The sequence below is a fragment of the Oreochromis niloticus genome, linkage group LG9, assembly GCF_001858045.2.
Source record: "Oreochromis niloticus isolate F11D_XX linkage group LG9, O_niloticus_UMD_NMBU, whole genome shotgun sequence".
NCBI lineage: Eukaryota > Metazoa > Chordata > Actinopteri > Cichliformes > Cichlidae > Oreochromis > Oreochromis niloticus.
The window spans coordinates 24,678,778-24,796,871 of NC_031974.2; the positions used below are offsets into that span (position 1 = coordinate 24,678,778).

Consider the following 118,094-nt stretch of genomic DNA (forward strand, 5'->3'; position numbering starts at 1 on the left):
CTGCACGCAATGTTGATGGTGAACAGATCAAAACACTGACAGAATCCATGGATGGCAGGCTTTTGAGTGTCCTTGCAAAGAAAGGTGGCTATATTGGTCGCTGATTTGTTTTTGTTTTGTTTTTGAATGTCAGAAATGTATATTTGTGAATGTGGAGATGTTATATTGGTTTCACTGGTAAAAATAAATAATTGAAATGGGTATATATTTGTTTTTTGTTAAGTTGCCTAATAATTATGCACAGTAATAGTCACCTGCACACACAGATATCCCCCTAAAATAGCTAAAACTAAAAACAAACTAAAAACTACTTCCAAAAACATTCAGCTTTGATATTAATGAGTTTTTTGGGTTCATTGAGAACATGGTTGTTGTTCAATAATAAAATTCCTCAAAAATACAACTTGCCTAATAATTCTGCACTCCCTGTACTGTTGCATTACTGAAACCTGGATGGTGTCTACGCGATAGTGAAGACTGAGGGAATTATAATGCTTGTGAGCACACTGTTCATCTTTCACTACTGACAGAATTTGATCTATGGGATATTCTTTTGTCCAGATGCTCCTAAAAACACCTCAGCATCCATCAGTCCATCAGGTTTGGTGTCAGCAGGCAGCTGGGTGAAGCTGACCTGCTCCAGCAGAGTCAAACCTCCAGTCAGCAGCTTCACCTGGTTCAAGAAGAGCAGAGATGGAGCTGTGAAAGTATCTGAGGGAGAGATTTACAGCTTCAATGTAACAGATGGAGGAGTTTATTACTGTGTGGCCACTAATGATCTGGGTAATCAGACATCAGCAGAGATTAATGTGACTGTTGGAGGTAAAGTTAGGTCAAAGCCACTGATGTGTTGTATGCTCTTATCTAATTTTTCTTCTTCTTTTCTTTTCTTAAAATTAATCCTTATGGTGGTGTTGCATCTTTTTAACTCATGTGTTTTTTCTTATTGATCTTGTTTTTCAGGAGGGGAGAATGGTAGCTCCTTCCCAACATGGCTTCTTCTTGGAGGAATCCTTGGATTCATCTTACTTGTCTGCCTTATTATCTTTGTTTGGTAAATATTACATCACAGCAGAAAATATGATCTGTTACTTCCACATTAGTTGCCATTACCTGTCACTGACATGGTAGCTACACATGAAAGACATGCGTTTACTCACAAATATATTTAACCCAAAACAGAGGACAGTTAAGTCATATTTAAGTCTTAGACCCCAACTCTCCCAGTACTGGGGGCAACAAGGGGGGAAGATCCAATTTCATGGGCCATGATGTCAGATCTGTTATGTATAGTCATGTGTTGTATGCACAGAAACAAGCGAATCTCAAAGAAGCTCATAAAAAAACATTTCTACAACCACTAAACAGTTAATACAACAGAAAATTAAAACAGCAGGTACGTGCATTTTGTAAAATGATGTCAAGTTAAACAACTGAATTCTCCGTTCACTCGACAGCATGTAACCAGGCAAATAGTACATTATTTAAAGGCTGACATGTCACAGATTCCAAAACTGCAAGTTTTGTGAAGCTTCAACCAAAATTCACAGAACCAGCAGCAAAACACAACCAAAACTATGCTTCACATTTGAAAAACAGTAACATGTCTTCAGCTTTACCTTTGCTGTCTTACTTCCAAAACTTAAATAAATCGTGGTTATAACACATTTCCTGAAAAACTTCATCCAAACATTGCCCCAGAGCCATTTCCCATAAAAAATCACAATTTTCTGCCCAGTTACAGAGATTTGACGACAGCGAGTGTCGTGTATTTTGCGTCATTCACCTTACAGTTTATGATTGGTGGGACTGATGTAAACATGGTGACATTATGGTGATACTATTGGCTCAAACAGCAACATCTGCAATAATATTTAAACAGCTCATGAAGTCTCACAAGGTTTAGCTTTATTTTGATACCAAGATTATTTACAGAGAGTTTGTAATAGCAGAAAGATACTGTATTCATTTTGGGTATTTGATTTTCAAGCAGGAACCTCAGAAAAGTAAGTGAAGAGCCAGCAAGTAAATCGGAAGGAGAAGAAGAAAACATCCATTATGGAGAGATCAGCTTCTCTGTGCTGAGATATGAAGCATCCACTGACTCAGTGCAGTACAGAGGACAGCAGCAGGATACGGTGTACGCACAGGTGAAAGTTAACAAGACAGAAAACAGAGAGCACGCTCACGTCCAAGAGGAAGTGTACGCTCAGGTGAACAAAAAAGTAACATTAGATTAACAAAGTGTATTAAAGAAACACACACACAGAACCTGCACATAAAAATGTCATTTTTATGGTTTAGTGCTGTTTAGTTTACTTACTTAAAATCACATATCACATCCTGCAGCTTTTTATGTTCAGCTTTAATTTCACACGTCTGTTTTCAGTTGACTTTTTTGTTTAGGTTTGTCTTAAATACGTGTAAATAGATGTTGCAGCACTCCAATAAGGAACTACTTTACATGACAGTTGAGACATTTCTGCAAATGACTAGAAACCTCCACATACTGTCGCTTTTTAAAATTATTTTAGTGATCATCATGTTCATACAGTATTTTCATGTTGTGTGTGATCTTGAATGATTTATAATTTACATTGTAGACATGTTGAAATTAAAGTACAAAAGTTCGTCACAGGTAATTTGTTTAAATGGCTGTAGAGAAGCTGGCATCAAAACATGTCTGTAAACTTATTAAATGCGCTCAATAAAATATGTTTACTTAATTTAAAGTGTTTTTGTGTGATATTTAATATTATTTATGCTAAAGGTTTACTCTGTATTTTGTGATGTGAAGCGCTGGATGTCTTTTTCTTATCTAAATAAGTGGATAAGAAATTTATTTTGTCTTCAAACTCTCCATGTTTCATATGTTGGACACTGCTAGATAATTACTTATAACAGTCAAAGAGACTTATTGCTAACTTAAATTATTCCAAGCATGCTTAATAACTTTCTGTGTTAAGCTGTTTTGATCTTGCACACTTTGTCCTGTGAATACGTCCGATCACATGAGCCAAGGTGTGAAAAAGGGTGTGGGTCATTGTCAGCAGAGGTTTCAGGTGAAACAATTGTGAGACCTTAACTCACCCTATCATGTGACCTATTGAGATCAACTGACGCAAGACTGTTCGGTGCTGGGAGTGAAAACGAGGAGGTTTGGTTGCAGACACACATCAAGTAATTGGTTGCTAAAATGTTTAATGGAAGCTGAGTGTGGTGCCAGTTTTCTGGGTAAAGGATCTGTGGGCTTTATAAATATTACTTATTATAACAACAGGTTATTTACTGATTGAGGGTGATGATGGTGCGTGTTTTTTTGTCATTGGACGTTTCAATGTGGTCACATAGTTTATGCCTGAATTTGGTGAGATTTAAACCAACAGGATGTAAAGCTTTGATCTTGTTGCAGGTACAGCTTTTTATGATTTATGAGTGTTTTAAATTATGATCTTTTGAATGTTCACATTTATATTGTGTGTGGGAAGGGTTGATTTTTTTTTTGTTTGTGTCCCTTTCTTGTTGTCCTTCAGCTCATGTAGGGCTATCAGACCTAAACATCTGGGTGTTTATCTTGTAAGAGCAGAGTAACTTCTTTAATTTTCATCACTTCCTTCAAAATCTGCTTCATGTGATATACATTTCTAATTTTACTCGAGTACTGATGCCTAACTTGTTTGCAGAGGGTGTATCTATGTATGAACTGAATGTGCTTCCTTCAAAGCTTTGGTGTGATCATTTGCATTGCAATGAAACACTTATTGTTTGTTGTACTTAAGTTACAGCTTAGACATTTGCTGATGATTAACCCTTTTTATGGCCTGGTGCTGTTTGAAATATAATTTCAGTATTTAAAAACTGAGCACTTTGTTAATAAATGTATCAGACTCTCTCAAATTGTATAGATGTCTCACATAGATGAGAAAAACGTTTAACTGACATCATGTGATACGTATCAGCCTGTAGATTTCACCATACATGGGTTGTTTTGACATATCCAGCATACACGTTAAAATAATAAATAAAACAAAAAATCTGTTAAGATTAAAACCTTTAGATTTTAGGAAAAATCGAATCTTTATCCCTTCTTCTCTCAGCTTACTTTTTTATATATCGCTTCACTACTACATGTAAAATACATTACTGCTGATACAGTGTGACTATTAAAAGAGCCTTCAGTTTTCAGGCTCCTCTTCTGTTCAACCAGCTTCCAGTTTGGAATAGAGACATAGACACTATCTCTACTTTTAAGATTAGGCTTAAAACTTTCATTTTTGCTAAAGCATATAGTTAGGGCTGGATCAGGTGACCCTGAATCCTCCCTTAGTTACGCTCCAATAGGCATGGGCTGCTGGGAGATTCCCATGATGTATTGAGTGTTCTTCTTCAGTCACCTTGCTCACTCACTATATGTTAATAGAGCTCTCTGCACTGAATCATACTTGTTATTAATCTCTGTCTCTCTTCCACAGCATGTCTTTTGTCCTGACTTCGTTCTCTCACCCCAGTCGCAGCAGATGGTCGCCCCTCCCTGAGTCTGGTTCTGCCGGTGGTTTCCTCCTTTCCACTGTCACTGTTCTCTGTATGTATTACTTTAGGATCTACCTTACAATGTAAAGTGCCTTGAGGCAACTGTTTTTGTGATTTGACACTGTATAAATAAAATTGTATTGACTTAATACTGACTAGAAGCTAAAAGCATATCATTAATCAAACCACTGCAGGATGGAAAACATAGATATATAATGGTAGTTCAAACCAATCATATAACACTGCAGTACACGCTTTGCCATGATACTGGGTTATACTGAAGCTGATGTACACACAAAGACTGAAGTTTTTCTCTTCAGCTTTAACACTGCAAGTTTAATTGTTGAATGCAGTCAGCTGGGCTGTGCAGCTTGTAACAGCTAGAATAGGGGGAGATAGAGTGAGACAGAGGCTGCGAATCTGTCACTGGGCCACTGAATTTCTTGTTCTTATGTTCTTAATTTATAAGAACATATTTTACTTTGCATCCAAGAAAACTGCACTTTCCTAAACAGCATGGACTTTGTACCTGCTGTTTAGTTGTGCTGAAATTTCTTCACTCCATTAAAAGGTTGAACTTACAAGCTTTGAGTGAGTGAGAGAAAAAAGAATATTTGAGGGTGAAGATTTAGACTGTCACAGTGACTTCCTCAGGAAGGACATGACTGGCTTTACTTTTACATTGTTTTAGTCTTTGGGTGTTTCATTACTACTTTTCTCTGACACTGGGAGCATCTATTTCATATGTTTTATTGTAATTCTGTTTCATTTTATTCTACAATCTAAAAAAAACACCACGCAATAGAAGTGTAGAGCAACAATTTCACAATTTCGTAATAAATTAGATGCAAGTCTTCCATTGTTCTGCAATTGTGCAATTTGTGAAAGATCTGCCGTACTTCTTTTGTCATAAACCAGTGCATGTGTGGGTTCTTCACTTCCTGGCTGATCAATCAAATTGAATAAGTTAGAAGTAGGCTGCACCAGAGCTGCACTGAGTGTCACAACAAGTGTTCTTAGTAGTGTTTATGCAAAGAGTATTTGAGTCTTTAATTGACAATAAATCTATAAAATACTCCGATAACCTGTTTTAGTTTTTCTTTGTGAAGAACTTTGGGTCTTTTATGGATAAGAGTGAATTGAAACTTCATAAAATTTACAACTGTACTGTACACATAGATCACACTGAAGAATACATGCTCTTAGTTTCAGACTGAGTTGTTTTTTGATGTGAATAGAAGAGATGCTATCAAGCCCTAAGACCAGCCAAGGCCCAGCTAGGGGCCCATCACAGATCTGCTGTCCATTTTAAGTCACTGTATCTGTACTATAATAGCAGAACCAATGACATGTGTGACGTGTGATTGAGCAGAAGACCAGCTTCCACCCTGACTGTAAAGCACCTGTTAGCTCAGTGATCTGCCATCAACAACAGGAAGCTACTAGTAAAGCTGGATATCAACAGGCTACAATACAAGCGGAACAGCACTGAATGAGCAAATCCTGATGTCAGAGGTCATCACTCCAGTGAACACGTCTCCACTGCACTGAGTCCAGTGCTGGTTTGCTTTATGCCACTGTAGTCCATGCTTTGCATTGTGCTTGGTGATGTAATGATAAAGCTACTTGAGCATGGAAACCCATTCCATGAAGAACTCTACATGAGGGGTGTCAAACTCATTTTACCTCCAGGCCACATATAGCCCATTTTGATCTTAAGTGGACTGGACCACTTAAACGATCATTAAGACTGAGATCTGATTTTGGGAATAAACTAATTCAGATGAACAATTTGTAATATTTGTACTGTAATGTTTTATCAAATAAATCTACTAGATGGACTGATTAGGGTTTTGCATTTTGACCAATAAAATTAGAAATAATTTGTCATTTAGTGTATCTATACATGTATCTATATCTATAGATACATGTTAGTTCATTAGATGGAGGGATTTAATAGCTTATATTTCTCATGTATCATATTAATGAATATTTCCTAAATCCAAATTTACATTTGTGGCTTCATTAAACATGGCTTAATTAAAAATGGCTTAACATTTATTGAGCACAGATATAAAATACGTTTTGTCTACAACTAAACTCATGAGCCAGAAATCAAATGCCTGGTGTTGCTGCTCAACAACCAAATTGTACTGTTACTGTGCATTTCCCACACTTTGTGATTAATTTAAGTCCTGATGCAGTCACTGCAGATGTGCTAAAAGATGCATGTAAATATAAGTGCTTGTGGCAGACTGACTTCACTGTGTCCGTATTTTAAGGAAGTCTTATCTATCACAGGATATCAGCAGAACTGAAGAGTTTTTCTCAGAGGCATCGAGTGACGCCTCCAGCAGCTTTGTGACAAACTGACTTTAATGCACTTTCTTAAACAACAAGTTCTCTTTCTGTACTTCCTTCTTTCTAACATCGGCTGGGCGACACAGTTCACTGTAATTCTTCTGAAACTGTAAAACAATAAAACTACACTTGAGATTGTTTGGTAAGGAAACATTTTATTGCTTTTATTCAATAACTTTTTACATTTCTTTCACTGCACTGACAGGTTTTACAATAACTGCTTTGTGTTACATTTTTCATATTTCAACATGTTTTAAAGCAAAATCCTACAAGAAAATTAAAAAAAGAACTGTATGAATGAAAAGGAACAATTTTATGACAAAACTGCTTTAAAAATATTAAGTACAGTGTTTCAGCTCCATACGTGAAATGATGACTTTTTTAATCCAGGCAGTAGAGTAGTCTGTCTGTGAACATGGAGACAGTCAGCATGTTACTGATTGTACTGTTTGTTTCAGGTGAGTATTTCAGTATTTCAAAGTCATTATTGGAGTTATTTTACAATGTCAACTTCATTTACTAACAGAGTGAACATAGACCTACTTTTTGTACTGACTTTAAATTAAAATGTTTTATGTACAAAATGTTAACACACCTAAGGAACAAAAAACTTTGCTGGCACTTTCAAGCATTACAATAGACAGTTTTTGAAACTCTGATTATGAAGATTTCCATCTTACAGCAGATGGTGGTGGAAATGTTCCCGTCATCTCCTGAATATCACCTAAATGTTTAATTTAAAATGAAAATATGCAAATACAACTTTTTTTTTACACACTAACTAAAGTGTAGAGAATACTTTAATCAGAGATGAGAGTTTTGTTTGGGAGTAGAAAAACATGTAGTTATTTTGTTTGATATTGATGTGTGAATGGATTAATCATTAAATTGTATTTACAGGTGCTTTAAATGGTTATTCCTATAAAGCAGACCTCTTCATAACTGCACCAAAGCAGCTGGAAGCACTGAGTGGATCTTGTTTGCAAATCCCATGTAGCTTCAGACCCAAAGAAGAACAGAAATTTAACAACAAAAGTGAAATCTTTGGATTGTGGATTAAAAATAATCCTGAATTTGCCAATGATCCAAACAATGTGATCTTCAACAGTAGTGGAGCAGTTAGCATCTATCCAATGAGTATTACTGGGAACCTGAGTCAGAGAGACTGCACCACTCTGTTTTCTAATTTAACCACAAACTACACACACACATACTTCTTCAGAGTAGAGGGTGAACCATTCATGGCGACAGCTGCTTGTGATCCTCTTCAAATAACAGTCAGAGGTAAAGACTGTGTTTGTTTGTTTATTTTTTTTTGTTATTATATTACATTAATATTAAGCTAACATTTAGTACTTACTATCTAGTCTTTGATCTATTGTTTGATTATAATCAATATCTGTCGAGCAAATCTTGTATTAAAGTTGTAGTGATTGTCCCAGCATGACACTCAGAAGATTGTTTCTTATTATAACTTCTGCTCCACTTTTATGTTCAGGACTTGATTACATTTATAAATCAAAGTATGAATTTAGAACAAGTTTTGAAAGCATGAGGTTTGCAGATTTTAATCAGTGGTGCAAAGAGCAGTGTGATTTTATAATGAATATGTATGTGAAACCACAGATTCTTCTTGGAGGCCCAATATTACAATCCCAGGTGATCTGAAGGAGAAGGAGTCTGTCAATATAACCTGCTCAGCTCTCACTCCCTGTCCACACTCCCCTCCTCAACTCACCTGGAATCTCACACAAGACTCTCACAACAAAATAGAGGAAAACACAGATGGAAGCTTTACAACTAAAATCCAGCAGACCATCACTCTGTCAGACACACATGATGGAAAGAAGATCAGCTGCTCTGCCAGATATCCTGTGAACCAAGGAAAAGACACCAAGACAGCAGAGACTCTCAGTGTTTCATGTAAGACACTCAGAGTTTGTTGTTGGATCCTGTCAACATATCATGATTTATGAGACTTCATCTTTTCCTCCAGATGCTCCTAAAAACACCTCAGCATCCATCAGTCCATCAGGTTTGGTGTCAGCAGGCAGCTGGGTGAACCTGACCTGCTCCAGCAGAGCCAAACCTCCAGTCAGCAGCTTCACCTGGTTCAAGAAGAGCAGAGATGGAGCTGTGAAAGTATCTGAAGGAGAGATTTACAGCTTCAATGTAACAGATGGAGGAGTTTATTACTGTGTGGCCACTAATGATCTGGGTAATCAGACATCAGCAGAGAGTCATGTGACTGTTGGAGGTAAAGATACTCAGTATTAACTTTCAAAAGTTTTTTTTGGAATTATTCTTTTATGGTAGTCCTTAAAAGTGAGTTGAAAAGGTAGTAAATTTATCTTTACGAAGTTCAAACTTTGTACTTCATCCTACAACATGTGGTTGTTCAGTTGTTAGAATTGCAAAACTTTTTTTTTTCACCTTAACAGTTCTTATTTACTGTTAAATGTTCATGTCACATACTGTCTTAATCACTCTTCTTGCTTAAAGGTGGAAACCTGGTTGGTGTCTACAGTATAGTGAAGACTGTGGGAATCATAATGCTCGTGAGCACACTGATCGTTTTTGAGTGGTGAGACAAATGCTTCTGTGATACACGCATTAGAAATCAACTAACTCATCTGTAGTAAAACAAAATAATTCATTCTTTCTGGTTTCTTTGTTTTTTTCCATCAGCTGGTTCAGATCAAGACGCTCCAACAAACCAGAGACTGAAAGCTGTCAGATGAACAGAGTCACATCACAACACATCAACTAAAGTTTCCACAGGAGGTCTAACTCCATCTTAAATTATCGCTTAATTCACTGTAGTGATGTTCAACAGTTTGTACGTGACTGTTTTACTTTGAGTGTAGAGATGGTGTTTCAGGAATGGAAACATTTACTTTTTGCATAATTTCATGTAATTCCTTCACTGCCCTGAGTCTGTTAAACATGAGCTCCTTCAACATGACCATCTTATCTTTTATAGTCATATCCATGAATATTGATCAAGCACCACACTTCTGTAAGACTGATACTGCATGATGTTTGGAAATTCATATAAATTTGCACTCTATTACAGGTACAGCTGTTTTCTTGCTATTACTATTAAATAAGCTTTCAACATCTATCTGCTGCTCCCTGGTGGACCACACAAATTAAAAATTTTTAATGCCCTGAGGTGCTCAGGCTCTGATAGGGGAACAGCCATGATTTACAAGTGCAACTTAAGTTATGATCTACTTATTCTGAGCTGATTTCATTCCTTCAAATTTAAGCATGAAATCCAGTTTAGTATATTATTACCCACCAACCTCCTAAATCATGTGATGACTCTGAATTAATTCTCTGATTTGTTTTCATATAATGTTGCAAATTTGACCAAATCCTTTTTATAGGTGACTTTAATTTACACACTGATAATAAAATATAATAAATAATAAATAAGTGTGGAAGGGCTATGGTCATTAAGGAAAGGGATGGAAATTGCACATCTGCCTAAATATTTCACAGGACCAAAATATGGCAGCAACATAATAAATAGGCACGACAGAATGACTGTATGGAAGAGGTCTGTTCACACTCTTTATTTGCATTTATGGTTCTGACAGCCCACGGCTAGAAACTGTTAGTCTGTTGGTTTTGCACCTGATGGATCTGAACCTTTTTCAGAGGGCAGGATGTTCAATAGATGATAGTTAGGGTGGCCTTTTATAATTGCCCTGGCTCTGGAGAGACATCAAGAGCTGGCAATGGAGTCTAGGGAGGAGAGTGGACAGGTGATCACTTTCTCTGCAGTTCTGATGACCCTTTGGAGTCTCTTCTTATTGGCTGTTGTGCAACCAGCATACCACACGGGGTTGGCGTACTCCAGCACACTCTCGATTGTGGCTTGATAGAAGGACACTAGTAGGTCAGTCTGCAACCTGTTCCAACTAAGAATCCTCAAGAAATGGAAGTGCTGCTGGGCTTTCTTCACTAAGGCTGATGTGTTTGTAGTCCAGGATAGGTCCTCAGAAATGTGGGTACCAAGGAACTTAAAGGAGGGCACCCTCTCCACCTTTTATGGAGAGAGGAGGGGGATCAGTTTGTTTCTTGCAGAAGTCCATGACACTTCCTTGGTTTTCCTGTTGTTGAGGGTGAGGTTATTGTGGTCACAGCATTCTGTCAGATGTTGTATCTCTTCTCTGTAGGCGGTGTGGTCATCGTGGGTGGTGTCATCTGCAAATTTGATGATGATGTTGCAGGGATGCAAAGGGGTGCAGTCACTGGTGTAGATGGTATAAAGGAGAGGACTCAGCACACATCCCTGTGGTGAGCCAGTGCTGAGTGACAGGGTGGATGATCATCAGTTGCCAACCTTGACAGATTGTGATGGGTCAGTAAGAAAGTTTTTGATCCATGCAAATGTAGCAGGGGGTGGGGTGGGGTTAAGTATACCAGCTCGAATGTCTGGGATGATGGTATCAAAAGCTGAGCTGAAATCAATAAAGAGCGTCTTTACTGAAGCCCCAGGATTCTCCAGGTCACGAAGAGCTGAGTGGAGGGCAGTGGAAATTACATCCTTGATGGACCTGTTTGCCTTGACTGGTGGGGGTCGAAGCTGGGTGGGAGGCAGTCCTTTTATGTGCTTTAGACCAGCTTCTCAAAGCACTTTGCAGCCACTGGAGTCAGTGCATTGGGTCTGTAGTCATTGAGGCCACTGATGGTGGTGGACTTGGGGACTGGGACTATTGTTGCTGATATCAGGCAATAAGGGACAGTGGCATGTGACAGGGAGAAGTTGAATACTCTGGTGAACACAGGAGCCAGCTGGTCGGTGCAGACTTTGAGTACATTCCGAGGTATTCCGTCAGGGCCAGCAGCTTTCCTCTGATTAACTGCTCTGTACACATTGTGAACCTGGTGTTCTTGGAGGTTAAATATATGTGGGTTGTGCTCAGGAGGAGGCTATGAGCAGGGCGGTGTGCATGGTAGGGGTGCCTACTAGGGATGGGAATCGAAAACTGGTTCCTACTTGTAGCAGGATGAATATTATGTTTTGGTTCATCCCACTTTCAGTCCGGCGCATTAGGGGGCGCTAGTATAAATAGTAGCGGCCATCTAAGCACCCCTGAATCGCGTACCTGTTGTCTCCTTTCGGTCACCTGACTTCCCCCGGTGTTGCAGGTAGGAGCTGCGTACATGTCGCTGTTGCCTCAGCCCGAATTGGCAGTACTTGTGTTGATTGTGGTGTTCGTGTTACAGAGATCACCCGTGGATTACCTTCCTGAAGCCTCCATCGTGGCTGGTATGTGTTTATTCGGTGCAGTGCATACATTATTTCACTCGGTGGTAAATCAATGTTGTTTTATAGGTCGTAGCTGTAGAAGCCTCCTATGAGCCACTCTGTTCATGACTCAAGTGACGCTGTTTAATTGGTACGTAACTCAGCTTTGTTACGATCTCTGCCTTTTATTGTTCTTTTATAGTAAACACTCATTATGTATTGCAGGAAGTGTGGGCCTTAGTGGGCGGCCAGTAGCTTTACAGCAGGGTCGCTACGGCTTTTCTATGCTACGCTAACAGAAGTGCTGCTGCTTTGGCTTTTACCGTCTGTTTCCGTTTGCGAGGGTTCTCTTTCCCTGCTGCTGCCAGCCTCTTAACGGTGTGTTCACACCGAACGCGATAGAGGCGGCCAGAGCGTCAGGTTTACATGTAAAGTCAATGGAAAGAGCGTGATGACACGCGATTGCGCGTCCGGCGAAAATTCTGAAGCAGATTTGCGTTGCGAAAACGCCAAAACGCCTGAAACGCGCGTCAGTGTACCGCGTCTGGCGCGTTTGACTCGCGGAAAAAACCACGCGCGTGAGTTTTTGTGTTGCATTTTGTGCATATGCGTGTTTCGCCTCTACCGCTCAAGTTGGAAAAATTTGAACTCCAGCGTCAAATCGCGCCGCGTCAACCAATCAGGAGCCTGGTGACGTCGCTGTAACCAGGTCAAAGGGGCAGATCAAACCAAAGCCCTTCATTCTTCATTCAGTATGGAGGAAAAACTAATCAGCGCAGTGGCTAATCGTCCAGAATTGTACGATGCTAGCTGCTACTTCTACCGGGACCTAGCTTGGAGGCACATAAGTGAGGAGATCGGGCAACCTGGTAAGTTCATTTGTTCTTCTTTTTAATTTTCAGACTGACCCGATGAAGCCGCGCAAAAGCTAGCAAGCATGCCTACTGTCCCGCTATTTTCCCACTGATGTACAAATACCTTTCCGCTAACAAGATAATGTGTTTATTCAGAGGACATCTGTAGGAAAAAGTGGAAGAGCCTATAATAAGGAGAAGAGGACGGAGAAGGAGAAGAGGAGTGGGTCTGCAGCAGGATCGGGGAGGAGATGGAAGTTCTTCGCGGTCATGGGGTTTCTGGACCCCTTCCTCACCCTGCGGGAGACTAGCGACAATATGGTCCAGGCCGTGGAGAACTTCGCCCCCGAGGACCAGGGACAGCCCGGAGAGGCAGCATTTACAATGAATTAATGTAGGCAGTTAATTTATGCGTGTTGTCATATAGGAATATATTTTGTTTATTAATAACAGTATACAGTGGTCCCGCAGTTCATCCGTCACTGCCTCGCCTTTTCGCGGATTTGTTTTTAGTGCACCGTACAGCTTTCAACAATGCGCATTGCATTCTGCAGCCTGATTGACAAATAGCCTCCGTGTCGTGTCTCCTGCGCCAAATTTACCATGTTTGGTTTTGATAACCATCACGTCCAATAGAAAAAACAGCACAAAGACACTCATAACTATGACCCTCATTCGGAAATAGACACCTGCACTGCGAGGGAAAAAGGCGCACAAAAGTGGCGCCACAGACGGAGAAAAAGCGCGGCATAATAATACTTTTACGTTTAAAAATCGACAAAGGTTTGCACTTTGACAATCAACTTATGAGAACTGCGGCTATTGTTCATGTGCTGCAATAAATGAGGGTCCACTGTATATAATTTCTGAATGACTATTGTTTTCAACCTGTTAACATTTAATATTGTCTTAATAGAGTCAACTGATTATGCAGCAGAGCCATCCCCTGCTGCTTCTTCTGGCTCCCCAGTCTGGTCCCTCCACTCCTGCTGCTGCACCCACAGGTATGTACATCAAGCACTGATAGCTTTTTAGTCACTTGGATTCCCTGGTGATCACCTTTACTAAATATTCACAACCAATCTGTTCATATCCTGTTTTTTTTAAATTGTGAAAATGAAAATCTAGTAGCAGCCTTCTCAATTCTTTGTGTTTTGTGCTGTGTTTTACAGGCCCACAGAGGAGGACAGCTCAAAAGCGGCAGAGGGACGGGTCACAGGGTGGTCCATCGGCGGTGGAGCTGGCCATCCTGGAGTCACTGAAGAGGCCACGCCCGTCTCCAACGGAATATTTCCTCCTTGGCCTTGCTCCTGCTCTGGAGAGCCTGCCGCCTCAGACACGAGAATTCGTGAAATTTCAAATGCATAAATTAGTTTTTGAAAGCAGCACAGCTATGTTAAATTTGGAAACATTGGACCCTAGTGATCAGTAGTTTTCTGATGAGGCAGCAGGCTCTCCAGGGCAGAAACAATGTTCTTATTTTTCTCTTCATTCTCCCTGAGGCTCTTCCACTCCAAGCTGGGTCCTTTTTGTTCCTGTCCCTCTGTAAATAGTTAAATGTTATATATTTATGTTTAATGTTGTTGTTATTGAATTTATATATTTTTTCAAATAAACATTTTTAATAACTAATGTCTCAGTTTTACTAAACAGCAAATATTCGCACCCGACTTGACACATGTAGAATGTATTTCTTATTATACTAATGACAAAATATACTAATACAGTGGGATGCAAACGTTTGGGCAACCTTGGTAAAAGTCATTATTTTCCGCTAGAAATCGTTGGTTGTTATAATTAACTGACAACTTTTATTGTATCATATGGAAGACACGCACAGTGATATTTGAGAAGTGAAATTAAGTTCACTGGATTTACATAAAGTGTGGAATAACTGTTTAAACAAAATCAAGCAGGTGCATAAATTGGCAACTTAAAAAAGACAAATGAAATGAAAATTTAGTGTATATCAATGTGTGTCTCTCCTATATGATATATGCAAGTGACATTTTCAATTGCAACAGCGATTCATACAGGACAATAATGACTATTAATAAGGTTGCCCAAAATTTTGCATCACACAGTATATAGGAACATAGTGAAGACAAGTTATTTAAGAGAGTAAAGAGAGGTTATTTTATTTTGGAGTAGAGCTCCATTTATTAAGAAAATGTTAAAAAGGCAGGAACACTCTTTACAGGTTTGTGGGTGGCTCTTAAAAGAGCCGTTGTGGGGAAGTCACTCGGACTTCAAACAGGCTACTCCTTTGGCTGCCAAGTCACAGCTCCCTCCGCCGAGAAGTGGGCCATGAATTTCTCCCTCACCAGGACAGCCTCTCTGGAGGAGTTGTTTGCTGCTACACGGCCCAGGCTATGCAACGGCTCCACCACAGCAGGTGCCACACTCCTCACAGCAGGTGCCCCTCTCTCGTCCAAACAGCGTAGAAAATTGTGGAGAACACACGTTGCCTTCACACACTTCTCCGCAATTTCAGGACGGAGCTCCATGGAGCGCCGATACATCCTCCACTGTGAGGAGAGGACACCAAAGGCACCCTCCACTATCATCCTGGCCTTGGAAAGGCGATAGTTAAAGATCCTTCTCTCTAAAGGGAGGAGGCGCCCAGGAAAAGGCCTCATCAGCTCACGCCGCAGCGGGAACGCTTCATCAGCCACAAACACATGGGGCTGGGCTCCACGGTGTTCTCCACCAGGTAGAGGCTGGTCAGGAGGCAGATGGAGAGTCCCAGCCCGAAGAGCCTGACCAAAGGTGGAGTTGGCCAGAATACCCCCGTCGCTGGTCCTCCCGTACCCCCAACATCAATAACTCGGAAGCGATACCTTGCATCCACAACCGCAAGGAGAACAATGAAGAATGTTCCCTTGTAGTTGTAGAACATGGATCCTGAGTTGGGGGGTGCCTTCGTCTGAACGTGCTTCCCATCCAGAGCTCCGCAGCAGAGAGGGAAGTGCCAGCGCTCCTGGAATTCCTCTGCAATGGACTGCCAGTCTCCCAGTGAAGGCACAGCCATGAAATCATCCACTAGACAGTCCCAGATGGCTGTCGCTACCTGGGGGATGATCTGGCTCACGGTAGACACACCAACTCGAAAACTGAACGCAATGGTCCTGAAGGAGTCCCCGGTGGCAAGGAACCTGGACAAAATTGTTTAAAATTAGTATGATGTGTACTGCAGTTACAAAATACATTATTCAAATTCCAAAACACTTTGGTGACGTTAGATTTCAATTACAAATATATTAGATAATATCTAATATACACCATGTAATTATCCTTATAATTACATAGTGTTTATTAGATATTTTCTAATATACACTATAATTATTAGATAATATCTAAAACAGTCTGCGGGGATTATATAAACAAAATCAGCTATACATGAATTAAACCAGGTCTAAATAAAAAAGAAAAAGGAGAGTATCACAACAAAGATTAGCGCACAGTGGTCCACTGTTTTATATCAGCAAACACAGAGAGCATGCACTGATAGACACCACAGCCATGCTATCATTGCAGACACTGATTACAGCATAAATTGAATTAAATCGGGACTTAATGAGACCTTTCGAGTATCACTAGAAATATTAAAAATACAGTCGTCACCGTACCACAGTTTGCTTTCAGTAAACACCGAGAGCATTCACTGTTAGCATATCACATCCATGTTAGCAGTGTATAAACGGATAGTTTAGCATATATTAGCACAGGTATCAATAAAGGACTACCGTATTAAACACTTTTACTAACCTCAGGCAGATGGACAGGCGCTCTGCAGGTGGGATTGAGCGCCTGTAGTTGGTGTCTAGGCGGGCGATTCTCAGACCGACGCGGGACAGCAGGTCCTCAAACTGGCCGAGTGAAAGACGGTGATATCGCTGGAATCGGCCGTCATCCAAGCGCAGTTCCTGGAGCAAGTGGTGAAACTCTCCAAAGTGCTCACGCCTCTGGAGGACCTGATGGACCCAGGTACAGCGAGGACGTCTTTTTCCCCGCTGCTCTGCTCTCCACAGTAGATAGAGAAGGGAAACTCTCTCTTGAAATGCTAGCTCGACAGCTGCCATCTTGCAAAGATACCGTCTGGCGCAACTTCCTCCCACATCCCGCCCACATTTCCGGTTCACGCGCATCAAAATATGCAATTTTGAGGCGCGGTGGATTTTTGTTGGACACGCGTTGAGGTGCGAATGTGCACGCGTCAAATGGGGGGGGGGGCGTTTTCGCTCGCGTCCATCGCGTTCGGTGTGAACACACCGTCGGCGTGGACAGCGGCTACATACATGCCGGCTACAGGAGTCGGCTGGCGTGCATGTCCATTGACTGAATTATTAAATTAAAGTAGTCAGGCGGATGGCAATTTGGAGTAATATGGCGACTCCGTCTGCTCCAGATTTAAGGTTTTATTTAGTTTGTATGTTTGTCTCTCTGTTGTTTTGATTTGTAGTTTGGGTTTTCTCGCTGCAGATCACCAGTGTGTTCCTGCAGTTGGGCTAACCCCAGCGTGTGCAAACTAGTTTTTTTGGAATATATTATAATTTTCTTTGTTTCTTTTATTCAGATGCGGAGGGCCTGATGTGGAGGAGACTGGGGTGCCTTGGTGGTGGGATCCTTTGAGTGTTACACACCTGCATTTTTAGTTTATTAGTGTGAGTGTGTGATGGTGTGCTTCACTTGTGTATTGGTGAGTTTTCTTTTCTTTTTGAGTTGTTTTTGTGCGTGGCATCCCTGCCCCTCCACTGGTAAGCCTTGGCTCTGAATACTTTTTAGAATATTTGTATATTGATATTGATGCTTGTGTTTTTATATGCTGTTTTAAATAACTATTGTTAAAATGTCTGTTTTATCATTGAAGCACGTCTCTGTATTGAGTATAACGGATCTGAGTGTCTTCCTGGTAATTAGCATTATTTAGATCCAGTATTCTCTGGGTGAAATTCCCAGGGTGGCGTTGTCTTTTAAACTGTGAAGTAGTGCTGGGCAATATGACGATATATATCGTGTGGACGATAGAAAAGTGTCTATCGTATCATTTGTCTTCTATGTTTCTAACCCTAATTTTATAAATTATTACATAAAATATATCATTAGCCCTTTACAACCGGTCAGAGCAGGCACACTCCGTTTTGTCTAACTATTTTTAAATCCCTGTAGAACTGGAACCACGTAAGGTAGCGCAATAATTTTTTTTGCATATGAAACCGTAGGAGTTGTACTTACATCTTATTCCATTAGCTTACCCTAGGTCACGGTTTCCTTCCACATATAGCTTTGCAACAATTGCATAAGAAGCACTTCCAGCAACAAAAACATAATATTCCAGACTTGCAGCAACAAAAACATAATATTCCAGACTTGCAGCAACAAAAACATAATATTCCAGAAACACGCTTTGCCGATCCGATCAGCTGTTCATAACACTTCCTACGTTGGAATATAAATCAGCGCGAACTATCGCATGTCTGCCATTACCTGTCCGAAACCGGAAGTGACGTCATTTTCACGGAAATGTAGTTTTTTACCTTCAAAGCCTATGTTGGTGTTTTTAAAAGTCATGTTTGACTTTATGCTTTTCTGTATTGTTTCTGGGATGCTTAGAAGTCAAATTACACTGTTGGAAATAGTTTATTTTGATGCACATGCTGTTTTTTTTGCAAATTTGCATTATAATATTTATTTTCATTTTTCCTGTAGTATATAAAAATTAGTGAATCTCAAAAATAAAACTATGAAGACACTCAAAATAAATTTCTCGTGGTTGGAAACTATTTTGTGCAACTTTTTTTTATTGACAGTTTTGAGGGATAAGCCTCTTAAATTTCTCTAACTAGAAATACGTATATGTAAAAAAACAAAACAAAAACTATTTTCAATTTTTTTGTAGTTTATTGCACTTTTTTGCAATTTATGTAGTTACTATGGACTTAATACATACATATTATTAAAATTTGTGCTATACCGGTTGTATTGATGTATAGCAACTAGAAATGCTCCCACAAATGGCACTACAGCATGTAAACTGTAAAGATAAGCTCTGGCGGACTTGGTTCTATGGTAGGTCTTAAAGGGTTAAATAGCCTGTAGCAAATATATTAGTGTTGTCTTCTCACTATACATACTCTATTTTCTCTTGCATAAAGTTAAAAGTATAAAAAAATGATATTTTTCGCAAAGAAACTCCGTCTTGTGGTTTTGCGACATGGTGCTGCTTTACGTGCACCCGGATTTGTGACATGCTTTACGATAACTCAAAACAAAGACTGCACCCTCTCCACTCGCTGTTTACAGACTGCATACTTTCCAGATAACCACAGGTCAGGTGGTATATCGTGATATATATCGTTATCGTGATATAAAATAATTCATATCGTGATAAATATTTTTTCCATATCGCCCAGCACTACTGTGAAGAGTATTTATTTTATTCCCACCTCGTGCTGCCACACACTGTTTCAATTCCTTGGAATTGTTGGCCATTTTTGCAAACGATTCCCCTATCTATTCTAGCCGCCTCGAATTACCTCACCACATTGCATAGCGTCATGGTGAGCAGGAAACATTGCGCCTAAGCGGCACAAATGCTCAAAAGTTTGGTTATACTTTATGAGAAAGGATGACAACAGGGCAACTTGCAATACTTGCAAAGTAGATATTTTATCAAAGGGAGGAAACACTATGTATATGCAAAACCATTTGCTCACAAAACACTTGATAACCTTAAATGAATCTCATGTTTTTGATCCGCTCTGGACTAGTAACTAGTAATCTCAACCCAGCAGCAGCGGTGTTTGCACATCCTCTTCCGGCTGGTAACTAATCAACTAACATTGCACATTATCTTAGCGTGATTTGCCTTATTGCAAAATCTGCTATTACTGTGCATTGCATTTAGATGACCATGATGAGAGACACAGGCTGGCTCAGATGCTGGCACTTCCTGCTGCAGTCTACCGGTAGCTTCTCCTTTCACAGAGGCAGAGAAAAGTAAAATGACACAGGCCAGGATAGACGAATGTAACCGAGCAGTGACTCAATTTGTGGTAAAAGGCTTGCACCCATTTGCCACAGTAGATGTCTCCGAGTAAGTGAATTGTTTAATTGTAGGCTAAGTCAGGGGATGTCAAAGTTGCATGTTCTCCTCTTACCAAACATTTCATCCGTTTCCATTTCTATATCTTTCAGAGAAATGATAAAGACTATGAACCCTAAGTACAAAGCCCCAAACAGAGACAGTTTAACTAACCACTTGATCCCTGCTTGGTATGCGGTCGAGAAGGCAAATCTGATTTCTGAGCTAAAACATGTGTTGAAGGCAGCCATCATTGCAGATGGATGATAGCAGGTACTGTTGCATCTCAACACTTCACCGAGTTCTTTGGTTCCTCATACACATCTGATGGAAGACAACACACTGCTCAGTAGATCATTTAAAACTTTTATTCTCTTACAAAATCACTTGTAGAAGGGAGATGCATCCTGCCACGTTGCATAGCGTACTCAGAGGTTATTGTCTATTAGCTGCAAAACATCTTTACTCAGCTCCAGCAAGGCTGCGACCTTGGCCTACTTCTCCTCTGGCCGTTTCCCGTTATCTCTACTTTTTGCAGCCAGGCGTGGGTGAGAGTGTTAGTTATATTTTAGGATTGTCATTTGTTACTTAGAAACATATAATCATTTATGCTTAGAGTTATCTAATTGTTTGTATATTGATAGAATGTCTGACCCTTAGTAGGTCTGTTAAAACTCTGTGTACCATGAGATGGGAGGATGTCACTCTCCAGGGTGTGCTGTGAGGTCATGGACAGGTCACACCTTGTCTTGTCATATATAGTATGGGAGGACACCTACTCTGTATCTGTTTAAGTACAAGAGTCCTTTGTTTAGGTGGACCGCTGGACTGCTGGTGCCAGCTTTCTGAGGAGGCGTTCACAGGGTCATATTTTGACCCCCACACACACCCACATACCAGCACACACAGACTAGTACTCTTTGTTCACATGTATGCCTGTTTAAGATGTCACATGTTAATGAAACTATGCATATTCATGTAAGCACAATAAAGAGCAGTGCTATGGAGGGGCTGACCGAGAGTGACTGGGGGTTCAAGCAGCAGGAATAGCGCTCGAGTCAGTCATCTCCCTCGTGCACGAGATCACACAAAGAGCTCTAGTGTATCGTGTCTTGTGTTTGCCACTGCAGTAGATTGTATTGGTTATTCCAGCAATAGGTTTGTCTAGGCACAAACCTAACAGAGTGTCATGCAAACTTATTTCTAAGACAGTGACACGCTGTAAGAGCCTTTATTGTTCGGGGCCGTGTCTTCTATAGTGTTCTGCATTATACGGTTATATGACACTTTAGTTAATATAAAGCACAGCATTGAGGCACTTCAGATAATTTCATTTTCACATTTCACAGTACAATTGATGATTTATTTATCATAAATAAAATGAGCGTTATAAATATGGATAGTCATGATGTGACATTTTCCTCCCTTTTAAAAATTTAAGGATGCTGATATCAAGAGATTCCTGGAGGAGGCCACCATCTTGGACCCCCGATTTAAATCCAAAGTGGATAAGGATGAAGTCTGGGAAAGGATCAATGAAGAAGCAATTGCAGCAAACACAGAGGCAGGAGCTGATGAGGTATTTCAACATGACAGCGTCTTTCATTGTACCACATTTCCATTGTGAGAGTGAGACCTTTCTTCTATGGATCTCTGGTACTTAGTTTGATTTGTTTTTTTATTTGTCACTTTCTACTCAAGCACCTGGAGCAAGGAGACACACAGGGAGAGTTGTTCAAAGATGAGGATGAAGAAGACTATGTAAGTTTAGTTCATTGTGAGGATAATTTAGATGTCATGGATTGTTCATTTTTTGCTTAATTTTTATTATGTCCATTTAATTTCAGGCGCCACCAGTAAAGCAAAAAAAAAAAAAACAGCTTTGGAGGAACTCTTTGAACAGGAGGACAATCAGCTGCAGTCGTTCCAACAACCGCAGCCCGTTCTTTCCCTGGCTCAGAGAGTGGATCAGGAGATCCAGCTGTGTAGAAGCTTAACCCCCATCCCCTGCAAGAATAATGCCACCCTATGGTGGTGGAGCAAGAGAGAGAGACTCTGCCCCTGCTGTCAGCACTGGCTGAAAGCTTTCTGTGTGTGCAGGTATCCTCCACAGTTGGAGAGACCATAAGTTCAGAAAGATCACGTATCCTTCCTGAAACAGCAGATATGCTTATATTTCTGCAAAAGAATTTTTAATTCTCCATAGTTGATGGTTGCACAATTGCACAGTGTACAGTTCCATTGGACTTGAGTTGATGTAAATGATGTAAATGTTACTGGACATTCTTGTGTAATTTCCACAAAATAATTTATGTTACACTTTATTATTGCTACAGAAGAACATTTATTTTATTACTATTTTACATTTGCAATTTTTTTTTTTCCCATCGAGGAGCCGTAGGCTGTGGATCTCTTAAAATCTCACTGTTGGGTTTGTAAGGTCATGCTACTAAATTTCTATCTTGTTCAAAGAGAAGATATAAAACAAAGTTCTAAGCTAATCGACCTGTGTGTTCTCCTTTTTTAGAAATAAGAATCGATAGGACAATCAGTAAAGAATCGAATTGTTAAACAGAATCGAAAATGGAATCGGAATTGTGAAAATCTTATCAATTCCCATCCGTAGTGTCTGCAGTTCTCTCAAAGTGGGCAAAGAAGTTAAGTTCTTCTGCTAATGATATGTCCATGTTATTGTCACACAAAACAGTTTCAAACCAATTCTTTGATTCCTCAGGCTATGGGAGAAGGGAGATGTGCATGTCATGACGGTCCCTCTGCAGATCTCAACGTGGTGATTGTTACAAGCAATTTTGTAAAACAACCCCCCAGGTTACAGTCATGTCTCGTGAGCCAAGCCTATTCTCTACTTCTGCTAAACATGCTTATCAAGTTACAACCCACTGAGACCCCCTGCTTGCTTTCCTTTGGCCGTTTCCACTGGGCCATTGGCCTCCTGTTGTTTTACTTTTATAACTAAGCGTGGGGGAGGGTCCCCTGCAAACCTACTTCTAAGTTATGACACGTTATGAGCCTTTATTATATTCAGGGCTGTGTCTCTATAGTATTCTACATTCTATCAAACACATTTCTAAGTCCTAAGCTACAAACATCCTAATTTTCTGTATTTGTCCCATTGCCTTTGTAGTTAATGTGTTTCAGGCCCTCCCATACCTTCTTGGAGTTATCTGAGAGGTGATCCGATAGCTTATTTGAATAGTCCAGTTTTGCTGCTCTGATGCCTTTTTTAAGGTCTTCACTGTAAATAAAGGCACTGAATTTAATCCTTTAAGTCTGCATTACTCTGAGTCTAACCAGTACATTAGTTATAACAAATGGTCCTACAAATGGCAGCAGCACCCCCTTGGTCTGGTCATAACTCTCAGCTTATCTATAAATTCCCTGTGATCCCTGATCTGCTGTATGACCACACATCATTTTTGACACAGTTTTTCAGACAAATGTGTCTCAACTCTTTCCCCCCAAAACACCAAACTGTTCAGTCTTGCATCCGTAATGAAGCTTATGTGTGAGTATTCTGTCCCTCAGGTTATTTCTGAGTTATATTGCGTTATAAGACTAGTCATGGTCATTCGTTTCAAAGTAATTGAATCTCTGTGTCAACTCTGTCGCAACAAATATTTTTATTCCTGGTCTGGTCATGTCAAAGCCCGCCATCTAGTGGTTGAATAGCAGAAGGACCAAGTAATGGCTAGAGTAGGGCTGTTGCTCAAAGCAATCATTTTACAAGAATGAAAGTATTACAAATGGTACATTAGTAAACACTCTGAAGAATTTGACAGCCTCCTGAGTGCTCAGTGAAAGTGTAAATTTTTAGCTTGCAGCATAAGCTGAATAGTAGCTCACAGCTGAGGGTAGACAAGTTCAACAAGATCTGTAATCACTCATCTGCCCTCTTTCATGGGTGTTAGGCTGCATTTCTCTTTTTACATCACTACCTCTTTCTTATACTGACACAGTTACTCTAGTCCAATCCACTTCTTGCCAGCCTTCTTTGAGCCAATCAGTCTGCACTTTGTGTGCTCTACATTTGTGCTCTCTGTTATTCTCCCTTTCAGACTCTTATTTGTGCAGACCACCTCCTCCTCATCTCCACTTCACAGACGCCTCAGAGCTCCATCCAAGCCTCAGCCTTCAAATTCATCACAGCCAGCATCTAGACTTCAGGGGGTCCTGTCCAAAATCTCTGGGATTCCCTTCTAACATGATGGGTCATCAGAGTCTAAATCCCAAATACATTAATTCCTTTATCTCAATAAATCGTGTTCAATTCCTTCATCTAGTTTTTCTGTAGGGATGTTCCTGGTGACTAATGTCTTTGCTGCCTAATCGAGGAGAAAAGAAATGAAGTTATATTTGGGAACCTTTAATGTCAGAAACTAAATATGACAAATTAAAACACCTGAAAAATGATAAATTGGGGCTGAAAAGTGTGGTGCATTGTACTGTGTATTATGAATGATAGACCCTGTTCAAAAATTCATGACAACCACTTCAATAACAGTTCAAATCTAAAATAACAAAATGATCTTCAGCTTATTTTAGATATGCAGCAGCCTAAGCAGGGAAGTCCAGACCTCCCTTTTGCCACCTTGTCCACCTTCAGGGGAATGTTGAGACATTCCCGGGCCAGCGTATCGATCTAATCTCTGCAGCATGTTAATTTAGGCTTTTTTGACATTGATATTTTTGCTGTCTATCATTAGAACTAATTCTTAGCTAATATGTTACGTATGCTAAGAGAATGAGAAGATAAAAAAAAAATTTCAAAAAGAGGAAAATAGATAAAGGATGTCATGCGGAAATATAAGAATCCGATAATCTGAGTCAGGTCTACATCTACTGAGAACAGAACACTGATACACAAACACAGGACAGTCTGATTCTTTGCACTGCACCTCAAATATAGGAGTAGATAGTGACTGTAGGAAGCAGTGGTACAGGGGTGAATTTAGAAGTCAACGCTTTACTATCACACTTGTTCTGGTCTAAGCATAACTGTGCAGCTAACAGCCACAGTTTCAAATGTTTGAAGCCTCAAACCTGCTCCTCGTGTCACTCTCTAAACATGACAGTGACAGATGGGAAGATTTTGGCCCTTTTACATGTGTTTGTTCAAATAAAATGCAATTCTGCTTGGCACAGCGGTCACACACTGCACTGTTTTTAATCATGTTCCTTATAAATAGGAAGATCATAATTGTTTTTCTGTGTAAATGAAGTGTGCTCTCTTCACTCTGATCTTTCAGTAACTTTAACGCCTGTTATAGACACATAACAGACGTGTCCAATTCACGCTTTGGAGAGGCAAAGTGTGAAGTGGACACGATGCACCAACATCTTTTGAGCAAGTCTCTTTATGTGTGGAAAGCTCTCCTCTCTGAGAGAAGAATTAAAATCCAACAGTGTTAGTAACATGAAATACTCTGCCTTTAGTGAATCAAAAGTGAACCAAACCTTCTATGACTCAGAACTCTTGCCCAGATAAAGTTAACTGCCTTAGATACAATATCAGCAACATGGTTCTTATTTTGCACCGACTTAAAAAAAAAACACCTTCTGGTGTATAATGCAATCCAAAAATACCAGTTTCATTTCTGAGTTCATTTCAGTCACTTCATCTTGCAGTCGTATAAAGAGTCTGACATTTTTGCTGTCAGACTCGGACAGCCGTCGGCTATAAGACCTGCCAGCTTGTCCCGTTTCAGTCCAAGCCTACCCAAGCATGCAGTTTGTGGAAGTCCAGAAAATGGTGTTACTTCTCGGTGACACACAACAGCAGGATTTGGTGTACTCACGGGTCAAATTGTACAAGACTAAAAACAGCTTAACACAGACAGGTGACGGGCCAGAGTGTATCTACTTTCAAGTGCAAAAGAAATGTGTTTGTTCTCTTCATCATGTTGCATGTTCAGATTGTTTATGTGTGATCTATATACAAGTTGGTGAGAGCAGTGCTTCCACACAACTTTAATTTAAACTCTTAAAAAGGAGGCATTAAATGGAAGTAACAAAAGCAGTTTATTTACACTGAAATGTTTTTGCTGTGTGCTTTTTTTGATCAGTGTGTGTCGTTCCCCAGTGAAACATTTTTTCATACAAGTGTTTTAAACACAGCTAGCAAAAAGATGAAGCACATTTATTTTTTTATTTTATTTTTATTTACTGCTTTTGGCATGAAACTAAAATATAAAATCCCTTTTTGCATTTAATCACCTCAAATGTTGTGTGATGAGCTGAGCAGTAACACTGGATTCCTTTGTAGCGTCTCCAAGTGTCACTACATCGCTCCTGTAGTGATGCTGTGACTGTTCATAGCTTAACAATACCTGCATATCTGATGTCTACAGATATAATGTGACATTCATACTGAGAGTTATATGTATTCTGTAAGCTGTTATGCATGTTTGGAATTAACTCAAGTTAGTAAAAAGGTTGTTTGACTGTTAGAAGTAATTATCTACTGTTGTCTATTACAGGACATTTGCAGAAAGGACAAAACTGTTGTTGCAGTGTTGTATTTGGTATCATCATGTCAGGCCTATAACAGCTTTGCAACTAAAGCAAGATTGCATCTTCTTAAGTAGCGGGTTCTCTGTCTGTACTTCCTATTTTTGTTTGCAAATGCACAGAACGAGTTTCTATGTTTGACCATAGTGACAGTCGGCATGTTACTGATATATAGAAGATATACATATAATTTTTTTTTTTTCCTACTTTGGCTCTTGGCGGAGGCGGACACATCTCTCACCCTCTCCCTCCCTTATCTTTCCTGCTTGGCTTCTATATCCTTGTCTAGTCTCGTCTCACTCTAACCCTCAGAGTCTCTCAGAAACGAAAGAAATATGGATTTGATCAACTGGTATTATACTGGTATGGATATTGACACTCTACTCTAGACGAAAAGCCTGGGCTCAGGAGAGCCCGATTGTCCTTCAGAGACCTTTGCTTCCGCATACCCGATTGTGTCGTGTGCCTGGCGACACCCTCGATGGAGAACACTGAATGACATCTACCATTCGGAATAATGATAACAGAGTTCTGGCTGATTGGAGCTGGTTCGGACCCGGCTTATCGAACAACAAAGAAAGCTGTTACAGCTATTCAAAACCCGCATTAGGCTGACCGACATGATTCATGATGTGCAAGCTGTGAGTAGTCAGACTGTGTTTACTGAACACCATATGAGAAGATCTTCAAGAAGTTCACGGCTTTGCCGGGAAATAGATAGACCTGGTTACCAGTGATGGACATTAAGAACAACTATGAAATTGGTGCAGTTGTCCGCACTAACCCAAACAATCATCTCCCTCACTCATGCGGCTCCGAAACAACAAATTCTTGTCCCTGATAACGGGACTATGTTTAGCCTCTCTGACCCTATCCTTCAAGGATCATTGACTTTTGCTTAACCGGGTGAAAGGACATTCTCAAGCTGAACACAGGATACACACCCACACATCTACACTGACACAGATCCACGCTCACTCCCTTCAAATGCCTGAGATGCTTGCCCCCCATCCGATGCTGACCATGGGTCAGCAAGACTGCACAGAGATGCTGTGACCCCATGTTGCTGTTTACATTGCCTTTAACTCTGCTCACCCACCCCTGTTGCTTGTCAAGCGTTTTCATGGTGTTACGGTGTGAACATTCATATTGATCCCCTATCAGGAGCTCAGTCTGAGTAGAGTTCTTTTTTCTCTTCCACTGCCCTTTTGTGTTGTACATTTCTTTGTTTTTCTTTATGTGACCAAGTGGTCGGCGGGGTTATAAAAGAAATAATAAAATGACAACGCCACCTAAAGGAATTTCACCCCCAGGAAATATATGTTTAAGAAAAATAGATAAAAAGGAATAAAAGAGGCCGCACAGATTCAAGGGATGCACACTGAGGCAGGTTGGCTCCAATATTAAAACAGTTTTATTTATAGTAAAAATAAATAAAATATTTAGAAACCAAGATGTAGCGTCATTGTTGACAGTGTCCTAAAGTGAAAATAAAACAATCATGGAACTTTGACTTACCAGCAGCCGTGGACCCAAAGGAAAAATCACACAAAACGAAAATCACACAAAACGAAAATCACACAAAACGAAAATCACACAAAACGAAAATCACACAAAACGAAAATCACACAAAACGAAAATCACTGCAGCCCACCAGGTGCTGTACAAAAGAAAGTGTGAAAACGACCCACCACCTGAGGTCCCAGGGCCACTGGCACGTCCTTCGTCCACTGAAATAAAACAGAAATATGTTAAAAGAATAAAAGGGACACTGAGCGTCTGGCTCGCTACAGATCATAAAAAACTAAAACACACTTTAATAAAAGAAACCGCACACACGCACACACACTGGAAGGCTTATGCCCCACGGGTCCACTCGTACTGGTAGTAGTTGTCCAAGCCTCAATCGCAAGCTGGTCTGGCTCCCCACAGGCTAAAACCAGCAACGGAGGCAATTTAAAATTCCCGACACTCGGGCAAAGGATTGCTTCAGCCCGATCACAGAAGCGTGGGCACGCGCAACAGTCCAGAGATAAAATAAAATAAAACCAGGCGAACCAGGAAATGGTAGGCCTACTTAATAAAACAAAATAAGACAATATAAAACAATTCAAAACCAGACAAGACAAGACAGCAGGCCAGGCTCCACCGAGGAGGAGCCCTCACAACAACGGCTAGGCAGGCGTCTTGATTCTTCAATTAAGGCTGTGCGAGTTGCCACGGAGGTCAAGGCAGCGATCAAACCCTAAAACAGATAAATGTAACCTTAGCCTGTGATAGCTGTTAATGCTAATAAAAATAGTTTTAACGGCTTACCCCAGGACCGGAGGCGTTATACTCTCACTTGTGGGGATCACAGAGCACCTCTCTCCGCAACGCCGGAATAAAACAAACTGCTGCGCTACAACAGGCCGCAAAAACTATTACTATACATTCCAATACTGGGAGGGAATCTGAGGTTAAGCAAGAGCATACCTGTGGCTGTCATATGAGCTACTCTTGCTGATCAGTCCGTCGCAGAGTACCAGCATTTACTGCTGCTTTGCGCTGAATGCATGGGAGGAATAGTCCAGAGAAGCACCGGCTTAGCTTTATACCTGATGCCAGCCTGCAATCAATATGCAGGTGGGTTCCCAATTAACCTAGTTGTGCAGTGAGAGCGAGCGCAGGAGAGAGCGAGAGCAGTAGAGCGAGCGAGCGAGAGAGAGAAAAGAAAGGCGAGTAGCCCATCCGGCTACATCTACCCTACCTGTTCTGACTTGTCTCCCCAATGTGATGTTGGTTTAATGTATGTATAGTTGGAAGAGGTCTAGTTTAACTGCAGGCAACTGCAAGTGACAAATAAAAGCTTTATCATCATCAAATCAAATTAAATATACCGACTGTCACACATTGTAGTGGTTATTCTGATGGTGTCAACTAATTGCATCATTAACTGATGAAGAAACAAACAAAATAAGGTGGAGAACAGTTTTACTCCAGCTCCTCATTGTATATTGTGATAATCACTGTCAGCCTGATCTCTGGCTGCGGCACAGGGCTTGTTTGATCTGTTTGATTTCACAGAGTGTGTCTCTTCAAGAAGCAGCCAGAATATATTTGCTTTTTGTTTAATCTTTTTCTTGTGTATTTTTCTTATGGAACATATTTATTAGACAAACTTCATAAATACATGATAAAGAAAAGTAACACTTTATTATAAAGAAAAGGAAGTAACACGTGTTAAAGAAAGAAGTACTTCTTTCTCTTATTTTTGCATCACGGACTCTGACTTTAACTGAGGCAAGTGAGGCCTGCAGTTCTTTAGATGTGTTTCTCTGAGTAGCCTGGGAAGGTTCACCAATTACCAGGTTTTCTCCATTTGTGGATAATAGCTCTTACTGTGGTTCACTGGAATCTCAAAGCCTCGGAAATGTTTTTTTTTAACCATTTCCAGTCTGATAGTTGTCATTGACTTTGTTTCCCGGTTGATTCTTTAGGTCATGGTATGTTATGATGCTTTTTGAGGTCTTTTAAAGTTCTTTGTCAGACACTCTGTGTAAGTGATTCAACTGACAGTAATCAGCCCTGAGTGTGGCTAATGAAAATGAACTGAGTTTTCTAAAAAATGTGGTTAATCACAGATAATTGGTGATTTAAGGGGGGCAACTTCTTTTTCACACAGGATCAAGTAAGTTTGGTTAAATATTTTTCCCTTTTCAAAACACAAAACAGTACAAAGCAAATTTGAAAACCGGCTGAAAGACTTTCAAGTGATCGCCACAGTGATTCTACTAACAACAGAAACATCTAGAAGGAGAAATGGAGGCTGACTGCTAATCACTGCCTTAGTTATCTGTTGAAGTTCAGTCTCTGTATGCAGGGCTGGGTTTATATTCAGCTTTAACATCACTTTCTGTTCTTAGCTCTGTGATAGCATGCTATTGTCTCCTGCAAGGAGACAACTAAGTGAGAAAGTGACATTAGTATCACTATTGTCATATGATTAAAAGGAGACAACGTTCCTGGAAACAGTTTGCTTTCCACCATTGTGCTTTTGTTCTTTTGTCCAATTAAAATAAAAGTAATGTCCACAACTCAAAAACTCTAGACTACTACTCCTCGTACCAGCAGACAAACTGAAATCACCTGACAGTGATGCAGGAGCACAGGAAGAAAAAACCTGTGTGTTTGATTATTTCTTCCCCGTCTATCAACCCACTGTGCAGATAACTGAAGATTTCTTTTAATCACATAAGTAACGGCATCATTGTAAAAGTAATGTAAATGCAGACTTTAGTACAGTAATGTGTAGAGTGTTACTGAAAAAAATTTATACAATGCATTACTTTGGAACATGTGACACCCATCACTGGTGACTACAAACTAAATGGGGTATAGAGTATGTTTGGGGAGTGTGACTGTGTCTACATGTCCATTTATGTCTATCCTTACGTTGGGTGAGTGCTGAGTATTTGTATATGTGTGCATGAGGGTGGGAATGCATGTTTGTGTCTGTGTGTGCCTGTTTGTCTGTGTCTATGGCTGTATCCCAATTCAGGGTCTGCAGCCTTAAAGTACGCAGCCTCAACGATCCTTAAGGGCCGCGTACTTAAAGACCGCTAAGGCCGGAAGTGCGAGGGTTGTGAAATGGGACGGTCTAGCCTACAAATGTCCGTCACCAGCTGGACACGCCCCCACCACTCCTCCCGATGAGAGCAATGGATGCAGTAAACATACTCGCAACTGCCGTCTGCCTGCTACTTGAAGAGCTACAACAAATCACTCATCACAGACGGTTGATTTTGCTGCGACTAATCCAAGACCACGCTCAGGTACAGTGGAAAATACATACTGATACTGCTACTGACATTTGAAGTGTGTGTATGTGACAACGGTGCACTAGCTGACAACTCTAATATACACCAGTGTAGACGTGAGTCTCACAAAGGAGTATGTGGGCCATCACCCACCACAGTGAACCAGTATATTGTTGTTACCCCCCCCCCCAAGTACAATAAAGATTAAAATGTGTAGATGCGTTAAGTCAGATTTGTAAACTACAACAACAGCAACATCCATAATGATGCCAACAGTAAAGCAACTTCTGCCATTTCCCATATTTCCTGTCACCAGACCAGACCCCTGTACTGCAGGATCAACCTGAGTGTCCCAGTCCTGGACAGGTTTTTCAATGATGAGGACACCAGGCCCGATTTCCGCCTGAGCAGGGAGTCTCTGAACATGCTGCTGAATCTCCTGAACCAGGAGCGGAGACATGGGTGGGGTGCCACAATTGAGGTCCTTGTTCTTGCATTTTGGCTAGCAAGTGGAGCATCCTACTGAGTCGTTTCCAGGGTGTTCGCAATACCCCATTCCACTGTCCACTGCATCATCCACAGGGTCACAGAGGAGGTGGTGGCTATTCGCCACCAGGTCATCCGCCTCCCTCGGACCCCTGAAGAGCTCCACATCGTGTCCCGTGGGTTTGCAGAGCTGGCAAGACACAGAGTGTTTTTGAAAGCTGCTGGAGCAATTGACTGCTGCCATGTCCGCATTAAGCCTCCCAGCGGCCCTGATGGTCAGTACTACAGGAGCAGGAAATTGGTCCCCTCCATCATCCTGCAGGCAGTTTGTGACCATCAGGGCCGTTTCATCGATACATATGTGGGGTGGCCAGGGTCAGTGCATGACTCCAGGGTTCTCCGCAACAGCCCACTGTATCGGCAGGCCATTTACCCTCCTCCAGGGCACTTCATCCTTGCAGATGGAGGGTACCCATGTCTCCAGCATCCACTCCCCCTCATCACTCCCTACAAGAGGCCAGTCCAGGGTGAGGGAGCCCTGCGCTTTAACTCCCATCATTCCAGGGCACGCTGTATTATAGAGTGTGCCTTTGGAATGATGAAGACAAGGTTCCGGCCCATCTTCCTCCAAGCGCAGGAGGTGCACCACACCTTTGTGCCACATGTAAGTCAGTAGGTTACATAAGCAGTGTTTCACCAATAATCATCATGATATAATGGGGACTACGGTGTATGTTCGTGTATTAATACCTTATGTACAACACAAAACATCTGTGCCAGGTCATAACAGTATGTGCCATCCTGCACAACATCTGCCTCGGTGTCGGGGATGTTGTGGCCCCGGAGGATGAGCCCGAAGATGACGCACAAGATGAGAGGGAGGCTGGTTTGGAGGCAGTCAGTGGTGCCCCCTGGCGGGATCGGCTATCTGCTGAGGTGTCTGCACTGGAGGAGGTACCCCTGGACCACGATTATTATTAGGAGGCAGGTATGCTGTTTGCAGTGCATTGTTAGAGTGCTAGAATATTATGTGTGACATCTGTATTAACAGGATTGTGTGCACTTTGTCCTTGCATCTTTCTGCATACATTTCAGCGACATGGCAGCTGTCAATTCCACCAGCCCTGCAAACCCAAGTAATGAGATGATGTGGTGGACAGTGGAAACGAGCAGCCCTGAATCACTCCTGGCCACCAAGTTGGAGATGCTCCACTCAGCAGCTAGAAATGCAAATCAAGGGTCTCACTTGTGGCACCTCATTCCTTTCTACGGTCCTGGTCCAGCAGATTGAGCAGTACTGCCTGAGACTCCCTGCTCAGCCACAAAACAGGCCTAGTAAACAGTGCCTGTGCATACTGGGACACTCAGGTTGATCCTGGACTGCAGTGATGAGTCCCAGTGAATAATTACTGTCATGTTGTGTTTGGGTGTCTTGTGTCATTTGTGTTGCACTGATGGCATTCCCTCATTTCACACACTGACTGTCCTTATGCAGTTACACATATATTGTGACGTCGTATGCAGTATGACTGACTGCTCCAGATACAGTTGGAGTGTAACAAAATTTTGTTTATTCACAGGACTATGTACATTCTGTTCATTTTCCACATTTGTTCAACAATTCAAATAAAAAGTGCAACTTGTATTAACAGAACTTAAATTATTTTGTCCACATTACACATATCCTGCACAAACATAAATATGGGACCTGTAGGTGCGTGTACAATAATGGGTCCTATTCACACTACCTCACTCATTTTGTTTTTCCACAACCTTCTCCAGTAGATTTATGATTCTGTCCATGCGCTCGGCATGTCTGTCTTCAATCTCCCTCTGTAGCCTCATGTCCTCTTTTATCAGTTCCAGGACTTCATCCTCTCTGTCCCTCTTCCTCTTTTTTGGTTGTGCCTCCAGCTGGGCCTCATCCTCCTGCCGTTCCACATCCTGCCCTTGGGTGCCTGCTGCTGTACTGGGCCCTGGAGTGTCCTCTTGGATGGAGGCAATCAGGACTGGAGGCCTGGTAGATGGCCTCTGTCCTAGGACCTCATCCATTGGGACAAACCAGGGCCAGGTGGCAGCAGTGGTCTTCCCACTCACCCCCTCACCTGTTGCGGGATACTTGCAATCCTACAGGCAGAGGGGATCAAAGTGGCAGTTCACCGCAACAGCAACAGTACAAGTTTACATGACTAGGTTCATATGATTTATATTCCAATGGTACTGCACATACTTTATATTTTTTCTTTAGGTTGTCCCATTTTTTTTTCGCCTGCAAAGGGGTGATTTGGCCCACCAGGCCCATCTGCTCCAGGATTGCCCTGGTAGACGGAATATGAGAGGACATGTCAATGATGTTGATCCTTGCACAGGATCCTCAGTAATATGTGCCAACTGCAAACTACAAGGCAGGACAGGCACTCTCCAATACGCCGAACAGATTTATGCATGCATACTGTTGCTATACCTCCAGCGGCTGTGTTCCTGGCACCAGTGAACAGGTGTTCGTTTTCACCCCGGAGTTTGATGAGCTCAGCCGTCTCCTCCTTACTCCCTGGAATGTGACGGGACAGTGGAGTACATTTTATAACATGTTACACTTCTGTGTTATCATTTTTCTGTTTGCCATCTGGTATAATACGTTTGCACATTCAGCTGTGTGCAGCCTCCCAACTTCACTCTCAACCAAGCCAATTTTCTCAGGAACAAATACAACACTGTCATGGGCCACGCAATAACATTTGTATGTTATTTGGGTGACTTCTGTGAGATGTTTAACCTGAGTGGCGACTGTGCACGGGTGGGTGCGGGTGCGCTGGAACGGAGTACGCTGTTCGCGCCGGCAGGATGGGTTGCCGGTAACAGAGGTCTCCGACAACGTGGGCGCACTTGTGCAGATATGTGATGTGTTGCCACATTGCGCAGATATTTGGGGTTTACACGGCTACATTTTTGCGTTTTGTTATCTTCAGGTTTTTGTTGGTGACCCTCACACGGTAATATGACAGACTGGCCAGTTACAACTCAGCGGGACTGTGTATTTACAGTCACCTACGTGTGATGGCTGTGGATGAACTCACCGTGACATGTACAATTACACTGCCGTTATGTTTTGCATCTTGACAATTGTGTCGGTACTTCCGACATAGCGTACATTTATGGATGTGGGTGCCCTCCGCCGCTGTTTCTGCTGCATCTGTACTTGCTGAGTCTGTACTTGCTGCCATCATTGCAAACTGAATTGGCCGGGCTGCGCTATGCATTCTGGGATATGTTGGGCCACGAAGTGTACACTGCCACAGCCTTAAAATTCAGGGAAATGAAGGCCGCACTTCAGGGCCGCATTTCGAGCAGCCTTTGAATACGGACAGCCTTCGTTGCGCCGCTGTGACGTAATCGGCCTTAAAATGCAGCCTTTAAGGCTGCAGACCCTGAATTGGGATACAGCCTCTATGTCAGGTTGGGTCTTAGACTCCACCTCTCTGGGAACTCCCAGGCCCCCCAAAGTGTGGAGGCCTATCTCCCCTCACCACACTCCCTGCCGGTGACTGTTGCCCTCAGGGGTTGGTGCGTTGGTGGTTCTTGGTGTCCAGGGCTGGGCACTCAGGTATGTACTAGCTCACTCCTGGTGGCTACTTGGCGGGGCCTGGCGCCTGTTGCTTGGTCAGGCCTCTTCCGGGGCGTAGGGGGCCCTCGGGGCTCCGGCCTCTGGGCCTGTGGCTCGGTTCACTCTGGCACAGCTGGCTGCCGGCAGAGCACGCCAGTGCAGCCCCCTCTGCCTTCTGCTCTGTGGCTACTGGGTGACCCCTCATCTGGGGCTCTCCTCAGCTCTTCCCAGGAGGGTGGCATGGATGCCCCTCCGGTGGACCTCCTTGGGCTCTCGCACTCTGGGGCCTCTGGATGTCTGGGGCCTGGATCTCCTCCATGCCTGCTTCACGCCCTGGGGGACGGGGCTATGGCCCTCTACACCCTCTAGCAGACCATTACATGGGGAAACCTTTTGAATACAAGCGCGCTGATCCACACAGGTGTGCACACGGGTGTTCACTGTTCATAGACATAAACTACACCTTTCTTGGCTGCTACTTCAAAGCACATTGTGCGCTGTCTGTCCTGCGTGCTGCACAACAACATTCAATATTTAGTGTTTACTGCTGTTACACTTAGCTAGATTAATGCAATGGTGTTGTGTTTAGTATGTTGCTTTGTTGTGTTTTTGCTTGTTTTCTCTTCTTTTTCTCTCAACAGGTGATCCAGGAGAATTTTTTTTTTCTCTTTTTAAGTCCCCTTTCTCACTGTCCCTCTTCCCTTCTGTTTTTTCTTTTCCTTCATCTTTCTTTCTCCCTTTCCTATCCCCCAGTCATGCCTGTCCCATCTGTAACAACTGAAAATAAAATAAAATAAATAATAATAATAAAAAAAACCATTTTCTGTTAATCTTCTAAATTTTAACTTTAAAAGAAATTGTAGAAACTTTAATTTACGTCAACACCTACAATGGGTTTTGTGGTGTGGACGCAGATTTTTTTTCTCATGTATTAATCACATATTTTAATCATATTACAATAGTGATAGTAATGTCACTTTCTCACTTAGTTGTATGCATGTGCACTACAGATGGGCCTTATGCTCTACACACAAAGTGAGGTCATTGAAATGGGAGACATTAAACAGATAGTGGGACTCCTTCTGCTTATCAGGGATGTAAATCCTTAGGTGACGGCTAAGCAGAAAACAAGGTCATAATTCTCTCTGTGAGGGGGGGGTCAAGGATGAGCTGGACTGAAGGTATAGAGATATATGATATGCTGGGGAAGGTATAAAAGAGTTCAGGGCAGTGTCCATCCTGAGAAAAAACTGTTTTGTGTTTGATCTGAACGTTTTACTCCACTGCAGTGTTTTTTTCTTTTGCTTTTCCTTTTCTTTAATAAACCTCACTTCAAAAGACATGCTCACCTGGTAGTTGCAGTATTATTTAAGATTTTCCACAACAGTGGTTTCTGTTAGAGAGATGAAATAAAGCTACTGTCCTCTCCCACTCCCTCACCGTCCCTGCTGAGACACTCTCATTGCACTTTGTGATGTCACTGGACTGCTCCTGACCAATTGAGCTTTTGTGGTGTTTGCTGTGTGGTGTCAGAGCATTGGTCCTAGTTCATGTCACAGTGCTGGAAGTACTTTTGTTCCCTCCACTGAGCCTCAGTCAGTCTCACCCCTGAATATGTCCCAATTAAAAGGTCCACTGGAAAGGTTCAACCAGGAACTGGAGACAGAGCGGCACTGTTTGGTTTCTTAAAACCAATCCACCTGGATCATCTCATGTTGCAAGAATTCAAGCCTCAGCATGCTACCCAGTGCTGCTACTGATCAGACCAACATTTCTTACCCTCCCTGATAGAAATGACCTGAAACATACATTTTGTGACCTCAGAGAGCTAGAAGATGGAACATCAGGGAACCTCTGTGCTACATGATTGGTGATTCATCACAGGGATCCTCTGTAGCCAACATACGTCACAGAGCAGTTACACTGAATTCAATTGCTTAAAGGAGAAAACTGAATTCATGAAAGACTCTTACAACCTTGTTCCCCTGAAGTCTAGGTAACGTGGAGTGGGACACCAAGTGTCTGCAGAACAAACCAAAGACTAAACCTGCAAACAAATTAGCTGTGGAGAAAAAATAAACATTTAATTTACAATTCATTATTTTTTCCAATTAAAATTAACAACATTAAAACAAATAAGAATGAAAAATGAAGCAAATCAACAGCAGCGTCTCCAAGGCCAGAATAACAAAGACAAGCTCCACTCTTACTGGGAAGTAAAGAAACACTCTCTAGGCTGAAACAATAATATAACGGCTAAAATAATGCAAAAGCAAAGAAATTTCAGAAAGCCCCTTTCTGAAATTTCTACTAATGAATGAATCACTTTACCAAATACCATATATATGGAGAGAGAGAGAGAGTCTTTCGTCTTTCATAGTCCATCAGCATGATTTGTGTTAGCACAGGTTGTACATTCATACTAAGAATGATTAAATCAGCTGTGTAAGGTTAAGGTCAGAGGCTTCGACAGACCAAAAGTTAAAAATGTCTTTAAGGGTAACACATGACTTCTTTCACAGGAAATAAGCAGGCGGCACAAAACTGGCTTCATTATGCAGCGCTACAGTCAGTGGGTGTCTCTACATGTCCTTCCTCAGATAACAATTTGTATTTTACGGTTTATAGTAGTTCTGCTGAAGGCTGCTTCATTTCACTCATAAAACAATCATCAGATGTAATGTGGGGTAAGTAAAATTTTATTGCTTTTATTTCTTAACTAAGCTTTTAGTTATTTTTCTTTCAGCGAACTGACACATCGTGTTAATTTATAAACTTGTGCTTTAATCTTAGACTTAAAATTTGTTATGTTATTATTTTTATATTTCAGCTATTTTTAAAGCAGACAGCTCCACAGATGTAAATAATAATAACTAAATCATTATCATTCACTTTTTGTTGATTTTATTGTTTGTTTGTCTTTTGTGATTCCAGATGAAGATGGTGACAGTCAGTATTTTACTGACTGTTTTCTTTGTTTCAGGTGAGCTGATTGTTCAGTTATTCAAAGACATTATTGGATTCATTTGTAATTTAACTTTCACCCATTTTGAAAGAACCTGAAAGACAGAGCCAGCACTTTGTGTTGTGATTGAAAATGTAAAAAGTTTACAAACAGTGAACAGGAGAGGAAAGAACAGCAGCTTGTTCATACTGAAACTTCATTTACAGGTGCTTTGGCTGATTATGCTGACTGGATAAAACTCTACATGACTGCCCCAAAGCAGCTGGAAGCACTGAGTGGATCTTGTTTGCATATTCAATGTAACTTCAGACCCAAAGATGAACAGAAATTTAGCAGAAAAAGAAAAATCTTTGGAGTGTGGATTAAAAATAATGGTGACTTTGGCAAATATCCAAACAATGTGATCTTCAACAGTAGTGGAGCAGTTAGCATCTATCCAATGAGTATTACTGGGAACCTGAGTCAGAGAGACTGCACCACTCTGTTTACTAATTTAACCACAAAGTACACAGACACATACTTCTTCAGAGTAGAGAGTGAAACATTCAAGGCGACAGCTCAACATGATCCTCTTCAAATAACAGTCAGAGGTAAAGACTGAAGTTTTTAATCCATTTACATCATAAAATTATACAAAACTTTGGTCTGATGCTTACTCTCTTTAACAAACGCTGAAATTTACAAAGTATTTATAAAAGAACATACTATGACTTATAGCAGTGAAATTTTATTGTAATTTATTTAAAGAAAAAACTGAAAGAAGAAAACAGAAATGAAAAAACTGAGACTTAAAAAAAAATTTGGTACAGTCAAGTATTTCTACATTAATGCTTCAGACAGGTTTGCCCTCAAGTCCTTCCTGTGCTGCTTTTTTATATTTTCATCATTTGATTTGTTTGTTTGATCACATCCTGCACAGATCATCAGTCTGTTGCAGGGAGACAGAAAAACGTTCTCACTCACACTCACACCTATGTGGAATTTAGAATCATTAATCTAACCCCACTAACTGCATTTACCAAGAAAGATGAAAACACAGGGAAAACATGTAAACTCCACCTGGCCAGTTGGTTGATTCAAACTCAGGACCTCTGATGCAACAGTACTAACCACCACACCACTGGGTTGTCACTCCATCCATCGGAGTGAATTCTTATTAGAAAGCACTTAAAAGCACAGAAATAGTGCTTCTGTGGCATGTTGTATAAAGCGTGTTGTGCTCCAGGAGAGTAGAAAAGCGCTATATAAAAATCAGTCTGTTTACCAACAGCAGACATGTGGAGTGTGTATGTTTTTCTGCCTCTTATAACCCCAGTGGTTTTCCTGTGGTTGGAAATCGCACATGATCTTGTAACATCACGAGTTCAGGTAACTAACCATTCTTACTAGATTGTATCATGTCATCTCAATAAGAATACATTTAACTAGTTTTAGGTTGTTGAATTTCATGCAGATCATGGTTGATTTAATTCAGTCCGCCATAGAAACATAAACTTATTTTGTTCAAATTACATGTTAGACTCTTGTAATCGTAACAACAACCCAAATTTTTTTGAGTACATACATGCCCAGAGAAAGCAGCAGTATATGTGGGTCTTCTTTAGATACGTTTTTTGTTTGTTATGGTAGACAAATAATTTGAAATTCTTGATGCAGAAATGGTCTTCAGAATGTGTCGATATATTAAAAAAAACCCATCAAATGTCTCACTTTTAACCTGTGATGTTCTTTTCCGTTTTAATCTTCTAATTTGTACATCAATTGTTGTTTATATTGACAAAACTGAGAATTCATACCGGTTCAAACTGCATGTATGTAATATACTGTTCTGTTAATATGTTTGTCATGTGAAACCACAGATTCTCCTTGGAGGCCCAATATTACAATCCCAGGTGATCTGAAGGAGAAGGAGTCTGTCACTATAACCTGCTCAGCTCTCACTCCCTGTCCACACTCCCCTCCTCAACTCACCTGGAATCTCCAACAAGACTCTCACAACAAAATAGAGAAAAACACAGATGGAAGCTTTACAACTAAAATCCAGCAGACCATCACTCTGTCAGACACACATGATGGAAAGAAGATCAGCTGCTCTGCCAGATATCCTGTGAACCAAGGAAAACACACCAAGACAGCAGAGACAGAAGAGACTCTCAGTGTTTTATGTAGGACAATCAGTTTGTTGTTGGATCCTATCAACATATCATGATTTATGGGATGTCAGCTGTTTGTAATGAATGTAATCTGTTGCACACCTTTTCTTAGATACACCCCAAAACACCTCAGCATCCATCAGTCCATCAGGTTTGGTGTCAGCAGGCAGCTGGGTGAAGCTGACCTGCTCCAGCAGAGCCAAACCTCCAGTCAGCAACTTCACCTGGTTCAAGAAGAGCAGAGATGGAGCTGTGAAAGTATCTGAAGGAGAGATTTACAGCTTCAATATAACAGATGGAGGAGTTTATTACTGTGTGGCCACTAATGATCTGGGTAATCAGGCATCAGCAGAGCTTAACGTGACTGTTACAGGTAAAGTTAGGTCAAAACCATTAATGTGTTGTATATTCTTATCTAATTTTTCTTCTTCTTATCTACTGTTGTCTTCTCTTTGTTTTGTTTTGGGGTTTTTTTCTTAACACAGCTGTACAAAATGTAAAATTAATCCTTATGGTGATATGGCATCTTTTTAACTCATGTGTTTTTTCATATTGATCTTGTTTTTCAGGAGAGCAAAATGGTAGCTCCTTCCCAACATGGCTACTTCTTGGAGGAATCCTTGGATTCATCTTACTCATCTGCTTTCCTATCTTTGTTTGGTAAATATTACATCACAGCAGAAAATATGACCTGTTACTGACAAGGTAGCTACACATGAAATATATGTCTTTATTTACACAAATATTTAACCCAAAACAGAGGACAGTTAAGTCATCTTTAACTCTATTATTTAACTCTTAAACCGCAACTCTCCCACTACTAGGGGCCAGATCTGTATGTAAATATAGTCATGTGTCGTATCCATAGAAACATCTGAATCTAAGAAAAACTCATAAAAAACATTTCTACAACCACTAAACAGCTAAAACAACAGAAAATTAAAACAGCAGTTACGTGCATTTAGCAAAAAAATGTACAGATAAACAATTGAATCCCCTGTTCACTCAACAGCATGTAACCGGGCAAACGAATAGTTATGTCTATAACTTCTTTTCCCTGAAGGAGAGGAACGAGGTACAACACAAAAGTATGGGATATCTCACCCTTGCGTGTCCTGGCTGAAGAAACCTTTATTCACACCTTTAAGGCAGATGACGTGTGATGACACACGCACGGCCCTGCCTGCACATATAGCCGCTGTCATCACGGTCATCCCTCAGTTCGATAGCTGCTCTTCACCGAGCCAAACTGCTCAGTGGGGCCACCTTGTGTTGTACCTCGTTCCTCTCCTTCAGGGAACAGAAGTTATAGACATAACTATTCGTTCCCTTTCAGTCGATTCACTCGGTACAACACATAAGTATGGGACATATATACACACCCCGCAGAGCAGCCACCGAACCGGAATCGGACCACCACCTCCTTAGTGAGTGGTAGACCCAGCAGAAAGGACAGTATGAGCCATCGAAGGGGCTGTAACGTCCAACCAATAAAACAGCACAAAAGTGTGCAGTGATGCCCAACTAGCTGCCGCACAAATATCAGCTACAGGCACCCCCTTTAAAAAGAGCCCATAATGTTGCCATCCCCCTGGTGGAATGAGCTCTCACCCCGTGGGGCAAAGCAAGACCTCTGGTGCCGTATGCCAGTGAGATAGCTTCTATAATCCAGTGGGACAGCCTCTGTTTTAGCAAAGCAGATAAACAGCTGGTCACATAAACGCACATTCTGAGTGCGCTCAATGTAGGTGCGTAGCACACGCACTGGACAAAGAGAATGCATCCTCCTCTGCTCCTCAGATGCAAAAGGAGGGGAGCAAAAGCTCAGCAACTCAAACTCTATTGAGCTATAAGATGCAGGCATGATCTTGGGAAAATAGGCAGCATTTGGACGCAATCCGACCTTGTGACCATCAGGAGAGAACTGTGTGCAGGAGGGATGCACAGACAGCGCATGAAGGTCACCCACTCACTTTGCCAAAGCCAAGGCGAGAAGTAATGCAGTCTTATATGAAAGAAATTTCATATCCACAGACTCAATGGGTTCAAACGGGGGGCTACAAAGGGCCTCCAGCACCAAAGAAAAGTCCCAAGCAGGGACAATGGACTTAAGCACGGGCCTCAGCCAGCGAACCCCTTTCAGAAAACGTATGGCGAGGTGATGTGCACCTGGTGTCACCCCGTCAAAGCCAATATGACAAGCAGATATAGCTGCTAAATAAACCTTAATTGTCGAAAATGAAAGGCCCTTATCCAGCAGCTCCTGCAGGAATGTCAAAACATCCACAATAGAGCACTGAAATGGGAGAGTGTGGCGGTCCTGGCACCATTGCTCAAAGGCTCGCCGCTTGTAAGTGTACAAGCCTCTAGTAGATGAGGCCCTAGCGCTCTGAATTGTCGCTATCACACTAGGTGGCAAACCCTTAGCAATCAAGTTTAACCTCTCAGCAGGTAAGCATGAAGGCGCCACAGATCTGGGCACGGATGAAACACTTCTCCTCCCGCCTGAGAGAGGAGGTCCCTGCGGAGAGGAAGCTGCCAAGGACTCGCTGCTAGCAGGCTGATTATCTCTGCATATCACGGCCTTGTGGGCCACCAAGGGGCCACTAGAATCAGAGAGAGGGAATGCCGACGCACTCTCTCTAGAACTGGAGATATCATTTCCACTGGGGGAAATGCATACAGGAGCACGTCTGCCCATTGGTGTGCTAGCGCATCCAAGCCCAAGGGTGCATCGTGGTCGATTATGGAGAAGAACAGGTGGCAGTGAGTATTTACCCTGGAAGCAAAAAGATCTATTTGCGGCTTGCCAAATAGATCCCAAATCTGAGCCACTACTAAAGGGTGTAACCTCCATTCTCTCACCAGAGGACCCCCCCTGGAGAGAAGGTCCAGCCCCAGGTTCAGGTGGCCCGGGACATGGGTGGCTCTTAGAGACAGAAAATGAACACTGCACCATAACAGCAGAGAGCAAGACAGCTTCAACAGGGGAAGAGAGCATGTTCCTCCCTGCCTGTTTATGTAAGACACCACTGTTGAATTGTCCATCCTGACTAAGACATGCTGGCTCTCCAGGACTGGATGGAAATGCTTTAGAGCTAAGAACACTGCTAACAGCTCTAAGTGGTTGATGTGCAGCTGGCGCTGAGCTGCGGACCAGATCCCTCTCACTGATGCACCCTCGCACAGCGCTCCCCACCCTCTTAGGGAAGCATCTGTGGACACCACCTTGCGAAACAACACCCTCCCAATCCAAGAGCCCTGATGCAGCAGCCTGGGCTGCCTCCAAGGACGGAGAGCTAGCATGCAAGACGCGGTTACCGGCAGCCTCCTCCGGAGGTGATGCGATGCACACAGGCGGTGAGAGAGAGTCATTGAGACACTCTCATTTTTAATAGTCCAAGTGGCACTACGGCGATCATAAATGCCATCATGCCCAACAAGCGTATGGAAACGCAGTTTGCGTCCCAGCTGAAACTGAGCGAGGCAGCGATGAAACGCGGCCACTCTGTGCTCCGACAAACATGCGCGGCTGGAAAGCGAGCATATTTCCAAACCGAGGAAAGAAATCTGCTGACTCGGGATTTGCGAGTTCTTTTGGAAGTTCACAGAGAACCCCAGTGTCTGAATGTGTGACAGAACCAGTGACAGCTGTGTCTCCGCCTGCTCTCTGGAGCAAGCTACGAGAGCCCAGTTGTCTAGGTAGGCTAAGATGCGGATGCCTTTCTCTTTGAGGGGCGCCCCTTTTTTCGGAACAACAAAATAACGGCTGTACCAACCTTTGTCTGTCTCCGAAGCGGGAACCACTCGTATTGCTCTTTTCTGCAATAGCGCCTTTATTTCCTCTCTGAGTATCATGGCCGCCTCGGTGTTGACAGTCGTGTTTACGACTCTTTGGAAACGAGGCAGCTTGACCCGGAACTGCGACCGGTAACCCATGGCAACGGTTCGCAGCACCCATGGAGAGGGGGCGCAAGCGCGCCACTGAGGGAAGTGAGCAGCCAGCCGGCTGTCACCCCCCAGTATGTCTGCAGGGGACTGCATCACCTGCCTGACCTGGCTCATTCTTCCTGCAAGCTGAGCATTTGTGATTGTTTGAGAATAAACAACACTCTTTATTGAGTGTAACATGGGAACATGTACATTCATACATTTTGTTGGAGGCACCTTTTCTGGGGAACAACAATGAAAAACAGCTGGAACACTTGATGTGGTCACCTGAACATTTAACACACCTGAACAGGGAGTTACCTGAGGCATTTTGTGTGCAGGGATTTGGGAGACAGTCTTAGGAAAGTGCAGCGCCTTCTGGGGCTGACAACCTGAACAGAACTTAAGCGGCACCTCTTGGGCGGCAACAGAGGGGTAAAAGCAGCGTCTCCCTGCTGCTGGACCCCTTCTCCACTTGAAACCACAGCTAGGAGGGCTGAGGCTTCTTCCTCCTGGGTGTTGGGTTCCGCCGGGGGCCCGAGGGTGGGCCTTTGCTCCAGGCCGACTGGCGTGGAGCTCGGGCTGGAGGATGTGCTCTCGCTGGCGGCACACCCACTTCAGCAGTGGGCGCCGGTCTATTGCCAGTCGACAGAGGAGCAGCGGGCCTGTAAGAGCTAGCTGCGGGCTTGGGCTGACGTCTGGGGATGATGTCACACAGAGCTTCCGTCTGCTTCTTCCTCAGATCGAATCTAGCCTGAATGGCTTCAAGTGAATGTCCGAATAACCCAGCCGCAGACACTGGTGCGTCCAGATACACAGCTCTGTCCCTATCCGGGATGTCAGAGAGGGCCAGCCACAGGTGCCTCTGTGCCACTACTGTCGAAGCCATCCCTCTGCCCAGGGAGAGCGCTGCACAGCCAGACACACGGAGGATGTAATCTGTGGCGACTCTGACCTCGTTAAGAAGAGGTGCCAGCGGGTTGTCATCAGGAACCAGCGATCCGAGCTCCACCAGGCACAGTGCCTGGTACGTCTGGAGCATGGTGACGGAGCTCATGGCGCGAGCAATGCCGGCCTGAGCCCGATAAATCTTTTCCAGCTGCGAAGCAGAGAATCTGCAGTGCTTGGACGGCAGAGTTGCGGGGCCGCCGACACCATGGTTATGGGACGGGGCCAGATAAGCAGCCAGAGACGGCTCCATAGGGGGTGGGTTAGCTAAGCCAGGCCCCTCGGCACCATCCAATTCCATGTACTGTCCCTAGCCGGGCACAGTGACGCGGGTAGACAGAGGTTTGTCCCAAGATGCTGTTAGCTCGCAGAGAAAGTCTGGGAACATAGGAAGGTAGTTTTTGGCCGTTGCTGGCTCCGGTGGGAGTAAAAAACCTGTGAACCGCGACGGCTTCTGAGCTGGCGGGGGAGAGGGCCAGTCCACCTGCAGCTTCTCAGCAGCACGGCGAAACAGGGAGAAAAGAGAGGTGCCATCGTGGCCGACCGGCGCAGCAGTGGCGGCACATTGGGCCGACAATGAGCTCTCCTGCTCATCCTCCGACAAACCATGGATGTCCAGCACGTCATCGTCTTCCTGGGGAGTGCTGGCGGGCTTCAACCCAGGTTGAAGCCCGTCAGCGCTCCTGCATGATTCCGGCTCGTCATCGGCTAGCCCATCAACATATTCCATGTGGTCAGCCCAGCTAATTGCAGGGACATCGACCGGAAAATCCTCGTCTTCGGACTCGGATGAAGCCGGGGCTCCAGAAAGGAGAGGGTTATGCCGTGCGACAGCCGAGCATCCCAGCAATTTTTCCACAAACGTCACCCGTCTTTCCAGGGTCGAGTGCCAGAGCTAGCGACAAAACGCACAGGTTTCGGGTTCCGTCAATGCTCTCCTAGCGTGGACGATCCCCAGGCAGACAGGGCAGGCATCGTGCTGGTCGCTGTCGTGCAAAGAGAAACCGCATCCCTGAGGACAGGGGTGAACAGAAGATTTCTGCTTTGCTCGCTTCGCTTTGGAGTCCATTCCAAAACGCAAAGCGAAATGCTGCACAGGAAAACTTGAAATTAGCGTTCCGGGGGCAGCTTCGGTGGAGGCTAACACCAACAGGGGCAGTTAAGCTAAGTACAAGTCGGCAGTCAACGGAGCTAACTAGCAGCAACTAGCTAGCCCAACTCAGCAGAGGTGTTCTCAGCGAGGTGAAGAGCGTAAGAACTGAGGGATGACTGTGATGACAGCAGCTATATGTGCAGGCGGTGCCGTGTGCGTGTCATCACACGTCGTCTGCCTTAAGGCGTGAATAAAGGTTTCTTCAGCCAGGACACGTGAGGGCGTGATATCCCATACTTATGTGTTGTACCGAGTGAATCGACTGAAAGGGAACATTACAGTTTTTAAAGGCTGGCCTGTCACAGATTCCACAACTGCAAGTGTCGTGAAGCTCTGACCAAAATTCACTGAACCAGCAGCAATTGGTGACCAACTTCATCTCTCACGATGCCTCAGAGCTGTTTCCCTGAAAAAAAAAATCACAATTTTCTGCCCAGTTACAGAGATTAAATTTGATGAAAGCAAGTCTCGTGCCTTCCTCATTCGCCTTACAGTTTATGATTGGTGGGACTGACATAAACATGGTGACATTATGGTGATACTATTGGATCAAATCATTAAAAAGAAGTGTTAATCATACAAGTTGTCCAGTAGAAGCTAATGTTACTTTCCCATTTCCCTGTGTGAAATTCTATGTTAATGGATGACCCATTATACATATATGTGTGGTAATTCTTCAAAAAATATTCATTTGTCATTGTAGAGAGATTTTCAGTTTGGGCATTTCATTTTCAAGCAGGAACCTCAGAAAAGTAAGTGAAGAGCCAGCGAGTAAATCAGAAGGAGACGAAGAAAACATCCATTATGGAGAGATCAACTTCTCTGTGCTGAGATATGAAGCATCAACTGACTCAGTGCAGTACAGAGGACAGCAGCAGGATATGGTGTACGCACAGGTGAAAGTCAAAAAGCCAGAAAACACAGAGCGCGCTCACGGCCAAGAGGAACTCTACGCTCAGGTGAACAAAAAAGTAACATTACATTAACAAAGTGTATTAAAGAAACACACACACCGAACCTGCACATAAAAATGTCATTTTTATGGTTTAGTGCTGTTTAGTTTACTTACTTAAAATCACATATCACATCCTGCAGCTTTTTATGTTCAGCTTTAATTTCACACGTCTGTTTTCATTTGACTTTTTTGTTTAGGTTTGTCTTAAATACGTGTAAATAGATGTTGCAGCACTCCAATAAGGAACTACTTTACATGACAGTTGAGACATTTCTGCAGATGACTAGAAACCTCTGCTGTAGCTTTTTAAAATTATTTTAGCTATCATCATGCTCATACAGTATTTTCATGTTGTGTGTGCTCTTGTATGATTTATTATTTACATTGTAGACATGTTGAAAGTAAAGTACAAAAGTTTGTCACAGGTAATTTGTTTAAATGACTGCAGGGAAACTCACATCAAAACATGTCTGTAAACTTATTAAATGTGTTCAATAAAATGTGTTTATTTAATGTAAAGTGTTTTTGTTTGATATTTAATATTATTTATGCTAAAGGTTTACTCTGTATTTTGTTATGTGAAGCGCTGGATGTCTTTTTCTTATCTAAATAAGTGGATAAGAAATTTATTTTGTCTTCAAACTCTCCATGTTTCATATGTTGGACACTGCTAGATAATTGCTTATAACAGTCAAACAGCCTTTTTACTAACTTGAGTTGTTCCAAGCATGCTTAATAACTTTCTGTGTTAAGTTGTTTTCAATCTTGCACACTTTGTCCCGTGAATACATCCAATCACATGAGCCAAGGTGTGAAAAAGGGTGTGGGTCATTGTCAGCAGAGGTTTCAGGTGAAACAATTGTGAGACCTTAACTCACCCTATCATGTGACCTATTGAGATCAACTGACACAAGACTGTTTAGTGCTGGGAGTGAAAACGAGGAGGTTTGGTTGCAGACACACATTAAGTAAATGGTTGCTGCATATACCTTTGTACACTGAAAGATGAAGGACAGGAGGACAAAGATGGATTCAGATTGTTGAACTCAGAATTTTTGTAGAATGATTTGGTGTATGTTGTAAAGGAGTGGCGTCTCTGCCTTTTGACTAGAAGAGCAATGTTTAATGGAAGCTGGGTGTGGTGCCAGTTTTCTGGGTGAAGGATCTGTGGGCTTTATAAATATTACTTATTATAATAGATGGTTACTACTGATTGACGGTGATGATGGTGCTTGTTTTTTGTTGTTGGACATTTCAGTGTGGTCACATAGTTTATGCCTGAATTTGTTGAGATTTAAGCCAACTGAGAATGAAAAAATTTGATCTTTTTTAAATTACGAGTTTTGAATGTTGATATTTATATTGTGTGTGGGAATTTTTTTTAATGGACAACATTTTGTTTGTGTTCAGCAGTGACCCTTTCTTGTCCTTCAGCTCATGTAGGGCTATCAGACTTAAACATCTGGGTGTTTATCTTATAAGGGCAGAGTAACTTCTTTTATTTTGATCACTTCCTTTGAAATCTGCTTCATGTGATATACAGTTCTAATTTTACTTGAGTACTGATGCCTAATTTGTTTGCAGTGGGTGTATCTATGTGAGAACTGAATGTGCTTCCTTCAAAGCTTTGTTGTGATCATTTGCATTGCAATGAAACACTTATTGTTCGCTGATCTTAAGTTACAGCTTAGACATTTACTGACGATTAGCCCTTTTTATGGCCTGGTGCTGTTTGAAATATAAATTTAGTCTTTAAAAACTGAGCACTTTGTTAATAAATGTATCAGACTCACTCAAATTGTATCCTCAGTAATTGGTGCACAATATTCAGAAAAGTATTTCTGATTTGAATTATTCTCCACTGCTAAACATGAAGTTTCCTTATGTATAACACTTATAGATCCTAGGACCTGCCGTCCACATATGTGGACATCACATCGTCATATGATTGTTGGGTTTCTCTCTGTATGTATTACTGTGGGGTCTACCATACAATATAAAGCGCCTTAAGGCAACTGATGTTATGATTTCATCAGTGTTGGGCAAGTTACTTTGAAAAAATAATTCATTATAGTTACTGGATGGAAAACATAGTAGTATAATGGCAGTGTTGGGAAGGTTACTTTTAAAATGTATTCCACTACAGATTACAGAGTACATGGCCCAAAATGTATTTCGTAACATATTCCATTAAGTTACTCAATGAGAGTAACGTATTCTGAATACTTTGGATTACTTAATATATTGTCGTGCTTTTTACAACTACATTAATGTACTGTTGCTGTGTGATTTATTACTATTACTGAAGGCTACTCACCATACCAATACCAACTAGATTTTTAAATCGAATCTTTAGGGCTATGCCTGTACCACTCTGCCTATTGCCTTCATATTAAATAATTTTTTGAACAATAATTTTTAAAAATATTTCTTCACATCATTATGCAAGTAGAGGTGAAATGGGCCATGAGATTGAGGAACAGGCATTAGAGCCTGTGCCTCAATTAGAGTACATGTATTCTGTTACTCCCCAACACTGTATAATGGTAGTTCAAACCAACCACATAACACCACAGTACTCGCTTTGCCATCATACTGGGTTGTACTGAAGCTGATGCACACACAAAGATGAAGTCCGTCTCTTCAGCTCTAGCACTGCAAGTTTAATTGTTGAATGCAGCCAGCTGGGCGGTGTAGTCTATCACAGCTAGAATAGGGGGAGATAGAGTGAGACAGAGGCTGTGAATCTATCACAGGGCCACTGAATTTCTTGTTCTTAATTTATAAGAACATATTTCACTTTGCATCCAAGAAAACTGCGCTTTTCTTAACAGTTGTACGCTGTCTGTTACTTTTTGTGTAGTTGTGCTGAAATTTCTTCACTCCGTTAAAAGGTTAAACTTACAAGTGAGTGGCAGAAAAAAAGACTACCACAGTGACTTCCTCTTTTGCTGAACATAATCAGGAAGGACAAGAAACTTTTACATTGTTTTAGTCTTTGGGTGTTTCATTACTAGTACTTCTTCTTCTGACATTGGCAGAAACTAGTTCATATGTTTTATTGTAATTCTGCTTCATTTTATTCTACAGTTACAAGACTTCACTTGAGCTCCTTAGGTAGGAGATCCTTTTGTATTTGTTTTTTTACTTCTTAAATTAAATTTTAAATTATTAATTCATCTAATACAGATACTCAGTATCGTTAGCCAGAAATCATGTTTAAAACAGTAGTATTATTTCAGAGGAAGAGACATTTATGACTGCAGTATATAGTGAAAGCAGGGAAACGTCTTTTTTTTTTCAATACATTTGATTCACAACTGATTTGGTTACTAAATGGTTGTTTGTCTAAAGATAAACACTTTAAAGTCATTATTGATTATCTACATGCAAATTCTGGGCCTTTAGCTCTGCAGTATTCAGGAGTCTTTCTTGGTGCTCTTTTCCGTCTCTTAATCGGGCCTTTTGTTTAATGGTGAACTTTACATGTATGTAGAAAACTTCTTTTTATCCAGTTTCATGCACTTTAATGCAGCCATTGATCTGAACTGTCACAAACACCACCTATCTTTCAGCATAAAGGTTTACTTTCAATAACGTCCAAGCAAAGTTACAAAAACATGTTCAGCAGACATTAAACTTACTGCTGTGTTATTTTGGTGTCGGCAAAAATTTGATTTTGAAACTGTTTTTCAACCATGACAAGACACAAAAGATGGTCAGCTGATGGCTATTCAGCATCAACATGTTTAGTGGGTAGTTATTGGTGTTTTGTTATCTGTATGAATTCAGTTTTCTGTGTTTTGTTATTGTTTTTCAACGCACACAGCTCCACTGAACTTCAATCTGAACATGGTGACAGTTGGCATGTTACTGATTGTCCTCTTTCTTTCAGGTGAGCTGTTTTATGTATGATCACTGTGTTTGTTAATATTTGTTACTCAGAATTTTTACAATGAATCCAAAGTTTTAGATGGTGGAGGATAAATGCCTGTCACATCAGGAATATCTGTTAAAACTTTATGTTTGAAAATCTCAGTGACTTACTAGAATGTATAAGTGTAGTGTACTAAGTGTAGTGAACATTTAATAATGTTTAAAGAAGAATAATGAGGGTGTGAATGTAATAATTGTTCAGTTGTATTTACAGGTGCTTTGACTTTTTGTTCTGATGAAACAGCACTCTTCATAAATGCGTCAAAGCAGCTGGAAGCACTGAGTGGATCTTGTTTGCAAATCCCATGTAGCTTCAGACCCAAAGAAGAACAGAAATTTAAGAGCCCAAGAAAAATCTTTGGAGTGTGGATTAAAAATCGACCCGAATTTGGCAATAATCCAAACAATGTGATCTTCAACAGTAATGGAGCAGTTAGCATCTATCCAATGAGTATTACTGGGGACCTGAGTCAGAGAGACTGCACCACTCTGTTTTCTAATTTAACCACCACATACACAGACACATACTTCTTCAGAGTAGAGAGTGAAACATTCAAGGCAACAGCAGAATGTGATTCTCTTCAAATAACAGTCAGAGGTAAAGAATTTTCAAGTTTATTCTATAAGATAATAATTATACAATCTACAGTCGCTTGCAAAAGTATTCGGCCCCCTTGAACTTTCCCACATTTTGTCACATTACAGCCACGAACATGAATCAATTTTATTGGAATTCCACGTGAAAGACTAACACAAAGTGGTGTACACGTGAGAAGTGGAACGAAAATCATACATGATTCCAAACATTTTTTCCAAATAAATAACTGAAAAGTGGGGTGTGCGTAATTATTCAGCCCCCTTTGGTCTGAGTGCAGTCAGTTGCCCATAGACATTGCCTGATGAGTGCTAATGACTAAATAGAGTGCACCTGTGTGTAATCTAATGTCAGTACAAATACAGCTGCTCTGTGACGGCCTCAGAGGTTGTCTAAGAGAATATTGGGAGCAACAACACCATGAAGTCCAAAGAACACACCAGACAGGTCAGGGATAAAGTTATTGAGAAATTTAAAGCAGGCTTAGGCTACAAAAAGATTTCCCAAGCCTTGAACATCCCACGGAGCACTGTTCAAGCCATCATTCAGAAATGGAAAGAGTATGGCACAACTGTAAACCTACCAAGACAAGGCCGTCCACCTAAACTCACAGGCTGAACAAGGAGAGCGCTGATCAGAAATGCAGCCAAGAGGCCCATGGTGACTCTGGACGAGCTGCAGAGATCTACAGCTCAGGTGGGGGAATCTGTCCATAGGACAACTATTAATCGTGCACTGCACAAAGTTGGCCTTTATGGAAGAGTGGCAAGAAGAAAGTCATTGTTAACAGAAAACCATAAGAAGTCCCATTTGCAGTTTGCCACCAGCCATGTGGGGGACACAACAAACATGTGGAAGAAGGTGCTCTGGTCAGATGAGACCAAAATGGAACTTTTTGGCCAAAATGCAAAATGCTATGTGTGGCAGAAAACTAACACTGCACATCACTCTGAACACACCATCCCCACTGTCAAATATGGTGGTGGCAGCATCATGCTCTGGGGGTGCTTCTCTTCAGCAGGGACAGGGAAGCTGGTCAGAGTTGATGGGAAGATGGATGGAGCCAAATACAGGGCAATGTTGGAAGAAAACCTCTTGGAGTCTGCAAAAGACTTGAGACTGGGGCGGAGGTTCACCTTCCAGCAGGACAACGACCCTAAACATAAAGCCAGGGCAACAATGGAATGGTTTAAAACAAAACATATCCATGTGTTAGAATGGCCCAGTCACAGTCCAGATCTAAATCCAATCGAGAATCTTTGGCAAGATCTGAAAACTGCTGTTCACAAACGCTGTCCATCTAATCTGACTGAGCTGGAGCTGTTTTGCAAAGAAGAATGGGCAAGAATTTCAGTCTCTAGATGTGCAAAGCTGGTAGAGACATACCCTAAAAGACTGGCAGCTGTAACTGCAGCAAAAGGTGGTTCTACAAAGTATTGACTCAGGGGGCTGAATAATTACGCACATCCCACTTTTCAGTTATTTATTTGTAAAAAATGTTTTTCTTTTATGATTTTCGTTCCACTTCTCACGTGTACACCACTTTGTATTGGTCTTTCACGTGGAATTCCAATAAAATTGATTCATGTTTGTGGCTGTAATGTGACAAAATGTGGAAAAGTTCAAGAGGGCCGGATACTTTTCCAAGCCACTTTAGTTACACTCATTTAAAAACTTACTTTTAATAGTTTAATTTTCATTAATATTATCAATGAAAATTAAACTCTATTTGATAATTGTATATTACACTTACAATGATTGTTTGTTTTTTTTTACAGAGTCCACTGAGTGGACATTTCTGATTTCTTATTTCAGTTTGTGCACTGTTATTATTCTGAGTACTTGATTACATTTCTAAACATCTGAATTTAAGAGTAACATTTCACACATTTTTTTTAAAGATTTTAAAAGCTGGTATGAGGTGCAGTGTGTCTGTAGTATTGATGTTTGTGTTGTGAAACCACAGATTCTCCTTGGAGGCCCAATATTACAATCCCAGGTGATCTGAAGGAGAAGGAGTCTGTCACTATAACCTGCTCAGCTCTCACTCCCTGTCCACACTCCCCTCCTCAACTCACCTGGAATCTCCAACAAGACTCTCACAACAAAATAGAGGAAAACACAGATGGAAGCTTTACAACTAAAATCCAGCAGACCATCACTCTGTCAGACACACATGATGGAAAGAAGATCAGCTGCTCTGCCAGATATCCTGTAAACCAAGGAAAAGACACCAAGACAGCAGAGACAGAAGAGACTCTGTGTTTCATGTAAGACAATCAGAGTTTGTTGTTGGATCCTGTCAACATATCTTGATTTATGGGAAGTCAGCTCTTTGTAACAAATGTAATCTGTGTCACTCCTTTTCTTCAGATGCTCCTAAGTACACCTCAGCTTTCATCAGTCCATCAGGTTTGGTGTCAGCAGGCAGCTGGGTGAACCTGACCTGCTCCAGCAGAGCCAAACCTCCAGTCAGCAGCTTCACCTGGTTCAAGAAGAGCAGAGATGGAGCTGTGAAAGTATCTGAAGGAGAGATTTACAGCTTCAATGTAACAGATGGAGGAGTTTATTACTGTGTGGCCACTAATGATCTGGGTAATCAGACATCAGCAGAGATTCATCTAACTCTTACTTACTGTGAAGGTAAAAGTCAGTCACAGCTATTATTTAGCTTTATTTTTAATGAATTCAATCATTAAAGTGTATAAAGTCTATATTTTTCCCCCCTTCTTGCTAAATTGTCTTTGCATCATACCTTACCACAGTGGAGAGAAGGAAATGTGTTTAAGTGAGACTGAATTTAGTTTAATGAACTTTAAAGATCCTCCTTCGTGGGTTTTTCAGTCTTGTTTCAAAATTATGTTTTTCATGGATTTTGATTCACCTTAAAAACTTTTATTTACTATTAATCAGTTATTCTGTCAGTTTTTCTTTGCTCTAAATTCTTGTTGCAATACAGCTGGAACACTGGATGGTGTCTACACTATAGTGAAGACTGTGGGAATCATAATGCTTGTGAGCGCACTGGGCATGTTTGAGTGGTGAGAAAAATGTTTCTATGATACACTAATTTGCAGAGGTGTCAAAAGTACAGAGATTCTTTGCTTATGTAGACGTAGAGATACTTGTGCTAAAAATATTCGAGTAAAAGTTGAAATACCAATTCAACTTGTTTGGAAGTGAAAGTCAAAAAGTACCAGCTCTGAAATGTACTCAAAGTAAGAATGTAAAATGAACTCCTAGAAGAACCTTTTTACCACCTATTTTTATGCAAAGCTAAATGAACCATGTGCTATATTAATGTAATAATAAAATTATATTGGTAGTTGGCAATAAAAAACTTTATTTCAGTCTCAGTATTAGACTGAAACAAGCTATCTCTGCTAGTATCAGTTAAGTAGAACATGAGCAGAGAAAAAGGAATATTAAAAAATAACTAAATTTTCTGTTGATCACATTGTAGCGGGTGGGTTTACCTCTAAACAGGAAAATGAGCACATTCAGGGGTTAAAGTGGGATTCAGAGGGTGGGGGAACCCTAAAAAGGAGTGTCTCAGTGTGGGGGGAAAAAATCATCAACTCAGAATAATTTCTATTGAGCGCTCCAGTAGATTTAACTGCTTCTCTGAGGTTTACTGCTTTTAGTGGATGTACACAATTAAATTTAAATAGATGGAAGTCAATGTTTCACGAGTTGTCCTGACTGATTTCCATCCTCTATACTGACAGTACACTGTTTATGCTGTATTTATGCCCTACCGTTTATGTAACCTAATGCTGACCATGAGCACTGTAGTCTGTTCTGTGCACCAGTCACACACACTTTAAATCCATCACAACACAGCAAACTCGTCAGTTTATCTTGCACTGAACTGAAGAGTTTGTTTGTTTGTAGTTTGTTTTGTATAATATTGTTACGTCCCCATGAAGGAGGTCTAGGGGTGTGAGTGTGGGGACCAGTAACAAATGGTTCCGGAACAGATTGAAAAGGGAACCAGACAGAGGTGTTCAGTACATAATATGGTTTTATTACAAATAGTCTTAACCTAAAGAGCTGGCAACGCCATTTTATCAGTAATGCCAAAAACCAAAGGAAGCAGTCGCAGCAACGGAGGAAAAAACTACCAAACAAATAAAGGAGGCACTTCCACTTAACTCCTCACCACGGGGAGATGCTTCCGGAGCCCAAAGGCCCATCTACTCACTCAATTTAACACCACAGGCACACCAAACATGTAATTGGACCTTTCCAACACCTAGAAAGATAGTGTAGAGTCACAGGACAAAACAAACAAACAAAAAAAAACACCCGCACCACACAGTTCTTCCCCAGCCTATATAACCTCAGAGGTGATTGCTGACTGGGTCCAGGTGCCAAACGAGGGTAATGAACAGCAGGTGCGTCCTGGAGAGACGGCAGAGTGAAAGAGAGACAAAGGGGTGAGAGGAGCAAGAGAGGAGGAGGCGTGGAGAACAACACCACACCCACACAAGGGCAATTTTCAAGAGGAGGCCCTGCTAGGGCCGTAACAAATATGAAGAAACATAATGTCACAATTAAAAACATGAGGTTTTACATGTGAGCTTTAAATTTCCAGTTTATTGAATCCCACTGAGCAGTTGTTGCCTTTAAATCTAATCTCTCTTCTTCCTGTCCTGTCTTTCTTATGTTTCTCAATCTCTGAGTGAAGTTAGCTCTCTTTCTTTTCCCTCTCTGTAACAAACAGCATCTGGGCCATAAGTTGCAGCCTACTTTAACCCCTGACTATGCCACATGGTTTTTTAGTAGTAGAAAGTACAGATATTTATTGTAAAATTTAGGGAGTAAAAGTAAAAAGTTTTCATTAAGAAACGACTTAAGTAAAATACGTACATACATAAATATTTGCACTTCATTATTTCCCACCTCTGCTTATTTAAAACTATATACTAAGTAGTTAGTGCTTCTCATTTGTTTTGTTTTTATCCCTCAGCTGGTTCAGATCAAGACGCTCCAACAATCCAGAGAAAGAAAGCTGTCAGATGAACACAGTCACATCACAACACATCAACTAAAGTTTCTGCAGGACAAACTCCACCTTAAAGTATCACTTAATTCACTGCAATGTTGTAGAATTAGTACAATCTTTACATGTTTGGATATTTCTTTATAGTTTGATCTTCAACAGCTGTACATGACCATCATACTCTGAGTACAGAGATGGAAATATCATTCCTCAAGCCAGTGCTGTCTTCCCAAAAGTAAACGGTTCAGTTTTGCATCTTTAGACCCAGATTTACTAAACAGAGCAAAATAGCATGCCCAAATGTTTCTGATAGGTCTGGTTAGTTTTACAGGCACAGTCAGTTCATTTCAGTGTGACATGTCTGATCTGCCAAGAGTCACGCAACTTAGCTTAAGCTCATAAACTAACTGGGGATTAATCCTTCTGGGAGAAATTAAGATGTAGCTGCATTATAACCGTTATCTGGAGATCATGATTCAAACAATTTTATAAGTCCATTTGTGTACTTGATTCAAATATTGTACTTTCTATTTTACGCCTTCAGTAAGGAATTCCATGAAATTAATATGCAAGAGGGTCGGTGTAGAAAACCACTGACCACTCTTTGTCTAATAGTCTATGTTCATCGTTTCTCTTAAAGCTGTAATAGTAATATGTAATTTATCCTGTCTCCCTGTCATCTTAAAACCACATGTTGATGAACAAATGATCATTTATACACAAGTTTCTGAATGTATTCTGTGAACATGGGAGGTAGATACCTTCTCTCTGTAAATATTCCCAGCTTACGCTTGCTTTTTAAAAAAAAAAAAAAAAAAAAAAAGTGCATGCAGACTGCTGTCTGTGCTGTTGTTTGACCTCTTTGCAAAGGTAAATAAAACTTATAAAGACAACCTGTTTGTGTGAACCTCAGTTTATTTCAGATTTCAACAACAAGCTTTGAGTCAGAGTAATCCAGTGGCTGATTGGAAATTGGATGTGAGATGGAGAGTGACTGAATACTGGAGGGGAAAAAAGGCACAAAAAAAGAAAATTGATTGTTTCTTGGTCTTCATGTCTGGTCTAGAGATTATTCGTTACAATTTGATGATTAACATTTTCTGAGAATAATGGGAAGGGGATACATATTTGGCAGTCAAGGTTTCAGGAATCAACTGTCTGCTGTTTGCTGCACAACCAGCCAAACTGTACTTACTGTGGTGTTACTGCATAGTTTCTCATGTTTTATGATTATTGGTGTTGGAGGAGCCACTCCAAATTTAAAGTATGATAAATGAAAATGGGTCTCTGCTGTTGTCTGAATGGCTGCACTGATGAATGACTCATGACTCATGAAATAAAACCAGAAACATTTGGGTACACGGAGGAAGTTGGTCAGCAGGGTTCTGCATGTAATCATCTTATGTGATTACAGACACAGCTTTCTGCAACCATTTTCTTCTTCGTTTTACTCATGTGGACTATGTTTGTTTCTTTTTCTGTGGTGTTTGTTTTAAGAAATTATCTTTAGAGCAAATTTAGATGTAGAAATTTAATGTTCCTCAAAATGGTTACATCAATCATATTTGTGGCTGTGCAAGACCCATGTGGATGTCAAGACAATTTTGTTTTAACTCAAGTATCAATAATATGCACGTCACCTGCCAGGAAACGGATTTAAAATGCAAAGAGTCCTTTTTCCATGTAAAACATAAAAGAAACACAAAATTTGGTCTGAAAAAATCTTTCTTTACAACAATGCTTCAGCTCATGTTGTTGACGTACAGCTCTTTGAAGGTCCTTTTAATCAGACTGAGTCTGCACTTTTACTGACTGTACTGGATGACATTAAGTTTCTGTTTGTCACAAATGAAGAAGAGTGAATTTACATGAATGTGGCTTCAGGGCACAAGCACTGAGAATCACTGAGAATTTTGAGCTGGCTGCTGTATTTTCCCTGTTCTAAATAATTTTTAGCAGTACTATACCCCCCCGCTGTTGATTGTATGAATATTTGTCACGGTACACATGAGTGCATTTTTGAGTGTGTGCTTTGCTCCACACAGCGGGAAACAATTATTATTCGACATAAACCATAGAAAAGAATGGATTTCAGATCACAGTGAAGTGCATGCTGCTTTTTATGTGAAAGGCTCCTCAGCCATATGGACTCAGAATGGTTCTGCATTAGTAGTGTGTGCAGATGACAGTCAGTTACAAACTGCCCATGTACTAGCAGAGAAAGTCTGTTGCCAGAACAAGGCTGTGTAAAAAATATGTGGTACAGCTGATCTGTGGGATATTCTTCCTTGTGTTGTTCTGGATCCGTCAGCCAGCTGAGGTTGCAAATTTATAACATTAAACAAGCTGAAGTGAAAATGAGTGCTAAAAGCTAGAAGAACTTTCTGTGTATTGTTTGATCTTTGATGTTTTTTTCTTCCATTCCTGGTGAACTCTGCTGTCACTGCCTCCCCTGTTGATGTTCACTTTAGGGATGAGTATTGATAAGATTTTCACGATTCCGATTCCATTTTCGATTCTGTTTAACGATTCGATTCTTTATCGATTCTTATTTTTAAAAAAGGAGAACACTAAGGTCGATTAGCTTAGAACTTTGTTTTATATCTTTTCTTTGAACAAGATAGAAATTTAGGAGTAACATGGCCTTACAAACCCAACAGTGAGATCTTAAGAGATCCACAGCCTACGGCTCTTCAATGGGGTGTCACAGGGTCCCCAGGAAAAAAAATTGTAAATGTAAAATAATAAAATAAATATTCTTAACATAACATAAATTATTCTGTAGCAATTACACAAGAATATCCAGTAATGTCCCTGCCTACAATTAAACACATTCACTTACCGAAAATCGGGGGCATCTGCTGTGGCAAATGGGTGCAAGCCTTTGACCACAAACTTAGTCACCGCTCGGTGACATTCGTCTATCCTGGCCTGAAAGGAGACACTACCGGTAGACTGCAGCGAGAACTGCCAGCATCTGAGCCAGCCAGACTCTGTCTGTCTGTCTCATCATGGTCACCTAAATGCAGCGCACAGTAATGGCAGGTTTTGTACTAAGGCAGATCGCGCTAACATAATATGCACTGTTAGTTGATTATTTACTTGCCGCATTAACGGGAGAGGATGTGCAGACGTTAACGCTGCTGCTGGGTTGAGATTCACGAGTCCGGAGCGAAATTAAAAACACGACATTCATTTAAGGTTATCGCGTGTTTTGTGAGCAAATGCTTTTGCATATTCGTAGTGTTTCCTCCTTTAAATGAAATATCTACTTTGCAAGTATTGCAAATTGCCCTGTTGTCATCCGTTAAAGTATAACCAAATTTTTGAGCGTTTGAGCCGCTTAGGCGCCCTGCCAGGTAAATGACGCTCCGCAACGTAGTGACGTCATTCGGGGCGACTGGAATCGATAAGGGAATCGTTTGCAAAAATGGCAAACGATTCCAAGGAATTGAAACAGTGGGAACCGGTTCTCAACAAGAACCGGGTTTCGATACCCATCCCTAGTCTCACTTGTCAATAAATTAGCCCTTCAACCAACGCACAGTTGAGCTTTGTGATGTTGGTTTATTGGAGGACAGTGCACTAACTCCTGTTAGTTCAGTAGTGCATAGTAACTCCTATGATGAGGTGCTTCGAGATGCTGGTAAAGGAGTACATGATCTCTTCACTGCCCCCCATATTTGCAAATCCCAGTTTCCTTACGGGCCAAATCCCTCCACCGAGGATGCCATTTCCTCTGCTCTTCTCGTGAGCTTGGCACACGTGAAGGAGAAGATCAGTCAGATATAAATGCTGTTTGTTGACTTCAGCTCAGCACTCAATACAATCATCCTCAAGCGGCTGTTGAGGACACTGACCCTTCTGGGTATCAGCACCCCCATGTGTAACAGCCTGCTGGACTTCCTCACCAACAGCCCTCAGTCAGTGAGAGTGGGAAACATCATCTCAAGCTCCTTCTCCCTCTCCATTGGCTCCCCTCAGGGCTGTGTCCCTGAGCCCACTGCTGTTCATGCTGCTGACACATGACTGCAGAGCCTAATTTGCTACTCATCACATCAACAAGTATGCAGATGACACAACTGTGGTGGACCTCATTAGGGACAACAGTGACCTCTCCTAACAGTCAGAGGTAATAGTGTGTCTGTTTGGTTTCTTTTTTTAACTTTCATTATTTTATTTTACCTAATAAACTAACATTTAGGACTTATTATCTATTCTTTGATCCACTGTTTGATTATAATCAATATCTGTTGAGCAAATCTTGTATTACAGTTGTAATGATTGTCCCAGCATGACACTCAGGAGATGTTTCTTATTGTAATTTCTACTCTACAGTTATTTTAAGGACTTGATTACATTTATGAATCAAAGTATGAATTCGGAACAAGTTTACAGATTTGAATCAGATTTGAAAGTGCAGTTTGATTTTATAATGAATATGTATGTGAAACCACAGATTCTCCTTGGAGGCCCAAAATTACAATCCCAGGTGATCTGAAGGAGAAGGAGTCTGTCACTATAACCTGCTCAGCTCTCACTCCCTGTCCACACTCCCCTCCTCAACTCACCTGGAATCTCCAACAAGACTCTCACTGCCAAGAATTCGGTGAAGTAAAACAAACTATTTTCTGCAGGTCTTTTGTTATTTTCATCCTTCTGTACTAACTTCAGACAGCTGTTTTCATCTTTTGATTTTAAATATGTGTAAATGGAAGTTGCTGTCATGGTTGTGGGTGATTTGACCCAGCTTCTTGAGTTTCTTGTGTTTTTGTGTTTGTGTATTATGATTGTGATTTAAGGTTCGCCTTGTGTCTTGGTCTCTCCTCTGTCTTGCCAGTATGTGTGTGTTGTGTCATCTGTGTTTTTGTTGCTCCGCCCTCCCAGTGTGTCTTGCTTCATTGTTCCCCGGGCCCCGGTCATGGCTGTGTGTTTCGTCTCCCCTTTCTGCTTACCTGCTCCCGCCTTGCTTTTCATTTCATGTTCCCCTGTCTCTCGTGTACTTTCATGTATGTTCTCCCAAGCCTGTTATCTCGCTCTCACTCTCTCTGTCTCTCTCCCTCATTGTCTCATCTCCCTTAGCTGTTTTCGTGTTCCCTTCTTTGTGTCTCCTCCTGTCGTCTCCCCAGTCTGTCAAGTTTCCCTGAGTGTCCCTTTCTCCTGGCTTCCGTGTCAAGTTGTGTGAGTTGGTCTGCGTTTTTATGTTTCTTGTTTTACTTTGACAGTGTTGCGTCCTGTGTCCAGTGTCAGGTGTCTTCAGTTTTCATTCGCCGTGTGATTAGCTTTATTGGCTCCAGCTGCTTCCCCATGTGTTTTCACTCTCCCTAATCACCCATGTGGTGCTTATCTTGTGTCAGTTTCCCTGTGTCCTTTTCATGTTTTCTGTGAATTGCTCTCCGTGTTCCAGGTTCCTCTTCAGGTCAATGTTTCTGGCTTCCCTGTATTCTGTGTGTTAGTTTTAGATTTAATCTGCTAAGTTTAGTTTATTCAGTCAAGTCTTGATTCTTGTTTTGCCTTTTGTTGTGTAATGTCATCCAGCCTATAATAAACGTCTTGCCTTTTGTTTAAAATTACTTTCTCATGCAAGTGTCTGCTTTTGCCTCCACTTTCCACTCCAAACAGTCCGCCAGCTCAGACTGTGACAGTTGCAGCTCTTCAGTGGGAAACCGTAAAGCAGCTGGTAATTATATAGCGTCATCATCATTTTTGAGCTCTCAAACAAATCTTAAAAAGTCTGAACCACCCAGTCACACATACATATACTATAATGCCAAAAGTATTTTCCAGCATTCATCCGCTATCACCTATATTGTCGCAGTACTGCGTCTGGTGACCCAGTGTTTGTTTCTGGTTTAATATTCTTTGGTTATTGTTATTTATGGGTTTTGGTTATCTTTATTTCTTCAGTTCTCAAAGATCTTAGTTCTCCCTCCCTCAGTGTTTATCATAGCCTGTGTTTAGTCTCTGTTCCCGTGTCTACTCTGTGCCTTTCCCGTGTTCCACATTTCATGTCTAGTCACCATTGTCTCTATCTTAAGCTTGCAGTCCGATAAGTACTTTTCTCATGGCAACCACCAAATGCAGACTAGTCGATGGGATTACCATAAACGTGTGATTCATCACTCCAGAGAGTGCGTCTACACTGCTCTACAGTCCAGTGGTGGCGTGCGTTACACCACTGCATTTAAAACTTTGCTCTGTGCTTGGTGATGTAAGGCTTGGGTGCAGCTGTTCAGCCATGTAAACCTATTGCATCAAGCTCTCTGTACACCATTCTTGAGCTAATCTGAAGGCCACATAAAGTTTTGAGGTCTGCAGTGATCGACTCGCAGTCAGTGACCTCTGTGCACCATGTGCATCAGCAACTGCTGACCACGCACTATAATTTAAGATAGCTTACCACTTCCACATGAAAGTGATTAAAAAAAACAGAATTCAAGGATTTGGATGGATGAGTGAATACTTTTGGCAATATAGTGTACATATATTCCTTTTCTGCTATTCAGGTTCTTTTGACTGCATTGGGAACACATTGGATTTCAGTGTCTGGTTCAAGAATACTATAGCATGTGGAGAAACCAGGAATCAATCCACTGACCTCCCAACTGGTAGATGACCCACTCCTCCACCTGAGCAATATACACATTTATCAATCTCTTGAGACACATTTCTCATGATTTCTTGTTTATTTATAACGATTTTATAATTCTTGGTGATCTAGTTCTTGTCCTTCACCCCTGTGTAACCGAGGTAACATCTGACCCCACTTTATTCTGAATCCCTTTATTGTGGCGGGAATGAACTCTGTATAAGTTCCAGGTCGACCTGCTGCATGTCCCCTGCTCTCATCGCTGCTGCTGTCCCTGTGGTTGGTGTGCTTGTCAGATATTGACAAATATCAATTGACAGTGTCCAATAACCCGGCCGATTTATTCAACGTAATATCCTCTCTCAATCCACTCAACGGCGAGTTATTTGCTTTGTTTATTTTGTTACAATTAATGAAAATGCGGAGCAGCAGTCGCTGAGCAAGGATCTGGTCAAGTTGCTTGTTCCATAAGACAAGGCATTTTCAGAGCTGCTGTCCTTTGGGAGGGACAAACTGGGAATAATGGACACAAAGACATCAGACTAAGGAATTTGTGAGAATGCAGGAGAGCCAAAAAATTGCCTGGTTGGCTCTCTGAAGATGCAGAGACCAGGAGGTGGAGATCATGGTGGTGTGTTTGAAACTGAAGCTCTGGCTCATGTGTCAAAAAACACCACCACCATGCTTCTGAAGCATTTTATCGACACTTGGTTCGACTGGGCAGACTCGCATCATCAGCAATGTCTGAAGGTGGTTACTTTGTCGGGCCCCTTCCGGGGGGTGGGGGCCCTGGACCTTTGGGTCCCCTGTGGCTTGTGAACTGTGGCTGCTGTCCACAGTCAAACGTGGTTTGCATCTCCATGGACTCAGAGGCTGCCGTGCAAGAAGGAAGCCCTTGCTCCAAAAGTGGCACCTTAAGGCTCGACTGAAGTTTGCTGCTGATCACATAGACAAAGATAAGACCTTCTGGAGGAAAGTTCTGAGGTCAGACGAAACAAAAATTGAGCTTTTCAGCCACAATGCCCAGCAATATATTTTGAGGAGAAAAAGTGAGGCCTTTAACCCCAAGAACACCATGCCTACCATCAAGCATGGTAGTGGTAATATTATGCTGTGGGGCTGTTTTGCTCCCAATGGAACTGGTGCTTTACAGAGAGTAAATGGGATAATAAAGAAGGAGGATTACCTTCAAATTCTTCAACATAACCTAAAATCATCAGCCCGAAGGTTGGGTCTTGGGCGCAGTTCCAACAGGACAATGACCCCAAACACACATCAAAAGTGGTAAAGGAATGGCTAAATCAGGCAAGAATAAGGGTTTTAGAATGGCCTTCCCAAAGTCCTCACTTCAACCCCATTGAAAACACGTGGACAATGCTGAAGAAACAAGTCCATGTCAGAAAGCCATCAAATATAACTGATCTGCACCAATTCTGTCAAGAGGAGTGGTCAAAGATTCAACCAGAAGCTTGCCAGAAGCCTGTGGATGGCTACCAAAAGCGCCTAATTGAAGTTAAAATGTCTAAGGGACATGTAACCAAATATTAGCACTGCTGTATGTATATTTTTGACCCAGCAGATGTGATCACTTTTTTCTGTTAACCCATAATAAAGTTATAAGAGAACCAAACTTCATGTATGTTTTTTGTGACAAAGAACTATCTGTTCTAATCACTCTATCAGAGAAAAGTCAGAGTTGTAGAAATAACTGGAAACTCAAGAGAGCCATGATATTATGTTCTTTACAAGTGTATGTAAACTTTTGACCACAACTGTACTTATATAGGTTGTTGCTGTGGTTTCCCTACTATGTTGTTCTCTTTTTTGTCTTGTTTTGTTCTTTTTTTCCCCCCAGCAGGTGATCTAGTGGATTTTAGGTGTCCTTTATCACTGTCCCTCTTCCCCTCTGTTTTTCTTTCCCTCTCCTTTTCTTGAACGTCACTTGTCTATGTCTTTCCCTTTCCTATTCACCGGTCATGTCTGTTCCAATTGTAATAACTTAAAAGTAAAAATAAATAAATAACAAAGATCAATCAAGTGCCTTGAAGCATGGCAATGATCCACTTGGGAAAATAAATATGTTGGGCATTTTTCTTGGCGTTCAGCCAATAATTCTGATTGCTACTGTGCCAAACAGGACAAAAACAAAACAAAACAAAACAAAAAAAAAAAATATATATATATATATATATATGACCGGTTGGCTTAACGACGCAGTGCCACAATAACACAGAGGAAAGAGTGTGGAATCTAACTGCGGCTGTGCGTGCATGAGCCTAGGTCGGCTGTCTGCGGTCCGGGATGGTGTAACTCTGTCACAATGTCAATTGGACCTCGATGGGTTCGATGGGTAATGTCAGCTAGACGGGTGCCATTTAAAGCAGCCACATGCAAAGGCTCAGTGGGAGAAACTAACAGCACACCCATCCTTTGAGCTAGGTTCTCATCCAATAAACTCTGCTCAGCCCTGGAGTCAATGAAAGCTTGACAGGTAAATGTGATTAACTGGTGGGACAATTTAGCTGAGCAGGCTAGGTGGGAAGAAGCATTTTGAGTCCCACCCCTCAGGATCCCTACCGCTATTCATGGGCTACACTTTTATACCTGCGAGGAGCACATGTCAACAAAATGACCTTTTCACAGGCGAAACACTCACCCACACGATGTCTTCTTCTCTGACCCGATGGGCTGAGACGGGCCTGTCCCAGCTGCATGGGCTCCTCCTCGTCTGCCTGCATGCTCTCCATCCGCCTCCACTTCCAGGGAGGAGACTTCGCCCAAAAACCCCCAGACGTTCCTCCATACTTGTGCATGTGGTCATCTAACCTAATACACATATTTATTCATTCATCTAATTATTTTGGTAAGTCCTTTGTTGGTAACTCACATTTCAGGGTGTTCAAAAAGGCTCCTCGAAGCCTCTGCCTGAAAATTAGAGCACATTGTGTCAGAAATCCTCCGCTCTTGTTCAGCTCTCCAGAAAACTTGTCTGGAGCAGGTACAGGGTGCTCGTGAGGCAGTAGAGGAGGGGAGGAGGGAAGAGGGCAGGCAGCAGCTATAGCAAGTGGTGAAGGCGGGGAGGCGTGTTGCTGGCAGCCCTGAAAGAGGATAGCAACATACATTTTAATTCAGTCACAACCTGTAACAGGGCGCTCTGCACCTTGGTTTTATGCTACAGCATCTTCAAATGCCGCTCCAGCAGATCTGCTGTAATTATAATTCCCGCTGCACCGGAGTCGAGTCTGCTGACTCCCCGAGCAATGTTCATACGTGCTTTTCAAAGTGCGAATGTCTCTGGTGGAAAAACAGTCCAGAACACCCATGTTCGATTCTGTGACTCCTATTTACACTCCACGCTGGTGCTCCAATTTGTGACTCCCCTCCAGTGACTTGAAACTCTGCACTCGCAGCTCCTGGCAAGTTGGCAGGTATATTCACAATTAGCAAGGTCTCTAACACTATAAGTCTCGGCCTTACTGACAAGGTTATACTTAACAAGTGTTGACCGGAGCTCGGCCACACTGCTAAATAGGTGACTCTGAAGATAGTAATCAGTGCAGCTGATGAGTGGCAGGTGCGGCGTTGGAAATGCTTCCAGGTCGGGAGGTCGCATTGCTGACCAAAACTTCCGGAAGCGAGAATGAAAACAACACCCAGGGAGATGAGGAGAGAGAGAGACACAAACAACAACAACGGACATGGACAGAGCGGGCAGGTCAGCGACAGAGAAGAAAATATGCGTTAGACTGTTAAACACTACTGTACCTCATAGCAGAAAACTACAGCATTTCCCTAGCTCACCAGAATACTGTTCTGTGACAAAAAACTGTTAAAATCTGGAGGTAAATGAACAGTAATTACTGATAAAGCACCACCACCACTGCTATATGTTATAATAAGCAGCCATGTAAGCTAAGTGGGCCTTTAAAACAGGCCAGAAATCTGGTAAAAGCCATTTTCCATATTAAGAAGGTACTTCAAGGTGACATACATCCACAAATACGCCAACCAAATACACTCATTTTCTTAGCTCAACTTGTCTTAGCTTGTAACTCCCTACAATGTGAGATTAATACTGGAAATTATCAAATATATTCTGCAAGCTCAAGGTTTAACTCACAGGCATTTAAGGAGTCTAAAATGTCTTGCAGTCATTTTAGACTCTGACTTCCTCTTTTGCATGATAAGCAGGAAGCATAACACTGACTGTTTAACACTTGTTGTCAGTGAGTATCTTTATACTTCCTCATTTCTGACATGACAAAAAGTAGTTCACTTGGGTTATTAGAATTCTGCTACAAAAGATCTGACATGAACTCGTTAGGTAAGAAAATATTTTATGCTATTATTTTTTAGTTTTGTGATACTAAAACTTATTCTGTTGTTTTTCTTTTACCGTACTGACAGAGACATTATTGTGTTTACTAATGCTTTACTTGTAGTCACGAAAACATGAGTTATTATAGTTTCATTTTTATTTATAGATTTTGTGTAGTTATATTATTAAATTAACAAGTTTTTTGCCAACCCAGGGAACAAGATTCTGTCTATGAACATGGTGAAAGTTGGCATGATACTGATTTTCCTCTTTGTTCCAGGTGAGCTGTTTATTCAGTTATTCAAAGATATTATTGGGGTAATTTATACTCTACATTAATTTAGAATTGATGCCAAAAGACCATTATAGATGGAGCCAACTGCTCATTCCCTGATTGAAAAATATCAGCACACACAGTTAAACGGAGGGGAAAAAATATCTGCTGCTAAATATAATGCTGTATTTACAGATGCTTTGGCTGACTGCCCTGATGAAGCAGACCTCTTCATAACTGCACCAAAGAAGTTGGAAGCACTGAGTGGATCTTGTTTGCAAATCTCATGTAGCTTCAGACCCAAAGAAGAACAGAAGTTTATCACCACTAGAAAAACCTTTGGAGTGTGGATAAAAAATGATTCCAGAATTTCCATTTATCCAAACAATGTGATCTTCAACAGTAATGGAGCAGTTAGCATCTATCCAATGAGTATTACTGGGAACCTGAGTCAGAGAGACTGCACCACTCTGTTTACTAATTTAACCACCACATACACAGACACATACTTCTTCAGAGTAGAGAGTGAACCATTCATGGCGACAGCTCATTGTGATCCTCTTCAAATAACAGTCAGAGGTAAAGATTTTTTTTTAATTAGTTTATAGTAAAATGTTTTAATAATTGCTCTTCCATGAACTGGCAAAGATGTCTGTGGAGACCAAAATTAACAATGCTATCATGATGAGTAACCAGACTGACAGCACTAATATTTATATTTCCATAATTCCATCAAAAAGGTGTGAATAAAATTAGAATGAAATGATCTGCAAAACATTTTCATCCTGTATTTAATTAATGTGACCAGAGGAAAACAAAGTTACGACATAGTAATGTTTTGTTTCAGAATAATACAGGCTTGAACTGCAATACCAGTTTAGCACTGTTTTGCTACAGAGACATGCTCTTATTGCACTGTGTAGACACTGTGGTTTGACATTTTCATGCTGAAAAGACCACTGAGTTCAACCTATGTTTCTCCAAAGGAAGTTAAGCATGTGAACAGGTTAGAGTGTAGCACTGAATGGTAGTCTGTACTGGTAGGGCACCTATGAAGAGTGGAAATGTGGCCGGTTCAGATACCTGTGCAGGTATGGAGATGTCTAGGAGAAAAGACAGCTGAATTTTTGACCTGATTATTTATTACAATCCTGGAGAATGAGAGGATGCCTAAGGAGAACATTTCAGTGGTACAAATATCCAAGAAGCACACAGATAGGTGATAGGTGAAAGATAGGTGAAAAAGATAGAGCCAGCATGGCAGAGTGGGTGGAGCTAAATAAAGTGGTTTTCAGAAGTTTTCCTGAGCCTATGCCATTTCTGATTATTAGGGAAATGAAGAAACAAAAAAGCCTCAAGTATCAAAAGTAAAAATTACTTCCAATTCACCACATGGTGTTTTGCCTTTGCATTCTCTAGAGCATTTCTATTTTTTTGGAAAAAGGTTTGTGGTTTTTCTGCGGCTGTTATATTCATACCCACAGACTTAAGTGTTCACATGTATCACAAGAGCTAAATTACCTCTTCGTGACTTGATGATCTGTGTTGTTTATATAGATATATCATTTCAAACCACAGATTCTCCTTGGAGGCCCAATATTACAATCCCAGATGATCTGAAGGAGAAGGAGTCTGTCACTATAACCTGCTCAGCTCTCACTCCCTGTCCACACTCCCCTCCTCAACTCACCTGGAATCTCCAACAAGACTCTCACAACAAAATAGAGGAAAACACAGATGGAAGCTTTACAACTAAAATCCAGCAGACCATCACTCTGTCAGACACACATGATGGAAAGAAGATCAGCTGCTCTGCCAGATATCCTGTGAACCAAGGAAAAGACACCAAGACAGCAGAGACAGAAGAGACTCTCAGTGTTTCATGTAAGACAATCAGTGTGTTTTTATGGATCCTGTGAGTAAACAATAAGTAATGGAATATTGAATGTTTATAATGGATAACAGGAATCCATGTTACAGCTATCCCCCCCCCCCCCCCCTTTTTTCCCAGTGCGCCCCAAAGAAACCACAGCATTTATCAGTCCATCAGGTTCAGTGCCAGCAGGCAGTCAGGTGAACCTAGCTTGTTATAGTAAAGCCAAACCTCCAGTCAGCAGCTTCACCTGGTTCAAGAAGAGCAGAGATGGAGCTGTGAAAGTATCTGAAGGAGAGATTTACAGCTTCAATGTAACAGATGGAGGAGTTTATTACTGTGTGGCCACTAATGATCTGGGTAATCAGACATCAGCAGAGATTCATGTGAATACTGAAGGTAATGTTAACCAGTACTTATTCAACTGAATGCAAAGAGGAGTTTTGCATTGCTGTTTATGATTTTTGGTCGTCTTGTCTATGACACGCTTAAACAATCTTTGTGACTGTTGATTGTTTGACTTTCTTTTTGAGTTCACACAGTATTCTTCAAGAAGGCAAACTTTAAAATCTTTTGTTTGAACATTCAGGTGGTATTGGTCTCTTTGCTCTACTGCAGACTGCAGGAATCACAGTGCTTGTGATCACACTGGCCATCTTTGAGTGGTGAGACAAATCTTTCTGTGATATGCTCATTTTAAAAGTGTGTGGCCTATATTGCATGGATCTTTATCATTCATCACTGCCAAACCAAACAGAAACTAAAACTTTTTTAATTGTTTGTTTGTTTTTATTTCAGCTGCTTCAGATCGAGACGCTCCAACAAATCAGAGATAGAAATCTGCCAAATGAACACTTACTTAACAGCTGAACAACTAAAGTCTATGCAAGTCGCAAGAGGAGGGAAAACTCCAGTTTAAAATACAATATGAAACTATTTTTAACGCTTAAGAGTTGGTTTGCCAGAATTAAGGATGTTTGTAGATTTCTTTATAGTGTGGTGTTCAAATATTTTTAGGCAAATTATTAAAAAAAAGGCCATACTGGCTTAAAATGTATACCACCAGACCTTAAAAGGTTGCTTGTCTCGCTCAGATTATTCATATTAGCAAAGTATGCTTATAGACCAGGTCATACTAGAACTCTCTCAGCACATATAAGGGATCACTGTTTAATAAATATAGATGATAGGAAACTAGACAGGGTTGTGTTTTTAAATGCTACTGTGTTCAATGTCACTGACAACAGTGTTTTAATAACAAAATGAAATGTCTATAATGATGTGTTTTGTGTGTGTGTGTTTATGGGTGTGTGGATTTGTCATGTCTGTTGTGTTTTTGTAATACGTTTATCATCTTCTGCATGTAATCTTCCACGGGCCAGCGGATGCAAATTATCTTAAACTAACTCTGGTACAAAACATTGAATCACAACATTTATGTTAATATTGTGCATTTTTCCTTTTCAAATAAAATCAATTAATAATAATAACTGAACCTAGATGTTGTTGTATCTCAGATCAAAAACTGTCTTTCTGGGTGATGGTGAGCATTTTTAAATAGCAGCTTTTCTGACAGTACGGAAAAATCTTGTGGAGCTCCAAAAGTGAATTGTTTTTATTAATGATTTGCTGGCTGAGTGGTTATATACGCTGATGATCCAACTTTTTTTGAGCATGACTAAAAATAGTAGAATTGTTCCATAACATTACAAAGCATGTGACAATAACAAAAAATAATTACACAATTAGAACTTGAATAAACTTTTATTTTGGTCCAATCATACTAATTACCTAGATCATACTAACTCCAAGATGGCCAAAAAAAACCCACCAAAAAAAGAAATAGTGGGACCATTGTGGCTCTGTGTATACTAATTTAACAATGTGATGATAAATCAGATGCAGGTCTTCTCTTGTTCTTGCACAAGTTGAAAGATCTGGCGTACTTCTTTTGTCATAAACCAGTGCATGCGTGGGTCCTTGGCTTCCTGGCTGATCAGTGAGGTTGAATAAGTAAGTAAGTTGCGGGAGAGCTGTGGGTTGCACGAGAGCTGCACTGTGAGTGTCACAACAAATTTGTGATGTTACTATAGGCGATACTATCAAGTCAAAAGACCAGCCAAGGACTGGTTAAGGCCCAGCTTGGGGGCTGTCACAGATCTGCTGTCCATTTTAAGTTGCTGTATCTGTACTATAATAGCAAAACAAATGACATACGTGACATGTAAAACATGTGAGACAGGGTGGAAGCTGGTCTTCTTCTCAATTATATGACTATAAAGCACCTGTTAGTTGAGTGATCTGCCATTAACAACAGGAAGCTACAATCAAAGTTGGATAACAACAGGCTACAATACAAGTTTCAAGTTTTATTGTCATGTACAGATAAACAGTGTAGCCACATTTATAATGAAATTCTTTGGCTCGTGCTGCTCAGCTTTACATGAGCATATTGAGAGTGTGCAGTTATATTGAGAAGAAAATAACAGAAATTAGCAGTGGTAGTAGTAATAATAATAATGATAATAATAATAATAATAATAATAATAATGATGATGATAATAATAACAATAATAACAATAAAAAGGAGAGGAAAAGGACTATTAAATATTAGAGAATTTAGTTGGTATTTACATTTAAGACAAGTTGGTATTTACAAGTTTGTGCAAGAGTATTTGCAGATTGTGCAAAGTTGTGCAGTGAGCATTTAAGTAGCATTTGTTGAAGTGACAGTGTGCAGAGTCCTGTAATTGTAGTGAGTGTGTAGTGGTGTGTATGGAATGTCAGCAGTTCAATAGTCTGATGGCTTGTGGGTTAAAACCGTCTCTGTGTCTGGTAGTGCGGGACTGGATGCTCCTGAACCGCCTGCCAGATGGCAGAAGTGTGAAGAGTCTGTGGCTGGGGTGGCTGAGATCAGAGAGGATCCGCTGTGTCTTCCTCATGCAGCGCTGTCTGTGGAGATCTGGCATGGCTGGCAGTTCAGTCCTGGTGATGCACTTTGCTGATCTCACTACCCTGTGCAGAGCTTTGCGGTCCAGAGCATTACAGCTGCCGTACCAGGTGGTGATGCAGCCAGTCAGAATACTTTCAATGGTGCATCAATAGAAGTTTGTAAGTATTCTGGGGTTCATGCCAAATCTTCTCAGGCGCCGCAGGAAAAAGAGCTACTGTCTTGCTGCTTTTGTGATCACACCAACATGGTGTGACCAACTCAGATCCTCGCTGATGTCGATGCCCAGGAATCTGAAGCAGGTGACTCTCTCCACCTCTGCTCCTTCGATGTGGATGGGGGTGTGGCCTCCTCTCTGCGGTCTCCTGTAATCCTCGATGAGCTCCTTGGTTTTGCTGACGTTAAGCAGCAGGTTGTTGTAACGGCACCATGATGTCAGGGCTCTCACCTCTGCCCTGTATGTCGTCTCATCTCCATCAGAAATGGTGTTGGAGCTGTGTGTTGCTGTACAGTCGTGGGTGAACAGGGTGTACAGCAGGGGGCTGAGCACACATCCCTTTGGGGCACCTGTGCTGAATGTAAGTGTGGATGAGGTGTTGCTGCCGATCCGAACCACCTGAAGTCTGTCTGTCAGGAAGTCCAGGATCCAGCTGCACAGGGAGGAGTTGATTTTCAGGTCACGGAGTTTTATAACGAGTCTGGATGGTATGATAGTATTGAAGGCGGAGCTATAGTCTATGAATAGCGTGAACCTGGCATCATTACTGTGATACTATTGGGTCAAACGATTAATAAGAGGTGTCAATCATGCAAATTGGCCAAAAGAAACCAAAGTTAAAGCCCCTCAGAGTTTAAAGGGCCAGAGGCCGGTTAAACGCTCTATGTGCACGGAACAAAAGGCCCATTGCAATGTAAATGTGTGGTTGTTGGAGTGATTTCGTTAAAAGTTGTCATTGTCGTGCTTAAAATTTGTAAACTTTGTCTTGAACTGCACTATTAGATATTTTTCTGTTAATCCCTACATGTAGGATGTTGGGGGAAGCTATTATCTATAGTGTTTAACTGCAGGCACATTGCATGAAATATTCTGGTTTCCTTATTTAGTAAGGAATGTTTACTTCCTGCCATTTACGGGCTCACCTGTGCATTATATGGTGGACCATTAAATGGGTTAAGCCAGGGTGAGGGGAGATGACCCTTTTATGACTAGAGATGTTGTTAGAATGGTTGTAACTGAAATGGTTCTAACTCAGCTGACATTGGTATTTATGTACTGACAGTGCTGTCATTTTTCACTGTTTCACTTCAGAAACATAAATCTTTGCACAAATGATGTTTATATGTTGGTTACTGAATTTCTGGAATAGAATGTAAACTGAAGAATAATTTTAAAAGGGTCATATGCTAAAAAATAAATAAATAAATTGGGCAAGGAAAAAATTGACTTTGAAGAATAAACTAATTCTGTTTTATATTCTATGAAATAATTTTACTAAATGAAGTGATTATGGGTTTATAATCATTTTGCATTTTGACCAGACATGAGAGAAATGATTTGTCATTTAGTGTATCTAGATAAACTTTACTGTATCAGATGGTGGGATTTAGTAGCTTATATTTCTCATATTATATTAATTATTATTTTAGCATCAATATTTGAATTCATGGCTTAATTAAAAATGTCTTAACATTTATTGAGCTCGGATATAAAATTCTTTTTATCCACAACTAAACTCATGTGTCAAAAGACAAATGCCTGGTGTTGCTGCTCAACAACCAAATTGTACTGTTACTGTGCCCTTTCTCACACTTTGTGATTAATTTTAGTGCTGATGCAGTCACTGCAGATGTGCTACAAGATAAATGTAAATGTAAGTGCTTGTGGCAGAGGGACTTCTCTGTGACTGAATTTTGAGGAAGTTGGTCAACAAAGTCTTTTGTGTCGATTGATGAGAGTAAATATCAGCTAAATATTTCCACCAAATGGATATATCAAATGTATTTAATAACATAAACATGAATTTTTAATGAAACAAGGAAAGTGGATTTAAAAAACGAATCACTTTTCAGGAAATTGGTATCTTACTTATTCTTTCAGCATCGTTTGTGTTTTCATAGCTTCTCTTTACATGTGTATATAATTCCTAGTAATCAAGAATTATTTCATGTTGATAAATATATTCTGTAAAAGTGTGCAAGCTTGAAAAAAAAAAACTCAAGTGAGTAAAGAGCTAAATATTTAATTTTACAAGAAAATATTCACATACAAAAATACTATCTCACTAACTAAATTGTAGAGAATACACGTTTTGCTCGGGCATAGAAAAAAAACATGTAGTTAACTAAAATTAATGTGTGAATTGATTAATAATTAAATTGTATTTACAGCTGCTTTGGCTGGTTGTCCTGATGAAACAGCACTCTTCATAACTGCACCAAAGAAGCTGGAAGCACTGAGTGGATCTTGTTTGCAAATCCCATGTAGCTTCAGACCCAAAGAAGAACAGAAATTTAACAACACAAAAAAAACCTTTGGAGTGTGGATTAAAACTCAATCCCAATTTGGCAAATATCCAAACAATGTGATCTTCAACAGTAGTGGAGCAGTTAGCATCTATCCAATGAGTATTACTGGGAACCTGAGTCAGAGAGACTGCACCACTCTGTTTTCTAATTTAACCACCACATACACAGACACATACTTCTTCAGAGTAGAGAGTGAACCATTCAAGGCGACAGCTTGTTGTGATCCTCTTCATATAACAGTCAGAGGTAATAGTGTTTTTAGTTTTTTTTTAAATTTTCATTATTTTGTCTTACCTATTAATAAACTTATATTCAGGACTTTGATCTATTGTTTGATTATAATGAATACCTGTTGAGCAAATTTTGTATGACAGTCGTAATGATTGTCCCAGCATGATACTCAGGAGATTGTGTCTTATTATAATTTCTGCTCTGCAGTTATTTTAAGGACGTGATTGCATTTGTAAATTTAAGTATGAAATCAGAACAGATTTACAGAATTTAATCAATGGTACAAATTTCAGTGTGATTTTATAATGAATATGTACGTGAAACTACAGATTCTCCTTGGAGGCCCAATATTACAATCCCAGGTGATCTGAAGGAGAAGGAGTCTGTCACTATAACCTGCTCAGCTCTCACTCCCTGTCCACACTCCCCTCCTCAACTCACCTGGAATCTCACACAAGACTCTCACAACAAAATAGAGGAAAACACAGATGGAAGCTTTACAACTAAAATCCAGCAGACCATCACTCTGTCAGACACACATGATGGAAAGAAGATCAGCTGCTCTGCCAGATATCCTGTGAACCAAGGAAAAGACACCAAGACAGCAGAGACAGAAGAGACTCTCAGTCTTTCATGTAAGACAATCAGAGTTTGTTGCTGAACTGAATCCTATAGGACAACATGAATTATGGGATTTTTTTTTTTTTTTCCTCCAGATGTTCCTAAAGACACCTCAGCATCCATCAGTCCATCAGGTTTGGTGTCAGCAGGCAGCTGGGTGAAGCTGACCTGCTCCAGCAGAGCCAAACCTCCAGTCAGCAGCTTCACCTGGTTCAAGAAGAGCAGAGCTGTGAAAGTATCTGAAGGAGAGATTTACAGCTTCAATGTAACAGATGGAGGAGTTTATTACTGTGTGGCCACTAATGATCTGGGTAATCAGACATCAGCAGAGATTCATGTGAATACTGAAGGTAATGTTAACCAGTACTTATTCAACTGAATGCAAAGAGGAGTTTTGCATTGCTGTTTATGATTTTTGGTCGTCTTGTCTATGACACGCTTAAACAATCTTTGTGACTGTTGATTGTTTGACTTTCTTTTTGAGTTCACACAGTATTCTTCAAGAAGGCAAACTTTAAAATCTTTTGTTTGAACATTCAGGTGGTATTGGTCTCTTTGCTCTACTGCAGACTGCAGGAATCACAGTGCTTGTGATCACACTGGCCATCTTTGAGTGGTGAGACAAATCTTTCTGTGATATGCTCATTTTAAAAGTGTGTGGCCTATATTGCATGGATCTTTATCATTCATCACTGTCAAACCAAACAGAAACTAAAACTTTTTTAATTGTTTGTTTGTTTTTATTTCAGCTGCTTCAGATCGAGACGCTCCAACAAATCAGAGATAGAAATCTGCCAAATGAACACTTACTTAACAGCTGAACAACTAAAGTCTATGCAAGTCGCAAGAGGAGGGAAAACTCCAGTTTAAAATACAATATGAAACTATTTTTAACGCTTAAGAGTTGGTTTGCCAGAATTAAGGATGTTTGTAGATTTCTTTATAGTGTGGTGTTCAAATATTTTTAGGCAAATTATTAAAAAAAAGGCCATACTGGCTTAAAATGTATACCACCAGACCTTAAAAGGTTGCTTGTCTCGCTCAGATTATTCATATTAGCAAAGTATGCTTATAGACCAGGTCATACTAGAACTCTCTCAGCACATATAAGGGATCACTGTTTAATAAATATAGATGATAGGAAACTAGACAGGGTTGTGTTTTTAAATGCTACTGTGTTCAATGTCACTGACAACAGTGTTTTAATAACAAAATGAAATGTCTATAATGATGTGTTTTGTGTGTGTGTGTTTATGGGTGTGTGGATTTGTCATGTCTGTTGTGTTTTTGTAATACGTTTATCATCTTCTGCATGTAATCTTCCACGGGCCAGCGGATGCAAATTATCTTAAACTAACTCTGGTACAAAACATTGAATCACAACATTTATGTTAATATTGTGCATTTTTCCTTTTCAAATAAAATCAATTAATAATAATAACTGAACCTAGATGTTGTTGTATCTCAGATCAAAAACTGTCTTTCTGGGTGATGGTGAGCATTTTTAAATAGCAGCTTTTCTGACAGTACGGAAAAATCTTGTGGAGCTCCAAAAGTGAATTGTTTTTATTAATGATTTGCTGGCTGAGTGGTTATATACGCTGATGATCCAACTTTTTTTGAGCATGACTAAAAATAGTAGAATTGTTCCATAACATTACAAAGCATGTGACAATAACAAAAAATAATTACACAATTAGAACTTGAATAAACTTTTATTTTGGTCCAATCATACTAATTACCTAGATCATACTAACTCCAAGATGGCCAAAAAAAACCCACCAAAAAAAGAAATAGTGGGACCATTGTGGCTCTGTGTATACTAATTTAACAATGTGATGATAAATCAGATGCAGGTCTTCTCTTGTTCTTGCACAAGTTGAAAGATCTGGCGTACTTCTTTTGTCATAAACCAGTGCATGTGTGGGTCCTTGGCTTCCTGGCTGATCAGTGAGGTTGAATAAGTAAGTAAGTTGCGGGAGAGCTGTGGGTTGCACGAGAGCTGCACTGTGAGTGTCACAACAAATTTGTGATGTTACTATAGGCGATACTATCAAGTCAAAAGACCAGCCAAGGACTGGTTAAGGCCCAGCTTGGGGGCTGTCACAGATCTGCTGTCCATTTTAAGTTGCTGTATCTGTACTATAATAGCAAAACAAATGACATACGTGACATGTAAAACATGTGAGACAGGGTGGAAGCTGGTCTTCTTCTCAATTATATGACTATAAAGCACCTGTTAGTTGAGTGATCTGCCATTAACAACAGGAAGCTACAATCAAAGTTGGATAACAACAGGCTACAATACAAGTTTCAAGTTTTATTGTCATGTACAGATAAACAGTGTAGCCACATTTATAATGAAATTCTTTGGCTCGTGCTGCTCAGCTTTACATGAGCATATTGAGAGTGTGCAGTTATACTGAGAAGAAAATAACAGAAATTAGCAGTGGTAGTAGTAATAATAATAATGATAATAATAATAATAATAATAATAATGATGATGATAATAATAACAATAATAACAATAAAAAGGAGAGGAAAAGGACTATTAAATATTAGAGAATTTAGTTGGTATTTACATTTAAGACAAGTTGGTATTTACAAGTTTGTGCAAGAGTATTTGCAGATTGTGCAAAGTTGTGCAGTGAGCATTTAAGTAGCATTTGTTGAAGTGACAGTGTGCAGAGTCCTGTAATTGTAGTGAGTGTGTAGTGGTGTGTATGGAATGTCAGCAGTTCAATAGTCTGATGGCTTGTGGGTAAAAACCGTCTCTGTGTCTGGTAGTGCGGGACTGGATGCTCCTGAACCGCCTGCCAGATGGCAGAAGTGTGAAGAGTCTGTGGCTGGGGTGGCTGAGATCAGAGAGGATCCGCTGTGTCTTCCTCATGCAGCGCTGTCTGTGGAGATCTGGCATGGCTGGCAGTTCAGTCCTGGTGATGCACTTTGCTGATCTCACTACCCTGTGCAGAGCTTTGCGGTCCAGAGCATTACAGCTGCCGTACCAGGTGGTGATGCAGCCAGTCAGAATACTTTCAATGGTGCATCAATAGAAGTTTGTGAGTATTCTGGGGTTCATGCTGAATCTTCTCAGGCGCCGCAGGAAAAAGAGCTACTGTCTTGCTGCTTTTGTGATCACACCAACATGGTGTGACCAACTCAGATCCTCGCTGATGTCGATGCCCAGGAATCTGAAGCAGGTGACTCTCTCCACCTCTGCTCCTTCGATGTGGATGGGGGTGTGGCCTCCTCTCTGCGGTCTCCTGTAATCCTCGATGAGCTCCTTGGTTTTGCTGACGTTAAGCAGCAGGTTGTTGTAACGGCACCATGATGTCAGGGCTCTCACCTCTGCCCTGTATGTCGTCTCATCTCCATCAGAAATGGTGTTGGAGCTGTGTGTTGCTGTACAGTCGTGGGTGAACAGGGTGTACAGCAGGGGGCTGAGCACACATCCCTTTGGGGCACCTGTGCTGAATGTAAGTGTGGATGAGGTGTTGCTGCCGATCCGAACCACCTGAAGTCTGTCTGTCAGGAAGTCCAGGATCCAGCTGCACAGGGAGGAGTTGATTTTCAGGTCACGGAGTTTTATAACGAGTCTGGATGGTATGATAGTATTGAAGGCGGAGCTATAGTCTATGAATAGCGTGAACCTGGCATCATTACTGTGATACTATTGGGTCAAACGATTAATAAGAGGTGTCAATCATGCAAATTGGCCAAAAGAAACCAAAGTTAAAGCCCCTCAGAGTTTAAAGGGCCAGAGGCCGGTTAAACGCTCTATGTGCACGGAACAAAAGGCCCATTGCAATGTAAATGTGTGGTTGTTGGAGTGATTTCGTTAAAAGTTGTCATTGTCGTGCTTAAAATTTGTAAACTTTGTCTTGAACTGCACTATTAGATATTTTTCTGTTAATCCCTACATGTAGGATGTTGGGGGAAGCTATTATCTATAGTGTTTAACTGCAGGCACATTGCATGAAATATTCTGGTTTCCTTATTTAGTAAGGAATGTTTACTTCCTGCCATTTACGGGCTCACCTGTGCATGTATATGGTGGACCATTAAATGGGTTAAGCCAGGGTGAGGGGAGATGACCCTTTTATGACTAGAGATGTTGTTAGAATGGTTGTAACTGAAATGGTTCTAACTCAGCTGACATTGTCACGGACCCGGTTCCGGGGACTCGGGGTCCGTGAACAGTGTGGACCTTTATTATTATTATTATTATTATTATTATTATTATTATTGCTATTATTATTATTGTATTGGTTGTATGTTTTCTGCACTGTGCTCTTGTGTTCCATGCTGGTGGGTGTATATGTGTGCGGGTGTGTCTGGAGGATGAGGGACAGCCACCTGCAGGCCTGATGGGTGTGGCCCTGCCAGCTGCCGGTCACGCCCAGGTTCTCACACACCTGCTTCTGATCAGGCTCGTCGGGGGAGCTACATAACAGAGCGATGGGGCTTCCTCCGGCGCAGGATCGTTGAGTTAGACTCCATGTCAGTGTTTAAAGAGCTGTTTAGTGTATGCCTGCTGGAGTTGGTGCCATAACGGCTGCATCTGTTGTTTTTCCTCAGGAGGAGAGCGGAACACAGGACTGCAGGACGCACGGGGTGTGCGTAGGCACAGGGGCAGAGAGCACAGGATATCAGCACTTAGGGGAAGACACGTCACGGGAGTCAAGGGAGCACTCTGGAGAATTATTGTGTGGTGTACATTTACCTCACTGTAAATAAATGCACTGCTCATTCCACTAAGTCCAGCGTTTGGGTCCTATCTCCAACATTCCCCACGGTCTGCCTGCCAGACCGTGACAGACATGGGTATTTATGTACTGACAGTGCTGTCATTTTTCACTGTTTCACTTCAGAAACATAAATCTTTGCACAAATGATGTTTATATGTTGGTTACTGAATTTCTGGAATAGAATGTAAACTGAAGAATAATTTTAAAAGGGTCATATGCTAAAAAATAAATAAATAAATTGGGCAAGGAAAAAATTGACTTTGAAGAATAAACTAATTCTGTTTTATATTCTATGAAATAATTTTACTAAATGAAGTGATTATGGGTTTATAATCATTTTGCATTTTGACCAGACATGAGAGAAATGATTTGTCATTTAGTGTATCTAGATAAACTTTACTGTATCAGATGGTGGGATTTAGTAGCTTATATTTCTCATATTATATTAATTATTATTTTAGCATCAATATTTGAATTCATGGCTTAATTAAAAATGTCTTAACATTTATTGAGCTCGGATATAAAATTCTTTTTATCCACAACTAAACTCATGTGTCAAAAGACAAATGCCTGGTGTTGCTGCTCAACAACCAAATTGTACTGTTACTGTGCCCTTTCTCACACTTTGTGATTAATTTTAGTGCTGATGCAGTCACTGCAGATGTGCTACAAGATAAATGTAAATGTAAGTGCTTGTGGCAGAGGGACTTCTCTGTGACTGAATTTTGAGGAAGTTGGTCAACAAAGTCTTTTGTGTCGATTGATGAGAGTAAATATCAGCTAAATATTTCCACCAAATGGATATATCAAATGTATTTAATAACATAAACATGAATTTTTAATGAAACAAGGAAAGTGGATTTAAAAAACGAATCACTTTTCAGGAAATTGGTATCTTACTTATTCTTTCAGCCAAGGGCGTCGATTTGGCATGGACGGAGGGGACATGTCCCCACCAATAATTTGATTGCTTCTTGTAAAAAAACAACAACAAACCCGATAGAAAGAAAAAAAAAGATCTGTCAGCGTCTCAGTCACCCAGCGGTGCAGAAAGAGTTAAATTACGTTCTCTACTGGAGTCCGACCTCATGTGACAAATATGGCCAATGTGATTGGCTGAGCCTTTCAGGGAGCTCTGTTTAGTTTCAGCAGCGGCAAGCCTGCGCTGAGAGGAGGACGGTAGCAAAGAGGAAGAAAGTGCATATAAGAAAGTATTTTTTTAAAGAAACCTGTAAGTCAATTAAAGCCAAGCTCACTCATAAAATGTGTCCGTCATAATAACGTTACAAGCTATGCTAGACTTTGGCTCACATCAGTCTAAAATTGTATGTAACCATGAATTACGTGTTTTGAAAACTAACTGCACAACAGGCAGCTCTATTAGTTCTCCCAGTCTCAGAGCAACATTTCTAATTTTGATTGAAACTGTCAGAAAAAACGGCAGCCTCGAGCAAGCCAGGATATTAGTTTACAGAGGCAGTTAAAATTATACGTCTAACGTTAAAATGTTGGTGACACAATAATTTCATCCTAGTGGCACTGACATATTCATAGGGTTAATTTTTGAGACAAAATATCATGAGGTAGTCATGATTTTGCAAATATTCCACCTTGTAGTGCAGTTTGCACTACAATTGTTAGGCTGCTGATGTAAATTGATAGATTAGTGTAGATTTGACAAAGAATCTGAATTGACATGTCTCACTTTTTATATGGCACGAATCAATGTGTTATTTTATCAGGTGGCAATATGTCCTAGTGCAGTCAGAGGGGAAAAGCCAGGGCCAAAGGTGAGGCACATCAAGCACAGAATAATAATTTTGTGGTCATCTTAGATGAGTTTTATCGACAAAAACCACCGGTTCATTTAGTGTTCCCTTAGTGCTAATGTATAAGAGAAGTTGGTGTACTCTAACTGAAGTAATCGTGTTAAGATAAGATAAGATTACCTTTCGTTTTGTCACAGCAGAAAGTGGACAGTGCAAAGTAATATAGCAAAAATTAGAATACAATAAGAATAATATACTGTACACAACTGTACAGAATAGAATAAAATAGTAGAATAAAATATACATTAGGATACAAATAGAATACAAATGTTATATACAACTGATTAAAAATACAACTTACAACGTCTTATTGCACATGTGTGTGTTTGATCAGCTGCAAAAGTCTTTGTTGTGGAGTCTGACAGCAGTGGGGAGGAAAGACCTGCGAAATCGCTCCATCCCACATATAAGGCCTTAAAGTTATATTCTTTTATTGTCTTGACTGTATTTGAAGCTATTTTTATTTTTGTATGATACCTGATTTATGTGGAATAAAATCAAAGTAAACTAAAGTCTAAAATACTTAGTTAGTCATTTGTTTAATAGTAATTTAACATTATATAATTCACATATAAAACTATGAATTGTAATTTTAAATGGTTTAATAGCATGTAGAATAGCGTATGTAGGCAAGTATATTTCTTCTTTTTTATCAAGAAGCAAAGACAAAAAGGAAAAAAAAAAGAAACAGGGCGGGGTGTGGTGGTTGAAACACCCATCCCCACCAATGCCAAAACCAAATCTACGCCCTTGCTTTCAGCATCATTTGTGTTTTCATACCTTCTCTTTACATGTGTATATAATTCCTAGTAATCAAGAATTATTTCATGTTGATAAATATATTCTGTAAAAGTGTGCAAGCTTGAAAAAAAAACTCAAGTGAGTAAAGAGGTCTTATTGTGACTTTAAAAATATGTCTGACTTCCTCTGTCACAGGATATCAGCAGAACTGAAGAGTTTTTCTCAGAGGCATCGAGTGACGCCTACAGCAGCTTTGTGACTTAATTGCACCTTCTTAAACAGCTTGTTCTCTTTCTGTACTTCCTTCTTTCTAACATCGGCTGGGTGACACGGTTTAATCTAATTCTTTAAAACAATAAAATAATAAGACAACACTTGGGCTTGTTTGGTAAGGACACATTTTATTGCTTTAATTCAGTAACTTTTTACCTTTCTTTTACTGCACTTACAGGTACATGTAAAGTAATTTTATTTACTGATGTTCTAGTTTTACATAGACTGCTTTGTGTTATATTTTTTTTATATTTCACCATAGTTTGAAGTGAAGAACTACAAGAAAAAAAACAAGATATGTACAAAAGGAAAATATTTTTAAAAAAATGTAAGTACAGTGTTACAGCTCCATACGTGAAATGATTTCTTTTCTTTTTTAAAATCCAGGCAGTAGAGTAGTCTGTCTGTGAACATTCAGACAGTCAGCATGTTACTGATTGTCCTGCTTATTTCAGGTGAGTATTTCAGTATTTCAAAGTAATTATTAGAGTTATTTTACATCGTGAACTTCATTTAATAACAAAGACTTACTTTTTGTCCTGACTTTAAATTAATATATTTTATGTAGAAACTGTTAACAACAGAGGAACAAAAATGTTTGTTGGCACTTTCAAGCATTACAATAGACAATTTTTGAATCTCTGATTATTATTATTATTATTTTCATCTTACATCCAAACAGCAGATGGTGGCTAAAATGTTCCTGTTATGGCTGGATTATCAGCTAAATATTTAATTTTACAAGAAAATATTCACATACAAAAATACTATCTCACTAACTAAATTGTAGAGAATACACGTTTTGCTCGGGCATAGAAAAAAAACATGTAGTTAACTAAAATTAATGTGTGAATTGATTAATAATTAAATTGTATTTACAGCTGCTTTGGCTGGTTGTCCTGATGAAACAGCACTCTTCATAACTGCACCAAAGAAGCTGGAAGCACTGAGTGGATCTTGTTTGCAAATCCCATGTAGCTTCAGCACCAAAGAAGAACAGAAATTTAACAACACAAAAAAAACCTTTGGAGTGTGGATTAAAACTCAATCCCAATTTGGCAAATATCCAAACAATGTGATCTTCAACAGTAGTGGAGCAGTTAGCATCTATCCAATGAGTATTACTGGGAACCTGAGTCAGAGAGACTGCACCACTCTGTTTACTAATTTAACCACAAACTACACAGCCACATACTTCTTCAGAGTAGAGAGAGAAACATTCAAGGCAACAGCTGCTTGTGATTCTCTTCATATAACAGTCAGAGGTAATAGTGTTTTTTTTTTTTCTTTCATTATTTTGTCTTACCTATTAATAAACTTATATTCAGGACTTTGATCTATTGTTTGATTATAATGAATACCTGTTGAGCAAATTTTGTATGACAGTCGTAATGATTGTCCCAGCATGATACTCAGGGGATTGTGTCTTATTATAATTTCTGCTCTGCAGTTATTTTAAGGACGTGATTGCATTTGTAAATTTAAGTATGAAATCAGAACAGATTTACAGATTTTAATCAATGGTACAAATTTCAGTGTGATTTTATAATGAATATGTATGTGAAACCACAGATTCTCCTTGGAGGCCCAATATTACAATCCCAGGTGATCTGAAGGAGAAGGAGTCTGTCAATATAACCTGCTCAGCTCTCACTCCCTGTCCACACTCCCGTCCTCAACTCACCTGGAATCTCACACAAGACTCTCACAACAAAATAGAGGAAAACACAGATGGAAGCTTTACAACTAAAATCCAGCAGACCATCACTCTGTCAGACACACATGATGGAAAGAAGATCAGCTGCTCTGCCAGATATCCTGTGAACCAAGGAAAAGACACCAAGACAGCAGAGACAGAAGAGACTCTCAGTGTTTCATGTAAGACAATCAGAGTTTGTTGCTGAACTGAATCCTATAGGACAACATGATTTATGGGATATTTTTTTTTTTTTTTCCAGATGTTCCTAAAGACACCTCAGCATCCATCAGTCCATCAGGTTTGGTGTCAGCAGGCAGCTGGGTGAAGCTGACCTGCTCCAGCAGAGCCAAACCTCCAGTCAGCAGCTTCACCTGGTTCAAGAAGAGCAGAGATGGAGCTGTGAAAGTATCTGAAGGAGAGATTTACAGCTTCAATGTAACAGATGGAGGAGTTTATTACTGTGTGGCCACTAATGTTCTGGGTAATCAGACATCAGCAGAGATTCATGTGACTGTTAGAGGTAAAGTTACTCACCAGTTATTTTAAAAATTGTATTTTCCTTTTTTTTTTCTAGTTTTCTTTGTGATATACTTTATGAGAGAGAAGAAAAAGAAGTTTGCTTTATAAGACACTTAATTTTATTTTATAAAAATCAGGATTGTACTTCATCCTTCACAGTGCAGTTATTCAGCTTTTAAACCTTATAGACGTTTCTGTAATACAAGAATCTTCTTGCATTACAGAAAACTGGTTGGTGTCTACACTATAGTGAAGACTGTGGGAATCATAATGCTTGTGAGCACACTGATCATCTTTGACTACTGACAGTCAGACTTTGATCTATGGGATATTCTTTTTTTCTCCAGATGCTCCTAAAGACACCTCAGCATCCATCAGTCCATCAGGTTTGGTGTCAGCAGGCAGCTGGGTGAAGCTGACCTGCTCCAGCAGAGCCAAACCTCCAGTCAGCAGCTTCACCTGGTTCAAGAAGAGCAGAGATGGAGCTGTGAAAGTATCTGAAGGAGAGATTTACAGCTTCAATGTAACAGATGGAGGAGTTTATTACTGTGTGGCCACTAATGATCTGGGTAATCAGACATCAGCAGAGATTCACGTGACTGTTGCAGGTAAAGATAAAGGCTGAAGACACTGAAGTCTTTCTTTTCTTCCATTTTTCAATTGTCTTTGAAGATTTCCTTGTTGATCTATTAATTTCATTGCTACACTGAAACTTAACAACAATGTAAAAAAAGCTTTTGCAGGCGTATCTTTAAGTCCACATTATTGTATATTGTTTGACTCACACAGAGTCCACACTGGGCCTACTTCTTGGAGGAATCTCTGGGATCATCTTACTCATTTGTTTGATAATCTTTCTTTGGCAAGTATCACACATCACATTAGAAGACATGATGTTTAACGGTGATATTTTAGCAGCACTTTAAAATGTGTTTTTTTTTTCCATCAAGCTGAAATCTACTCACACATATATTCAACATAAACAAATATAATTTTATTGCTTCTCATGTCGTCCAGGTGGTCAAAGTCAATGCGTCGAACTCAACAACAGACTCGGGTAAGACAATACTGAACTTCTCTGTAGTTTAGCTGTTTACATGATTGTAAACTACCACCTAGTCACATGGTCTACATCACAGATATTACTTTGCTTATTTTATAGATTCAACCACATGAAGAGTGGGTCGTTGAAGGGCCAGCAAATAACACAGAAAAAGAGGAAGAAAACATCCATTATGGAGAGATCAGCTTCTCTAAGCTGGGATTTGAAGCATCCTCTGACTCAGTGCAGGACAGAGGACAGCAGCAGGATACGGTGTACGCACAGGTGAAAGTCAACAACCAAGAAAACAGCTTAACACAGAGAGCTCATGGCCAAGAGGAACTCTACACTGAGGTGAAGAAAAAATAAGAGCTATTTCTTTACAACCTATGGAGAGTAAAAAATAAATGTGGAACATATACATGAAAATGTGTCATTGTCACTGCCAAACAGTTCAGTGAATCAAAAAATGCCCTTTTTGTCTATTCCCCCTCCTGTATAATAAGGCAGTTTTCAGATTTTGATTTCCTGGGGGGCATCCCATTCTTAATCAATACAGTTTAATATGATGTTGGCCCAGCCTTTACAACTATAAGAACTATGGCTTCCGGTCTCCACTCTAATTCATCCCAAAGATGTTCTGTCAGGTTGAGGTCAGGACTCTGTGCAGTCCAGTCGAGTTCTTCCACACCAATTAACTCATCCATGTCTTTATGAATCTTGCTTTGTGCACTGGTGCACAGCCATATTGGAACAGGAAGGGACTAGCTCCAAACTGTTCCCAGAAAGTTGGGAGCATTAAATTCTCCAAAATGTCTTGGTATACTTAAGTATTAAGATTTCTTTCCACTGAAACTAAGGGATTGAGTTCAACTCCTGAAAAACAATCCCACGCCATAACCCCCCTCCATCAAGCTTTACACTTGACACAATGCAGTCAGACATGGCAACCACCAAATGCAGACAAGTCCACTGGATTGCCAGAGAAGCGTGATTTGTCCCTCCAGTGATGTGTTTACACTGCTAAAGTGTTTACACTGCTCTACAGTCCAGTGGTGGCATGCATTACACCACTGCATTTGACACTTTCCTTTGTGCTTGGAGATAAGGCTTGGATGCAGTTGCTCAGCCATGGAAACCCATTCCATCAAGTTCTCTACAAACGGTTCTTGAGCTAATCTGAAGGCCAAGTGAAGCCTGGGGACCCATAGTAATTGACTCAGAGTCAGCAACCTCTGTGCACCATGTGCCTCAACATCCACTGACAACTGGCCATGAAAGTGATTAGATAACCAGAATTCAATGATTTGGATGGATGAGTAAATACTTTTGGCAATGTACTGTAAATATATTGCTTTTATCTATGGACAGCATTCACATATATTAAGGATCTGATGGATGCATAGGAAAAAACCTGGAGTTCAGCATCTCTTTCAAGGATCCTGTGCATGTGGAAAAACTAATGATCAATCCACTGACCTCCCAACTAGTTGATGACCCACTCACTACTCCACCTGAGCAAAGCTATCATACTTTCTATAATTTGCAAGTTTGCACTAGCAACTTAAGAACCTCCTTATAGTTTATCTCTTTTTTATTATGATTTTTTTAGTCATTGTCATTTTCAAACAGTAATTGCATGTTTTTGTGCTCTTGTGTGATTTGTTATTTGATTTAGCAGACATGTTGAAATGAATGTTCCAGAGCTATTAATTGCTATTAAGAGCTATTAATAGGAAACTATTAATAGGAAACTAGCCATAATTCATGTAGAGAAACTAGCAAAAAACACATCTGCAAATATATTAAATGTATTAAGTAAAACATTCATTTCAATTCAAGAGTTTTTCAGATTTTTCAGATTTTTTGTAAGAAGGGTTTTGCTCTATATTGTGTCTGCTGTGACAAACAAAATTTATAAGCAGAGGAACATTTTAAAAAGAAATATCATATTTTTAAGTTTGAAGTTTAAAGAAAAAAGTGTTTGAAATGATCGCTGTTTGTTCAGGTTTGTACACATAAATACCTTTTTTATGTCTGATTGAATCAGTTCTAATATGTGTGTTTAACTCTGGTTGTGCATTTGTAAAATTACAAATTCCTGTACATATTTCTATATCTTAGTTTACTCTTGTGGATCATATACACATTTATCAACGTTTTGAGACAAATTTCTCTTCATATTCATTCATCTTTTCTTGTTTATTTATTTATTACCATTTCATTATTCTTGGTGATCTAAATCTTGTCCCCCCTTCTTCGACTTCCTGTCAAGAGGCTTTCTTCCACTTTTCACTTTCTCTTCCACTTGCACCAACTTTCTGAAAGAAGTAGGATATCGACTCCATGGGCATGTTGAATATCTGTCTTTAGTGTTGATGTCACCATCTTGTGGCAGCAAGCTGCTAATTTGCAATTTTTCAAAAATAAAACACATAATTTGTGATGGTATAATTAGTAAGTTGTAACTATTCTCCAGAAAAATGCTCCTGATGAGTGTTAAATGGACTATGCAAATATTAAAGTTGAACTATTTTTTAAATGCTGTATAATCTCTTAATAGTCCACCATCATATTCTACAAATCATGTTTGTGTGGTGGCTTTCTTGTAAGTAATACATATCTCTTAATTAAAACAACAACAACAACAACAAAAAGGCTGACTTTGATATTTATGTGTTTTTCTCTTTAAACAATTTATTAAAATACATTAATGACAAAACAATAAAAAAATCACTTTAATTAAAAGGCATGTGTGACATTGTTAATGATCAATATCCACAGGGTGGATTAAAATAGTAATAGAAAAGTAAAGGTGGTTAAACTTACATTCACTCAACAAAGCGATTACTTACAGATGCCAATCTGAAAGAGCTGGTTGAACATGGACTTGGTCAAGTTGCTTGTTCCATGAGACAAGACAATGAGTTTTGTGGGATCGTGTCGATAAACCATGTTTAATGGAATGTTGACAGTTTATTATGGATAATGGGAATCCCTGTTACGGCTATTCTTTTCTTTTTTTTCTCCCGTTGACCACAATGAAACCACAGCATTCATCACTCCATCAGGTTCAGTGCCTGAAAGCAGCTGGATGAACCAGCAGAGCCAAACCTCCAGTCAGCAGCTTCATCTGGTTCAAGAAGAGCAGAGATGGAGCTGTGAAAGTATCTGAAGGAGAGATTTACAGCTTCAATGTAACAGATGGAGGAGTTTACAGTTTACGTGGATTATCCTATTCTCTTACTGATCACACTGAAGAATAAGTGCTCTTTGCTTTGAGTTTGAGTTGGTTTTTTGCGGGGAATTTTTTTTACTTTATACACAGTATAAAGTACAGTATACACAGTGTGTGTGTTTAGAGTGAAAGATTGTATAGGCAATCTGGGATGTATTTTTAGCAATAAGTTCATAAATTATAATAAAAAAAAATGTAAACTCCTTGCTGATTTACTTCACATACTGGTGAGGCCTTAGAACCATCTCAGTCCACAAATATCAGAACTCGCTGCCCGCGGGGGATGTGAGGTGGGCAAATGAACTGATAATTTCTTTAACAGGTTGGATTTATCCAGGATGCAGTCTCCAACATCGGCTGCAGACTCACCCACCCCCACTGCTGCTCTTCCACCCCTGACACCTCAAGCCACTTCACACCTCCTCTATTCACCCTGCTCACTACTCCCCACCCTCAACATCAGCATTCAATACACACGCCTTTAACACAAGGCTCCAGCTTGTCTCTCTCAACCACCCAGGTTGAGGAACTGAGGAGGATTAAAGCCAAGAAGGCAGCGGGTCCAGATGGCATCAGTTCAAGGGTTGTCAGGTCCTGCGCAGACCAACTGTGTGGGGTGACAGAGCACATCTTTAACCTGAACCTGAGGCTGGGGAGAGTCCCACAGCTCTGGAAAACCTCCTGTGTTGTACCAGTACCAAAGACTCCATGTCTGAAGGACCTCAACAGCTACAGGCCGGATGCTCTGACATCCCACCTGATGAAGACCCTGGAGCGGCTGGTCCTGGCTCTGCTTCGACCCCTGGTGAGCTCATCACTGGACCCACTTCAGTTTGCCTACCAACCTGGCATTGGAGCGGATGATGCCGTCATTCATCTCCTACAACGTTCCCTCGCTCACCTGGAGACCGCTGGGAGCACTGTGAGAATCATGTTCTTTGATTTGTCCTGTGCCTTCAACACCATTCTTCCCACGGTCCTGAAGGACAAGCTGAAGATCTCAGGAGTGGACCATCACCTCACAACATGGAAACCCGACTACCTCACCGACCGACCACAGTACGTGAGAACTCAGGGCTGTGTGTCGGACAGGGTCGTCTGCAGTACGGGGGCCCCACAGGGAACGGTTCTGGCTCTGTTCCTCTTCACCATCTACACTGCAGACTTCTCCCACAACTCCACCCAGTGCTTCCTGCAGAAGTTCTCTGATGATTCTGCAATAGTTGGCCTCATCACTGATGGGGACGACAGGGAGTACCGAGAACTGACCGATGGTTTTGTGGACTGGTGCCAGCAGAACTACCTCCAGATCAACACTAGAAAAACCAAGGAGCTGGTGGTAGACTTCCGCAGGCACAAACATCCTCCATTGCAACTACTAAATATTCAAGGTATGGACACTAATATGTTTTCATTTGAAAACACATCTTTTTCTCTCCGTTTTGGCGTTCTGTCCACACTGAGACGGCGTTTTTGGTCAAGGAAAACTGAGCTTTTTGAAAACGCTCTCCAAAGCGGATGCATTTAAAAACGCCATTTTCGCGTTGCAGTGTGGACAGCGAACTCTGAGCCTTTTCGAAAACGATGACAGATTTTAGTCATGTGATGCAATCATGTGACCAATTAAACTAAGATAGTGGAGGGCATTATACAGCAGTTGTTTTGTTTGCTCTGAATTTTGACAGCCCTATTAAAGATTAATATCAGTCTGTACATGCTCCAGATAGCTTTTCTTCAAATTCTTTAACTCTCACTCACTTTTGCAACTTTGTACTTTTGTGTTACTCGCAGCAACAACTCCACTTCATTGTCAGTCCATTTAAACAAAACTCTGTGCATTTCCTTGATATTTTGTTGCAACCTTTCAAAGAGCTGTAAAGTAAATAAACGACAGACAGAAATGAGGCAGGTACTGGAACATAAGCATTTTTGGCCATTTCAATGTGGACGCACAACTCTGTGAAAACGAATGAAAACGATAGTTTGGACGTGGAGCGTTTTCACACGAAAAAGACATTTTCAAATTATCCGGGCTAGTGTAGATGTAGCCTGAGGCTGTGGATAGCTACAGGTACCTTGGTGTTTATCTGAACAATAAACTGGACTGGACTCATAATTCAGACGCATTCTACAGGAAAGAGCAGAGCAGGCTGTACCTGCTGTGGCGACTCAGGTCCTTTGGAGTCAAGGGCCCACTCCTGAAGACCTTCTATGACTCTGTGGTGGCCTCAGCCATCTTTTACATTGTGGTCTGCTGGGGCGGCAGTATCTCTGCTGGGGACAGGAAGAGACTGAACAGGCTGATCCAGAGGGCCAGCTCTGTTCTGGGATGCCCTCTGGATTCAGTGGAGGTGGTGAGTGACAGGAGAATGGTGGCTGAGCTGTCATCCCTGTTGGAGAACATCTTCCACCCCATGCAGGAGACCCTGACAGCACTGAGCAGCTCCTTCAGTGGCAGGCTGCAGCACCCCTGATGTGAGACGGAGAGATTCCACAGGTCTTTCCTTCCTACTGCTCTCAGACTCCACAACAAGGATTTCGCAGCTGACCAAAAACACACATCCACGCATGTGCAATAACACTAAGTGCAATTCTCTTTTTCCAACAATCCTGTATTTTATTCTGTTATATATAGTATTTTATTTTAATATATTGTATATTGTATCTTATTCTTATTGTTTTGTCCTATTCCAGTGTTTTTCTTACTTTTTGCTACTGTAACTTTGCACTGTCCACTTTTTGCTGTGACACAACAAATGTGTGGGACTAATAAAGCTTATCTTGTCTTATCTCATCATACAAAGTAATTACTCTCTACAACTATTAAGTTAAGTAAAATAAAAAACAGCCGGCTTGTGTTTCTGTATACGACTACAATGAAGACTACTTGTGTTGTTACTGTTCTTTCTCACGTTATGTGGTTATTTGTGACGCTGACAGATTTGATTTAAATCTGACAAAAGATAAACATAATGAAGTCTCTTCCTGTACAGTACTTAAAAGGTTTAACTAGTGAATACTGATAAAGTAAAAGCAGAAACAAGACCGTGCAGGCACAGAGAAGTGAAATTCTTGACACCATTTTACATCTTTTGTCCTGGGCTGACAGAAACAGCATTAACGTCACATTTTTTCCATACAGTCCCTTTCAAACCACAGAGGGGAGCCAAACCAGGACACTACTACTTTGAGGACACAGAGGTAACCACTGAACCACTGTGATGCATTTGATGACAGAGAATAACAACACAATAATGTCTAAAACTTCTATAACTTTCAATAACATTTGTATAATTGTTATGTTATTAGATATTTTTCATCATTTCTATCTTTGTAATCCAATTTAAAATTCTATCATATACAAATTAATGTATGGTTATAATTGATGTAAGGTATGTAATATGTGTATTATGTGATTCATTTAAAGAGAATTAAGTATTTTGCATATTTGCAAAACATAACGTGACATTTTTATTTACAGAAAGGGCATAAACTGTTTGTACAGTAAAAAGTGTTTTTACCTTTGTATGCGTCTCCATTTTCGCATTATGAGAAAAAAAAAACCTTCAAGTATACACCACAGTTTTTAAACTTGTTATAACATCCAGGTGACTATCATAACTGATTAACATCTTCATATAAAAAAAATGAGTAATGCCAGCTCTATTAACGTTCAGTCAAAGTAATGGCTACCTCAAAAAATTAACGTGAGATTGACCATGGCCTCAGATTTGGAGGTGCTGATTCTCATTCCCACCGCTTCACACTCGGCTGTGAACTGTTCTAGTGCAAACTGGAGGCCATCACCCGATAAAGCCAAAGAACCACTTCCTCTGTTAAAAGAAGAGATACTCACCTACCCAGCAGAGAGACAAGCTGTCTCTGTACTTGTACACAATGAGACGTCTGCATTTGCAAACAGTAGTGTGACCAACTCTTTCTGAGCAAAACTGCTCAAGCTGTCTCAGGTTTTAACTGTGGCGTGTCCGCGATGCAATTTACAGATCTTTTCATACAGTCATGTGAGAAAATTAGGACACCCTATGAAAGCCTGTATATTTTAAAATATGTTTGGACATATGGATATTTAATATAAATAATATAAATAATAAATAAATCATGAATCCGACTGTGTATTTGGGGGTGCTTGAAGCACATGTGAAACCATCTGTTAAAAAATTAAAGCTGAAGCAGAAGTGGACACTGCAACATGACAATGACCCAAAGCATACCAGTAAATCCACCAAGGACTTGCTAAAAACTAAGTAGATAGTCCTGGAATGGCCAAGTGAAAGCCCTGATCTTAATCACATTCAGATGCTATGGGGTGACTTGAAACAGACTGTACATGCAAGAAAACCCTCAAACCTCTCACAGCTGAAAGAATTCTGCATTGAGGAGTGGACCAAACTTGCTTCTGATCGATGTCAGAGACTGGTAAAAGGCTACAAAAGGCGTCTCACTGAAGTTATATCAGCCAAAGGGTTCAACACTAGTTATTAGGGGGTAGGGTGTCCTAACTTTTTCCTCCATTAAAATACACATTTTTGTTCATATTGTGGTGGACCACTAGAGGGCTCCACTCACACCCAGTGTTCAGGAAGTGTGTTCCTGTGTTTTGTGGCGCGATATGTGCAGTTGATGTTGGAGAGGAATAAAGAAGGAGTGAGAACTCAGAGCTCTGTGTCGTTCATGCTTACCTCCACATTGGTGACCCCTGACTCGAGCATGCAACGGGCCGCAGATAACGCAGACTCCGCTATGGATGCATCAGTGGCCGCCGGACGTCCACCTCCTGTTGCAGCTATGTTCGCTGTGGCGCTGAAACTGCCGGACTTTTGGCTCCATGACCCCCCGTCATGGTTCGTGCACGTGGAGGCTCAGTTCGCCCTTCGCGGCATCTCGGCTGACGACACGAAGTATCACCATGTGGTGGCCTCGCTCGATCCGCTGGACCCACCCGCCCAAGGGAAATACGCCGCCCTTAAAGGGCTGCTTCTTCGGCGCTATGCCCTCTCCGACGCTGAACGAGCCGAACAGCTGCTCAACCTGTCAGGCTTGGGTGGCGGTACCGCACTCGAGCTCATGGAGAACATGCTGTCGTTGCTCGGGCCGGATGACGGGGGATTCCTCTTCGTCCACCTCTTCCTCCGCCAACCACCGGCCGCCGTGAGAGCTGTCCTCGCAAACTCCCCGCTTCTGCCGGCGAAGGATTATCGCTCCCTGGCTGAAGAAGCAGATCGCATTCTCCTGGCTAGCCGCACTTTCGACGTTCACGCCCTGGCTACAGACTCGTCGGCGGCGCCTTCCACGCCTCCACCTGCCTCCCCCGGGGCATCCGCCCCTTGCTGACGGCAGGGATTGCTACACGCCGGCACCTCAGAAAGAGCATCTGTTTCTACCATCAGCGTTTTGGCAACAGGGCGCATCGCTGCCTGCCGCCTTGCGCTTTCACGGCCCAGGGAAACGGACCCGCCAGCGCGCCGTAGCAGCCGCGACCGCTGGCAATACAGAAAGGCTGCTCTTCATAGAGGACTCACGCTCCGGGAGATGTTTTCTCGTGGATTCCGGCTCCCAGAAGAGCCTCCTTCCCCCTACCGCTGCCGACGGACTAGCAGCGAACTGTGGGCCACAGCTCCTGGCAGCTAATGGCTCTCCCATCAAAACGTTTGGGGAAAGGTTGGTGACTGTTTGTTTTCATGGCCGGGATTTCCAGTGGAACTTTGTTGTTGCCGCTAGCTCTGTACCTATTTTAGGTGCTGATTTTCTGTGTGCTAATGGCCTGCTTGTCGATGTTGCTAACAGACGTTTAATTGATGCTCTCTCGTTTTCTTCGCTACCCTGTTTTACTCGGGCCACCGAGCCCCTGATTCGGGCTAATGTAGTGACCTCCGGGGATGCTTTTCAGCGTTTGCTTTTAGAGTTTCCATCGCTGTCTGTCCCCAATTTCTCTAGCGCGATAACGAAGCACGGGGTTGAGCATTATATTCCCACAGTCGGGCCGCCGGTGTTCGCGCGTGCGCGCCGCCTCGACCCCGCGAAACTGTCCGTTGCTCGGGAAGAGTTTGCAGCCATGGAGCGCCTTGGCATTGTACGGCGTTCGAACAGTGCATGGGCTTCTCCGCTTCACATGGTGCCCAAATCGGATGGTCGGTGGCGGCCGTGCGGAGATTTCCGCCGTTTAAATAATGCCACGGAGAATGACCGTTACCTCATCCCCCACATTCAGGATTTTTCTGCCGATCTCGCCGGAACGTCGATTTTTTCTAAAATTGACTTGGTGCGGGGGTATCACCAAGTTCCCGTGCGCGCCGAAGACGATCCTAAAACCGCTGTCATTACCCCCTTCGGCTTGTTCGAGTTTTTGCGCATGCCGTTTGGCCTGAAAGGTGCCGCCCAAACCTTTCAACGGCTGATGGACTCCGTTTTGCGTGGGCTGCCGTTCGTTTTTGTTTATCTGGACGATATATTGGTGGCCAGCTGCTCAGCGAGCCAGCACGAGTCCCATCTGCACCAGGTTTTCCAGCGTTTGGCAGCGCACGGCCTGATCATCAACCCTTCCAAGTGCCAGTTTGGGTTGCCTGTTCTGGATTTCCTCGGGCACCGCATTTCCGCTGAAGGTGTGGTTCTGTTGCCCGACAGAGTCCAGGCCGTTTCGGCTTTTCCGCGTCCCACGTCAGTTAAAGCGTTGCAGGAGTTCTTGGGGATGATAAATTTTTACAACCGCTTTCTCCGCAGAGCTGCCCACCTGCTACAGCCGCTCTATGCTGCCTTAAAAGGTAAAACAGCCAAAGATCCTGTTGACTGGCTGCCGGAACGCGTCCAGGCATTTTCTGCAGCCAAGTCTGCGCTGGCTGACGCCGCCCTGCTGGCCCACCCGCTTCCGTCGGCGGAGATTGCGTTGACCACTGACGCGTCCGACGTGGCAGTGGGTGGAGTGCTGGAACAGCGGGTTTCAGGTCTCTGGCAACCGCTTGCCTTTTTCAGTCGTACGCTCCGGGATGCTGAACGCAAGTACAGTGTTTTTGACAGGGAGTTGCTGGCCCTGCACCTCGCAAAACGACATTTTCGTTTTTTCCTCGAGGGTCGCAACTTTACTGCGTACGTTGACCACAAACCTTTGACATTTGCGATGTCCAAGGTCTCTGACCCATGGAGCGCACGCCAGCAGCGCCAGTTGGCGGCCTTTTCAGAGTTTACCACAGACATTCAGCATGTGGCTGGTAAGTCCAATCACGTTGCTGACTGTCTCTCATGTGTGTTGGTTTCTCCGGTGTATGTTGGCGTCGACTACACTCCCATGGCCGCTGAACAACGTGCTGACCCGGACATCCTTGCCCTTCAGTCAACGAAAACGGGCCTCGTGCTGGAGGACACCCCGGTGTGGGACGGCGGTCCGCACCTTCTTTGCGACGTTTCCACCGGCCGCCCCCGCCCGGTAGTTCCCCTTTCGTGGCGTCGTTGTGTTTTTGACTCGGTGCATGCCCTCTCTCATCCCGGCGTCCGGGCCTCGGTTAAGCTGGTCAGCGCCAGGTTCGTTTGGCCGGGGCTTCGCAAAACAGTGAAAGAATGGGCAGCGGCTTGTATCCCATGCCAACGCTCGAAAATCCATCGGCACACGCAGGCACCCCTCGAACCTTTCCGTGTCCCTGGTAGGCGTTTCGATCACGTGCATGTGGACCTGGTTGGTCCCTTGCCGCAGTCACAGGGTTTCACGCACCTTTTGACTGTGGTGGACCGCACGACCAGGTGGCCGGAGGCGGTACCCCTGGCATCCACGACAGCGGTGACGGTGGCCGGAGCATTTTTGTCAACGTGGGTTTCGCATTTCGGTCCCCCTGCTGACATTACCTCGGACAGGGGCCCCCAGTTTGTTTCTGAGCTTTGGTCTGCTATGGCTGATGGCCTGGGGGTCAAGGTCCACCGCACCACAGCATACCACTCGCAAGCTAACGGGTTGTGCGAACGGTTTCACCGGTCACTTAAGGCCGCGCTCCGGGCTTCCTTAACAGGTGGCGACTGGGTCGACCGTCTTCCGTGGGTTTTGCTGGGATTGCGAAGCGCGGTTAAGGAAGACTTCGGGGTTTCCCCGGCTGAACTGGTCCTCGGCCAGCCCCTCTGGGTCCCCGGGGAATTCTTACCTGAGAGCCCTCCCCCATGTTTCGATACCTCTTTGTTGCTTTTTCGCCCCCCAAGAGGCTCATTTCCTGTTCCTGTGCACCACTGCCTGCCTGACACTTTTGTTCCGAGTTCGTTGGACTCTGCTCGTTTTGTTTTCGTCAGGCACGATGCCCATAGGACTCTGCTGCGTCCACCATATGACGGGCCATACAGGGTTCTTAAACCAGGCAACAAACATTTCGTTTTGGACTTTGGTGGTTGGCAGGAGGTTGTCTCTGTTGACAGACTTAAGCCTGCACATGTTATGCAAGAGGATCAGGTGGTCACGGCCCAGGCCCCTCGCCGCAGCCGCCCACCTGCCACCGGGCTGATGGATTCTGTTTTTTCCCCCAGGAGCGACCCACAATCAACAGAGTCCGAGTCGTCTGCAGCTTTTTCTGACCGCCAGTGCCAGCCTCGCTCCCGGGCTGGGTTGCCCTCTCTCAGTCCCCCCCCGGTTCAGCCGTTCCGGTCGTTTGCTTAAGCCCCGGGTCCTGGACTAGTTCTGCTGGGTGTTCGGGGGGGGGGGCATGTGTGGTGGACCACTAGAGGGCTCCACTCACACCCAGTGTTCAGGAAGTGTGTTCCTGTGTTTTGTGGCGCGATATGTGCAGTTGATGTTGGAGAGGAATAAAGAAGGAGTGAGAACTCAGAGCTCTGTGTCGTTCATGCTTACCTCCACAATATCTTTTTTTGGATGTGTGAAATTTTTTTAAATTTTGTTGTTTAATTGCAATTAAGTCACTTTCTTTTCCTGTAATACATGAAAACATGATTGGACATTGATATGTGAACATTTCTTAATAAAGAGCCATCTGTCAGTGGTTTTATTGTTGTGGCTGATCAGGATACATTCCAAGAAAGTTTTTAATATTTTTTCCTCTCCTCTTTGTTCCAGTTGAGCCATCTCATTTCAGTTATTTGCAGTCTGACAGGTCAGTGCAGATAGGCCAACTACATTCCTCAATTTGCTGCATTGTTTTATTGCCTTCCTACAATATCTTTAATTATCATTAGTTAACCAGCACTTCAACAACACAATGTAACTCCAAGTCAATCACACTTCTGTGAAATCAAACTGTCCACTTAGGAAGCAACACTGATTGACAATCAGTTTCACATGCTGTTGTGCAAATGGAATAGACAACAGGTAGAAATTATAGGCAATTAGAAAGACATCCCCAATAAAGGAGTGGTTCTCCAGGTGGTGACCACAGACCAATTCTCAGTACCAATGCTTTCTGGCTGATGTTTTGGTCACTTATGAATACTAGCGGTGATTTCACTCTAGTGGTAGCATGAGATGGAGTCTACAACCCACACAAGTGGCTCACGTAGTGCAGCTCATCCAGGATGGCACATCAATGTGAGCTGTTGCAAGAAGGTTTACTGTGTCTGTCAACATAGTGTCCAGAGCATGGAGGCACTACCAGGAGAGAGGCCAGTACATCAGGAGACGTGGAGGAAGCCGTAGGAGGGCAACAACCCAGCAGCAGGACCGCTACCTCCACATTTGTGCAAGGAGGAACAGGAGGAGCATTGCCAGAGCCCTGTAAAATGACCTCCAGCAGGCCACAAATGTGCATGTGTCTGCTCAAAGGCTAAGAAACAGACTCCATGAGGGTGGCATGAGGGCCCGACGTCCACAGGTGGGGGTTGTGCTTGCAGCCCAAGACCGTGCAGGATGTTTGGCATTTGCCAGAGAACACCAAGATTGGCAACTTTGTCACTGGTGCCCTGTGCTCTTCACAGATGAAAGCAGGTTCACACTGAGCACATGAGACAGACGTGACATAGTCTGGAGACGTTGTGGAGAACGTTCTGCTGCCTGCAACATCCTCCAGCATGACTGGTTTGGCAGTGGGTCAGTAATGGTGTGGGGTGGCATTTCTTTGGAGGGCTGCACAGCCCTCCATGTGCTTGCCAGAGGTAGCCTGACCGAGATGAGATCCTCAGACCCCTTGTGAAACCATATGCTGGTGTGGTTGGACCTGGCTTCCTCCTAATGCAAGACAATGCTAGACCTCATGTGGGTGGAGTGTGTCAGCAGTTCCTACAAGACAAAGGCATTGATGCTATGGACTGGCCAGCTCGTTTTCCAGACCTGAATCCAAGTGAGAACATCTGGGACATCATGTCTCGCTCCATCCACCAACGCCACGTTGCACCACAGACTGTTCAGGAGTTGGTGGATGTTTTAGTCCAGGTGTAGGAGGAGATCCCTCAGGAGACCATCCGCTACCTCATCAGGAGCATGCCAAGGCGCTGTAGGGAGGTCATACAGGCATGTGGAGGTCACACACACTATTGAGCCTCATTTTGACTTGCTTTAAGGACATCAAAGTTGGATCAGCCTGTAGTGTGTTTTTTCCACTTTTATTTTGAGTGTGACTACAAATACAGACCTCCATGGGTTGCTAAATTTGATTTCCATTGATAAATTTTGTGTGATTTTGTTGTCAGCACATTCAACTATGTAAAGAACAAAGTATTTAATAAGAATATTTCATTCATTCAGATCTGAGATGTTTTATTTTTTTTGTTCCCTTTATTTTTTTTTGAGCAGTGTATTTATATCATTTTACATTCATTAAATGTATGCAGGGCATAAACTTCACAAGTACATGCATTTTTGTTTATAAGATATGCAAAAGATGTAGATCTTAGTGAATGGGGAAAATAAAAAATACTCTACTGATTAGTTGAATGAATTTGGTCACAAGAAGGTCAGCACTGTATTTTTAGGCTTCATACAGTATACATACTTACTGTATGAACTGAGATGATTCTGGAGGCAGATATAAGAATGCAAAGAGTGTTTTTTATGTGAAACATAAAACACATACAGCAGGAAGTTAGAGAATCACCCCCCCCAAAAAATCCAACAACCTTTTTTACTGCCTTCTGGCTCGCTCAAGCAATCTTAATAATATCTAGTTTATATTTTACAGAAAGGTTCAGTATTATGATAAGAATATATGACATGTAAACGAGCTTCTGTTATCACTGCTTCCCCTTGCAGATACACACAGTTTTCTTAAATTCTTCTTCAGCACAGTACCTGTTGTGGCTGTGTTAGATACTGGCTGTATCCCAATTCAGGGTCTGCAGCCTTAAAGGCCGCATTTTAAGGCCGATTACGTCACAGTGACACGACGAAGGCTGTCCCAATTCAAAGGCTGCTCGAAATGCGTCTCTCAAATGGGTCCTTCATTTCCCCGGATTTTAAGGATGTGGCGGTGTAGACTTCATGGCCCAACATATCCCAGACTTCATAGCGCGGCGGTGGGTGTGGATAATTTTGCCGAAAAACACAGCTGAAGCGGAGCGGCCAAAGAGTAAACTTTTAAAAGTACTGAATATTATGTCACTTATTTATGTGCAAATGTTTAATTATGAAGAACATTAAAACATTACTGTTGGCCACATGTCGGCAAAGTTATGTGACATTAGGGATGTTTGTACTTTCAGCGTTAACTTGGTATTAAAGTCTTTAAAATATACGCCGTTCAATAGTCGACCTTAATCTTACAGAGAATGTGATGATTTTATGGATGATTAAAGTCAGTCGTATATCCACAAACACAACAAGCTGAAAGTCAGTGAATGCTGCTCGGTTTTCACTCCTGAATAGCACGGCACAAGCAGGATTCACTGCACTGTTAATGTGCAAAAGAAGCGCGTATTTCCAAAAATTCCGATAAATTCCGAGAATACGCGTTTCTTTTGCGGTGGAGGAACGCCAAAGTAATTGCTTATGGGGCTTGCTTCTTCGACATATTCAAGAGTTCCGAACAAATCTACGTCCTCCTCCAGAAAATCTTATGTACGCAAATGCGCGTTGCAACTGCTTATCTGGTGCGCGTCTTTTATTTTGACAGCGAATGTGCACCTGTGGACCACTTATGTGCAGCCCTGGTTATATTGCTGCCTCTGTTCGGTGGTGTCGAGCCAAACGGACTTTAACGTGTGTTTGAACGAGCTGACGGTTCACTCGTTAAGCTGAAAGAAAGATGCTTTAATCACAGGAGTCACACATGTGTCCACTGGACCATCTGGGAACTCTTCTTGTTTAGCACTCGTAATAACACAAACACTAAATCCTCCTTCTCTTGTGCTGTTTTGTAGCAGTGTGTACACCTGAGACTGTCACCTGTGTCTGTCCTGCACTCTCTCCCTTTTCTTTCTCTCTGATTGTGGAATAAAAGTATGAACATGTATTTATAAGTTACACTTGTGTTTGAATCCTGCAGCTTATCACACATTTGATTTCCATGTGTGACAACTGCAAGTGTCCAGAGTGAGGACAGACTGAGGGACCCACTGCTGCACATCATCTGTGAGGCTTTGCACCCCTGATGATCCACCAGGACAAATTCAGCAGTGTGTGAGGAAGAGGAGGAGGAAGAGCCAGCAGCAGCTGACAGATGGAGAGAATAGACAGACTGTTCCCTGTTTGTGAAGGACTGCTAGGAAAGTTTAACATAACTAATTGTCTGTCCTGAATCAGTCTTATTAGGTAATGTTCAAATAATGTTATCATTCCAGTGTTTTCAGTGTGGGAGAAAGTACTCAGAGCCTTCAAGTTACACACTATGAAAGGCAGAAACAAGTTTAATGTCCAGAAACCTAAAGTATGTATCAGCAGCAGAATGGAGCTAAAAATAAATGTTTGTTTCAGTTCTATGAAGCTTTGAGTATTTTGGATTAGTAGCACTGCACTGAAAAAATGGGAATTGGCAGGCTTTTGAATTTGCACAAATGAATTTAGTTAATGCTACACAAGCCTTTCATGTTTCTCTTATTTACATGATTTAATAAAGTACCATTTACTTGATTATAAACAATACTGAGACTACTCATTTTTCTTGCATTGATTTAAAGTGACTAAATTAGAATACTAAAACCATTGTAATCATGTTTGACCACAACCGGAAATGATGCAATATATTCAAAGACAACAACTAAATATGATTGGATAATAAGACCTAGAGTCTTATCCAATAAGACAACAACATAATTTAAGGAGAGCGCAATTGACTGCCAGATTCTGGGAGACTGTTTAGCCACATGCAACCTTTGGCACTGAGTCAGGCATACTGAGAAGGTAAGTAATTTAAATACATTTGTTTTAGTTGGGTACGTTTTCACAGAATTGTTGTAGTGCATGCTATATGAAAAGTAATCTGTAATGCATCTACATGTTGTTTTTACAGTGCTAGCTAAGGTTGGTATTAGCTTTGTGGCTAAAGCTGAAAAATAGTAACAAATTGCATAGTCGGGAGAAAGCAGCTGTTGTCGGTCAGATATGGAATTTATGTATGTGACAGAGAGCACTGGCGTTTTTGATGGCTTAGCAAATTAAAACGTCACTGAGAGAGCGGAATAGTGTTTGTGTTACTGGTGCTAGTTATGGCTACAGTGGCTAATTAGTCTGGCTGTAACCGTCAGAGTTTAAGAAGCTGGGCGCGCCACAGTGCCATAGCTTAATTCTTGCTGCTGATACGCACTCAAGTTATAATAAGGATCCTGCCACCTTAGACGTGGGTTTAAGAACCTGTGCCCATAAATGCCAAATCATTTTTCCATTTAGTCATCGTTTTAGGTGAAGTGTCACTTATTGACTATTCTATTTGTCAAGCCCAAATAATACAGCAGATATCTACAAGGAGATAAGTTCGTTCAACAGAGTATGTCTTATTAAGTGATGTATTGTGAATTTTCCAACATTGTCCTAACAAAAGTTAGGACCCTTTTCCCCCCCTTTTTTTTCTACTTTGTGTGGAACATATGCGAGCTGCTTCTCAAAACATTCTGTATAAATGAGAGAAAGATTGGTACTTTAAAGAAACCATTAATGCGCTTCTGGACTGGAATACCTTTTTTCAATTAAAATTAATTTTTTTTGTGATGGTGGAATTTTTACCTTTATTATCACAGAAGTCAAAACATCAGATGATGATAGCTTACCATCTAAACTCCCCATCTCTTGGCAAGTCTGAATTAGAGGTCTCAGCTGTATCGGCCTTTCTAGTGGATTTGCTTAAAGAGGAGATAGCTTAAGTCATTAGGTACATATTCCCTGACATTCTAGAGGTCAACCTTGCACAGTGTGTGACATTAAAGGGCATAACGTGGGCGATTGTGGGCTCAAGAGTTGGGAGTTCGCCTTGTAATCGGAAGGTTACCAGTTCGAGCCCTGGTTCCGACAGTCTCGGCCGTTGTGTCCTTGGGCAAGACACTTCACCCGTTGCCTACTGGTGGTGGTCAGAGGGCCCGGTGGCCCCAGTGTCCGGCAGCCTCGCCTCTGTCAGTGCGCCCAGGGTGGCTGTGGCTACAACGTAGCTTGCCATCACCAGTGTGTGAATGTGCGTGTGAATGGGTGGATGACTGGATATGTAAAGCGCTTTGGGGTCCTTAGGGACTAGAAAAGCGCTATATAAATACAGGCCATTTACCATTTTATAACTTATAGAAAGGGAATGGTACTGTCCCACAGGGCAGCAGGTGGATTGCCAGAATACTGAAAAACCATATCTGCATTGTACCACAGCATATTCTACATTGTCAGAGAGCTTGGTGGCTGGTACAGAGAGCACGACAGAGCTTTTGAGCTCAGCCCAGTATCCACAAGAATATTCACTCTCATTTCACTCTGTGAACTCCTTGATACTTATCCATTGGTTGACTATAAGATTGGATCAGTCCACATTGTGACTTTAAAAAGGCATATAGAAATAAAAGGTGTTCAGATAAGTGTAATAGGTTCAGTCACATGTATTTCATTAGATAAATTCTTCTTTTTTTTATGTCTGATCTTTATAACTTTGACTATTGGTATGGATAGCTGTATGAAAACTAAACTGAAATGATTCTTTCTGAATGTCTGATATGTAATTCTTTTTTGCCTACAGAGTCCTATGGGGAGTCCTATGGTCCTAAAGACTGTCTTGGCTGACGGAACCTGTCGAAGGCTCACTCTCTAATGGAGTGCCTGAATCAACTGAGGATCTCATCGTTGAAGTCAAGAGACAGTGTGGTCTTCAGGGCAGTTTCAGACTTCAGTTTATGGATTCCTTGTTTGGGAATGAGTTTCTTAACCTTACCTCAGTTTCAGAAGTAGCAGACAAAGGGACTCTTAAAGCTATTGACATGTCAAAGCCCACCACATGGACATAAAAAAGAGTAACAGAGATGGTGAAACTGAAGATGGAAAAGACTTTTTCATACAGAAGACATGAAGTTGTTCGTGATGCACCAATGGTGGAGACTTTCATGGCAAGATGGCCTGCTCTATTTGATTTCCATGAGGTAAGGTTTGCCTCATACACGGTGTTCTGGTGGTATTAGCCTAAAATGGTTAAGGCACAGTTGTTATTTGACAGCCCATTTCTTCAGCATGAGTGATTGCAGCCTTCTTCCAGGTATTAAACCTTTGAAGCTCATTCCTCTGTGCTCATGTTTTCAGATCAACGCTGAGTTTAAGAGAATTGCCACCATCCCCCCTCAAACAAAGTTCCTGGCTCAGCTGGATCTCCACTTGGGCAACCTGGTGAAGTTGGTCAACAGAAGAGGAGAGCTTGGACTAATACTGGAAAGAATTGCGGCACAAATGGATAATGTAAGTGATAAAGCCTCAACACTCACTTAATATGATCCTCTTTGGATGAAACTTTATAAATGTGGAAGATTTCAGATGTTTTCCCATGATAAATTCTCTCATTTTGTATTTTTACATCTGCTTGTTTTTTTAACCTTCACTTTGTCAACTTATTAATTGCCAGTAAACCTATTATTAATTTGTGTGCCTTTACTTTAAAAACATTCATGTAAAGTACACTATTAAAACTTAAATGAAGGACAGGGGCTGAATGAAGATGCTAATTACATACATTTCATTTCAGTGTGAAGATGTTGATGCTGGACGTGAGTGTGTCAAGGGAGTGTGTATCTACATGGGTGAAGACCCTGACATGCTTATCCGGGAGTATGTGGTATGTACTTCTCTTTTTTTTCCTTTTTTTGGGGGACTTTCCACAGTGTGTCATATTACTTACTTGGCATGAAATGACTAACATGGCTTCTTTTTTACAGGGCATGGAAGAACGTGCCATCAATGAGACTGTTGAAGACATCACTGTTGGAATTTATCTTAAAGAGCAAGCTTCAGCAGAAGAACAAGAGTTGTTCTTGCAGGCATCAGGGTGGCGAAGAATTTGGATAATGTAGCGTTTGCTGTGATAATGCTATTTGGACTCATGTATGCATTAAACCTTGCCTACCCTGCTGACCTCCGCTACAACTTTGACATTTTCCAGAAGGTTTTCATGGAACTGGATGGAGCTAAACTCGCTAAAGTTCTTGCTTTCAAAAACCATCTGTTTCATTGAGAAGTCAAAGACTGCACTTCTGCAATTCTTTGCAGTTTTTCATTTTGTGTTCAGTAACGTTATACTGCTTATGTTTTTATTGCTTTCCCCTCATGTGACTGCAGTGCAGGAAGATTTTTCCTTTTGGTATCATGTTGTAAGAAATTTTTACTGACGATTTTTAGCAATATGTTCTGAGTCAACCTTAATGTCCTGCTTACATGTTTAAAAGGAAGATTAAGATTCATGTAGGTGTTTGGTATTAGTTATGTAACAATGTCATTTAAGGCTCAACTTAGTTGAAATCTTGTACAGGTAAATACTTGTACAGAAGCTGAAACTGTTGTCAGATAATACACAAGTTATATTTGTGTAAGAACAGAACCAAAATCACAATAATAGAAAACACAAAACGCTGGGTCAAAAGGATCCAGGATCATGACAGATTTTCTCACCCAATAAAGGAATATTTAATATATCAGTCTGCTCTTCATTCTATCAGAAACAGTTATCACAGCTCGTACATTTTCTTTTTACACATATATGTAAGCATTGAGCCAAATTTAGTAATGCCAACATATTAAAAGAACAATATTTGTCTCTTATATATAATACATCTAGATATACACACTGTAAAACATACTTGTCTTTGAGTGAAGATTTAATTAAGGTGATAGGAAATATAAATAACTGAAACTTGAATCTTTACTGAAGCTCAGTATTTAACACAGAGTTCAAGTTCACTGCTGTAAAATATCATAATAATCTAATAATATATATTAGGGGTGGCCAACTCCAGGCCTCGAGAGCTGCTGTCCTGCAGGTTTCAGATCTCACCCTGGGTCAGCACACCTGAATCAAATGATTAGTTCATTACCAGGCCTCAGGAGAACTTCAAGTCATGTTGAGGAGGCAATTTAGCCTTTTAAATCAGCTGTGATGGATCAAGGACACATCTAAAACTTGCAGGACACCGGCTCTCGAGACCCGGAGTTGGCCATCACTGATATATATATTGGCCATATTATATTTACATTACCAAAGTAAGATGACTTTAGTCTCATGAACAACATTAGCTAATTGTTATTTACTAGCTAATCTAAAAATGACTGTTCAGTACAGAAATGAAGCCCAACAATCATGTTTTTTACAGTCCCGTGATCTCAGCCTAAGATACTTATTAAATCACACAGAGCTCATGTAGAAACAAATGAACATAATATGTTCTCCTTCATTTCTGTCAAACAAAGCTGTATGAAATGATTCCAACTGTTAGTATCATGGTTGCTAGACAACCTGAGCAGGGTGACGAAGGCCAGACCGTCCCATTTCACAAGCCTCTCACTTCCGCCCTTCCTGCACTTCGTAGTACCCGCCCCACGTAGTCCGCAAATTGCAGGTACTACGAAGCGTGCGGTCGCTGGATTGGGACACAGCTATGGTTACGAAGCGGATTTCAAACTCAAGACTGTAGTCACACAATTGAACTTGGGAACAGAGCAGCTGCAAAATCTGTCTGTCTTTGTTATTATGCTCAGCGTCTTTTTAGTTTACATTTTAACAGCACAATTGTGAGCTTTTTGTTACGCATAAAAACAACATTTTTTTATTTTATTTATGGAACATTATTTAATAAATGCTGATAATTTATTTCTGAGTAATTTTTTCTTGTGCATCTACGCTGTATGTTAATAAAAGTGCCTGTGTGACATCTGGGACACAGCTTTGACTAAGAACTCTGTTTTTGTTCTTACTTTATGGCTTTAACAAAAATATCGAGATATAAAGTATATCGCCATCCAGCTGAAGAAAATCGAGACATGAATTTTGGGCCGTATCGCTCAGCCCGAGATGTTTTAATTTGCAAGTTGTAATTATGTTGCAAAAATGCTCCCGATCAGTGTTAAATGAATTACGCACATGTTTAAAGTTGAACTCATTCTAAATACTGTATCATCTGTTTAATGTCCAGCATTATAATCTATAAATAAAAAACGGTTTTTCAGGAGCTCAGAAACACAGGCTTTTAGATTGTTTAAAAAGAAAAGAAAATCAATTTATTAAAATATATTAATAACAAACACAATTAAAAGATAACTTGAATTAAAAGTCGTGTGTGTGTGTGTGTGTGTGTGACTTTGGTAATGGTCAATATCCACAGGGTGGATTAAAATAAGAATGGAGAAATTGCTAAGAGAACTAGAAATAGTGTACACAAAGACATTAGACTAAGGAATTTGTGAGAATGCAGGAGGGCCCCCAAAATTTCCCTTATTAGCTCTTTGAAGAGGCAGAGAGCAGAAGGCGGAGCTCGTGGTGGTGTGTTTGAAACTGAAGCTCTGGCTCATGTGTCAAAAAACAACACCAGCATGCTCCTGAAGCATTCTATCAACACTTAGTTTGACTGGGCAGACTCACATCATCAGCGATATCTGAAGCTTCATTTAGTACTTCCCTGCTTGAGTATCTGATACAAGTTCATCAGGAAGTGAATAATTTGTGGGCTTTTTGGTTGGTTTTAGTGGTGATTTTGTGTGACAGCAAACTAGTGTGTAACATGATGAATCCAAGGGAGGAAGACAGGACATTCTGACGCTTCCTAAAGATTCATTTCATTTCCATTTTAATTATACAACTCCAAACCACAACTGCAGTCACCTCAAAGCACTTAGTATTGTAAGGTAAAGACCCAACTGTTGTGTAGAGATATGAGTGAAGGACTCAAAATGCAGACACTGGCTTAGATGCAATAAGTGAGCTTTATTTACATCTGGTGAAAGTACAGACAGAAACAGAGGTGGTGAGGACAGAATCTAAGAAATAACCTAAAATCAAAAACTAAGATACAAGGAACCAGAACTAACAAATCTTAGGGGACTTAGAGCAGAGGTAACACGGAGGATGACAAGCAGGGAGAGAAGCATGGAGGTAACACAGACCAGTAAGAAGCAGAAGAGAACACAGGGCTTAAATACATGTTGGAGCAATCATGGAATGAGAGACAGGAGGGAAACACAGCTGGGAGGTAATCAGAGCCGACGAGACAAGGGGAAGCAAAACTAGACACACTCCACACAGCACGGGCACTATCAAAGTAAAACAGGAAATAGAATAAGTATGCACAGACACGAGCTTAACACTAAGCCAACAGACATGGCAACAGGGAGGGAACACAGAGACACAGAACAGAAGGAGCTCAAAAATACAAAACAGAAACCAACCCCTAAGAAGAAGAAAATCTTAACTTAGAATTAAGCTGAAACACAAGATTTCACCGAGTCACAGACTCAGGATCATGACACCAACACTCACAAACTCCCTATGAGCAAACACTTTTACGACAGTGGGACGAAAAAAAGTCCTTTTGACATGAAGAAATATGTGGTAGAACCAGGTTCAGGGAGGGGCAGCTATCTGCCATGACCATGTGGGGGTGATGGGAGGCAGACAGGACAAAACACATGCTGTGGAAGAGAGCATGAACTAGCTCTTCAGTGTCATTCTGAGACAGGATATTTCTAACTTTAGAGATATTGTGCAAATTGAAGAAAACAGTCCTACATATCTGTTTAATATGTAAATTGAAGGACATATCCTGGTCAAAAACAACTCCAAGATTCCTCACAGTGGTACTATAGGCCAACTCATCCAGACTAAGGGTCTTGTTAAATACCATATTTTTAGTGTTGAGTACAATAAGCTCAGTTTTGTCTGAAATTAGAAGCAAAGAATTAGAGGTCATCCAGGTCTTTAAGGAACCGCAGTTTAAAAATGTACATTATGCATTTCATGTAAATGGTCCACTGGAGAAAGTGATGTGATGTACTTTGTGTCAAAAAGTGAGTTATGTCCCTGATTTATGACGGGATGTAACAAGGAAAGTAAAAAAAATAAAATTATGACAGTCATAAGTGTTATGATATTTCATAAATGTATTATATTTCATAACTGGGTTATTATTAATAACAATAAGATGATGAAATATAGCGACTCTTTCGACAGCTGTTTGTGTGCATGTGTGTGTGTGTGTGAAAATGTGTTAAATGATAATAAAGGTTATTTGTAATTAAACTGACTTTTGTGACAACAGTGGGCTGTGGCAATGGGGGGAGCTGGAGGCTTCATACCCCATTAAAGGTCTTTAATTCACATTATTTGGATTTGTTTAACCAGAAAAAGGAAAAGCAGAATCACAGTGAAACTAAAATAATCTTAGCGTGAGTTGACCATCCGGGAGTGAGACTGTGGCGAGACAGGTGGATGTTCACATTGCAGGCAGTTTGGGGAAACAAAGCCCTGAGGTGGGGCTCCTCCCTGAAGCATAAAGAGAGGTGGTCCTACCCCTAACCTTTACCAATGGGAAAACCTGTGCCCAATAAAGTGAAATGTGACCTCAGAGAAAGAGAGAGGAAGCGTTTCGCCTGCCTGAGTTTCACACACTTGAAATAGCGCCATGAGTCTAACCCACGGCTGGATCTGGGGCTCCTTCATGGACCCTCAAAAGAGTAATTACAGGAGAAACTGATAATTACTCTTTTGACCACTGAGAAAAACAACCGATTTTATAGCATTCTGAATGACACAGAGTTTAAGATAAGATAAAAGCTTTAAAAGTCCCAGACGTGGAAAATTTGTTGTGTCACAGCAGAAAGCGGACAGCAGCAGAAATTAAGAAAAACAATGAAATAGGATACTATATAGAATAAAATAAAATTGTTAAATTGGTTTCACCCAGGACTGTATAGGCGTTGGTTGAATAGCAGTGGTGTTCACTTTGAGGTGTTGTTCAAAACACACAGGACACGCAAATAAGGCTATTCCTTCTTTACTGTCATTCTTTGGCACAACAACACAGTAATGCAACCACAGGCTTACAGGGTGGTGTACGAGAACTTGTAGGTAGGGGTGTGTGGTCTGCAAACAGAACATATACAAAATGCTGAATATAATAAACATTCAAGTCATGAATTACAATTCATTCACTTTCTTCCAAACTAACCAGAAACACAAATGGAAATTCCTATATGAACATCTTCGCTCACAAGTTTTGTACACTACTCTCCAAACCTTCCTGTACATGATATTAATTGCCAATACACCCAATAATGTTATATCACAGAACAACTAACAAGTGTGTAACATAACAGCTAGCATTAGCAGCATGAACTAGCCACATAGCAAACAGATCAATACACATTGCACTTCTACATATACCAAATGCCTGAATGGCATAAAAGGCTCAAGACTGTTCTTTCCAGGCAGGGCTCACTGTCTGCTCACAGTTCTTTAGCAACGCACACAACTCACACCATGCGTAGACATCCACTGCTATGTAAGTCTGCAAGGTGGCTCTTGCTATATGTTAGCTCAAACTCTGTCCTCCGGACCATGTGATCAATAGTGCAACTGCGCTCTCTTACCACAAGGGGGCTCTCGCACACAGTTGACACCCCTTGCAGTAAAAATTGTCGTGGTTGGACGGTCCTCCCCGAACGACCTGCCTGTTATGTGTTTGTGTGTGTGTGTGTGTGTTTCTTTCCCGCTTTCTCCCCGTCGTCTGTGTCTGGTTGTTTACGGAAGTTTGCACGCTTCTGAGAAAATGAGAGCGGGGCGACCTCTGATCTGGAAGCCCCCCCCGCACTGCAACCATTTGATGTATTTCATACATTTTACCCCTATTCAGTATTTCTTGTGTTGGCTAATGCCCACTTCCATTCCTGGCAATCACAGCCATAGGTGTGTTTGATGCCTACAAAGATATTTTTGCATTTGCATTAAGTTTTTACATTGTGCAGTAGTTTTACAGATTTTACTTTAAATGCCAAATCTACCTGTGGGCTTGATTTCCACAACTAATGACTTCTCACGTATCTATTAGATGTATTTCACTTAACAATGTGGTGTATACTGTACAGTGTAGCGAGGGATGCCCAGACCTCTACATTGGAGAGACCAAACAGCCACTTCATAAGCGCATGGCACAACATAGAAGAGCCACCTCTACGGGACAAGACTCGGCGGTCCGTCTGCATCTAAAGGTCAAAGGTCACTAGGGTGATCATTAGGGTGTCCATTGTCCTTCTTGGGGGGACACTCCCAAAGGGCATCTGGGACTCTCCACCATTTTATCCTAGAACTGAAGAAACTTCTCGGATGAGAAGTGAAACATATTCAAGCAACTTTAAGAAGTTCAGACGCTTTTCTTTCCAAGTTCCTTAGACTTTTATGGCCAAAGTGGGTCCAAAAGTCTACAGAAAGTCAGTTGATCCGTTCAACACTTTTGTTGGGCCTGCATACCAGACATACACTGCTATCCATGCTGAGTAAGGATTTACTTCTTCACCTTCTGGTGTTCGATGTGAGGACCAGAACTTCAGGTGTCTGCCCTGCAGAGGCCAGTTTTGTTTGCTTATAGATTTATTAAAATGCTGTACGCTTCTGCCTTATACTCACTCACAGAGCTGTCTGCTCTTACCTTACAGCCGCTTACAAAACTGGATGCTTTTACTTTACAGCCATTTGTGGGACCTTATGTCTTTATCTTACACCCATTTAAGGCACCTTAAGTTTTTACCTTGCAGGAGTTTAAGGGGCCTTATGTTTTTATCTTATAGCCGTTTAAGGGGCCTTATGTTTTTAGCTCATAGGCCCAGAAAAGGCCACAGGCCCTTGCTTTGCAGCCATCCAGACAACTGCATGCCTCTGTTGTACAGTTAGAGGCAGCTGCATACAGAGAAGGGTCCGATACTTTAGTAGTGCCAAGCTGAATTAACCCTTTGTTGGACTAGTCACAGTTGGCCATAACACTATCAAAGGTTTCTTACTGATCCTCATTGCTACATTTTTAAACAGTACATGTGTTCAACATGTGTTCCTACAACAAGTGGCACAGATTTTTTCATTAATAAAATGGTAGATATATTTAACCTAAATATATGGGTCATGTGATTTGAACATGCAGGTTAAATTCTTAACACAGTGACTCCACTATATAAACACTTCATTGTGAGTATACATAGTAATTATGACTATATATGATTACACACAATTTATGAGAGTAACTGTGATTACATGTCTAGTGTATACAGGTATATATGTCATAATAAAATCCACAACATAACTCCCTTTGTAGCTAGACTTTCAGTCATACCCAGTGTTGTTTTCCCTCAGCTTTATTTGTTGTCTTTGTGGTTGAGGTCTGTGGCAGCCTTACAATGGCTTTAATGTATCCAGTTTTGTCTGTCTGCTATTATTACTGCTGTAGGTGTAGCAAGCACTCCCTGATTCAGGCCTTGCCACCAGGGTCGAGACCAAAGTTTTCTCGTAATGATTCTCAAAAACACCAGTTTCCTGGTTTCACCAGTGCAAGAAAAACCTCCAAATTGAACACAGGAACTTCTTGCTGTGAGGCAACAGCTAGTGATAACTGCATTTGATTAAAATAGTATTGCGGGCATACATGACAAATGCTGTAATGCAGAAACGAGTGCTATCTTGTTTTGCAGGAGCAGTGCATTAACTGCATGAGGTATCAGTAGTTTAGGTAGGTGGAAGAGTACAACACTGGATGAGGCTTTGATTGTTTGTGAGGTTTGAACTATAGCGTGAATGCACAGTTGCACAATTTTGAGCAAAATGCCAGTGTCCTAATCTTCTCTCCAGTGTCTTCTGCTTTTAATGTCTATGTTATTTTATCTAGAATAGAATAGAATAGAATAGAACAATCCTTTAATTGTCTCACAAGGGGAAATTTGGTTGTAACAGCAGCAAGAAAAACACATATACAAACAAACAGTACACAGGACACAGAACAGAAACATTCACAATTTTTTTTTACATATTTACATCAAGGACAATAGTTACCAAGGACAATAGTTACCAAGGACAATAGTTACCAAGGACAATAGTTACCATATTGCAGTCTGATGCTTTGAAGTGCACCTCACATGGGATTGGATAGTGACTTTGAGAAGTAAGTGAATGTTTTCACACAGTTATTCTGGTCTAAACATAAATGTGCAGCTAACACAGTTTCATACGTTAAAGATCAAATCTTCTCGTGTCATTCTCAAAGCATGATAGTGACAGTGTGTTTGCTTCAATACAGTGCAGTTCTGCTTGGCATAGCGGCACACGGTGTCACAAACTGCAGTGTTTGAAATCATGTTGGCGTTCGGGAGGTCCAAGAGATGAAGGGCAGCCTCCAGACAGAACCTCTCATCCCACTGTGAATGAGCATCACCTTAACCTAACAGCCGACAAAACCAGTTGGGAAGAAGGAATGTGCTCTGCTCCACCAAACATCAGGTTAAAGAGGAAAGTCTCATCTCAGTTTTGCTGTTCAATGTTGGAGTGCTGATTGAACTCCGCTTTCACCCAGCCACTGGCCAACTCTAGGACAGCAGAGCAGTGAGATGTGCTGGACTGACTTACCTGTGTGCACCATTAAAGAACTGAGTGATTAATGCTCTGATATGTATCATCTGTCCATCACCCAGTGTGACAAATGCAAGCCAAATCAGGTATTAAAAGATAAGTTAATAAACATTATGTCCAGTGTTAACTGTGTTTGTGATTTCAGCACTTTTCCTTAGTTGTTTGTTAGACTGATGGTGATAACATTTATTGACTGCACCCTGTCACTTGAGTGTATTTAGTGTACATGTGACTACGAGCTACACCCTGACCTATCCTCAACTTCCATTAACTTCCATTCCATTATTTACGGTATGATGTCGGTATGATGGGAAAGGTGGGGTCCTTATTTGACTCTATGTAGATGGTTCTAGAGAAAGTCCTTAATCCACAGGCAGATAGAGTATGAGAAACCAAAGCTAATTAATTATGTTACCACTCTGCTGGAGATGACTGTGTCAAAGGCTGAGCCAAAGTCAATTAAAAAAATCCTTACATTCCAGATGGATCACAGTTGTGTGGAGGGCCTCTGGCTATGGCATCCTCCATTTATCTGTTGTCCTTGTATGCAGATTGGTGGGGGTTGAATATAGGCAGAAGATCTTGAATGATGTGGCTTCTGATCAGTTTCTCAGAACACTTCATAATGACATGAATGACAGCCACGGGCTGGAAGTCCTTTTCTCTGCTGATGGTGGTCTTTTTCTTAGACAGGGATGATGGCTGAGGCCTTCAGACAGGGTGGGGCAGTGGCCTGTGCTAAGGACAGGTTTAATATTTTAGTGAAGACCCCTGTGAGTTCAGTACATTACCAGTGCTGAATTCCTGCTTCAAACCTTTGATCTTGTGTGACACTCTCTTCACCTCCACAGCACGATTCACAGATTCTTTCTTCAAGATTACCTTTAACTCAACTTTTACTCAATTTTTCTTTCTGTCTATACCATGGTAGAATAGTTTGAATCCAACACCAATGCTCCTGGCCTTGCTTCCCTTCCACCGGCGCAAACATTATATGTACCTTCCTTCTCTCTATTATATCAGGTATCTCTCTCAATTTATAAAAGTAACCGGGTCATAAATCACATACTGTTATATTTACACAAAAAGTGTTCTAAACGTCAAACTGTTTTTAATTTGACAGTCAAAGACAGAGGAGAGGAGCTTTGCATTGCTCTTTATGAATTATTGTTGTCTTGTCTATGACACTCTTAAAGAATCTTTGTGATTGTTGATTGTTCGACTTTCTTTTTGACTTCACACAGTATTCTTCAGGAAGGCAAACTTCCTTCTTTTGTTTGAACATTCAGGTGGTATTGGTCTCTTTGCTCTACTGCAGACTGCAGGAATCACAGTGCTTGTGATCACACTGGCCATCTTTGAGTGGTGAGACAAATCTCTCTGTGATATGCTCATTTTAAATGTGTGGGCTATATTTCAAGGATCTTTATCATTCATCACTGTCAAACCAAACAGAAACTAAAGCTTTTTTTATTGTTTGTTTGTTTTTTATTTCAGCTGCTTCAGATCGAGATGCTCCAACAAATCGGAGTAAGAAATCTGCAAAATGATCACACAACTGAACAACTAAAGTCTATGCAAGTCGCAAGAGGAGGGAAACCTCCAGTTTCAAATACAATATGAAACTATTTTCAACTCTTAAGAGTTTGTTATCAAGAATTTCAGAACTCTGTAGATATCTCTTCATAGTGTGGTGTTCAAATATTTTTAGGCAAATTATCAAAAAAAATTATTTATGTACATTATAGAATGTATACCACCAGAGCTGAACAGGTTGCTTTTCTCACTCAGATTATTCATATTAGCAAAGGATCCTCATAGACCCACTTAGACCAACTGCCTCAGCACATATAAGGGATCAATGGTTAATAAATATAGATGATAGGAAACTAGACAGTTCTAGTAAACTAGATAGGAAACTCGACAGGAAACTAGGAAACTGATTATGGGTTTATAATCATTTTGCATTTTGACCAGTAAGATTAGAAATGATTTGTCATTGAGTGTATCTAGATAAACTTTACTGTATTAGACGATGGGATTCAGTAGCCTATATTTCTCATATCATATTCATGATTATTTTAGCATCAATATTTGAATTCATTGCTTAATTAAAAATGGCTGAACATTTATTGAGCTCAGATATAAAATTCTTTTTATCCACAACTAAACTCATGTGTCAAAAATCAAATGTCTGGTCAACACACAAATTGTACTGTTACTGTGCCCTTTCTCACACTCTGTGATTAATTTTAGTGCTGCTGCAGTCACTGCAGATGTGCTACAAGATAAATGTAAATATAAGTGCTTGTGACAGAGTGACTTCACTGTGACTGGATTTTGAGGAAGTTGGTCAACAGAGTCTTTTGTGTCGATTGATGACAGTAAATATCAACGAAAAATTCACACCTGTAAATCCACAGAACCTGATGCAGAAATCAAAATCAATACATCATAAATCATTTTTATTTTTACTGTGTTGCTCCTTGTATTGGTAACCTTAAAAATA

General features: G+C 41.2%; 7 protein-coding genes and 3 long non-coding RNA genes across 10 annotated transcripts in view; 8 read left to right on the top strand and 2 right to left on the bottom strand.

Annotated features, from left to right (window-relative positions):
* LOC109203600 (B-cell receptor CD22-like) overlaps positions 1-2,380 on the top strand; it is a 5,628-nt gene extending 3,248 nt beyond the window's left edge. The window contains exons 6-8 of the mRNA XM_025910237.1: positions 562-822; positions 964-1,054; positions 1,991-2,380. Of these exons, the coding sequence (XP_025766022.1) occupies positions 562-822; positions 964-1,054; positions 1,991-2,240 (602 nt within the window). The 3' untranslated portion in view covers positions 2,241-2,380. The remainder of the gene's footprint in view (positions 1-561; positions 823-963; positions 1,055-1,990) is intronic.
* Positions 2,381-7,281: 4,901 nt separating this feature from the next.
* Positions 7,282-9,676, top strand: LOC109203604 (sialic acid-binding Ig-like lectin 7). Its single transcript, XM_019363235.2, has 6 exons — positions 7,282-7,349; positions 7,792-8,175; positions 8,518-8,814; positions 8,888-9,148; positions 9,394-9,475; positions 9,580-9,676. Exons 1-6 carry the CDS (start codon positions 7,307-7,309, stop codon positions 9,659-9,661), a joined length of 1,149 nt encoding a protein of 382 aa, XP_019218780.1. The 5' UTR covers positions 7,282-7,306; the 3' UTR covers positions 9,662-9,676.
* A 5,970-nt stretch (positions 9,677-15,646) lies between these two features.
* Positions 15,647-17,118, bottom strand: LOC109203492 (protein ANTAGONIST OF LIKE HETEROCHROMATIN PROTEIN 1-like). Its single transcript, XM_019362869.1, has 2 exons — positions 16,777-17,118; positions 15,647-16,163 (listed from the first exon to the last, which is right to left on the bottom strand). The coding sequence occupies exons 1-2, from the start codon at positions 17,088-17,090 to the stop codon at positions 15,647-15,649; spliced, it is 831 nt and encodes a 276-aa protein (XP_019218414.1). The 5' UTR covers positions 17,091-17,118.
* A 10,898-nt stretch (positions 17,119-28,016) lies between these two features.
* LOC109203610 (uncharacterized) lies at positions 28,017-29,353 on the bottom strand. Its single transcript, XR_002063378.2, has 3 exons — positions 29,096-29,353; positions 28,937-29,021; positions 28,017-28,865 (listed from the first exon to the last, which is right to left on the bottom strand). It is a non-coding gene; the product is annotated as an uncharacterized LOC109203610 (long non-coding RNA).
* An 8,782-nt stretch (positions 29,354-38,135) lies between these two features.
* On the top strand, positions 38,136-48,083 carry LOC106096892 (sialic acid-binding Ig-like lectin 7). Its single transcript, XM_019362870.2, has 7 exons — positions 38,136-38,196; positions 38,444-38,492; positions 38,681-39,064; positions 40,334-40,639; positions 40,740-41,000; positions 41,197-41,287; positions 47,398-48,083. The coding sequence occupies exons 2-7, from the start codon at positions 38,444-38,446 to the stop codon at positions 47,642-47,644; spliced, it is 1,338 nt and encodes a 445-aa protein (XP_019218415.2). The 5' UTR covers positions 38,136-38,196; the 3' UTR covers positions 47,645-48,083.
* Positions 48,084-51,450: 3,367 nt separating this feature from the next.
* Positions 51,451-54,692, top strand: LOC112847806 (sialic acid-binding Ig-like lectin 9). The gene is made up of 3 exons (XM_025910249.1): positions 51,451-51,508; positions 51,764-52,147; positions 54,111-54,692. Exons 1-3 carry the CDS (start codon positions 51,466-51,468, stop codon positions 54,416-54,418), a joined length of 735 nt encoding a protein of 244 aa, XP_025766034.1. The 5' UTR covers positions 51,451-51,465; the 3' UTR covers positions 54,419-54,692.
* On the top strand, positions 54,464-58,144 carry LOC112847796 (B-cell receptor CD22). The gene is made up of 4 exons (XM_025910211.1): positions 54,464-54,470; positions 54,518-54,787; positions 55,104-55,185; positions 57,117-58,144. Exons 1-4 carry the CDS (start codon positions 54,464-54,466, stop codon positions 57,196-57,198), a joined length of 441 nt encoding a protein of 146 aa, XP_025765996.1. The 3' UTR covers positions 57,199-58,144.
* A 9,826-nt stretch (positions 58,145-67,970) lies between these two features.
* Positions 67,971-71,706, top strand: LOC106096897 (myelin-associated glycoprotein). Its single transcript, XR_003221591.1, has 7 exons — positions 67,971-68,062; positions 68,271-68,336; positions 68,526-68,909; positions 69,888-70,214; positions 70,342-70,602; positions 70,793-70,868; positions 71,002-71,706. It is a non-coding gene; the product is annotated as a myelin-associated glycoprotein (long non-coding RNA).
* Positions 71,707-76,755: 5,049 nt separating this feature from the next.
* LOC109203612 (uncharacterized) lies at positions 76,756-78,020 on the top strand. Its single transcript, XR_002063380.2, has 3 exons — positions 76,756-76,881; positions 77,072-77,147; positions 77,281-78,020. It is a non-coding gene; the product is annotated as an uncharacterized LOC109203612 (long non-coding RNA).
* Positions 78,021-84,534: 6,514 nt separating this feature from the next.
* Positions 84,535-87,881, top strand: LOC106097644 (sialoadhesin-like). Its single transcript, XM_025910239.1, has 7 exons — positions 84,535-84,577; positions 85,004-85,387; positions 85,695-86,000; positions 86,688-86,948; positions 87,130-87,202; positions 87,358-87,397; positions 87,503-87,881. The coding sequence occupies exons 1-7, from the start codon at positions 84,550-84,552 to the stop codon at positions 87,749-87,751; spliced, it is 1,341 nt and encodes a 446-aa protein (XP_025766024.1). The 5' UTR covers positions 84,535-84,549; the 3' UTR covers positions 87,752-87,881.
* The last annotated feature ends 30,213 nt before the right edge of the window (positions 87,882-118,094 follow it).

Coding starts and splice junctions, on each gene's coding strand:
- LOC106097644 (XM_025910239.1), top strand. CDS start 84,550: ATGTTACTGATTGTCCTGCTTATTTCAG. Junction 84,578..85,003: donor GATTGTCCTGCTTATTTCAG/GTGAGTATTTCA, acceptor TTGTATTTACAG/CTGCTTTGGCTGGTTGTCCT. Junction 85,388..85,694: donor TCTTCATATAACAGTCAGAG/GTAATAGTGTTT, acceptor GTGAAACCACAG/ATTCTCCTTGGAGGCCCAAT.
- LOC109203604 (XM_019363235.2), top strand. CDS start 7,307: ATGGAGACAGTCAGCATGTTACTGATTGTACTGTTTGTTTCAG. Junction 7,350..7,791: donor GATTGTACTGTTTGTTTCAG/GTGAGTATTTCA, acceptor TTGTATTTACAG/GTGCTTTAAATGGTTATTCC. Junction 9,149..9,393: donor GAGTCATGTGACTGTTGGAG/GTAAAGATACTC, acceptor TCTTGCTTAAAG/GTGGAAACCTGGTTGGTGTC.
- LOC109203492 (XM_019362869.1), bottom strand. CDS start 17,090: ATGGCAGCTGTCGAGCTAGCATTTCAAGAGAGAGTTTCCCTTCTCTAT. Junction 16,164..16,776: donor CGCCTGTCCATCTGCCTGAG/GTTAGTAAAAGT, acceptor AATTTTGTCCAG/GTTCCTTGCCACCGGGGACT.
- LOC112847796 (XM_025910211.1), top strand. Junction 54,788..55,103: donor AACTCTTACTTACTGTGAAG/GTAAAAGTCAGT, acceptor GTTGCAATACAG/CTGGAACACTGGATGGTGTC. Junction 55,186..57,116: donor GCACTGGGCATGTTTGAGTG/GTGAGAAAAATG, acceptor TTTATCCCTCAG/CTGGTTCAGATCAAGACGCT.
- LOC106096892 (XM_019362870.2), top strand. CDS start 38,444: ATGAAGATGGTGACAGTCAGTATTTTACTGACTGTTTTCTTTGTTTCA. Junction 40,640..40,739: donor AGAGACTCTCAGTGTTTTAT/GTAGGACAATCA, acceptor ACCTTTTCTTAG/ATACACCCCAAAACACCTCA. Junction 41,001..41,196: donor GCTTAACGTGACTGTTACAG/GTAAAGTTAGGT, acceptor CTTGTTTTTCAG/GAGAGCAAAATGGTAGCTCC.
- LOC112847806 (XM_025910249.1), top strand. CDS start 51,466: ATGGTGACAGTTGGCATGTTACTGATTGTCCTCTTTCTTTCAG. Junction 51,509..51,763: donor GATTGTCCTCTTTCTTTCAG/GTGAGCTGTTTT, acceptor TTGTATTTACAG/GTGCTTTGACTTTTTGTTCT. Junction 52,148..54,110: donor TCTTCAAATAACAGTCAGAG/GTAAAGAATTTT, acceptor GTGAAACCACAG/ATTCTCCTTGGAGGCCCAAT.